This window comes from Adiantum capillus-veneris, chromosome 20 (genome assembly GCF_014529385.1).
Source record: "Adiantum capillus-veneris isolate H3 chromosome 20, ASM1452938v2, whole genome shotgun sequence".
NCBI lineage: Eukaryota > Viridiplantae > Streptophyta > Polypodiopsida > Polypodiales > Pteridaceae > Adiantum > Adiantum capillus-veneris.
This window is the reverse complement of record NC_140950.1, coordinates 29,754,359-29,898,537: the sequence shown is the minus strand read 5'-3', so window position 1 is coordinate 29,898,537 and position 144,179 is coordinate 29,754,359. Positions and strand designations below refer to the sequence as shown.

At 43.3% G+C, this 144,179-nt stretch overlaps 1 protein-coding gene across 1 annotated transcript; it reads right to left on the bottom strand.

The window, feature by feature from the left end:
- Nucleotides 1-65,560: 65,560 nt before the first annotated feature.
- ALDH12A1 (aldehyde dehydrogenase 12A1) lies at nucleotides 65,561-140,689 on the bottom strand. Its single transcript, XM_086492268.1, has 16 exons — nucleotides 140,559-140,689; nucleotides 140,400-140,479; nucleotides 140,231-140,334; nucleotides 139,911-139,978; nucleotides 92,299-92,356; nucleotides 92,110-92,223; nucleotides 91,889-91,972; nucleotides 91,613-91,717; nucleotides 89,823-89,936; nucleotides 88,752-88,883; nucleotides 87,172-87,261; nucleotides 69,440-69,526; nucleotides 67,796-68,005; nucleotides 67,187-67,297; nucleotides 66,115-66,194; nucleotides 65,561-66,011 (listed from the first exon to the last, which is right to left on the bottom strand). Exons 1-16 carry the CDS (start codon nucleotides 140,609-140,611, stop codon nucleotides 65,873-65,875), a joined length of 1,629 nt encoding a protein of 542 aa, XP_086348394.1. The 5' UTR covers nucleotides 140,612-140,689; the 3' UTR covers nucleotides 65,561-65,872.
- Between the last annotated feature and the right edge of the window lie 3,490 nt (nucleotides 140,690-144,179).

Genomic DNA, 144,179 nt, shown 5'->3' with positions numbered 1-144,179 from the left:
GGGTGGAGGTGCAGGCTAGTTGGGGGTGTATTGGGGCTGGGTGTAAGGGGGGAGCTATGTGAGGCAGGGGGAAGGGGAGCTACGTGAAGGGGAGGGGGGGAGCCTACGATGGCAAGAGAGGGGGGTGCAAGCATCAATGAGCTCCTGGTTTGTTTTTTTTGGTTACTAGCTAGAGCTCACTAACGTATGTGCATATATAAGGTGCCCCACTAAAGAATTGCAATCTACCACTCCATATGAGGCTTTGCATAGCAATAAGCCATCGATTGGCCACCTGTGTGTTTTCTTAATTGTCTTACACTTTGGTATTAGAGAAACAATGCAAAAAATAGAGACTAAGGTAATGAAATGTATTTTTTATTGTTTTTTTAGTCTACAAAGAAAAGAAATAGGTTGTATCATCAAAAAATGAGAGTATCTTGATTAGTTGAGATGCTTTTTGTTTGGAAAAAGCAATTCAACCTTTGTTAGATTGTACGAATGAGAAAACTCACAAAATGTATGGCTACATTGTTTCCTCTATTTAATTGTCAAATATAGAATTAATGTAAGTCATAATGAAGCACACTCAATTGAGTCTGATGAGACTATGCAGAATGGTACGTGGTCTTTGTGTAACTTGGAAATAAGGCCTAAATTTTAAGTTGAAATGTAAGCTTGATGGTAGTGTTGATTGTCGTAAGGCTTGCCTTGTGTCAAAAGTTTATGCTCAAGAAAAGGGTAGTAATTTTCATAAAACTTTTGCTCCTACTTTTCATATGACTACCATTCGTAGCATTTGTGCATTGGTGGATCATAATTGAGTTTTCATTGTTTATCTGTGATTCTCAAAAGAAATGCATGTATCATAGCCTAGTGGTTTTGTTCAAAAAGGGAAGCAAAACAAGGTAAGAAGGTGTCCAAGCCTAGAAGAATTTCTATGATTTGAAGCAAAATCTCCATTCTTGGTATGAAAAGATACATATATATTTTCTGCATATGGTTTTCATAATAGTCGAGTTAAGCAAGATTAGTTTGAATCTCAAACATGTGGATAATGTATTTTGAATCATCGTGCTCTTTGTTCATGATATCTTGATCCCTGGACCAAATAAGGTACATAGACAAAGTACATTCAGACATTCGTACATAGATCCGGCTTTGAACATTGCAAATCTATTGCAGTGTTCAATCTATTGCCACTCTTATGGAGATTGGTATAAAGCTTATTCTTAATTATGCTCGAGATTATTTTGATGCCACTCTCTATCATATGATGTTGGTTACCTCAATTATGTTGCCTGAGTGTGCCATTCTTGAAAGGAGATCGGGTAGGCATTGGGCCGCTTACTATGAGAGTTTTATGAGAGCATAAGAAAAAGGAAAGGAAAATTGAAAAAAATATGTACCAAAGGGTCAAATCAATCCCTGACAATCTCCAAAGATAAGTATTCTTTTGAGTTTGAGTGTAATCCAATCATAGACAAGCATATGATTCCATATATAAGCTATGTATGCACTCAAAGCATGTCAACACAAACTAGAAATCAATATATGTAAAAATGGAAACCTCCCAAAGAGAGTAATATGAACCTCCCTTCCTCTTCACCTTTGGACTCCTCGTAAGAAACTTTCTCTTCACCCCCAGGTCTTGTTTTTGGGGGGGGGGGGGGGGGGGGTTCTATCACGTGGGTTCAATAAAGACCTAGGGGTGCTAGACCTTGAGATCCTTCTCCCAACCTCCCATTATATAGGCAGGCTCCTAGCCTCTTGCCCTAGACGGATCCCCCGTCCACATTGTCTAGCCCGATCGCTTGGCCGTAGTCCGTGACTCCCTGGCCTTGCCCTACGGGACCCTTGTCCTGACATTACTCCCCCCTTAAGGAAGAGTTTTGTCCTTGAAAAAAAAAAGTGGGAAACTTATTCTTAAGAGCACTAATGTTTTCCCAAGTGGCACCTTCTTCAGGTCGATCTTTCCACTTGATTAAAGCTTGTCGACGTACATGATGACACGTACATAAATCATGATAGTCAAGAATTCGTTCAGGTTCATGCGGCGGGGTAGGAGGTTCAACAAAATCAACCAGAATCTGTTGGTCAATGGCATTGTCATCGCCATGTAATCGCTTACGTAAATGGCTTACATGAAATACCGGATGGACATGAGAGTGTGTGGGTAACGATAGTTTGTAGGCACGATCACCAACTCGCTTGAGTATTTTAAAAGGCCCACAATATCTTGGACATAATTTAGGTGTTGGCCCAGTTTTCAGACTTTCTGAATGCTCTGGTACACGCAAAAATACTTCCTCCCCTTCCTCAAAGGTAACTTGCCGACGTTTCTCATCAGCATACTTCTTATACCGATATTGCGCTTGTCGGACATTCTGACGAGCGAGTTTCAGCATATCCATATGGTCTTGGAGAAAATCCTTAACCTGCTAGAGTTTTTCAATTGCCAAACCCACCATAACTGGTGATCGAGGTTGAAAACCATACATGAGTATGAAAGGACTAAATCCAGTACTGACATGTTTAGCACTGTTGTAAGCAAACTCAAGAAGAGATAGATACACTTCCGAGTCTGTTTGATTCTTGCTAACGTATACACGAAGCATATCCTCTAGCACTTGGTTAACTCGTTCAGTCTGACCATCCATTTCGAGATGATCGGTCGTACTGAGGTTGAGTTGTGTATCCAATCGTTTAAACATAGCCCTCCAAAAATGACTGTTAAACTTGGAATCACGATCACTCACAATGTTACCTAGCAAGCCATACAACCTGTACAGATTGTCCACAAATAACTTAGCTAATTTTGGAGTCTTAATCATCGATTTGGTTGGAATAAACTTGCATAGTTTACTCAACCGATCTATGACCACCCATACTGAGTCATGGCCTCGTACAATGGTTGGTAAACGCGCAATAAAATCCATAAAGATACTTTCCCATTTCCCATTGGGAATCTCCAAAGGATGTAAGAGTCCTCCTGGCTTCACGCGCTCTGCTTTGTTAACTTGACATTTTTGGCAGTGCAAGATATAATCTTGAACAAAGCCATGTAAACTTGGCCAGTAAAATTGTCGTCGTACGAGAACATGAGTTTTTTAATACATGGGTGCCCTGCACTTGGACTATCACGACATTCATAAAGAATTTGGCGTCGAATGTCCGTGTCCGCCGGTACACAAACTCTCCCCTTGTGAAATAGGTACCCATTGTCGATGGTGAAATTCTTCCATCGATGTAGTTCATCACTCCACAAAGGAGAATTGTGTGTGGAGGTTAACGACAGACTACCAGCATTGGAGTGAGAAGGATCCCTCATTTGCATGGCTCCACACTTTGGAATATGCATCATCATGCTCATATTTGCCCTTCAGAGAATCCAAAAATTCACTGCGAAGTTCCGTGAACAAAAGAGAATTGATTTCAGGCATACGACTAAGAGCATCATCCACCACATTGTATCGTCCTTTATGATATCGGAGCTTTGCGTCATACTCCTGAAGGATCTTAGCCCACCTGGCTTTTTTACCCTTCAAGTTGGTTTGTTATGTAAACCATTTAATGCTTTCATGGTCAAACACAATCTCAAATTGAGCTCCATACAAATCACGTCGCCATGTCTTCAAGGCAGACACTATTGCAAAGAGTTCGCGTTCATACGCATAATAATTCTGTTGTGTTGAATCAAGCTTCTTGCTTTCAAATGCAATTGGCCTCCCTTCTTGTAACAAGACTGCTCCAATAGCACGGTTATTGGCATTTGTTTCCAAAATGAATGGTTTCAAAGGATCTACAATAGCTAGAATAGGAGTTGTAGCTAATGCATCCTTGAGCATATCAAAACTATGCTGCTAAGCGGTCCCCCTCTGGAAGGTCTTGCCTTTGCCTTTCAGTTGGTCCGTCATGGGAACAGCAATATTAGCATAGTTTTTAATGAACCTTCGATAAAAACCTGCAAATCCCAAGAAAATTTGTAACTCTTCCATATTTTTAGGAGATGGCCACCGCCGAATGGTTCCTCCTTGAGAAAATCACACTTGGATTCTTTGGCATATAATTGATTTGTTCGTAACAATTCAAAGACTTGCCTCAGATGTTGCAAGTGTTCATCCTCAGAAGCACTATATATGAGAATGTCATCGAGAAAAAAGATAACAAATTTGCCCAAGTACGGTTTCAAGACACTATCCATAAGTGTCATGAATGTTGCGGATGCATTGGTTAACCCAAAAGGCATAACCAAAAACTCGTAATGTCCAAACCTTGTTCGGAATGCAGTTTTGGGTTTATCAGCAACTCGAATATGTACTTGGTGATAACCCGACCGCAAGTCTATTTTTGTAAACGAGCATGAGTGAGCTTGTCGAACAACTCATCCACGCGTGGCAATGGGTACTTGTTCTTAACAGTAACCGCATTTAATCCACGGTAGTCTACGCACATGCGCATAATACCATCCTTTTTCTTCACTAATAGGATAGGAGAAGCCCATGGTGAAGAATTGGGTTGAATAAACCCTCTGCTAAGATAGTCAGCAAGCTGACGTTCCACCTTAACAGCTTCAGAATAACTCATTATGTAGGGTGGTTTACTGATTGGTTTACTGCCTGCAACCATGTCGATGCTATGTGTTGCACAGATCGTGTCGGCGGTAATCCTGATGGCAAATCATTAGGAAAAACATCATGAAATTTCTTTATTAAATTTTTTAATTCACTAGCAACCTTTGCTTGTTGAGAAGTAGCCATTGGTGGAAGAGATGAGAGAGAAGCATGCGACGTTGAGGAATGTTCAACTGATTCAACATTGGAAAGAAAATGACACAATGAATAACACAAGAAGACTTCATCTATTTCATTATCAAAAACGAGTTGCATAAGCTCTGTTGTACATATCAATGGTGAGGAAGGCACATCCTTCTCTCTTAACAACAACACATGTACGCCATGGGATTCAAACATCAAGATATTGTGCTCGTAGCTACACTTCAGTGATGGTCCTAGGCTATGCAACCATTCCCTACCAAGTACCACATCTTCCCTCTCCATATTCATAACCTGAAAATCCAAGGATGTGGAATAGCCTTGTATTTCCAACGGTACAGCTCTGACTTGAGTATCCCATATTTCGGCATCATAACCATTCATCTTTGCTACCTTGTAGCGGTGGGAACTCGGAGTTTGGAGCAATTTGAGTTTTTCCACTAATCCATAGTTAATGAAACTGCGAGTGGCACCGTCATCTACCAAGATGTGCACCTTGTGTCCTTGAAGAGATCCGTGCATACGCACTAACTCATGTGGACCAAAAGTCTATTGCCACATGGAAGCTGCGATACAGCATTCATGCACCACCTTGGTGTGTGTTACTTCCATTGTAGAGAATCGTGAGGAAGATTCAAGAGGTAGCAGTTGCACCGTGTGCACTGCTTTCTCCTTGCCGTGAGCAGCAAATTTCCCCTCGAGACAATCTGTTTTTCCATGGCCGCTTCCCAAGCATTGAAAGCATAACTTCTCCTTTTTAGCCTTCTCAAATTGAAAGCAGATTTCCATTGTAGAATCGTGAGGAAGATTCAAGAGGTAGCAGTTGCACCGTATGCATTGCTTTCTCCTTGCCGTGAGCAGCAGATTTCCCCTCGGGACAATCTGTTTTGCCATGGCCGCTTCCCAAGCATTGAAAGCATAACTTCTCCTTTTTAGCCTTCTCAAATTCCTCAGGAGAGAGAAGACCACGGGACCCCTTGGGTTTTTTAGCTGCTTCAAAATTGGCTACTATAAATTTCCTTCTATTGTGCCCATACTCTGTGCGTGTATTACCATTTGTATTAGCAAGCACGTAATTATTATGTGATTTCTTTTCATCTGGATCATCATGAATGTGTGCTTTCACTATGGCCTTCTCAAGTGTTTTAGGGTCCTGAGTCTTGATGTGCTTCTTAAGCTTTGGCGTCAGACCACGGATAAATCCACGTACTTGTTGAAAGGTGTCTAGCCCTTCCAACTTGAGGATAACATCCCAATACGTGCTCATGCATGTGTGTGTTAACAGGACCCTTAGCCTGCTGTTGCTACTGCATAAATTGTATCACTAAAGTGGATAATTTAGTGATATTTTCATTTAGGGATGCAAAATTTGTTTCCATTACTAAGATGCATGTTTGAAGTGCTCGAAATTCCTGGATATCCAGCAATTCATAAGCATCATCACCTCCCGTAGCGTCGCGGGCACCCTCCATGAGAGTATCCGGCCGCAAGCCATCATGGGAAGGATCAGGCATATGAGGCTCCAAATCAAAGGTCATATTGATATCTGAATCCATGGCAACACTGTGCAGTGCAGGAAAGAGAAAGAAGATTACCTTGATTCAAAAAACAAGCTCGTAGCCATAGTATGCACCGCAAACAATGAGAATTAGTCGTACTAATTACTTGGTTCATCCAAGCTTTGTCAGACCATAAGTCCACCCGTGCACGTACTTGAACACGTCGCAGTCGATTTGATTGTAAATGTTGATGTCTTTAGTGCAACAGCTTTATGGATATTGTATCCAATGGGAAGAATTTTGAAATGTTTAAAATTTATGCGGGGAATTGTCGACTAATGATTGTTGAAAAAGACCCGGCCCTTTGCCGATGGTGGCCGAGTACACCCTTGAAGCAAAGGAGAAGCTGCGACCATCGTGGACACTTGCCCTAAGGGTTTAATTTGGGTTTTCCTAAGGCTTTGGGCGGCCCAATATGGTGAGGCCAAAAATTTTCAAGAGCTGGCGATGGCGGGCAGAGGCTTCGAGTGCGAGCAAGAGGAGAGAGAGAGAGAGAGAGAAGAGAGAGAGAGAGAGAGAGAGAGAGAGCACGTTCTGTGGCTCTACAGCATCTGCTCTTGTGACAGATTCTGCCCAACTACCCCGCGTGCACCTTCCGAGCCCAAGCGTGCTCGAATTGGTTGACCTCGTCGCTCTCACTCCCCTCAATAGGGTCGGATTCCACGGCTTCAAGCGCCTTCGACTCTCCCTGCTAAGCGGCCATGCCCGTGTGTGAGATGTGTTCGGTTCCCCTTTGCTTGCATGAACGTGCAAAAAAAGTGAGCGGCTCTCCACGCCTTTGAATCCCAAAATAGTGGCTCTGATACGGGGACGGTTATGGAGCGAGCTCAACGAAGTGAGCTTTTTTTTTTTTCATCCCACCACCACTACCTCCCATTCCCGCCCCTTGCCACCACCAACTTAGCTCACCACTAGTGGTTAGTGGTGCTAACTTACTACCACCATATGTGCCTCCCCTAATCCTACAATTATAGCCCATTGCCGCCCTCCCTCCAGTGGAGTAGCCAAGAACCTCCTCCTCCTTCTATGTGTGCGTGTGTGTGTGTGTGTGTGTGTGATCCCCTGCCCTCTTCTCTCTCTCTCTCTCTCTCTCTCTCTCTCTCTCTCTCTCTCTCTCTCTCTCTCTCCCTCTCCTCACCTCTTCTCTCTCTATCAACCCCTCCACTTCCCTCCTCTCTCTCTCTCTCTCTCTCTCTCTCTCTCTCCTCTCTCTCTCTCTCTCTCTCTCTCTCTCTCTCTCTCTCTCTCTCTCTCTCTCTCTCTCCCCTCACCTCTCTCTCTCTATCAGCCCTCCACTCCCTGCCTCTCTCTCTCTCTCTCTCTCTCTCTCTCTCTCTCTCTCTCTCTCTCTCTCTCTCTCTCTCTCTCTCTCTCTCTCTCTCTCTCTCTGTGTGTGTGTTGGCCCCTTCCCTTCTCTCTCTCTGCCCTCCATCTCTTCCCTCTCATGATCCCTCTAACCCATCCCCTCTACTGCCCCCTCTTCTCTCTCTCTCTCTCTCTCTCTCTCTCTCTCTCTCTCTCTCTCTCTCGTCTGTGTGTGTGTTGGCCCCTTCCCTTCTCTCTCTCTGCCCTCCATCTCTTCCCTCTCATGATCCCTCTAACCCATCCCCTCTACTGCCCCCTCTTCTCTCTCTCTCTCTCTCTCTCGTGTGTGTGTGTGCGCACGCGCGCTAATAGAAAGAGGAGGTACAACCTTTCTATCACCCAAGTGTGGTAGATTGGTTATCCCATTTCCCTCTTGAATAACAGGTCTTGAGTTTAACTCTCGTATCTTTGAGGTCTCTTGGGATAGTTTCCTACGATGTTGAAATCCTCTTCTTCTCACGTGTGTGTGTGGGTGTGTGTGAATAAAAAGAGGAAAACGATATAACCTTTCTATCAGTCAAATGTGGTAGATTGGTTATGCCATTTCCCTGTTGAATAACAAGTCTTGAGTTCAACTCCCGTCGTTGAGGTCTCTTGGGATAGTTTCCTATGATGTTTAAATCCTCTTCTTCTTCTTCTTCTTCTTCTTCTTCTTCTTCTTCTTCCATATCTTCCCTCTCTCTCTCTTTGCCTCCTCTCTCTCTCTCTCTCTCTCTCTCTCTCTCTCTCTCTCTCTCTCTCTCTCTCTCTCTCTCTCTCTCTCTCTCTCTCTCTCTTTTTGACATGGATAGATTACCCCCTTTCCATGTGACTGGATACACCCTGCTCGTCTCTCACACGGACCGAGATCACTCAGCTCATCAGAGAGGACTTGATTCAGTTAGACACTAGGAGGACATGGATACATCTTATGATTATACATGGCACAAAGAGGGCTTTCTACAGAGAGCATCTCCTTGAGCTTACAGAGGATGGTTTTATGACCAGACTCGCCTGATTGAACACTCATCTATCCCATGGATTACGATGTGTTATTGGACAGATGTGCACATCATCACATCAGTTAGAGATTGAGGCTGTCAAATTTAGAGGAGTGCCATCAGAGGCTAGGGTTGAGAGAGAGTGAGGTGTGGCGGAGAGAGAGAGAGAGAGAGAGAGAGAGAGATTTGGGGGGGGGCACCTTCTTCTTCTTTTTTTTTAAAAGAGGGGAAGAGTGGGGGGGAAGGGGGTGCTTTCTTTTTTTTTCTTTTTTTCCTAAAGCACCCCCTTCCCCCCCTCTCTTTCCCTCTTTTAAAGAAGAAAAAAAAAGAAGGCATTCCCCCCCTCCCCTCTCTCCCTCTCACAATTTCTACCCCCCCCCCCCCCCATCTCTCTCTCTCTCTCTCTCTCTCTCTCTCTCTCTCTCTCTCTCTCTCTCTCTCTCTCTCTCTCCCCCTCCCCCCTTGCCACAGCTTGTTCTCTCTCAACCCTAGCCTCTCTTGGTACTCCTCTAAATCTGCCAGCCTCAATCTCTATTGATGTGACGATGCGCGCATCTGTCCAATAACACAGCGTAATCCATGGGATAGATGAGTGTTCATGTAGGCGCTCCCCCCCCCCCCCCCCCATCTCTCTCTCTCTCTCTCTCTCTCTCTCTCTCTCTCTCTCTCTCTCTCTCTCTCTCTCTCTCTCTCTCTCTCTCTCTCTCTGCCACATCTCAATCTCTCTCAACCCTAACCTCTGATGGTACTCTCTAAATCTTCTAGCCACAATCTCTAACTGATGTGATGATGTGCGCATCTTTTGAATAACACATCGTAATCCATGGGATAGATGAGTGTTCATGTAGGAAGGTCTGGTCACAAAACCATCCTCTGTAACCTCAAGGAGATGCTCTCTGTAGAAAGCCATCTTCGTGCCAAGCACACGCATAGGCTGTATCCATGTCCTCCTAGTGTCTAATTGAATCAAATCGTGTCTAATCAACTACGTGATCTTGGTTTGTGTCAAAGACAAGGAGGGTGCGTCTAGTGTATAATTGGAAAGGGGGTAATCTATCCATGTCAGGGGGGGGGGGGGGGGGGGGGGGGGCAGGGAGAGAGGGGGGGGGGAATACATGGGGAGAGAGGGGTGACAGGGGGTGGACACACACACACACACACACACACACAAAGGGTGAGGGGAGGTGGGGACGGGAGAGAGAGAGAGAGGGGGGGGGGTCATGAGTATAGAGTGATAGGAAAAGAGAGAGGAAGAAGGTAGTGGAGGACCTTGTGGAAGGGAGGCGGGTTGCTGGAGGACAAGATGGAGGAAGGGAAGGCTATTATAGGAGTAGATGGAGAGAGGAGGTGGAGGATGTTGGAGGAGGAGGAGCAAGGGAAGAGGAGGAAGCACATGGGCGGCAAGAGGAGGAAGGGGAGGAAGGGACGACGGTCCTTTTATAATAAAAAAATCTCACTCCGTTGAGCTCGCTCGAAGACCTAACTCCTCTGATACCAGTATAAGACCTAGGGGTGCTAGACCTTGAGATCCTCCTCCCAACCTCCCATTATATAGGCAGGCTCCTAGCCTCTTTCCCTAGACGAATCCCCTGTCCACATTGTCTAGCCCGGCCACCTAGCCGTAGTCCGTGACTCCCTGGACTTACCCTACGGGACACTTGTCCTGACATTCAATAATGGGGATTATTTTATTCTATATTTTTCTCGCATTTTCACATACAAAAGAGTGTTGAAAAAATGATCTTGAAAAAAAAATTACAGATTGAATAAGAAAAAGATCCATTTCATTGGTGAAAAATTCAAAGTTAAGGGGTGTTATGAATAGTCATTGAATGCATGTGATATATAAGGTTCACACCGGTCATCCATCAGAGCCTTGGTGTGCTTGTTATGGCAAGATGAAGGTTGATGTGAGTTGCATATCTATACCAGATGGAGCCAGAGTGAAGAGGAGATGTACAATGTGTCAAGTCATAGGATTGAAGGGCTAAAATTGCTCTCTGCATTGGGTTTTGTAGATCCCAAATAAGAGCTTTTAGATGGTGAAGAATGACCATCAAAAGTTTTCCTGGGGGCTGGGTCTACACCATTTTTGGTCACTTTGGAAAACATGCATTAAATGATTTTTTTAGCTTGCCATAATTTTTGGAGGTAGTACTTGATGCAAGCTGCAAGGTGTGCTTTACAACTAATCAGTCAGATGTGCAAGCACAAAGGTATGATGAGTGCACAATGACAATTTTGGTTTTTGTCGATTTTGGTGAAGTTGGTATGGATGGCTGGAAATCGTGAGAGGAGGAGTTTATGCTCGAACCCAAAGTTCCATATGTAGGTTTTTGCTCGTCCAGATGGCCTGTCCTCGATCCTTAAGCATGAGCACTTTGAAGTTGTGCAAAAAACAGAAGTCACGGGGTGTGAGTTTTTTTTGCACTTGGGATGGTCTTTTTTTGAAGGGTGTTCAAAAATGCCACATTGGGGGCAATTAACCCATATGGGTTGTGAGGAGTTGAATTCCAAGGCTATATATATAAAATGAATTCAGTTCGTTACTATCCGAAAGGACAGTGGAGCTTGACTATGGTGGACACTTCTCTTAAGGGTGTAGCTTGGAACTCCTTGGCTATGGTGGCCACTACTCCTTCCTTGGAACAGCTCCTCTCGTGGGTGGTTTCACACATGGGTGCCCAAAAGGATATGAAAGCCTTTAAATGAAGGGCAAGCTCAAGCTCTCTCTCTCTCTCTCTCTCTCTCTCTCTCTCTCTCCCAAAAAAGAAAAAGAAAAACACCGTGAAAAGGGGAGTTGGGATTATTCATGCGAATCCCCCTTGCCGCCCCCCCCCCCCCCCCCCCCCCCTCTGCCCCCCACAAAAAAAAACACCAACAAAATAAAAAAAGAAAAAGAAAAACACCGCTAACCCTAATGAAAAGGGGACTTGGGAGTATGTTGGCCCAATTTTGCAAGCAGGTCATATTAATTGGAATCTAAGAAGATGCTCCCATCCCTCCAAGGCAAAAACAGGACGACGCGCCAGGTGGAGCAAAGACGCAGAGAGAGGGGGAGGAGTGGAGATGCCAGGCGTTGGCGTGAGAGAGAGAGGGGGGAGGGGGGCGGGGGGGCGGAGGTTGTTTCACCTCGCAACTGTTGGGGTTCAAAAGCAATAGGTATTGTGGTGTGTGGGTATTGTGGTCTGGCGATGGCTCGTTGTACCCTGCGATGACGCCCATGCCGGGGCAAGTGGACTCCATGCTGCAAGACCTCCTCCCACTGGGCATCCTCCGTCTCAACCTTGCCCCGGGCTTGGCTCAGGCCCTCATTGTTGCGCGAGCAGGTGATAGGAGGATGTAGTTCTTGTGGTCTGCTCCGACAGCTCCAAGGAGGAGAGAGAAGGCCATTATGGCGCATGGAAGGAAGAGAGAGAGAGAGAGAGAGAGGGGGGGGGGGGGGGGGGGGGGGGGGGGGAGAGTTGACGTGCATCACTGTGAGGAAGCAGCACGAGTCGATGGGGAGGATCAGGGCATCGTTGCAGGGATGATGCTGTCGATCGCAAGACAACAGGCTAGCGCGCCAAGGAGCGTGTGCATCGGCTACAGTCGATAAAAGCTGAAGACTACAGCGAATCTTCGAAGCAAATTAATTAATGCATGAAGTGTAGACCTAGTATGTAGACCAAGTATGCAACATAAAATTCTTATAATAAAGGGGAGTTGGGATTATTCATGTGATTTCTCAATTGAAGCTAAGGTTGAAACTTTTTTTTTTAAAACAAAACTCACAATTGTGAGTGAATTATATTGAATAGCCCAAAAAATTACAAGGTCTTGTCATGCTCTTGTTGTGCCATGACATCATCCAGGGACTATAATTACATCGGCTATCAGGATAGCCACCCCTACCAACCCGCTCCTTCCTCCTTGACACACAAGGTCCATAATATTGTCCTTCTAAGATCTTTTATTTACTGATGGCCAAGATTTTCCCCCGTCCTAGGCATTCCATCTGTTGAAAACAAGGCACAAGTAGTCCTAGACCAATCCTCCGAATGTTGCTTGCGCTCGAGTGTCCATATTAGCACTTTGCTTCCTTGAATAATTTTTGCAAAGCTTGCCACTTCAAAACCTCCTTCAAACACATGGCGGTTCCTTATTTGCCATACATTATGTAAGAAGAAGTATCTGACGATTTGAGTGCTGACGAGGAGGGCAAGAATACCTGAATTCTTACCTCCAAGGAATAGGCCAGTCTTGAAAAAACTAATTTTCTATGTTCTTTGGACCCACCTGCATATTTTCCCTGCGAGGCCTTTGACAATTGGGCAGTCCATGAATAGGTGGGCCAGATCTTCACTAGCCATCCTGCACCCCAAGCATCGATCTGGCCCAATCCCTCTCTCCTGAATCTTCACCCCCGTCGGTAGAGCACCCCAAATAACCTTCCATAAAAAAACCTTCATGTGTTGCGGAACCTTTAGCTTCCATATGTTCTCCATTGCTTGCTTCCACCTTTCCTCCGGCCATTGCTTTTTCCATAGATTGTTAAGGGGGTTAGACCAATTCTTCTTATGCATCATTGTCTGATAAATGCTTTTAGGATGGGGTTTCCAAAAGAGACTGCTTTCGAGCCATTTCCAGGCATTCCAATCAAACTCCGAATCACAGATTCGGCATCACTAAATTGTCAAGCTCTTTCATCACTTTGTGGACAAGCAAGACCTCCAAAAGCTAAGGTTGAAACTTAAGTGGAAAGGGATATTTTCCCATGCAAACTCTTACGCGAGTGACGTTTGAGAAGCTTAAGTGTAAGGGATAGTTTCAATGCTGAGTTGCTAAAAGAGTGATGTTTGAGAAGCTTAAGTGTAAGGGATAGTTTCAATGCTGAGTTGCTGAAAGAGTCGAGTAAATGTATGATTGAAGAGAAGTTTCTAAAATTGTAAAAACCCCACTCTATGTACATGTCTTTTTTAAGAAGGGAGGGCTTTTTTCTTGCGAGAAAAGCAAAAGCCATGTTTTTTGGAGGAGAGAGCACTGTAAAGAGTCTTTTTGAAGAATGGAGCATTCAAAGCATCCCACTTCTGTGTCGCCGTCCATCCCCTTCTCTTCTTTTGTGTGGCCCATTTAGTAAGAATGTTTTGTACCATTGAACTTCTCCATCTTTATGTGAATTCTTGTAGCCGTATTTCCAACAATGCAAACAATGTTTTTTTTTTTTTTGGCAAGACTCACAATTGTGAGTGACTGTATTAAACTGTCATAGAGAAAATTACAGACCAACCTCAAGATCATGTCGAGCCTTGAGAAGTCCACATTACATCAGATTACAGCTAGCAAACTAATATCAAGATCGAATGGCACGGTTCGCCTTGAGCCAGTCATCCAAGTCATAGCTTTTGCCCATCACATATATAAGCTCCTCACTTTCTTGTACATCACTCACAAGCTAGCCACAGAAGGGTCGTTATCAAAGACGCGACAGCTCCTGACCTTCCAAATATTAGAAAAGAAGCAAAATCTACCAATTTGGGTACAAACAAGAAGGGCAAGACTTTGAAATTGCTTCCCCCCTAGACACAGATCGTTCTTGTAGAAACCTATATTCTTCCACGTTCTTTGTGTCCACTTGCATACCTTCCATGCCATCCCTCTAATGTTCGGACAATCCATGAAGAGGTGTGCGAGGTCTTCACTAGCCTCTCGGCACCCTGAGCACCTATCGGATCCTATGTCCGTGCGTGAATCTTGACGCCCATTGGCAAGACCCCCCAAAGCACCTTCCCTTCATATACTGAGGCCATTATGGCCCCCAGATGTTCATCGTGACCTTAGCCCAACGAGTTTGAAATAAACTCCTTCAACTTACCACGGCTTATAGTCCACCGGAACAATTTGCCATCATTCCATTGATTCCCCGACCATTGCTTTTTTACAGTTTGTTCAAGGGAGCGAGACCAATCATCCTTGTGCATGAGCTCTTGATAGATGTTCTTGGTGTGGGGTTTAAAGAAGAGACTACTCTTGGGCCATTCCCAAGCTTTTCACTCAAAAGTGGATTCCCGAATCGGTACCAGACCGTTGTCCAAGCCTTCAACCTCTCTGCATACAAGCACCTTTTCCATGCCATTTAGTTGAAGTTGGTCAGCTAGAAAGAAGATTTCTAGCGCTTGATGTTTTCATCCCGAAAATGGATCGGCAATTGGTGTCCTTCATTGTTTAGCCTTCTAGCAATTTTCCTCCAGTAAGAGTTCAAGCTCACTCCACCTGCTTTTGTCAGCCAAAGTGACAAAAGAGGTGGATTTTTGAAAGTACCTGATTAGTTCCCCCCATTCTAGAACCCATGTCTCTTTATTGCAGAGACTAGACCACCTCGGGGGCTAATAATTTGTCGTGCACCTCGATCCCTGTCCATTGACCACCTTCAGAACACAACTTGACTTGTTCATCATGTCCTTGGTCATGATAGCCCAAGCCTGTTCTTGTTTAGCTATAGAGACCACAAGCTTGGCTCAAAGAGCTTCAGCATGGACAATAGGGTTGAGTATTTTGAGGCCACCTTGGATAACTGGACGAGCTATAGTTTTCCACTTTGCCCATTGCTCTTAATAGGTGGACATGGAGAAGCATTATGTTTGTCATTGTCCTCTGTAAATAATGAAAGAAGAGTATAACAATGCATTTGAAGAGCCGATTGGGACCATCACGATTCAATTTTTTAATGCATGCTTTCATGCATGTAAAGTAGAGTGAGGAAGAAAGAAAGCTATATCAACATCTTTTAGAGGCCAAAGTTGGCATATGAGATAGGATGGCGTACATGTGTATGTCCTCTTGAATATCCAAAAGAGAGGACAAAAGTGTTGAAAACAAACCAACTACCAAATAAAATAGACATACATGGGGTGTGTATATCATAGAAACAAGGGAATGGGGAACGGGGCCCTAGAGTCCAGGAATGGATGTCCTCTAAGGCCGGTGTCACAATGGGGCAGGCGGTTGCCTTTTTTGCGCTCATCCACCAATCAAGTGCTGCGCTCGCAAATATCCCTGTCACACTGGGCCATTGCCCATCTTTCCACAGTTGCATTGGCAATCCACCTTAGCGGCCAGGTTTTTTGAAAAGTGTGCCGGCCTAGTATGCCCGCCCAACCTAATAAGGCTCTCTTGGGACGATAGGGAACAAATTGGGGAGCCTTTTTGCCAGCAGGTCACAAGGATAGCCATCTAGAACGACATTTTAGAACCATGGCCCATTGGAATGGGCCTCGAAAGTTCAATTACCAATTTTTTAAATTTATAAACGGTTAGAAAACGGGCGATTTTGGGGGCTTTAGAGCCCTTTTACACCATGTTTAGGGAATCTTTTAGGAATTGCTCTGGAGGCCTTTAAAAGGAGGCCTCCTCATTGCAATGCTCAAGCCTCAAGCTCACACTGTTGAGTCCTATGCTTTAGCTCACTTGGACCTTGGCCCTTGGCGGCAAGCTCTCAAGCTCCCTTTACTCTCTCAAGCATCAAGCTCTCAAGGCTCAAGCTCCCTATATCTACTCTCAAGTCTCTATCAGTAATCAAGCCTCTCTCTCTCTCTCTCTCTCTCTCTCTCTCTCAAGATCCCCCTATCTCTCTCTTAACTTTCAAACTCCCTCTTTCTACTCTCTATCAAGCCTCTATCTCTCTTGAGTCCATGGGGAGTTATTGTCACAACAAAAAATAGAAAAACATATCCATGAGTTCAAAAATAGAGACTATTTTATTCTATATTTTTTCACATTAAGGAGGGTGTTGAAAAAATGACCTTGAAAAAAAAAAAGATTGAACTAAAAAGGGGTCTCTTTTAATGGTGAAAATTTCAGAATTAAGGGATTTTATAGATAGTCATTGAAGACACTCTAGATAGGTTTTCCCAAGCTCGAGTTGCTCAAGCTTTAGGTTTCCTCTAGAGTTTAAAGTCTATTTATATTCTATCTGAATTTTGCATTAATGACATCCTCTCAAGCTGGCATCTCTCAAAGACGACCTATTGTGCAAACATGGACATGGTGGGATGAGGTGAATTCCATTGGTCGAAGCCAAGGTGGTGGTGCAAGAGCTTGGACATGCAATCTTTGCTACTACATGAGAACTTTTGCCACCAATAAAGTGCGTGCTCATTTTTTTCACGAAGAAGAACAAGTGATGAGGCTTTGCAGGTATGTCAAAAAAGAGTGGAGCACCTTGAGAAGCTTTTGGTGTTTGAGGCCACCAAGGTGGCAAAGAGAGACTAATATGATCAACTTTTTCCTCAACCAGCAAAAGGTGAGGCATGCGTTCTCAAAGAGGGGGCTCTCTCTATCTCTTCTCTTGAAGTATTGAAAAACCTTCTTTTCCTACAACTTCCTCATGCTTGGCCACTTGCGTAGCAGCAGATGGTCTCTCTGTGTGTTTCCTTCCTGCATACACAGCACAGCAACAATGGCGTCCTCTTTGGCCTTCAATCCTGCCGGTCAAATCTTCGCCCACTCTGACGCCCTTCTGTGCCTGTGAGAGAGGCTACACCTCCTCTCTTTGCAAGGCATTCTCCTTCTGACGATTCCCCTTCTCCAACCCCATCTGCTCTGGCCCTGAAATATTGCGAGGCTGTTAAGGTTCATCGTCGATTGGAGAGAGAGAGAGAGAGAGAGAGAGAGAGAATAGTAGATGAAATCAGAAGCAGCCTTTGGTCAGCTTCTTGCGAGGCCGGGACCAGGAGTACGAAGTTTGATGTGAAATGTGACTTATAAATTGGCATTTTATCTAATTGGTTGTTGTCCGTCCATTGGTATACATTGATTGCAGCACAGACAATACGAAAGAAGCTGCAAATTTTTATTAGTGGATGCGAAGCAAGTATGTTCCTCCAAATGGAATGGCCTATGATGTTTTTGGGAATGCATTGGTCAACATCAACGCTTAAGGGAGAAAGTTGCTTAAGGAGCTTCCAGTTTGGAATGTCATCTCTCGGAGTGTATTGACTGTGGCATAGTTCCGTGAAGGGCAAGGGGAGGAATTTGTAGGCTATTTTAATAGAAGGATGTATTTCTTCGGCCATCTTCTCAAGTTCTGAAGGAGTTTCCCAGGGAGCACCCACAACGGCTTTTGACCACTCATTGCACATGTCCCACTCCTGCCCCCTATTGTCAGTCGTGCACCTCAGCTTGGCTCCACTCTGACCCCATCATGGTTAGGGGGCGTTCAAACTGCATGCCCAAGGCAAAATCGTAGGGGAGTGAAACCGATGTGGCATGCAACCATCTGATTGAAAAAAAGGAGGACCCACCACAAACTCGGGCGCCCTCACCCCCTTAAAAACACAAGAGCTGTGTGCACTTTTCAGCACCAGATGCACGAGGACGTTCAATTTCACCAATACAGATTTGCGCCCGTTGATATTTTGCAACAGATTTAGCTGTTATGGGTAGTGTGAATTGAGCGATGTAAGAAAAGAGCTGGAAGGGCTTGCTGCGCTTACGTAGTCTGAACCAGCTTGCGAAGAATGAGATTCGCAATGGTAGGTGGGCGATCTTTGGCATGGAATACACCACAGGATCAGACTTTGTTGAATAAATGAAGATTATCGTCTCAAATATGGGCATCGTTGATGTGGAATGAGAATTAGTAAAGAAGATGAGCAAGAGGTTTTTAACAACCACCTGTTATATTTATGACTTAGCAGCAGAAGAGGGCAACAATTACCTATGCTTCAAGAGATTGTTGTCCAAATCGTCGTTTTGTCGGTATGCATTGATTGCAGCATATGTCCAAGAGGGGCAAGGCCAAGAAGTTGTGGGCTGTTTTTAGTGGATGCGAAGAAGTGTGTTACTCCAAATGCAATCACCTATGTTGTTTTTGGGAATGCATTGGTTGACATCTACACTTCAGGGAGAAAGGTTGTTTGAGGAGCTTCCAGTCTGGAATGTCATCTCCTGGAGTGCATTGACTATGGCATAGTTCCAAGAAGGGAAAGGGAAGGAAGGTGTGGGCAATTTTTAACTCATGGGTTGTTTTCAAAAGACGATGATATTGGGTAAATATTAGTCAGGGGTTATTTGCAAAAGACGTTGACAAGCGTGGAAATGCCTTGATCGACATGTACGAAAAATGTGTAGTACTTGAGAAAGCACAAAAAGCATTGAAGGAGCTGTCAGTCAGGATTGTCATCTCCTTGAGTGCATGAAAGGTAGGGCCAGGAAGTAGTGAGACGTTTTCAATGGGTCCAAAGCAAGGGCATCCCTCTAGATGCAATTCTCTATGCTTGAGAAGGTTGTTGTCCGGATTAGTGTGCATCGATATGCATTGATTGTGGCATATGTCCAAGAGGGGCAAGGCCAAGAAGTTGTGGGTTGTTCTTAGTGGATGCAAGCAAGAGTGTTCCTCCAAATGCAATCACCTACATTAATTTCGGGAATGTATTGGTCGACATCTATGCTTAAGGGGAAAAAGTTTGATGTTACCATATACATGTGGTAGTGATGTGTGTAAACATACTAGGACTGCCGGGGTATTTTTTTTCTCTTAGGAGGTTTTTTCCCCCGAGCATTGTATATACGTCCATCACTCTAGGGCTATCTATCTTTCCATTGCACACTAAGTAACACACTCTCTATTGTGTGCCTTGAGCTTCCTTCGTCTTCTCCAAGCTGTGTGCGTTTCTCTAATTCCAACAATTGGTATCAGAGCAGGTTACGTCCTCCCGAGCTTAGTCGCCAGCTACTCCAACACACGCCTGCTCACTTTCTTCGATTACAGTGAGGTTTGGCGAGCGTTCGCATGTCTCCATTTCCACTATAGACAGGTCTGCATAGGCAATTTCGTCATTTTTTGCAAAATTTCTGTCAGTGCCGATCTCTGCATAACAGATGCCTTACAGTCTTCTACGGTTTGTGCTATATAGCACGTGTTGTTCCCGATCCATTTCTCCTATTTTCGGACAATTTTCACAACAAGTGCAGCATTTACCATGGCTGACAACAACACAGATGTCTTCAAGATGTTTGCTACTGAGGATAGGTTAGATGGGGACAATTACCCTATGTGGGCTTATATGATGCAACACGTTCTTGTGTCAAAAGGCGTCTGGAATATTGTGCAGGGCATTGATGTACGTCCTAGTTCTGAGGATGTAGGCGATGTTGAGGATGTTGCAGGTCTTGCTGCAATTAGAGTTGTTTTGCTACGGCATAACAATCTCGTTGGGATGTAAAGGATGCGCAGGCTCATGCATTGATTGCGTTGTCTGTGAAGCGCACCATTGTTCCTCACATCCGTTCAAAAAAATGTGCAAAACAGGCTTGGGATATTTTGGCTGGTCTTTATGCAAGTCGCAATGAGGCTAAAATTGCTTTGCTGCGTAAAGAGCTGGAGTCGAAGATTATGCATGAGGACGATGATATGGACACTTTCCTTGCTAGTGTCAAGGATATCAATGAGCAACTTATTTCTGCAGGTGAAGTCATTTCAGACAGTTCCCTTATGCAGACTGTTCTTGATGCCTTACCAGATTCTTACCAGACTTTTGCTAGTACTTGGAGACTTGTGACCCAAGGAAATCCAAAAGTTGTCAAGTTTGATGCATTATGCACATTGCTGTTGCAAGAGTCACTTTCCAGAAAAACAGGACTATGCAACGCGCAGTTGAACAGGCTTTTATTGCTTCTCAAAGAAAGGGTGGTAACAGCAATGCAGCCACTTTTTATGGTTCTGCTGCAAGTGGAAAAACTTATGTTCCTCATGCTTCTGCCGGCAGCAATTCGTCTGGAAATTCTAGTGATAAGGGAAAAAAGAAGATGTGTTGCCATCATTGTAAAGCTAATGATCACTTGATCAAGCAGTGTCCTAAGTTGAAGGCCAAAGAGGCTAAGAAGAAAGAGGGTGGTTCCACTGCAAATGCTGGTTCCACTACAAATGCAGTCATTGTTGAGTCTTCTATAAAAAGAGATTGTAATACTGATGTTGATGCAGAATGGGCTTTTAGCGCAGAGTGCACTTACAATCCTGTTGTCCATGATGCATGCTTGTCAGTTGTTGTAGATTCACATGTGTGATATTTCGGCAGTGGTGCTACAAAGCACATTACCTCACATCGTGAATTGTTTACCTCTCTTGAGTCTGTCCCTCATGGGAATTCAGTCACTTGTGCCAACAATGCCTCTTATCTGGTTCAGGGAGTTGGAAAGATTGTGCTTACTACTGCAAATGGAAGTTCCTTTATACTTGTTGATGTACTTTATGTACCTGGGATCAAGAAGAATCTCTTGTCTGTATCCGCACTTGCTAGACTTGGACTTGTAGTCAAATTTGTAGATGACAGATGTACAGTTCATGATCTCAGTTTTGGTGATGAAATTGTTGCATCTGGCCTTTTGTGTCGTGGGCTGTGTAAGCTCACTTTGTATGACAAGTGCTGACAAAATTTTACAAATGCTGTTGCAGATTCAAGGGCTATTTTAGATGCAAAACTTTGGCATGCACATTTTGGTCATCTGAATTTTGCCAGTTTGCTACGTTTGCAGAAATCTGATGTGGTTGCTTCTTTGCCGCCTCTTGAAGCACGTGTCAAACATGTTTGTGAAGGCTGTATTTTGGGTAAGATGCAGTGTTTTAAGTTTCCAAAGGGTGGTTCAATTCGGGCCACATGCAGGTTGCAGCTTGTGCATAGGGATGTTTGTGGGCCCATGCAAACTCCATCCTCGGGCAATTACCTTTACTTCGTGACTTTCATTGATGATTACTCCAGGCATGCATGGGTATTTCCACTTAAAGAGAAGTCCGAAGATCTTATGTGCTTCAAAAAATTTCTGGCTATGGCTGAAAATGTCTCGAAATGTACTATGGACACCCTCCGTTCCGATCGAGGGGGGGAGTATATGTCTCATGAATTCAATGCATTTATGGCTAGTCGTGGAATAAAACACCAATGTACAGTGCCTTATACACCTCAGCAAAATGCTGTTGCTTAGAGGAAAAACAGGTCACTTACGGAAATGGCACGATGTATGGTCAAAAGTTAAGCTTTGCCGCATTCTTTTTGGCTTGAGGCCATCATGTGTGACACTTATGTACTAAACAGGTGTCCTCCAAAATCTTTGCAGTCTATTACTCCATATGAAGCATGGCATGATAGAAAGCCTTCTATTGAGCAAATGCATGTTTTTGGCTATTTGGCATATGCTTTGGTGCCACAAACACAGCGTAGAAAATTGGATGATAAGGTTGTCAAATGTATGTTTGTTAGTTATAGTGTTGAAAGCAAAGGTTACAAGTTGTATCATCCGCAAACAAAATGTATTCTGGTTTCTCGGGATGTAGTGTTCGTGGAAAATTATGTTCAGCCCTTGCTGTCATGTACTAGAGACAGTAATGTAAGCTCACAGGACATTTATGACACTTTGTTGCCTCTTTTCGGTGGTGGAAATACGAATGTAAGTTGTAATGAGGCAAATGTACAGCCTATAGGGGTTTCTGAAAATGTTACAGATCACCCTATTACTGATGCAGATGTACATGATGTACTTGATGAGGAAAGGGCTGAAAATGAGCAGGCTAGAGGTATGCCAAAATGGCTGGTGCACACTTTGTGTGACAGTAAATTGGATGCACCTTTGAGTAGTTGTACTCGTTCAAGCTCTCGCCATGCATCTTATGCATCAGATTGTTATGCTTTGGCTATGTCTAGCTTACATGATGTTGAGGAGCCTCTGTCTTTTGATGAAGCACACAATTCAAAAAATTGGATGACTGCCATGCAATCAGAATATGCTTATAGAAAATGACACATGGACTTTATGTGATTTGCCTCCTGGCAAAAAGGCCATTGGTACAAAGTGGGTTTACAAGTTGAAACGCAAGCCGGTTGGTGAGATCGATCGCCATAAGGCTCGACATGTTGCAAAGGGTTATGCACAACAAAAAGGCATAGATTATAAAGAGACTTTTGCTCCCACTTGTCGTATGACTACTATGCGTTTTCTATGTGCATTGGCAGCTCATTTTGGTTGGGATGTACATCAATCAGACATTGTTACTGCTTTCTTGAATGGTGACATATTTGAGGAAGTTTATGTAACGCAGCCTTGCGGTTTTGTCATAAAAGGACAAGAGGACAAAGTGTGCAGATGTAAGAAGGCTTTGTATGGGTTGAAGCAATCTCCTCGTGCTTGGTATGAGAAAGCTGACACTCATTTGATCAAACGAGGCTTTGGTAACAGTCCAACAGAAAGCACATTGTATGTAAAGCGTGAGGGTGATGTACTTCTCATTGTGGTTCTTTATGTCGATGTTTGCTGATCACTGGACCAAATGAGAGACATATTGTTGAATTTAAGGCTGATTTGAATGCTACTTTCAAGATGAAGCTATTGCATCATTACTTGAGTATATAGTTTAAGCAGTGTGATGATGGTATTTCCTTGTGTCAAAAAAGTTACATAGAGACACTGCTATGTACGTTTGGACTTGAGGATTGCAAACCTATTGCCACTCCCATGGAAACAGGTTTGAAGTTGAGTCTACATGATGCTGGCGATCCTACTGATGTCACTCTTTATCAAACTGTTGTTGGCTGCCTCATTTGTGTATGCAACACGAGGCCGGATATTCAGTTTGCAGTGTCACAGGTCAACAGATTTATGCATAGCCCAGGGTCTAAGCATTGGCAGGCTGTCAAGAGGATTTTCCGCTACCTTAGTGGCACTTTACATCTTGGCTTGTTTTATCCCAAGAGGGGATCATTGCCGCCAGACTTACATGCTTTTTCGGACTCAGATTGGGCTGGTTGTTTTGACACGCGAGCGTCCATGAGTGGTTTTTGTTTCATGCTTGGCAGTTCATGTATATCATGGTTGAGCAAGAAGCAACCTATTGTGGCCACTTTGAGTTGTGAGTCTAAGTACAGGGCAGTCTTCACAGCTACGGTTGAGTGTGTATGGCTCAGACGCCTTATGGCTGATTTAGGTGTTGGACAGGACATTGCCAACACTATCTACACTGACAGTCAAAGCGCATTGGCAGTTTCCAGGAACCCAGTTTTTCATGCTCGCACAAAGCACATTGAGGTGCATTACCACTATGTCAGGGAGAGGCTCTCAGTAGGAGAGATCAGCTTGGCTTATGTGCCAACACAGGACAACCTTGCAGATCTTTTCACAAAGGCATTGTCTCGTGAGAAGCTTGAAGCTTTCCGCAAAGCTTTAGGCTTACTCCCCTTTGTGGACTAATCATGTCCTCAGGGCATGGCACTTCCCTTTACTCGTGTGCCAGCTCTCGTTCACCGCATCACTCCAGAGGGATTTGTTACCATATACATGTGGTAATGATGTGTGTGAACACACTAGGACCACCGGGGCATTTTTTCCCTCTTTAGGAGGTTTTTTCCCCCGAGCATTGTATATACGCCCATCACTCTAGGGCTATCTATCTTTCCATTGCACACTAAGTAACACAATCTCTATTGTGTGCCTTGAGCTTCCTTCGTCTTCTCCAAGATGTGTGCGTTTCTTTGCAACCCTAATTCCAACATTTTCTTGAGGAGCTTCCAGTCTGGAATGTCATCTCCTGGAGTGCATTGATGGTGTCAAAGTTCCAGGAAGGGCAAGGGGAGGAAGTTGTGGGCTTTTTTGTGAATATTAGTCAGGCCTTATTTTCAAAAGACGTCGAGCTTTGGAATGCCTTGATCAAAATTTATGAAAATTGTGGTGTACTTGAGACAGCAGGAAAAATTTTAATGAGTTGTCAGTTAGGAATATCATCTCCTTGAGTGCATTGACTAAGGAAAGGAAGGAGGTCCGAAGCAAGGGCATCCCTCTAGATGCAATTACCTATGCTTGAGGAGCTTGCTATTCGGATCATTGTCCATCTCTGTGCATTGATTGGTGCATATGTCTAAGAGGGGCAAGGTCAAGAAGTTGTGGGCTGTTTTCAGTGGATGCAAAGCAAGTGTGTTCCTCCAAATGGGGGATCACCTATGTTTTTAGGAATGCGTTGGTCGACATCTAAACTCAAGTCAAAAAAATTTCTTGAGGAAATTTAAGGTTGGAATGTCATCTCAAGGAGTGCATTAATTGTGGCGTCGTTCCAAGAAGGGCAGGGGGAGGAAGTTGTGGGCTATTTTCAAAAAGGATGCGAAGCAAGTGCATGTATGCAAAATGTGGTGTACTTGAGAAAGCACAAAAAGCGCTTAAGGAGATGCAATCACATACGCTTGCATCTTGAAGAGAAGGGAGAAATGCAATCATGTACACTTGCACCTGCTAATATGGGCAAAATAATTCACGATGATATGATGTCTGTCATGAATGTAGCTCCCCTACACTTAAGGAGCTCCCTATTGGAACATGCTCCCTTCAAATACATTGATTGTAGCCCAAGCTACACATATGCAATCACATACGCTTGCATCTTGAAGGCAAGGGCGAAATGCAATCATGTACACTTGCATATGCTGATATGGGCAAAAGAATTCACGATGATGTTGTTAGTCGGGGGTTGTTCAGAGGAAACATCGTGCTTGGAACTGCCTTGGTCAACATGTGTGCCGAATGTGGTGCACTTCATGAAGCAAAAAAAGCATTGGAGGAGCTTCGTATGCAGGATGTCGTCTCTTGGAATGCATTGATTGTGGGATATGCCCAACTTGGGTAGGGCCAAGAAGCTCTCCGATGCAATCACATACGCTTGCACTTGAAGGCAAGGGCCAAATGCAATCATTTGCACTTACTGATATAAATAGAAGAATTCACGATATTATTGTTACTCAGGGGTTGTTGAAAGAAAACATCGTGCTTGGCACTACCTTGGTTGACATATATACCAACTGTGGTGCACTTCATAAAGCGCAAAAGGAGCTTCTTGTGCAGGATGTCATCCCTTCGAATGTACTGATTGCGGGATATGCCCAACTTGGGTAGGGCCAAAAATGTCTACGCTATTTTTGACGGATGTGAGTGAGGGTGTCTCTAAGATGTAATCACATTTGTTTGAAGGTAAGGACCAAATGCAATCATGTTCCACTTGCACCTATTGATATGGGCAAAAGGATTTGTGATGATATTGTAGTAGGGGATTGTTTAAAGAAAACGTTGTGCTTGGCATTTCCTTAGTTGACATATATGCCAAATGTGGCACACTTCTTAAAGCCCAAAAAGTGCTTGAGGAGCTTCCTGTGTGGGATGTCAGCTCTTGGAATGCAATGGTATTAGAGCTGTGGACAAAATGGCTTCAATATCATCGTGCTTCGATTATGAAGTTGCCACCGTCCCTGTGAGGTGCCACTCACCATTGTGCATTTGTTGCCTGTACTCACTGTGAGACGCCACTATGACCAAATATTCTCGACTCCCTTCCTCCTGGCAACACTTTTTGGGTAGCGTTTGTATGTTGAAATGGACTACAAATCAAAGAGAGAGAGAGAGAGAGAGAGAGAGAGAGAGAGAGAGAGAGAGAGAGAGAGGAGAGGATACATGTGTTGTGGAATGGGATAAATATGGAGAGAGAGAGAGAGAGAGAGAGAGAGAGAGAGAGATGTGTTTGATGCCTATAGATGATGGCATGTTTTCTCCCTGTCTATCTATTTGATTCGTAGCACATTATACAAAGTTCTATTCCGCTATAAATTCTTCTCTTTTCATGAATAATAACTCTCTCTCTCTCTCTGTGTGTGTGTGTGTGTGTGTGTGTGTGTGTGTGTGTGTGTGTGTGTGTGTGTGTGTGTGTGTGTGTGTGTGTGTGTGTGTGTGTGTGTGTAAATGTAGGCCTTATGTAGATAGTGTTGGTATGCTCAAGCACCATCGCAGGTCCTACTATTGTACCATTGATAAGAGTGAGCTACGGTGGGTCGAGCTAGTTATAATTCAAGAAGTTGAGTAATGGCGAGACTTCTAGAGCTTCAAAGAGGAAGCTTAAGGGTACACATTGATGGTCGGCTTTCGAAGCCATGCTTGTGGGAACAAACCCCATTCAGGGAGCTTAATAATAAAACATATATATATATATAAACGTAATTGGGTTGCAGCTGCCGCCACCTCCCTCCTTGCTCATGCGCCCACACAGCCCCCCCCCCCCCCCGGGCATCACCCTCTCCCTCTCCTCCATTATCTCTCTCTCTCTCTCTCTCTCTCTCTCTCTCTCTCTCTCTCTCTCTCTCTCTCTCTCTCTCACACACACACACACACACACACACACACACCACACACTCCCTCTCCCACTCTCAACTCTCTCTCTCCATCTCTCTCTCTGTTAACTGAGTCAACGTCAGTTAATAAAAGCTGCTAAAGATCGAAGACGTACGAATGCACATCGAGGATGAATACAAAGAAGCAGTAAAGATTGGAGTTATACACTTTTCACATTTTCCCAAAATGGTCATGTATTGTAAATTCCTGATTTATTTCAAGCCATTGTGATATTTTAATGTGTTACGGGCTCAATGGGAGTTCCAAGCTGTAAAGAACAAGTCAGTTAATGTGCGTAGGTAGCAGATTCAGTAAGTGGTGGAGCCCTAAAGGCCTTGGGCGCTTGGACATTGCATATTTTTACCCTAGGTATATAAAGCAGTGTGTAAAAGAAATTAGGGTTCTCAAGCTTATTTGTTGAGAGCACTCTTTGGTAAGAGCTCTTAAGGTGTGGAGCTATGGAGTCCTTGAGCTTCTCCTTGCTCATGAGACTTGATTAACACTAATCAATTATTCATTCTCTTTCACTATGCCTCTCTCATGCTTCTTATGATTGCCTATGATGCTTAGATTAGCTAGATCATCTTAACTAATTAGTGGTTAATCCCTCTCTAATCTTGTGTGATTGCCCTCTTTTGCTTGTGTGTGTATGTAGGTTTGATTGGAGTGTGGTGCTCGATAGATCTATGTGTGTGTGCTTGCGATTAGTGTGTTGCATGATAGGATTAGTGTTGTGTGCGTCTTGCAATCATAGTGTGTGTGATTGGGTTGATTAGAGGTAAAGAGAAATGGATGTGGAAATTGCCCTTCATTGTGGCTTAGCTCTTCCATAGGCCGAGAAGCTCACCTCATAGAGTTAACCATTCTTGTTGCCACGATTAGCTCACTAAGTGTGTGAGTGTCTCCATGCCTTACTCGGGTAGCTCATGCCTCAGGATTGATAATTTTGTTGGTCATTGGAGCTATTGCAACGATGGGACCCCCAACATTTGGCGCCGTTGTCGGGGACGATGGTCTACGTTAGAGTATTTTTGGCATAATCGAATGTGTTTCCTCACTAATTTCACTACAAATTTCACTTGTGTGTTTATGTTTTTGTGGATTTTGGATGTGTGTGCATGAAGCAATGTGTTCATAATTTCCTAATGTGTCACCGTATCTTGCCAATTGTGCGTTTATACACAATTAATTTCACACTAATCCCTTGCTAATTTGACTAATTTTCGCTAACTTACTAATTTGCTATGAAGGATTGGAACATTCGACCATTCAATTGATCTTCAATGGAAAGGTAATCAAAGTGCTATTCTCAACCTCCTTAGAATCTAAGGATGTGTAGAATTGTGTAGAGATCCCACCATGATGCAATGTAATGTTAATGCTATGTTGATGCAATGCAATGTCGATGCTGTGTTGGATTAAAAAAATTTCGATTGTTCGTTTTCATGCCGTCGTAATGCCGAAATTTTTAAGATTTGGTGGCGTATGAATTTGACAAGTTTCAATTGCTAATTGTTGAATGTGTGTTGCTGATTGGGTGCCTAATTGAGTTAATTGCATGCTTGGATGGTCAATTTCAAGTGTTTGTGCACTAAAATCAAGTGTGTGTGCATTCTAATTGAGTGTGTGTATGCCTAATTTTAAGTGTGTGTGCACTATTTTGCCCATGTTTGTGCACCTAGAAATCAATGTATGCTTAATGATTTTTCAATTGTGATGATTGATTTGTGATGTGGTTATGCCCAACTATTGATTTGTGAAGTCACATTGCAAATTCAACAAGTTTAACCGTTTTGTGTGCGCACCTAAAGATTGGTAAAAAACTGCCAGTTATTAGTGTGTGTGTGTGTGTGTGTGTGTGCGCGTGCGCGCCTAAAAAGTGTTTAAATTGCATGATTGATTCAATTTTTGATTGCATGATTGATGTGTGTAATGGTTAATTGTTGCATTTTTGCGCTCAAAACAGGGATTTACACACTCCAATTACATCAATTTTTTACCTAATTTTGTCGGTTTAATTGCCTACTCTTGATTTTATTGATGAAATTGTTTGGCAATTGAATTGATGTGATTTTTGCAATTTTATTTGGCTGCACTATTCCGCTATGTGTGGAGAATTTTTTATTAAAAAACTAAGTATTTTTCGAATAATTTTGGTAATTTTTTGCTAACTTTTGCATTAATATTCGGTTAATTCCATTAAAATTTGATATTCTGTTGTCTTTACGAGCTATGTTATGTGTGCGTATTTACGGAATTATTTTGTTCACATTTGTGCCCTCCGTGGTTGAGTTTTTGAGCGTTTTACTGTTTCCGAGGGACGGGTTGATGATTGTGTTGTAAATTGCTTTTTCGATAAAAACTGCTATTTTTTGTGTGCTTTTGCGTATTGAAAATGTTTGGTTGTGAATTACAATGAATTTCTAAGGTTTTTGGAGTTTTTCGAAGATTGTTTGGATTTTTCTGGCAATTTTTGGGATTTTCTGGTGATTTTTGGAGTTTCGGCTAATTTTTGACCTATTTTTGGCATTTTTGGACATTTAAAAATAAAAAATTTAATAGAAAGCTGGTTCGAGCTTCAACGCCCGTGCCTTGCGGCGCATAAAAATTCTTCATCAAATAGATCTTTACCTTCTCTTGGGACAGTTTGCTACGAAGTTTTTTTTTTAAATCTTCTTCTTTTTCTTTTGCCGTCCGCTCTCGTCTCATTTTGGGTGAACCCACCCTCCCCCTACTCTCTCTCTTTCTCTCCCACCTCTGCCCATGATTGGAGGCGCTTCCTTGTCCTTTTCCACACACACTGTAGCGTGCACTTACACTCTCACTCCACTTGCCCGTTGGCTACGTCCTCTGCTCGTGAACACCAATGCTCGAAAAAAAAACTTTTTTCCAAAAACTTGGCAAACCTACATGTGTGAAACAACAGAGGCAAATTGACAAAATTTGAAGGTTTTTACACGGAATTACACTAATTTTTATCAAACATTGGTAGGTTTTCTCACCTTCAAATACAAAATTCAGAGGTAAATTCCAAAATTTGTAGGTGGGAATACACTAAACCTAGGTTTTTTCGAGCAGTGGTGAACACCATTACACACACACACGCTCTCTTGAACTGCCCGCCATGACTCCCCGTGACTCGTGAGGCCCTACCCCACGCACGCATGTACTCACACACAGATGCTCGCTCTTGCCCGCGTCTCCCGCTTTCTCTCTCTCTCTCTCTCTCTCTCTCTCTCTCTCTCTCTCTCTCTCTCTCTCTCTCTCTCTCTCTCTCTCTCTCTCGCTTCCTGTGGCTGCCACTATCAGCGTGTCCCGTCGTCTCTCTCTCTAACTTATTCTCTCTCTCTCTCTCTCTCTCTCTCTCTCTCTCTCTCTCTCTCTCTCTCTCTCTCTCTCTCTCTCTCTCTCTCTCTCTCTCTCTCTTATTCTCTCCCTCTCTCTCTAACCATCTCTCTTGCCTCTGTCACCCGCATGTACACCCCCTCCACCTTTGTCTTATTGTGAAAACACACACACACACGCTCCCTCAACCGTCCTACGTGCGCTGACAGGCGTGGGCACACACGTTGCCCGCTGACAGCCCCTCCTTGTCTCGTTCTACACATGCTACCACGTCAGCAGATACTTCCTCTACATGGCGCGCCAGACCTCGCTCAGACTGCACGCTGCCACGCCCCCGCTGTCAACCTCCCGCCATCAGCCTCCAGCACGAAAGTCAATGACAGGTAAGCAGGTAAGTGTTTTTGTTTAAATACAAACAAACAAACAAACAAAATTTAATTTAAAAAAATAAAAATCAAATAAATACATTAAAAAATCAAAAAAATTCACCAAAAACAATATAAAATCAAAAATACTAAAGAACTCATAAAAAGGTTTTAAAAATCACCAAAAAATAGAAAACTCATAAAAAATCAAAAAGAATTTTAAAATTTCTAAAAAAATAAAAAACCTCCTAAAATCATTAAAAATAGAAAAACCTCATAAAAATTTGTTAAAAAATCATTAAAAATCATCAAAATCCAAAATTGATCAAAAAAATCACCAAAATTTTTAAAAAACACAAAAAAATCTTTAAAAAATCAAAAAGTGACACAGATAAATTCCTGAAACATAAGAAATTTATTTAAAAAATCCAAAACTGATTTTAAATAATCCCTTAAAATCATAAAAATCATTAAACCTTCAAAGTAATCACAAAAAAATTAGAAAATTACCAAAAAATTTATAAAAAATCAAAACTTTCTCAAAAAATCATAAAAACACCAAAAAACTAGAAAAATCAAAATTTCACAAATAATTAGAAAAAAAAAGGAAGTTGCAGAAAGTTCCAGAAAGAGACAGAAAAGCAAAAAGCAAAGGTGGAAAGTGTACCGCACACCGAACAAACCTCAAAAAAGCCGAGAAGAGTACCGCACATCGAGCAAACACCGTAAACTGAGCAAACCATGCAAAGTGAACCAGAGATTAGCCGGAGAAAGCGAGAAAAAAATTAACTCAAAGCAGTTGAGTAGCAGGCAAATTTTCAAATTTGGCACGCTAGAAATTGGCTAGTGCAATAATTGCATTGCAAATTGAGCTTCCACGAACAGGGGCACAAATCACGGTGGATTGCAAATTAGGCTATTCAGGGCCTAAATCAATTTTGACACTGTCGAGCTAGAGTTAATCAACTTTTGTGAGTCTAAGAGTAGTCAACTGCAAAGTGCTTTGGCTAAAGCAGCTCAATCAAAACCAAGCAGCAGAAATTCTCCTAATCATACCAAAATCTACTAGGAGAGTTTTTACAGAACAAGCCAACATGGACTCAAATCGAGCCAATAGTTCAAGTACAATAGAGCAAGCTAGTAGCAGTGGCAACACAAGTAGAACTGTAATAGAGAAAATTTTACAGCTATATGGCTACAATGGGGATAAATTTTTGTACACAGATTTAGAAGGTCATATGTATCTTATGAGTAGCCAAACCAGCCCAGGAGCCAAGATTCTATTGATCAGAGTAAAGCCAGATTTAGAGAACTCCCTGATGTTCACAGACTTCAGTGGAGCCAGGTATTGCAAGCTCAAAGATGAAGTGCAGATAGAAGTTCAAAAAGTCAACCCAAGTGTTTATCCAGACATCTGCACAAGCCAGCAAAAGCATACAGTTGGTGCATATGCAATCAGGGTCATTGTACATGGATTACAATGGTCAGATCTATAGTCGAAATCCAAAATTGCAAGATCCTACAGATCAATCAATAGAAGCAAGTCTAATTGGAGAACCAAGCCAAAGACGGTACAAAGGTCTAGATGGAGCAGTCTATAGCTTGATGCTAAGTGTTTTGAAAGAAGATGCCGACAACTTGGCAAGCACAAAAGCTGACACTTCTCAGCTAGAGCTTGACATGACAGAACCAAATGAAATACCACCAGTCATGGCGTGTTGCTCGGATTGTGGGCGAAAAGGTGGAAATTTTTTTGAAGATTTTCCAAGAAATCCAGACAACAAGGACACATCAACTGCCAAGCAAGGCACATAGCAAATTGGAAATACGAATCTTGATGTAAGTGCATCTAACTTGTCACTTTTAATGCAATCGGATGATTCTACATTACCATTAGAATCACCACTAAAAGCACTGCAATTCAAAATCAGCATAAAGATGCACAGGCACCTGAAAAGCTTACAATTGATTCTTTGAAAAACAAATTCTTGCATGAATTTGGTCAAGGTGTCGAGGTACCACCAAATGTTGAAAAGACTATTAGGTTTGCAAATGATTTTGCATCCACAACCACAAGTGTGCAGTCATTCACAAGTCTAAGGGACACATCAAACAGAATGATGTTAGCAGGGTGTTAGCATTGTATGATACACATAATTCATATGCACACTATGTAGACCAAGAAGGGCAACTATACAACTGTACAAAAAGGATCAACCAGTGTTTGAACGGCCCACATACCAACTCAGAGAAGTGCGTCCCGGTGATAGATCAGAAAGGATGGTTCATTTCAGATGAAAGAATTTATTATAGCCCATCCTCTCTAGAGCTGAAGGATATTAACCAGGTGAACCCAGAAATCTATTCAGAGGTAAACTCTCCTCCATCGGAAATCAAGCTTTGATGTTGTGAACAAATGAGTATATACTTTGACCAAAACAGTCGTAGATATAGACGGGAGTCTAGCATCTATGATGCCTTGGGTCGTAAAACCACACAAACTCATATCGTAGGAGACCCATGGGATAGACAATATCAGGGCAAAGATAATGCTATTTATAGCTTGGCTTGGGGAGTAATTTGTCATGTTTCATGGAGATACATAGGAAACTATGCAGAAGGTTTAAAAATTCCAAACATCAATAGTGCTACCCAAAGTGTACCTTCACAGTCCCAAAAGGTGAGACTAAATCAGAGCCAAACAATTTTGAACTCTTACAATGAAGCAGGCTATAGTGATCACCCTAGGAAGGGGGGAGCTGCAAATCCATCAAGCTCAGCTTATGTACCATGAAATGCTACCCCAATCAAAAGCCCTAGAACATCTAGCCAATAGACCCCTTCTAGGCAGAAACCATTGAAAGATCATACGGTTGTTGGAAGTTTCCAATTGATCCAGATTCCATCAAGATCTGCAGACAAATGCTTATATGAAGATCATCAAGGACAAAAGTTTCAGTTAATCTCCACAAGTCACTAGAGTCAAAAGCCGACAAGTCCAATAGTGTTCAAACAGTTACATGTGACCAAGCTCACATATGCATATCAAGATGCACATGGTAACGAAATATCAACAAGATCATGACCTTGTACAAACCCCTCTGGATGGTAAGACTGAAGTCAAAAACTATCTGAAGATGATGCGAGGCCTCATGCTGCCAGAACAAGTGATAGAAAATTCAAAATCAATGAAAGCTAAAGTCCTGAAAGCTACACAAAGGTCACCGCCAAAATCTCCTCCGAAGAGACAGATTTTGCCAGAAAGTACAATGGATCTATTAAGATCAAAGGTTACTCACATGCAGGAGGACAATGCTCAACAATTGCAAAAAAGTGCAGTATCACAGCCAATGGAGCCAACATTGATTGAAGCAGGTGGTCAAAGCAAAGAAAATGCATATAAAGTTCAACCAAAGGATGTTGCCATAGCAAAAGAAGTCAATTCAAACACAAATCCTTAGACGATCAAGTGCAATATTGTTGGTGAAAACGAAGAAAAGTTGTCAAGAGAAGTAAAGCTAGATTTTTAGCTAGACAAGAACCTCATGTCTTTTTGCACTTGGAAAAGATGTGGCCAACCACAACTGGAAGATGCTTCTGAATTTGTGAGCATATCAGGAAACAAACAAGCAGAATGTTGGGGAATCATCTCCACCACCATTGAAGTAAGTTCACAGATCATCATACCTCAATTCCACTTGATCACAGCAAAAGATATGCCAAAAGACATCCTAATGGGAATGCCAATGGCCCAAAAGGTCCTAGAGATACAGAGTTCAATGAAGATGCAGTCTTCAGAGACAACCAAGAATGAAGACCAAGACTGGTCACCCGCGGACGATAGCACAAGGTCTTCAAGCACAGTTAAAATGGAGATTGATATCAAAGAAGATCTTATTGAAGAGGATTCATCTCCATCGATAGAACTTCAGAAGAGCTTAAAGCAAATCAGGCAACAATAAGTGCAGATCAAACAGAGCAAAGAGCAACCACGAAAACATTGAGCATAGAATGCCACTAAAGCCAAAAGTTAAGAAGAACAAGGTTGCAGACAACCAGGAAGAAATAGGAAGTCCAAAGATCAATCACTCATTTCCAGTCGAATCAGCTGATGGAAGTCAGATTGGAAAACAAAGTCTCAAGTCACCCTCCATAGAGACACAGTTAGATCAAGATGAGACCATGGCAAAAGCAGGACAAAGATCTTCAGTAGAACCAGCAATGAGGAAAGCTATAGTTCTTAGTAGTTAAATGAGCAAGTGTTAAATGCAATGCTCTATTGGATAAAGAAGCAAATTGCAATATGGTTGCAAACAACATTCAGAGCATTCTAGAGATTACTCCATGTAAACATGAGAGCAAAACAATGCTAGGATTTCGTAGAGGACAAAAAGAAATGGTTGCTACCCTTAGCATCCAAAATCATGAAGAGCAGGTAAAGTTTCAGGTAAAGTCTTCAAAGGAAATGCTTGCAGATGTAATCCTTGGACATCAGTGGCTAGACCAACACAAGGCCTACACAGAAGATACAATGCTAATACTCTCTTCTCCAAGAGGTAGCCAACAACATTTATAGGTACCGTTAATGCCAGATTCAGAGTTGCAGAGGTCACAAGGATCAAAGACAAATCTTGCAAACAAAGGTAAAGCTAAAGTGGACCCTCCACTGACTAGCAAAGAAGATGTGACAGCATATGCCTCTACATCAAAGAACCATCATGGATCAGCTTCTTCAAGCAAGTCAGGCTTTCAACACTTAAAGTCAATTGCTGACCCAACTGAAACCTCTAAGGAGACACCCAGAAAAGCAAAGGTGTATCAGCGAAAGTACTCGAGAAAGCAAAGGAAAATAAACCAAGTGTTTGTTCCAAGCAGTTTAGTCAAAGTCAATGATGTGATCTAGGTTAAAGACGGGAAATCAACACAAAAAGACAAACACATGGGATGGATAGCATCAGAATGGAGCTTAAAGGAACAGGAGTACTATAGAGGTAACAGATAAATATGGGTACCAAAACCGCATATTAGAGCATATGAAGCGAAGTCAAGTCTCTCCCAAGAAAGAAGGCCCACAAGGTATCAACCTCAACAATATCCTGGGATACCTAAGAAGTAGGTATGCAACAGAACACCATTGAAAGATGCTAAAGTCTACCATAACTCTCAAGAGGATACAGAACAGAGACGGATCTCAAAGAATCTTCCTCTTAGACATCGATTCTACACCGGGTATACAAGATTTGGCTACCAGTCAACCACAATACAATTGCAACCACATTAGACTGCATAAAGATCTCAAGAACTCAATAAGACCTACACCTCAACAAAGTCAAAAAAGGAGATACGAAGGTCATCAAGAGATTTGGATTCCTAAGTCTTCCAATGCTCCTAGTCAAAAGCCAAATGTCGGTAGTGAACAGAGGCATACAACAACATCAAAGACTCCTATCAACATGCCCAATTGGAGAATCAAACAGATAATGGAGTCTTCACACGGCCAAGAAGGACAACCCAACCAACAAAGCTTTTGATTCAAAGATGATAAAACATGTATGGCAAAAGAAACCTTCAATGCCAACTTGTTTCTTCACTAATCCTCTTTTTGAGGATTCAAGCTTTCTTTTACATGAAGAAATGTTTGTAGTAAGCACAAGAATGTAAAAAGTCAAGTCGCCAAGGTGCAAAAGTCACTCTTTGGCATAGTCAAAGTCCGGACTACTGAGCCATAAAATGAGCAAATCATTAGTCCCAAAGCTTCAATTCATATTAAACTCTATGCTAAGAGTCATAGTTATTAGGCTTACGCTCAAGCTGGACGAGTTGAGCATATCTAAAGTTGTGTTGCTCATGCTGAATGAGATAAGCACAAGAGTCGAAGTCTATTAACTTACAATTGGAGTGTCGTAGAGTCCAACACTCACGCATAGTGCACAATAAGATGAGAGACATATCTTTGTCAACGAAAACCATTCTTAAAGGGGTGCCAGCTTGCAAAGCCATGTCATATGCTTTTATAGCTACACCATCTTTCTAAAGAACCCCTCAAAATCTTTCTTGCAGAGCATATTGTTTTCTATGCATTTCTGTGTATGCATAAATAGGATATCCCATCATTGGACATATGCATTAGACACTCTTTTTTGCTTCCACCCATGCACCTTGAGTGGACTACAACAGGCAAACCAATGTTCCATCATGCTACCCTCTCATATTTGCTGCCTTCTTCGATTACATATCTAGCAGTAAATAATCCCTTGAGTACTTTATTAATATTTCCCATGCTAATAAGTACTCCTATAATGTGCGTATCCCAAAGGCTTTGGTCATCCAGGTATTAGACCCTAATTTAGAACCTCATCATTCTACTTCCCTTGTACATACTTTTCAAAAATAAACAACAGCCTCACCATTATGCTATTACAATGGACAAATGCAACATCATCTCTCACACTAGACATATTCAGACCAATCAAGATGCTGCAACAAATTGAACCTCATCAATAGATTCAACGACAATTGAAAAAATCAGCTCAGCAATAACCAATCAGAACCTTCCACAACCTCCACAGACACTTTTTAACAGTGCCCGAGGACGGGCACTAAAATCGGAAGGGGGCAATGTTAACTGAGTCAGTGTCAGTTATAAAAGAAGCTGCTAAAGACCGAAGACGTACGAATGCACATCGAGGATGAATACAAAGAAGCAGCAAAGATTGGAGTTACACGTTTTTCCAAAATGGTCATATATTGTAAATTCCTGATTTATTTCAAGCCAATGTAATATTTTAATGTGTTACGGGCTCAATGGGAGTTCCAAGCTGTAAAGAACAGGTCGGTTAGTGTGCCTAGGTAGCAGATTCAATAAGTGGTGGAGCCCTAAAGGCCTTGGGCGCCCGGACATTGCATATTTTTACCCTAGGTATATAAAGCAGTGTGTAAAAGAAATTAGGGTTCTCAAGCTCATTTGTTGAGAGCACTCTTTGGTGAGAGCTCTTGAGGTGTGTGGCTATGGAGTCCTTGAGCTTCTCCTTGCTCATGAGACTTGATTAACACTAATCAATGATTCATTCTCTTTCACTATGCCTCTCTCATGCTTCTTATGATTGCCTATGATGCTTAGATTAGCTAGATCATCTTAACTAATTAGTGGTTAATCCCTCTCTAATCTTGTGTGATTTCCCTCTTTTGCTTGTGTGTGCATGTAGGTTTGATTGGAGTGTGGTGCTCGATAGATATATGTGTGTGTGCTTCCGATTAGTGTGTTGCATGATAGGATTAGTGTTGTGTGCATCTTGCAATCGTAGTGTGTGTGATTGGGTTGATTAGAGGTGAAGAGAAGTGGATGTGGAGATTTCCCTTCATTGTGGCTTAGCTCCTCCATAGGCCGAGAAGCTCACCTCATAGAGTTAACCATTCTTGTTGCCATGATTAGCTCACTAATTGTGTGAGTGTTTCTATGCCCTAGCTGGGTAGTTCATCCCTATGGATTGATAATTTTGTTGGTCATTAGAGCTATTGCAACGATGGGACCCCCAACTCTCTCTCTCTCTCTCTCTCTCTCTCTCTCTCTCTCTCTCTCTCTTCCTATGTCGGCAGCCCAAGAAGGCGCAAGATAAATATCTCTCTCTCTCTTCCCATACACACACACTCACATACACACACACAAACACTCCCTCACACACACTCTCTCCATCTCTCACCATCTCTCTCTCTCGTTCAAATCACCCTCTCTCTCTCGTTCTGACTAACTTCAGTCCACTCTCTCTCTTACCTTAAACACAGACACACTCTCACATACACCCACACACACACATGCACTCTCTCAGTCTCTCTCCCCCCATGTCTCGCTCTCTCTCTCCATCTCTCTCTCATTCAACCCTCTCTCTCATTCTCTATGTAAGAAGTCTCTCTCTCTCTCTCTCTCTCTCTCTCTCTCTCTCTCTCTCTCTCTCTCTCACCACACACACACACACACTCACACCGCCCCATCTACCTCTCGCTCGCTCTTTTTCTCTCTCTTGTCCTGTAAAATTCAGCCCATTCTCTCTCTTTTTATAACACACATACATGCTCACGAGCACATACACACTCACAAACACATACATACACCACGCATGAGCGTACACACACAGTTACATACGCACCAACAACGCACAAACACACTCGCACACACACATTCAAACAAACACACGCACACCATACACACACACACAAGAAGAAAAACTGAAGAAGCTCGACATCGACACCCAAAGCAACGAAGAAGAACGGTCAAATCACGCAATGGCGACAACAAATCAAGAAATTACGCCGAAGGCATGCCTCGGTCGGCATCGAAGTTGACGAGCGCGCTACACTGATGCACCAGTAAACCTGCAATTTGTCAGCATCTCGTCCACGATGCATCTCCGTAGTAACCATCTGTAGGGTAATCCTTTTGCTAGTTTTCAAGCCAAACCTTGTAAAAAATCATTTGTATATTTCCACCTCTCTCTAGATGACGGTCACAAAGGCCCACCACCTGGGAGATATCATTTTTAAAATTCTCCTAAAACAAAGCAAGGGTCAACCATCAGGGACCCGGCTGCCTACTTTGTCTCTCCACCTTAGGGCCCTAAACCTAACCAGTTTATGCTAAACTAATGCAGCATGCACCTGTAAAAGAACACCAAGAGGTCACTATCAAGAGAGTCAGCACTTGAGAGGGAAGCCATGCACACACACTGACTCCAAGGGTTGTTATGCACAGGAGTGGGATCTCCGCACACGTGAATTTTCCCTAGAGAATATACTATAGGCTCTCTCTCTCTCTCTCTCTCTCTCTCTCTCTCTCTCTCTCTATATATATATATATATATATATATATATATATATATATATATCACCTCGCCGAAACGAAGGTTTCTGTAAATACCACCTTGCATCAAGTTTGCCCTCCCATCCCGAGGGGTTTTCATAATCTACATCTACGTCTCCGTCTCTCTCTCTCTCTCTCTCTCTCTCTCTCTCTCTCTCTCTCTCTCTCTCTCTCTCTCTCTCTCTCTCTCTCTCTCTCTCTCTCTCTCTCTTCGGTGTGCTGTGATTAATGTTATTTGCATCGTTGATGTCCGTGTCCTAGCCGCTCAAAGCTAGGTGGTGCCCCATGTTCACTCCCCGTGACGAGTTCGGTGTGCACAATCCTAGCATAGAGGCCGCTAGGGTGCATCTTGCGCTTGCACTTGTCATTTGGTGCCCCCACAGAGGAGGGCTTCTCGAAACCCCTTTGTTTACAACACTCAAAAGGATGCCCGTTGTCGACCATGGATGAGTGGCTGGGAGTTCTCCAATAGGAGAACGGAGGAGGAAGAAATTGAAGAAGCACTAACAGCCTTCATCAAAGTGCTGCTGCCAAAATACACCGTCGTCAACATCCAGGAAGTAAGTTCTCCATCTCGCAGCTCTCATTCTAACCATAAATCAAGAGCCACCAGAGGGATGGCAGCAGGCTACTCTCATTGCCGTCACCCAGCGCACACTATCAATGAGTGCCATCAACGGAAGTAAAGGAGAAGAAGAAATCCTCTACATCGACGTCCATCGCGAAGAAATCATCCATATAAAGGAGGGAAAGAGGTTAGGGGCTCTCTTCCCCAAGGAATCTGAAAAAAAGTGTAGCCTCTGCTCCTAAGTGGCCCAAAGGAGCTGCTCGTGCAAAAGGAAAAGAAGGGCTAGGCCAATCCTAAGTCACATGACCCCTGAGGAAGGTGAAACACTTGGCCATGCGAGTGCTTTGAGTTTGGAAACCAAAATCATGCCTAGGCTGCCAAAAAGAAGGTCATCCGAAGCAAAGCGGTGGAAGATCGCCTATCAATTCACGGCCTGTATGCGAGTGCTGCCAGTTGACTTCGACGACTCCGGCGCGAATGTGATAAGGAGGTTCTCCAACCCTAGAGAGGAGTGGTTTGGCTATGGTCCTTACTGTTTTTTGAAGTAGCGGAGCGGAGCTTAGATCGACTCACACACACACACACAAAGATACACAGAAAGAGAGCTCACACAGTACGCAGAGAATTCATTGAAGGGTTATCCCCCAAATCTTATTATTCACACAAGTATAAGTGAGTATATACAAAGAGTTAGTGATAAGCGAGTTAGGCAGGCGGGCGGCCATATGCGTATAAGAGGCCACTTGGGCTTTAATCCCAACAACCTCCCACTTAAAGTCCAATGTGGCACTTTAAGTAATTGTAAATCTATGACCATAAATGTACCAACATTTACATGGCTGCCATCTATCCAATGCCCAATAACTCACGACAATGCACAAAGCCTTCTCTTGGAAGTCCCTTTGTGAGTAGATCAGCAGGATTGTCCTTGGTGTGGATCTTCATCAGTTGTATCTGCTTGTCTTCAAGTACTTCCCTAATGAAGTGATATTTCACATCAATATGCTTAGTCTTTGATTGGAACACTGGATTCTTTGCCAATTGTATATCACTTTGACTATCACAATATAACTCTGGCATATCTACTTTGATTCCCAAGTCTTCTACCAATCTACCAAACCAAATAGCTTCTTTGCATGCCTCATTTGCTACAACATACTCAGCTTCTAACATAGCCTGATGTAGATCTCCTCTTATCCAAGTCTCCTGCATAATCTGAGTCAGTGTATCCTCTGACACTCAAATCCTGACTACCATAGCATATGCGCATACTCTTTGTATGTTTTAAGTATCTCATGATACCTTTCACTGCCTCCCAATGTTTCTTGCCGGGATTTGACATATATTTGCTAGCCACTCCCACTGCAAATACAATATCCGGACGTGTAGCAATCATTGCTTACATCAAACTCCCACATGCAGACGCATACGGCACCGTATCCATTTCAACCTTTTCCACCTCAAACTGTGGGCAATCTTGGTTGCTTAGTTTCACATATGATGGCAATGGTGTCATCAATGCCTTTCCATTGTCCATATGGAAATGTTGCAACACCTTGTCAATATACTCTTCGTGAGATAAGTAAAGCATCTTCTTTGACCTATCTCGCTGGATACGCATACCCAGTATATGACTTGCCTCACCCATGTCTTTCATGTCAAAAACCTTTCCCATTTTTTACTTAAGAGCTAAAATTTCTGCCATTTGTCTACCAGCAAGTAACATGTCATCCACATACAAGATGAGGATTATCAAGCTACCATCCTTAGCTTGTCGAGTATACACGCAATGATCTGTCTCACTTCTCTTGTATCCTTGAGAAAGCATAAATTGGTGAAACTTCTCTTTGCCATAGAGACTCTTTCTCAAACGACATACCAATTTCTCTTTGCCTTTCTCAACATACCCTTCTGGCTGTTGCATATAAAATTCCTCATGCAAATCTCCATGAAGAAATGCCATTTTCACATCCATCTTATGTAAATGCAGATCATGTTTGGCAACCAAAGCAAGTACACTTCTCAATGTTGTCATCTTGACACCTGGTGAAAAGACTTCATCAAAATCTATTCCGTGTTCTTGCTTAAAACCCTTAGCAACCAACCGTGCTTTGTATTTCCGTTGTCCATCATGAGGAGTAAGCTTATACCTCTAAACCCACTTACAAGGTAGAGCTTTCTTGCCCTCTGGCAATTGAACCAAATCCCACATTTGATTCTTATGTAGAGCCGTCATCTCTAATTGCATGGCCAACTGCCATTTTTTTGAGTCAACCACTTGTAGTGCCTCCTTGTAACAAGATGGTTCTCCGCAATCCGTGAGCATGACATAATTTAGAGGTGGCACATAACGATCAGGTGGTTTGGAGACACGCTTAGATAGTCTCACCACAATTGATTCTACCTCTTTAGCCACTATAGGTTGTTCCTGAGCCTGACCATGATGTCTTGATGTGCTAGCACTAGGTCTATCTTCCCTGAAGACAACTCTTCTGATCTCCTCTGTTTCTCTGGCTTAGCGTGAAACTTGGCTTCATTGAAATGCACATCATTGCTACGAATAACTTTTCTGGAATCAGGATCCCAAAGCCGGTAACCCATCTCGCCCGAATCTTCGTAGCCAAGAAATATACACTTTCTGCTCTTGGTTCTAACTTATTCCTCAAATCCTTAGAAATATGGCTATAAGCTTCACAACCAAAGACTCTAAGATGCTTATACGAAGGTGCCTTGCCTGTCCATAGCATCTCGGCCACTTCACTCTTATTCAGAACCCTACTAGGAGACCTGTTGATCAAATGGACCGTTGTAGCCACTGCTTTCGCCCAAAATCCATCAAGCAACTCAGCATTTGACAACATGCTTATGACCTTCTCTTGTATGGTCCTATTCATATGTTCTGCAACTCCATTTTGTGAAGGATTGTATGGTGCAGTAAGTTTCTGCTTTATCCCTTTTGCTTCACAAAAGTTTTGAAAAGCTTTGGAAACGTACTCTCCACCATTGTCAGTTCTCAAGCACTTCAGCTTTTGACCACTCTGATTTTCCACAAGTTGCAAGAATGTCTTGAAGACCTTGAGCACCTCATCCTTGTGCTTCAAGAAGTAAACCCATACTCTGCGATAATAGTCATCTTGTTCATCTAAAAAGGTACAAAAGTACATTGCTCCCCCTAGCGACAAACTAGGCATTGCTCCGCATAGATCACTGTGCACAAGAGCTACGCGTTCATCCCTACGATTCCTCTTTGATCTGTGCGGTTCCTGTGTTTGCTTACCATAAACACAATGCTGACAAAACTCAAAATCTTGAAATGAAAATCTAGGCAAATAACCATAACGAGAAAGTATTTCCATTCCTCTTTTTGACATATGTCCTAGCCTACGATGCCATAGTGACACACTTGGCTGCTCAATCACATTAATTACATGGTTTTTAACCTCTGAAACATGTAAAGTGTACAGAGTTCTTGACTTGCTGCCATGTGCTACGGTCATCAAACCTTTGGAGATATTCCAAGAGCTATTCCCAAAAACTGTCACATAACCCGCATCATCCAACTTCCATGTACTGATCAAGCTCTTTCGGATTGCTGGAACATGTCTGACATTCTTGAGCCATAAAGAAGATCCATTCTGAAACTTCAACTGCACATCTCCCACGCCAAGTATGTCACAAACCTGCTCATTGACAAGTCTGACATAATCTTTAGTAGCCACATATGATGTAAACGACTCTTTGTGCGGAGAAACATGTAAAGATGCCCCTGAGTCGATAATCCAATCACTCATAGCATGTCCATCCTCTGCAGTCAAGAAAACAGAATCAAAAATGCTTGTGAGGAAGATGTCACCAGCTGCTATACCAGAATCACTGTCTGAACTACATCCTGTGACATTCACCTCTTCAATATTCACTGAACTCTTCTTTTCATCTTGCTCAGAACTCTTTGTTTTGCCTTTTTCTTGTTTCCACTTCTTACAGTCTCTCTTCATGTGACCCTTCTTGCCACAATGATAGCATTCTATGTCATCTTTTGACTTCGAGTCACGAGACTTACTTCGGTTTTGTGCCTTCTTACCCTTCTTCTCTAAGACCTTCTGGCGCGACAGAGTTACTTAATGCCGTGCGAAAAGTATCCCAACTGTCTGGCAAAGTGATTAAGAGAAACATAGCCTTCACTGAATCTAGAAAGACTATCTCCTGTGCTATTAACTGGCTGAAAATTGTGTGAAATTCATTGAGATGATTTGACATGGCTGTCCCTTCCTTCATCTTCAAATCCACCAATTTCTTGAGCCACTAAATCTGAGAAGCAGCACTTTGTTTCTCGTACATATTGCATAGCTTTTGTTATACGCCATACGCTATAGTCTCTTCTGCTACATTGAAGTAAACATTTCTGCCAGTGTCAACATGATTGTGGAACAAGCTAACTCGTCAAGCTCTTCCCACTCATCTTCAGCCATACCTTATGGTTTTCTCCTCTTTGAGCTTCAATGGCTTCTCTTGTTTTTTCTGCACCAAAACCTGCCAAATCTGCTTCTTCCAGAATGGAAAGTTTGTGCCATCCAGCTTCTTTATGTTGTAAAGGTCTCACTTTGAGAAGATGATATATCTGCCAAACTGTTTACTCCTGGGAAAAATCCGACAGAGTTTCCCCTATAAACTGGCTTCTGTACACAATAAACAAGCTATAAACAACAAGCTGAACACCTCTCCTCAAGAACTGTCAGTATTTTGAAAATTTTTGACAAAGTCTCCCTTGTAAATTGAGCTCTAGAAACCAAAAGATAGCTCAAAAACAACCATAAACAGCTGACCAATGACAAATCTAAAAATCTTTGTAATATGCTATCATGTAAGTATACACTGTCTCCTGTCTGGGCGATCGCAGAACTTGTATTCTGTCTCAAGACTGAACCCTGAACAATGCCTCAACGGCTTGACGCATAAGATGCAATCCAGTGTCTACACAAAGTCATACATCCTATGGGATAAAAGTCGCCGAAGAGGATGCGTATAGAGGGGAACTTCAGCAACCTAATCCACCTCACACTCGGTAACCCAGCCCGCAGTGGTTGGCTTCAAAAAGCCTCACACACGACCCTTTCAGATGGCTCAGCAAACTGCCCAAAACTAGCATACATCCTACAATAGACCAATCACTATCATATGACCGTTGCGGCAGTCTGTCTGCTAGCATGACTCACAACTAGCAGACCCACAATCACAGTACATCAATCTGCAGTACATGCCAGTGGTGTCAAGCCGTCATATGGCCACACCTCCCCTGGAACCTAGCAAGCACAAGAAGTAGCAATGCAGACTGCAATATATATATATCTCATGATATATATGTGTACCTGGTCTATAGATGATGCTTTGAAGACTAATGAGTGATGTATGTCGATGCCGATATTGATGCCAACCACCTCCTGCTTGCCAATCTACACAAGATGGGTTTCTTTGCGACTGAAACCTATCTTTTGATGTAGTGCTCAAAAAGGAAATTTTGAGGACATAAACAGCTTCGAAAGGGGAATAAAACCCCAGGTCGCCTGATGGAAATACTCCCGGAACGTCGAGTGTGAATTTCCAAGCTCCAGATCCAAAATCTTCCTGAAAATTGCACGTGCGCGTTTACGAGAGAACACACTGAACCTTGCTCTGATACCAATTGAAGTCGTGGAGTAGAGCTTAGATCGACTCACACACACACACAGATACACAGACAAAGAGCTTACACAGTACGCAGAGAATTCGTTGAAGGGTTATCTCCCAAATCTTATTATTCACACAAGTATAAGTGAGTATATAGAAAGAGTTAGTGATAAGCGAGTTGGGCGAACGGCCGGCCATATTCGTATAAGAGGCCACTTGGGCTTTAATCCCAACATTTTGGAGGGTGGGTAGAGGGCCTTCCTCCTCTCCCCATACAGCTCATCCTGAAGAAACTCTCTACCACGGGTGAAACCCTGTGGGCCGGAGATGAGCTACAGTTAAATGGTGTGGAATTCATGCAATGAGCTGATTACGATAACTACTTGCAATTGTTGCTAGCTAAAAGGCTAGGAGTGGTCAAACACGTCGCCATTACTCCATACGTGCTAAGCAATGAAGGTAAGGTGGAGCCCATGAAGAGCGATGACCTCCTGTGGATGTGCCAACTTGTCAACACAGGCATGGCAAGGGTATAAGTAAGTACTCTACACTTTGTGCATCATGGATAACGGACCAACCGCTTTTCCATTTAGGTTTCTGCAACACATGCACATAAATATATATGTAAATAGGAAGATCTTCTATCAGCAGAAGATTGTATATTTGTTTGGTGGCGTGGTGCTAGGAGAGATCCTTAGCTCCATCCTTAGCTCCACAAACCCGATTATCCTCCCCGTGTTGGATTACCATCACTCATTTAATGTTTCATCAACTAGAAATGATGGAAAACAACAATTTTAAACACTGAAAGAAAAAAAAGGACACAAATTATATTACTATTTACTAATTCTTTGGGTCGCATTTATACGCCCGTATCGAAAAAAATATACATATAAAACGTCATTATATATTGAAATCTCAAATAATCACTGAATAGCTGTATTTTTCATTTTCAATCGAAATATCTTTTGATTGAAAAAACTATTTATATAAAGGCAGCCGTCGATTTCGATCGAAACCAGCGACAACTACAGACAGATAGAGACTATTGAGGTATACTTTTAAACTTGTTTAAATGTGTATTAACTTGTTTTTCTGTGTTGTGCCAGACTCGTGTGGTGTAAAAGTTTTTCTCTCACCACGGAGTTGGCTTGCAGGTTATAGGCCACTTCGTGGTGTGTAGCCATCCGGCTCACTCCAAAAGTGAGTAGAATCTAGTCGCTTTTCTCGTACTGTGCAGGCACTTAGCTCACTGCAGGGAAGGGTTTTAGGACAGACTTAAATTCTCACTTGTGTGGTGTAGTAGTATTTCTCTCACCACAGAGCTGGGTTAGAATTTAGTGATCAACTTGTGGAGTGCAGTAGGCATGATGCTACACCTCTCACTTCAGAGTGCCCTATAGGTTTCTCAATTTTAGATCAGCTCAAATGATCGTTTGTACCACGTAGAAATAGAAGAGTTCTGCTCGTCAAATAGAGAGTGGAGAGATGCATAGTTCATACCCTCTTTTTCTCTGTGTGACGCACTGTAAACTCTCTCTCTCTCTCTCCACTGCTATCCAATCATATCTCTCTCCCACACACTTAGACACACCTCTCTCATAAGCTTCAAAAGGTAGCCAATGTAAACTCTCTCTCTCTCTCTCTCTCTCTCTCTCTCTCTCTCTCTCTCTCTCTCTCTCTCTCTCTCTCTCTCTCTCTCATCCATGGACTGTTGAGCAAGGCGACATTGAACATAAGCATAGGGACTATACAATGTAGATGTGTGGCCTCATTAAGAGAAGCTCACCGCTCATAATCGTTGCGCTCGCAGTAGTACTAGTGGCAATGTTCCAATGCTCGGTGTGATGCTCAAGAACGTAAAGGGATTGTAGTGACAGACATGCAATGACAACAAGTCACACCATCACCACTAATCACCCATGTTCAATTCAACTAGGACAAGTGGAGCATCCCCTTGTTATTACATGATTCTGGGACTTTGATGTAGAGTACAATACACCCTTCAAAGCTAACCCTACCTCTGTTCAAACCCGAGGATGATAAATTCAAGCAACAATTGCGGCAATGGTGCCCAACCAACTTAAGCTCAAAGCAAAACCGGAAATCTCAAGAGCGGTGGAAGTTGCTCTATTCAGACTCTTCTCATCTGGTTAAAAGGAGTACTTACGTGAAGAAGACATATTGAAGGACCATTGAACTTGAGCAATGGATATGGAGAGCTGACTCGAATCCTTGAGGTGGATTTGTGGAGGATATATCTCCACTTGTGAAGAGGAGCTTCATCTCGTCAACCAAGACAACCAGAGGGTACATGAGGTGGATGCATGCAATTGCGAATGCACCCATATGAAGAAGAAATGGTGCAAAATCTTCAGTCTGGACTCTGGCATTTAACGGACTCGTTCATTCTCTAATATTCCTACATAGCTTGTTACAAGGAAGCAAGGAAATAAGCATGCAAGTCAAAGGCACTACCAAATATTTATTAGTTTTGTATCCGCCAAGATAGTAATTAAGAAAAATGATGAAAAAATTAAAACCTCACACATACACTTACACACACATACATGCCATGCACACACCTACTTTGTGTCACCTTTCTTATTTGACTTGCTAGCAACAACCTTTATCTATTTGATGTACAACCTTCTCCTTTCCTACATCCTTCCATGTCTTCATCAATCTATTGGTATGGCCACAAGGATATTACTGATGATCGCATGGAACCATTGATGATCGGACGAGGTGCTCTACTAGCTAGTTCATGTGTACACTACAAGAGATCGATTCAATATCGACGCCAAATTATCCACGTCCGTGGCAGGCGTCGGTATATGCGTAGGTAAAATCAAATTTTTGACTTCCGACGCTCATTTAGGCGCATATTTCGACACCTCAATGCCCATACAGACACTAATATCGATATCGGTACCGATGTCACCTGCAAAAACAAAAATCGCGGGTTCTTTCTGTGTTTTCGCCCCTTTTTTTCTAAATCTCTCTTGCTCTCCTCCTCCTCCTCACTTGCTTCAACTCTGCTGTTGTGGGGCTTGGGATATCCTCTCACATACTCCCCTGCATCAACAAGGTAAGATTCTTTTTGAGATTTATGGTAGATTTTTTTGTTTATTTGTGTGTGTGTGTGTGTGTGTGTGTGTGTTTTTTAACACATTTGACGACATTTTCTCAAGTGTTTTGTGCTCACATAGGCTGCACGTGAGTGCCCTATCCTTCTCTTCTCTTGCCCGCGCGCGGACACACACACACACACACACACACACACACAAATGTAAATAAATAAAAATGCATATTAATTTGCCAACAATCTAAACAGACTACGCAAGCACACACACATTTTCAAATTGAATAAAATAAAATAAAAATAATTTTGTTATTTTATAAATCTTATTAAAATTTATCATTCACAAACAAACATATTGAAATTTGATTAACAAAAAGATCGTCGATATACGCGTCAAAAAGTTGTTGCCCTATACCAGCGCTTGTTTAGCCGTGCATACCGACGCTTACAACAACGCGTATACCAACGAACACTTGACCAACATACATACTAATGGTATATTCTGACCCACATACCAACACTTACACTGATAATTATTATTTTTCAAACAAGTCTATTTGCATCGGTGCATGTGTTGGTATCCGTGCAACGTGTTGTCGTGGTATCCAGTATAGGTTTTGGATAATTGATTCTTGAAGCAAGTTATTGACCATCACATGATGCCATTATTTAATATTTTTGTATTTATGAACGCATTAAGTGCTGCTTTGCAAGTGGGATGCGTCAATTTTTCTAACGATTATTTTGATCACATTGAAACTTAGCTTTCGTATGTGTAGCCTTTTTATTTTTAATATCGGGCATCTTCCAACAAAATGGTAGTTAAAAACTAACGAAGTAAAGGGAAAGCATGTGGCACTTAATTTGAAAGCTTTTGATGGCAAGATGGATTGTTTTGAGGACTCCAAAGGGTCTTCCTATGAGATTTGATCTGCGCATAAACAATCATTGAAGTCCCTACGGTGATAAACTACTCTCAAAAGAGAGCTCAATGCAATCAAAATTACTCAACGCATAAACCATAGAGAAAAGAAATGCTCATATGCATCCCATAGAAGTGACATAATGTCACAAACTCTAGATTTACAAACACACACACACATACACCAATATATTTTGGCTTTGACAAAAGCCTGTTGGAATTAGGGTTGCAGAGAAACGCACACATCTTGGAGAAGACGAAGGAAGCTCAAGGCACATAATAGAGAGTGTGTGTTACTTAGTGTGCAATGGAAAGATAGATAGCCCTAGAGCGATGGGCGTATATACAATACTCAGGGGAAAAAACCTCCTAAAGAGGAAAAAAATGCCCCGGTGATCCTAGTGTGTTCACACACATCACTACCACATGTATATGGTAATTGTTGGAATTAGGGTTGCAGAGAAACGCACACAGCTTGGAGAAGACGAAGGAAGCTCAAGGCATACAATAGAGAGTGTGTGTTACTTAGTGTGCAATGGAAAGAAAGATAGCCCTAGAGTGATGGGCGTATATACAATGCTCGGGGAAAAAAACCTCCTAAAGAGGGAAAAAATGCCCGGGCAGTCCTAGTGTGTTCACACATATCACTACCACATGTATATGGTAATAAATTCCCCCTGGAGTGATGCGGTGAAGGAGAGTTGGCACATGAGTAAAGGGAAGTGCCATGCCCTGAGGACATGATCAGTCCACAAAGGGAAGTAAGCCCAATGCTTTGCGGAAAGTTTCAAGCTTCTCACGAGACAATGCCTTTGTGAAAAGATCTGCAAGGTTGTCCTGTGTTGGCACATAAACCAAGCTGATCTCTCCTATTGAGACCCTCTCCCTGACATAGTGGTAATGCACCTCAATGAGCTTTGTGCGAGCATGAAAAACTCGGTTCCTCGCAAATCCCAATGCACTCTAACTATCAGTGTAGATAGTGTTGACAATGTCCAGTCCAACATCCAAATCAACCATAAGGCGTCTTAGCCATATACACTCAACCGTAGTTGTGAAGTGCCCTATACTCAGCCTCACAGCTTGAAGTGGCCACAGTAGGTTGCTTCTTGCTCAACCATGATATACATGAACTGCCAAGAATGAAACAAAAACCACTTGTGGATACTCGCGTGTCAAAACAACTAGCCCAATCTGAGTCCGAAAAACCATGTAAGTCTGGCGGCAATGATCCCCCCTTGGGATAAAACAAGCCAAGATGTAAAGTGCCACTAAGGTAGCGAAAAATCCTCTTGACAGCCTGCCAATGCTTAAACCATGGGCTATGCATAAATTTGTTGACCTATGAGATTGCAAACTGAATATCCGGCCTCGTGTTGCATACATAAATGAGGCAGCCAACAACAGTTTGATAAAGAGTGACATCAGCAGGATTGCCAGCATCATGTAGACTCAACTTCAAACCTGTTTCCATGGTAGTGGCAATAGGTTTGCAATCCTCAAGTCCAAACTTACATAGCAATGTCTCTATGTAACTTTTTTGACACAAGGCAATACCACCATCACACTGCTTAAACTGTATACCCAAGTAGTGATGCAACAGTCCCAAATCTTTCATCTTGAAAGTAGCATTCAAATCAGCCTTAAATTCAGCAATATGTCTCTCATTTGGTCGAGTGATCAGCAAATCATCGACATAAAGAACCACAATGAGAAGTACATCACCCTCACGCTTTACATACAATGTGCTTTCTGTTGGACTGTTACGAAAGCCTCGTTTGACCAAATGAGTGTCAGCTTTCTCATACCAAGCATGAGGAGATTGCTTCAACCCATACAAAGCCTTCTTACATCTGCACACTTTGTCCTTTTATGACAAAACCGCGAGGCTGCGTTACATAAACTTCCTCAAATATGTCACCATTCAAGAAAGCAGTAACAATGTCTGATTGATGTATATCCCAACCAAAATGAGCTACCAATGCACATAGAAAACGCACAGTAGTCATACGACAAGTGGGAGCAAAATTCTCTTCATAACCTATGCCTTTTTTATGTGCATAACCTTTTGCAACAAGTCGAGCGTTATGGCGATCGATCTCACCATCCGGCTTGCGTTTCAACTTGTAAACCCAATTTGTACCAATGGCCTTTTTGCCAGGAGGCAAATCACATACAGTCCATGTGTCATTTTCTAAAAGTGCATCATATTCTGATTGCATGGCAGCCATCCAATTTTGTGAATTTGTGCTCCATCAAAAGACAGAGGCTCCTCAACATCATGTAAGCTAGACACAGCCAAGATGCATGGCGAGAGCCTGAACGAGTACGACTAGACAAAGGTGCATCCAATTTATTGTCATGCAAAGTGTGCACTAGTCATTTTGGCATACCTCTAGCTTGCTCATTTTCAATCCTTTCCTCATCAAGTACATCATGTACATCTGCATCAGTATAATAGGCTGATCTGTAACATTTTCAGAAATCCCCATAGGCTGTACATTTGCCTCATTGGAACTTACATTTGTATTTCCACCACTAAAAAGAGGCAACAAAGTGTCATAAATGTCCTGTGAGCTTAAATTACTGTCTCTAGTACATAACAGCAAGGGCAAAACAGAATCCTCCACAAACACTACATCGTGTGAAACTAGAATACGTTTTATTTGCGGATGATACAACATGTAACCTTTGCTTTCAGCACTATAACCAACAAAAATACTTTTGACAGCCTTATCATCCAATTTTCTGCGTTGTGTTTGTGGCACCAAAGCATATGCCAAACAGCCAAAAACATACATGTGCTCAATAGAAGGCTTTCTATCATGCCATGCTTCATATGGAGTAATAGACTGCAAAGCTTTCATAGGACACATGTTTAGTACATAAGTGGCACACATGATGGCCTCAAGCCAATAAGAATGCGGCAAAGCTTGACTTTTGACCATACATCGTGCCATTTCCATAAGTGACCTGCTTTTCCTCTCAGCAACACCATTTTGCTGAGGTGTATAAAGCACTGTACATTGGTGTTTTATCCCATGACTAGCCAGAACTGCATTGAATTCATGAGACATATACTCCCCCCCTCGATCGGAACGGAGGGTGATCATAGTACATTTCGAGACATTTTCAACCATTGCTAGAAATTGTTTGAAGCACATAAAAACTTTAGACTTTGCTTTAAGAGGAAATACCCATGCATGCCTGGAGTAATCATCAATGAAAGTCACGAAGTACAGGTGATTGCCCAAGGACAGAGTTTGCATGGACCCACAAACATCACTATACACAAGCTGCAACTTGCATGTGGCCCTAACTGAACCATCCTTTGGAAACTTAGAATGCTGCATTTTACCCAGAAACAGCCTTCATAAACATGTTTGTCAGGTGCTTCAAAAGGCGGCAATGAAGCAACCATCCTTATCATTAGAATTGCCAGACGAAGTGCTGCCAGTAGAAGCATTGGGAACAAAAGTTTTTCCACTCGCAGCAGAACCATAAGAAGTGGTTGCATTGCTACTACCACCCTTTCTTTGAGAAGCAATAAAAGCCTGTTCAACTGCACGCTGTCTAGTCCTGTTTTTTCTGGAAAGTGACTCTTGCAACAGCAATGTGCATAATGCATCAAACTTGACAACTTCTGGATTTCCTTGGACCTGCGAACGCTCGCCAAACCTCACTGTAATCAAAGAAAGTGAGCAGGCGTGTGTTGGAGCAGCTGGCGACTAAGCCCGGGAGGACGTAACCTGCTCTGATACCAATTGTTGGAAGTAGGGTTGCAGAGAAACGCACACAGCTTGGAGAATAAGAAGGAAGCTCAAGGCACACAATAGAGAGTGTGTGTTACTTAGTGTGCAATGGAAAGATAGATAGCCCTAGAGTGATGGGCGTATATACAATGCTCGGGGGAAAAAACCTCCTAAAGAGGGAAAAAATGCCCCAGTGGTCCTAGTGTGTTCACACACATCACTACCACATGTATATGGTAACAAAGCCAACATGCTATGCTGCATACAATACATCACCCATATTTCCCTCAACTACAAAACCATGTTCTTTGCAAAAAAAAATATCTGAACTCCTTCCAATATGCTTGAGACTATCCCCTTGTGAATGATACACACTAAATCATTCGTCTTGGCTCCCACTTCCTTCAATGTGAGACAGGACACTGGGTCAATGGAAAAGAGTCACATCGACTTTGTATGTTATGCTGACTGCAAGTTTGAGAGTATAAGTGTTACACATTGCTAGAGTCATAAGATTTTGCTTTACATGATAGAATATGGAATGCTATGAAAAGGAATCAAATGTGTCAAATGCACATTCTCGTTCCACATCCACCCTCTTCAATGCACAATAATGAGAGAGAGAGAGAGAGAGAGAGAGAGAGAGAGAGAGGGGGGGGGGGGGACTTTCAAAAACATAGAGCGTACACGTGACTACTCTTTGATTATATATTCATCTACTCCAAAACTTTGAAAGAACACAAACAACACTTGAAGGCACATTACAAACCAAGCTTTTGGACAAACAAATGAGGTGGAATAATTTTCTTTCACAATTTGATATTCACATATCTCACATTCTAGCAAAATGCGGTTGAAGATACACTCTCACATCAACCTAGGATCAATGCTATCTCTATTGCATACAGTCATGACCATAGTCATACTGACACTCTGCACTAAAAGCCCATTTTCCATCTTAGTTTGAAGATTCACATTTGAAGAAGATTCACATTCTTTCTTATGTGCCTCTCTAGCTTTTAGCTTAGGAAAATTTTCAGCAAATGATCAGCAGCTTTATAATAGCTGGAACGCAACTTTTTATTTCCTCTTTCAATAGACCACCAAGTTTATCTCTATTATGGGGGGAGGCATGTATCCACTAATGGTTTGGTACCAAAAGAAAGAGCATAGGAATGGGTAGCATTGTTATATCTACCTCTTCTTTGTTCAACAACAAAAGCCTGAAATACAACAAGTTGCGTAGCTTTGTGTTTTCTTGGCATAGCATCTTGTAATAGCAAAGTGACCAAGACACCAAACTTAATGTCATTATCATTGCCATGTGCAACAAGCCTCCAATTGAAGTAAAAGTTTGATACGAATCTAATAATTCATTCAAGACAGTCTACACAAGTAAATGGTTGGGAATGAGTTCAAATGTAGCATTGAGTTTCTCATTGATGTCTTTGATTTCAGTATGAAAAATATTTATTTCATCTTCCTCATACACGACCTTTGATTCTAGTTATTGTGCAGAAATGTTGTTTTTGCCTCATTGTGAACTGTATATAAGCCAGCGAGAATGTCCCATGCATGTTTTGTTGTTTTGGTTGAACAAATCTGAGGAGTAATGATGCACTTGACAAACAACATAATCAGTGCATGTGCCTGCACAGTTCTTTTATCCCATACAAGCATGTTCTCTTGTAAGTAAAACAACACTAGTAGTGGGATTGAAAGTACTAGAACCTACAGCATCCTCCATAGAATCTATATCCATAGAACATGGGTGTACATCATACTCTTAACAATGTTCCATACACCCTTGGAAATGAGTACAAACTTGAAGGAAATTTGTACATCCTATATAGCACAAACCAAAATAGACTTTCGCACATTTGTTATGCAAAAATTCACCATTTTTTTTCCACAATAGGATAAAATTGCTTGCACAATTTTTTACCACTTCCTTCTGGAAATTTTGGCAAATTTCTCAAAAAAAAAAGGGGGAAAAATGTCAAAAAAACAAATAAATGGCCAAGATGGCATTTTTTTAAAGTCAAAGGGGGTAAACAATTCCACATTGCTCTTAATGACATGAGTGCAAAGCTAAAAGGTGCTTGCTTTTTTCCATTTCATGAGAAATTGTGAGGGTTTCTCTATGATATTGTTATGCAGGAAATTGAGTTTTGGATGCTTGAGTTCCTCTATTTTTTGACTATGTTTACAAGATGGAGCAAAGGTTTGATTTGATAAGTTTTAAGTCCAAGAAAAGTTGCAAGAACCCCATGTGGATCTATGTTCTTATGGTGTGAAAGAGGCATTCTTAATGGATTATACAAAGATTGATGATGCAAGTGATGTGTAAAGTGAGATAGAAGCATACTTCTAGCGGAGGTTCAAACTTTAGATACATATGCATGGCAATTTTTTGACTTTGCCACAGGTTGTGTAGCTTTAAGAAGGATATCCTCTCTACTTATGCTTAAGAAGAACTTAAAGATTTGAAGTTTAACCTTGAGCAGAAAAGATTGCAAGGTTTTGAAGATGTTGTGAAGATAGTCAAAGACAGACTGGAATTGGGGTTCGAACAAGAGACCAGAGGTATCACAGGGTTCTAATGGCAAAGTGACAAAGACATTCTTTGGTAGTCTTGTAGATGTAAGTATAGCTTGTGGTTTGGAAGCCATTTTTATGGATGTGACACTTGTGATAAATAAAAAGAGGTTGGCAAAAGTATGCATGTAATGCCAATTGAGATGGGATTCTTCATGGTTGCCACTATGTACATAGTTTGAACATGTTAAATATGCTTACATAATTTTAAATATATTAATTCAATGTGGCCGAGCACTCATCTCGCCTAGAAAGTGGAAACTGACTATTTATGTGGCAGTTGGCATGCAAGGCCGTTTAAAAATGCATCTAGTGGAAATATGGGGGTTCTCATGATTTTGGAGCTTTAAAATCATATTTTGTTGCTTTGGAGTTTTCCTCAAGTGTTTTGCCTTCTTGTTTTTTTCCTAGATAAGATCTTTTTAAGATAAATTTTTTGCTATAAATCAAACTAGGGGTGCTTGTTTCCATGTCCTTGCCAACTGTGCTCCTCTATGACCATCCCTCTCAATATAGTCAGAAATCCCATCCACATACATGCAAAATAGTGTAGGAGATAGCGGCAGCCTTGTTTCACCGAGATAGTGGAGTGGACCAAATCAAAAATTCCCTATGGAGTGTGTATATGCCCCACCACTAACTTGCATAGAGCCACGATCCCCCAAATCAACTCTACGGATACTCCCATCTCTTGCAGTTTACGCATCAATCTAGCTCTGGGCATTATATCGAAGGCTTTGCAAAAGTCCACAAAGCAACAATAGAGTTGTCTCCCATGTGATCTCCCCTCCTCAATAATGGCTCTTTGTGTCAGATTATGATCAAGATTAGAGAATCCTCTCCTGAAACCCGCCTGTTCAGTTGCACGTACACCCTATCTCTCCGCCCATCTACTCAACTGTTGCTCAAGGATGGATGCGTAAAACTGTGCCAATGTGTGTCCAAACATGATAGTGCGCTAGTTCCTAAGCTCAAAATTTGTTGCCAATGAGGAGAGGATGGCATGGCATTATGTTGTTCAGAATTTGTATGCGTGCTGACAATGGTTGATGCTATTGGAGGCTTTGCTAGATGCAACTTGTCCCAAACTTGTTGTAGACACCAATAATGAAACCTTGCTAGATTGTTGATTATGTATGATTGGCTATCAAAACTCTATAGTGGCAGCTATAACCAAGTTAAAATTGAATAGTAATTTAGAGTTGCATCACTTCTAGCATGGCTTGGATCTAATGCATGCCTGTGTCATGCCTTCTTTGCTTCCTTGTAGAGTCCATAAGAGAATGCGAATGCCAAGTCAAGAGGTTAGAAACTCTATGTTTGACTTGATGTGTCACATGTATCACGTGACATGGTTACAACTTTTCGAGTTGGCATTACAGAGCATGTAAAGCCACCAATCAATAGGTCATGCTGATTCAATTAGATTTAAATATAGCCTTTGACCATCTTAGTTGGTAATGATTAGCGCATGCTATGGGTTTTGGCCCTCATATAGTCTAAACCATTATGCAGGTTCCATTTATCTTGCCATGAATGGTGTCATTGACACTACATCACTAATTTGTTCATTTAGGGGCTATCCTCTCAACCCTTTACTTTTTGCTAGTGCTATCCACCTCATGTAATGCTTCTTGCTCATTTAGCAATATACAGAGAGATTGTGGGACTTTCATTACCTCGAGGGCAACAACTTGCAAGCCAAGCATTACATGATTCTTTTATGTTCCTCAAGGTAGACAACATAAATCTTCTCTATGGTAAACATGTGTAAATCTTTGATACTAGTTGCACAAAGAAGCCTTTGCATGCCTTATGGTGTAGGGGACATGTCTGTACAAAACAAAACGTGTCCAAGTATCTTGGCTATTTAAAGGTTCTTACTCAATGGGTTGTCGCGTTGATCTTGCAAGGTCATGGATGAATTTGCATGGGCCCTCTTGGAGATTGCAAGCACGACCTTTCCACGTGCAGTTGGAACCTTAGCTACCTCAGAATTGGTAAGTAAATTATCAAGTCACTAAACCATATGCCATATGCTTCCTCATTTGGAAAAAAATAATTTGAAATTAGGAATGGTTTAAATCTTATTGTGCAATGCATATCCACCCTTCAAAGCATGAGCGAGCAAGAAATATTGGATTTAAGGATGCTAACAAGGTAAGCAGTACATAGGGCAACTCTATAACTAAGCCTCCTTGCTTTTTGAAAAATACATTCCTTGATTGCAAATCCTTACCAAAACATACATTATGGTCTCCTTTCTCTTAACTTAAGCCTTGCCTTTTGGGGTGTTAGGAAATAAGACGTAGCTAAATAGATATTTGAGTAGATTATTTAATGGAGAGAGATAGATTTCACACACAAGAGATTATAGAGTAGAGAGAGAGAGAGAGAGAGAGAGAGTACACACGATATACGTGGTTCACCCAATGTGGGCTACGTCCACCGGAAAGTATCCACTCAATGGCTTTAGTACTTCAAAACAAGAAGTAGTTTACAAAGGGATTATACCCTTAATAGAGCTCCCGCCTTACTTCAATCTCACCATCTCACACTCACCTTGTTGCATCAACTTCACACTATGAAATGTGTGTAGAAATGGCCTCCTTTTATAGGCCAAAAGGGTTGCCCTCTCTCATGAGAGGGCAGCCCTCTCTCATGAGAGGCAACCATGTGTAGCCGTCCTTGTGTAGATAAGTCCAAATTGGACCCTCCAATCCGTCCATGTGTGGCCGCCCTTGAGAAGACAAGTCCGCTTTTGAATTTGGCCACCGGCGATTGACTTCCGACCACTGGCCAACCGATCGTTTTCCGACCACTTTCCGGCCGGCCGCCATCCGGCCATAATATTCCGACGAAAAGGAATATTCCGATGATGTAAATCCAGAGCTTTGCTCGAGATTAGCCGTGAAAATTTGGTTTTCGGCGAGTGATCTTATTTTCCCGCGAGTTATTTTTCTTCACGCACGATGGCTTCTCCTCATAATGTGGGCTTACAAATATGCCTTTTTACCACAGAAAATTACAAGAGGTAAATCAGACTCTATACTTAACAATCTCCCACTTGGAGACTGATCTCTAAACCAAATCCGTGAGTGCTTTCCATCCTGGCTTCTTATCCTTGAATGCCGATTGAAGATGAGCAAAAGCTCAACTTCTCCTTGTTGACCATCTTTGTAAACATGTCTGCAGGATTTTCACTTGTATACACCTTTCCTAGCTTTGGCTGTCCCTCTTCCAAAAGAGTGCGTATGAAGTGATATCTCACCTCAATGTGCTTTTTCCTTGAATGAAAGGCTGAGTTCTTCACAAGATGGATAGCACTTTGGCTATCACTGTACAAGACACAATTGTCTTGTTTGAATCCAAACTCTTCTAAAATTTGTGAAGCCATAGAATTTCTTTGCTTACCTCCATCATTGCTACATACTCTGCTTGCGTGGTAGAAAGTGAGACCACTTTCTGCAACTTTGAAGCCCAGCTTACTGTTGTGCCTCCAACCGTGAAGACATAGCCCGTAGTGCTCCTTCGAGTATCTTTGTCACAAGCCATATCTGCATCAGCATACCCTTGAAGAAAAATATCAGTTCCTCCAAAATGCAAAGCATTCATTGTTGTCCTTTTAAATACCTAAGTATCCACTTCACATCTTGCCAATGCTCTTTACCTAGGTTGTCTATGAACCTACTCACAACTGCCACTGCATGTGCAATGTTTAGCCTTGTCCAGACCATAGCATACATTAGAGAACCTACCGCTGTAGCATATGGAACTTTAGACATATGGGCTATCTCCTCTTGTGTCTTTGGACACATATCTTTCGTTAGTTTAAAGTGACCAGTAAAGGTGTAGAAACTGGTTTTGCATTTTGCATTGCAAACCTTTCTAGTAACTTCTTGATGTAATCCTCTTGAGATAGTTTTATTGTCTTCTTCGTCTTATCCCTTGATATTTTCATACCAAGTATCCTCTTTGCAACACATAAATCTTTCATTGAAAAAGATTTAGATAGCTCCTCTTTTAGGTCTTTGATGTCCTGCATATTAGCACTTGCAATCAGCATACCATCAACATACAACATTAGGAGGATGAATTTCCCATCTCCCAAATTCTTCGTGTAGACGTAGTGATCCGAGTTGCATCTTGTGAATCCATGATCCAACATCTATCGATCAAACTTCAAGTACCATTGTCTTTATGCTTGCTTTAAACCATACAAGCTCTTCTTTAATCTGCAAACCATTTTCTCCTTATCTTTTACTTCATACCCCTTTGGTTGAAGCATGTAGATTTCCTCCTCTAAGTCACCGTGAGGGAATGCCGTATTTACATCCATTTGCTCAAGATTCATGAGCAGCCACAAGGCTTCAAACAAGCCTAATTGAGTTCATTTTTACAACAGGAGAAAATATTTCATTGAAGTCAATACCTTTCTTTTGAGAAAACTCTTTTACCACAAGCTTAGACTTGTACCTTTTCTTCCCACCTTCTTCCTCCTTCAGCTTGTACACCCATTTGTTTTGAAGTGCCCGCTTACCTTTAAGCAACTCAACCAACTCCCATGTTTGGTTGCGATGTAGTGAGTCCATCTCCACTTGCATGCTCTTCGTCCATTCTTCTTTGGATTCATGTTGCATAGCTTCTTCATATGATTCCAGCTCTCCAGGATCTGAGATCAAGAGATGGTTGAAGGAAGGAACAAACCTTTCTGGAGGTCTACTTGCTCTTGTAGATCTCGGGGAATAGGTTGAGGCTTTTCATTTGGTTGACGTTCTTGCACATTGTCATCGTTTGCAGTCTTTGAGTCTTCACCGTCCTCAAGCTCCACGTACTCATCACCTCTTTCTTTTGTTTCTTTCCAAGTAATCTTTGTACATATTTTGTTCGTTAAAATTTACATCCCTACTCCTTAAGATTTGACCATCTTCAAGATTCCATAGGCAATACCCAAAGTCACCTTCTCGATAGCCAATGAAGAAACACTTTTTGGACTTTGCATCTAGCTTTGATCTTAGGCTTCTATCTATGTGCATGAAAGCCTCACACCCCAACACTTTGAGAAATGCATAATTCACCGGTTTACCGGTCCATGCCTCTTTTGGAACTCCTCCATCCAATGTCGTTGAGGGTGACCGGTTGATTAAGTACACATATGTACTTACAACTTCCGTCCAAAGCTCAAGCGGTAGGCCTGCATGTAGCCGCATGCTTCGTGCTCGCTCCATGATTATCATGTTCATCCTTTCCGAAATCCCATTTTATTGAGGTGTCCTTGGGGTTGTCCTTTGCCTCCGAATGCCATTGCTAGCACAAAAGCTTGGCTGCAATATTCACCTCCATTGTAGGATGTGAAGCATTTAACCTTGGTACCTATTTCATTCTCCACAAAGGCTTTTCACCTTTAAAATATGAAAAATACATCGAACTTATTCTCATGACATAAACCCATGTTTTCCTAGTCACATCGTCTATGAATGTTACATAGTACAATGAGCCACCAAGTGATGGTGTACTTGCAGGACCCCAAATATTAGAATGAACCAACTCAAGTTTTTTATTTTTTCTTTCATTTCCTGATTTTTAACATAAACACATTCTTCACAGAATTCTAAGTCCACTTCTTTCAAACATGGTACAAGCTTCTTTATTTGAAGGATTTTCATTCCTTTGGCACTCATATGTCCAAGCCAGTAGTGCAACACCGCACTGTCAACTTCTATAGTTGCTGCACAAGCTGTAGGTTGCGTGCTAACAGTACACAAGTAAAATGTACAAACCTTTTCTCCCTTGACAACCACCAAAGATCCCTTTGAGATTGTCCACCGTTTGTTTCCGAATGCAATGTTGTGACCTTCATCGTCCAATTGTCCTGTAGAGATCAAATTTTTGCGAAGAGAAGGAACATGCCTAACATCTTTAAGCTTCCATTCACTTTCGTTAGCAATTTTGACAGAAAATGTACCGTTGCCGACAATCTCACAAGCTTCATCATCTCCCAAGTATACATACCCAAAATTACCTTTGGTGTAATCTTGAAAATGTTGCTTGTGTGGTGTTGCATGGAATGAAGCCCCGGAATCTACTATCCAGGAATTAAACACATTGTCTAATGAGAGAATTAGAGCAACTTACTCTACCTCACCTGCCATATCGGTCTCCGATGTTGGCTTGTTGTCTTGAGACTCTGTCTCCTTCTTCTTTTTGGACCAGCAATCCTTCTTGACGTGGCCCTTCTTGCCGCAGTTCCAACATTCAAGAATTGACTTTGTGCGTGACTTGCCGCTTGAGCAATCACGACCCTTTTGGTTTTTGAACCTCTCTTTAGGTCTTCCTCTTGTTTCCACTGATAGTGCAACACTTGATAATTCTCCTGCGCTTCTCCTTCGCATTTCCTTGCTTAGGAGAACACCCACAACATCATCAAACTTAAGAGTATTTGTGCCAGAAATAGAATTACTTACAACCATCATAAGGTTGTCCCAACTATCCGATAGAGATGATAATATAAGGAGAGCTCGCACTTCATCATCGAAATTGATTTTCACCGATCGAAGTTGACTTATGTTTGTGTTAAAGTCATTTAGGTGTTCTGCAACTGAACCATTCTCTGTCATCTTTAGATTGAACAAGTGCTTCATGAGCAATACCTTATTGGATACCGATGGTTTCTCGTAGAAGTCATAAAGTGATTTCATCAAGTTCTCCGTGGTCTTCATCTCCGAAACGTTGAAGGCCACAGTTGACGCCAAGCTTAACCGGATTGTTCCCAACGCCTTTCGATCAAGGACAATCCATGCTTCATCTGCCATCGTTGCGAGCTTCTTTGCAAGACCGCATAGTGGCAAATAGAGGTCCTTCTGGTAGAGATAGTCTTCAATCTGCATCTTCCAATGTTGGTAGTTTTTGCCGTTGAACTTCTCAATCTTTAGCTTTCCTTCTTTCGCCATAACTCCCACTCAATTCAAGGAATCCTTTCCTTGAGATAATTTAGCTACGAGCAAACCTTGCTCTGATACCAGTTGTTAGGAAATAAGACGTAGCTAAATAAATATTTGAGTAGATTACTTAATGGAGAAAGATAGATTTCACACAAAAGATTATAGAGTAGAGAGAGAGAGAGAGAGAGTACACACGATATACGTGGTTCACCCAATGTGGACTACGTCCACGGGAAAGTAGCCACTCAATGGCTTTAGTTCTTCAAAACAAAAAGTAGTTTACAAAGGGATTATACCCTTAATAGAGCTCCCGCCTTGCTTCACTCTTACCACCTTACAATCACCTTGTTGCATCAACTTCACACAATGGAATGTGTGTAGAAATGGCTTCCTTTTATAGGCCCAAAGAGCTGCCCTCTCTCATGAAAGGCAACCATGTGTAACCATCCTTGTGTAGATAAGTCTAAATCGGATCCTCAAATCTGTCCATGTGTGGCCGCCCTTGAGAAGACAAGTCCGCTTTTGAATTCGGCCACCAGCCATTCACTTCCGACCACCGACCACCAGCCATTGACTACCAGCCAACCGACCGATCGTTTTCCAACCACTTTCCGACTGCCGTCCTGTCTCATAATATTCCAACGAAAAAGAATATTCCGACGATGAAAATCTCGAGCTGTGCTCGAGATTGGCCGTGAAAATTTTAATTTCCGACGAATGATTTTATTTTCCGGCAAGTTATTTTTCTTCACGCACGATGGCTTCTCCTCATAATGGGGGCCCTACTAATGTAGTTTTTACCACAAAAATTTACAAGAGGTAAATCAAGCTCCATACTTAACATGGGGATTGCATGTGCGAACCTAAACACCCTACATGATGAATTGACCACACAAAAACACCATTCTCTTATCCAAGAAAATCCAGCGTTCATAACCCTTAAAATAACCCAAAATCTTGCTTTTTTTCCTAAAGAGGTCCCATTGACTAGATACAACACAACTTTTTGATGCAAAACTTCCGCCACAAACACTCATTCCATGGCCTTTTCAATCTCTCATAGACTAGTGAACCCACAAAATCAAATAATGAAAACCGTAAGTCACTCCCAATAGCTAGCGCTACAAGGAGATACAACATGCTGGTATAGGCAGATGACATCATGGTTTCGATCACATGGTTTCAACGAGCCTCCATTTCAGCACTCCTTGGATGCACCCTCCCCATCTCTCACATGGATAGAGATCACTAGACTCGTACGTCAAGATCTGATTTAGCTAGATATAGGAGCACAATAATTTAGCCAACACAAGAGTTGGGCACGAAGTTGGCTTTCTATAGAGAGCATCCTCTCCAACTAATAGAGGATGGATATGTGTCCAAAGCGGCCTATATGGACATTAATTTATCTCATGGGATACGATGTGCTATTGGTCAAATGCGAACATCATCGAATCAATAGACTGACAGATTCAAGAGAGTACCAATAGAGGCCAAGATTTGCCAATTGTGTCATATTGAGCCAAAGACAGTTTCATCACATTTGTCATTGTCCGGTACGCTATGAGATACACCGCTTTCATCGTCTTTAGAGAAGGCTTTGGACCGTTGGCTAGAGTCATGAGATATCAAGATAAGAGATGCCTTGGGTTGTTTTTGCTAGAACTGCATAATCATAGGGAGAGTCTCTTGAGGAGATCAAGCAATGGGAGACATTCACACAAGGGAGATCACTTCTTTAGAGCAGGGACTCGACAGTCAGACATCTTCACAACAGACTTTAGCACCCACCTATACCAGAGGTATATTAGTTGGCAGAGCCATGACCCCGAGAGAGCTAGACGCCCACATCTACAAGGGCGACCATGACATCGATGGATGCTCCATCAGAGGATCGGGACTATTCTAACACAACATGGGAGACGTCCTATATAACTATTTACAAAGGCAGACATTGACAATGCTCTTCAACGACTGATGCAATACTTTCTTGGACAACGCCCGATGCATGTCATCCTTGAGCATTGATGATGATGATGATGATTTTAGTTCTTCACTTTAGTTCGATTATATTTTATTTTGTACCCAAACACTATCAGATTCACCTGGATTGTATCAATTTGCTCTCATAGGCCATTTTGGGCTTTTGAAGACGCTTAATATAACATTACATTTCATCTCTCTCTCAAAGCCGGTGGTGTACCGGCAGAAGCCAGGACTTGCCTCGTGTGTGACATGGAGCCTGAGACAGAGTTGCACTACACATGCCACTGTCCCGTCTACTACAAGATACGTGGTTGCTTCCATTGCTTGTTCAGAGAGGGCTTTGGACCACTCTTCAAAGTCATGCGGTACGAGGATCAGAGACGTTGGAACTGCGCAGACAGAGAGAGAGCCTGATGAGGGGAGAGGCTAGCCAATCTCAGAGAGGATCACAGACTTCTTTAGAGCAGACACTGGGCACCCGTCATTTTTGTTACTCTGACTTTGTATCAGATCCATCACATTGTAACTCTCTGGTCTCCTACGTCACTTTGTCCTTTTGAAGACGTTAATATAACATTTCATTTCGTTTCATTCTCTCTCTCTCTCTCTCTCTCCCCCCCCCACACACACACCAAAAACCATGACTGCTCCAAATTGAACGCAACTACTTCCCTGAGACCCTGATGTCTCATCTATATTAATCAGCTTTTTATAATCACAATGTGGTGTATTGCATATACATTTCCAGTATATACCCGATAGACAAAGTAAAAGACTTGCCCAATCAGGAAGCATATCCAATTGTCCCCAACTGTCTCTATTAACCCTAGGGATACCGTATGTTACACCAATACGGTCACTTATTTGTGTGTGTTGCAGTTGATTACTTTGTATGTGTTCCTGTGCTTTACATCATCTACACCTTTACTCTCCTGTTGCCTAGAGGTAGCTGTACAGTTCCGGGAACTATGACGGTGGCGGCAATGTCCAGCTTTTAGAGACCGGACCAATATCTTGAATAATTTCTCGATGACATGACCAAACGAGCCTAATGGCCTCCGGTGTTCCAATGCCCGCGCCCCTTGGATCACCTGCTGGCCCAAACCTACACATCAACAAAGGTTGTTTTAGATCAACAGATGCAACTTTCACATCATGCCAAAACATAACTACGCCATTTGCATCTTAACATCGATAGATAAACAAACCAATGATTTTGTGGGGCTCCAGTTGTACGAGCTCTAATCCCTGCATATGTAGTGCCATTTACTGTCTTTCCTAGAACTTCCTGTAAATCGAGAAAACACAGCTTTTGAACACGCTGAGCTTCAAGCTGAAGGTGTATTGTATACATATGTATATATAGGTATATACACGTGTAGATACACGTATGTACAATATGAGCATGTGCACACAATTTTTTTTAGAATCAATTTTTATCCGTGGAAACCTCAACAAGAGGAAAACCCACCACAACACACAAACACACACACATGTAGATACATACATACATACATGCACATGTGTGTGTGTGTGTGTGTGTGTGTGTGTGTGTGTGTGTGTGTGTGTGTGTGTGTGTGTATATATATATATACACATAGATACAATGTGTCTGTGTGCACGTGCGCACGCGTGTGTGTGCGTGTGCGTCCGCACGTGCATGAGTGTGTGTGTGTTATGAAGACACACACACATATTATAAATAAATAAATAAATATATACAATCTAGAGAAACACATTATCTTACATATACTAAGAGGTAATGGTAAGCCTAGGACAAAAAGATTTGGCAGGGGTTTCACTCCCTCATGGAGCCGCAACTTAGCAGAGGCACGCACACTTCCAAGTAACAATGTCTGATGAAGGATGTATGTTTGCAACCCTAGAAAAGTCAAGTGTAAAAGGGGACCTGGACTAAAATACACCCAATCCAATCAAGCATTGCTTCAGGAGCTATAAATATGGTCATGAAAAAGTTGGTTCAGACAAAGCCTGCCCCCATCTTGCTGTGTTTTGCAGTCACCTTTAAATGGTTTTTCGCACTTTTGCAGCTCGGCCTCAGACACATGTTTTATTTGGGACAATCACTGGCCCTTGGCTTTATATGAACGATACACCATTGCCCAAAAAGAAGAGACATAGTTCATGAACATCATTTGAGGCCAAAATAACCAATGAAATAATAAGGTGATGTAGATTCAAGGCAATAAACTAGCAAGGAGAACTCAGCCATGCCTCATAAGGATTGAAATGCATGCTGAAGTCTTCGTTACAAATTACCTGTAAAAACTTGAGGTCGTTTGAAACAACTGCTGCTGTCAAATGAGCTTCCATTCGTTCACAGGCTTCAAGGACAAGAGAGAGTTCTTCAGAGTTGTACTCTGTTACAACCTGTGAGTGTACAGTGCCTCAAATTAGAAGCCTTAATCAGAAAGAGGCAATTTGCAGTCCTGAAACAAGGGGGGAAAATTAATACAATAAAAGGTGCAGAATCATGTTGGCATTCTAAAACAAGAATCAAAAGGACTCATCCGAGGCTCTAAAATGAAAGGGCCCACTTACAAACTAGAAAACCAAAGAAGATTTTAATGCTTCATACTGAAGGAAAATGTATGCCCAACTCCAAGTGTTCGGGAAACATGTGTCTCAGCTTATAATCGTGCCGCTTGAGGATTCAAGAATGCCATTTGGGAGCAAAGGGAAAAAGGAAAATTTCCACCAAAAATTAGTGTAAAAATGTGAAAAGATAGCTTAATTTCCTCTTTGAGAAACAATAGAGGGGAGCTGTATATGGTTAGGAAAATGATTTTCCCCGAACTCTGAATTATGACAACTCCCTTCTTCACTAAGGCTTGTTTTAGAAAGCCAAAAAAAAAGGACCCACCATACCTGCAGAGGTCCAAAAACTTCAGTTGTCACAAGGCCAAAATATTCATCTCTCAACATCTCTGCAAGTGGAACAAAAACCGCAGTTGGCTCTACTGCTCCGTATATTATTGGAATACTGTGATTCTCTAATGGCTTGCCCCCAAAAAGCAACTTGGCTCCAGGAATCTCCAGCAATTTGCCAATGTGCTCCAAAAATCGATCTGTTGTGACCTGCAAGTAGAGGAAATAACATCAGACTATGCAATTGACATGGTTTTACATGTGCTTTGCAGCTCTGGCGAGGGAGGCATAACTGTAAACTCTATAATGGAGACTTTTTCAATGAAAAAAATCCCTCTTGGGGTGAAAGTAAGTTTTCCCATCCCATTTCTCCTGGCCCTCCTTTCACCTACATCCATCAAATGATTCTTCTTGTCTATTTGTCATTCTTTTCGTTCTTCCCTTCACCCTTCTTTTTGTGGTTCTTCTCTAGTTCAGTGCCAGTGCTGCAGTGCCGGCAGCCTCTACTTCCTCACCCTCTGATCTATTCTGTGGTTTATGCCTTTTTAGAGGAATGACATTGGACAAAACCTTTGCCATATGTAATGAGAAGCCCCAACGATCATGAGGACTACACTTCCAGCTTCCTCACATCAGAAGATTTGAGCTACCCTGGCCTACCATCAGAGGAGTAACACGGCAGTTGTACGATCTAGCTCCATAGAGTAGCCTACAGCCAAGATTATAGGAGCTTCTTTTTTCCTATTCTAGCTAGGAATTATATTAGCATGATGCTCCGCTTTGGTGACACTTTATGGTGAGAGATATCATCATCAGTTATACCTTATTAGGGTCTCATCCGTCTCACGGGCCATTTTGGCCTTTAAACAGATGTTAACATTTCTTTCTTTCCCTTTGTTATAAGCACCTTTAATTGCTGCTGCTGCTTATACCCCATAAATAACAACATAAGGCCTCTGTGAATTTCAACGTTTTTAAAAAGATCTTAAACCTCCTTGAATGCATGTTCCCAGCTAAACTCTTCAAATAATACCTTATGCCTCCAGTTTTTTATTTTGAAAAAACAATTGTTCGGAAAAGTCATAAATCCCTCATCAATCATATGCACAAAATGCAGGTGATGTTTCTAACAAGGGAACGTCAGAACCTTTCAGGCTTCCTGATCAACCCCGCTTTGTTATTACTTTAACAAGACTATACCTGAATTTTGAAGACTCCAGACCTCTAAAGTTAACTGGTCTTCTGCCAAACCCAGGGCTTTGGACCTTGATATCGCTCATTGATGTCAGCATATTCGAGCTCAATGCCATTTCAAGCAGCACAGCCACAATGTTACTTGTAAGCAATGACTGCTGTGTTTTTAATACAGATATCTCCTTCCACGTGTCAATAAAGTGTCAAATAGTTGAGAGCTCACGATAATTGACTTTGTCAAGCCTTTAAAAATTGTTTCTGCTATTGAAAGGTTGTCTCAAAGGGAACTTAACAGAATTGTCGAAATTAATAACACCATTGGTTTGTGAGTGAACAAACTGGAGTTTTCTGTTATCTCTTCATGTAAATTCTCTGTTATTTCTTCATTTAAAGGGTAGCCATTACCCAAACCAATTAAAAGGAGTATACATGAGTTAGAATGTTGCATACCGTAAGAACAGGCCCAATTGTCAAATCTTCCAGCTTTCGTCTTTTTGCCAAGTTCTTTAAATTCTCAAGAAAACCACTTCCCCAGTTCTGCAGTTGCAAAAACAAGTTCAATACCCACCCCACATCTATTTTTATCCACATGTTGAAAAGAAGCAAGACAGGTTACAATTACCGACACAAAACCAAAATCAGCAAACATGCTTCATACCAATTAATTAACAAGCTTTTAAACTTAGGGACCCATTGCAGTGGCAACAGAGTAGGAAAAGGCACCAAAAAGACTCAACTTTGAGTGCAACAGCTGAAAACTGCATTTGAATTAGGTAAAGAATTCTTCAAATAAGATAAGAAAAAGGTGTGGAGAACAATCGATCCATACTTGGTGTTGTAACAAATGTCTGATGACTGCAAATGCAAGCCAGAAAAAACAGGGCAACAAAACAACTTTCGCAACATGAACACCGCTGGAACGTGAGACACAACTTCATGTAAAACGAGCCATTCCTCTTCTCTTCTCAGCAAAATCTGAACAAGAGACATCATAGAGTATAAACAAAGCCTGTCGACACGGCCCGCCGTAGTTCCGTGCCCAAAGGTATTGGCCCCAAAGACTGGCGCCCCTTTCGGTATTTCTTTTATATTAATGCTTGATCAAAGTACAACTCCCACAGGTCCTCGGCTCTCGAACTCTGCGTCCAGATGCTCTGAAGAATGAGGCCCTTGGGCCCTTTTCATTCTTACAAGGGATGCCAAAAGCAAAGCCTAAAAGCACTTAAACTTAAAAGCTATTGGTCCAAAAGCAAAAAACTTAAAAGCAAATAGGTCCATAAGCACCTGGTCCCAAAAGCTGGTAAAAAAACCACCAGCACAATTTGCAGAAATCCGTACAAACTGCCACGTCAGCACTGTCAACGCAAATCACGGAAATCCGTACTGTTATGCCATGTCAGCAGTCAACACAAAATCCGGGTGCCACATCATCAGTTGTATTGTTCTTGCCCATGCCACGTCATCATTTTGTGACAGTTGCTGCCAGTATCAACCGATTTTCACCCTCTTGCCATACATGCTTGCTCATACGCTTCCCCTGTTGTCGTCTTGGCCTATCCCTCTACTTGCTCCAGACTCACCCATGCGCTCACCTCCTCACCCACTTCCACAACCCTGCCAGCTGCTAGAATCCCTTGCCTTCTCCCCTCAGTTGCTCTCTTGATGCCCAACATGCTTCGCCAACCTTGAAATTTCTACAAAGTTAAAATTTCTCTTCTTCTTCTTCTTCTTCTCTCTCCACCCATAGCCAGCATTATCAAAATGACCATTGAGAAGAGCATAAGAGGAAGACTACAACCCTTCATGTCCGTGCTACAGGCCTTAAGGACACTGGAAATGTGAAAGAAGAAGTGAAAGAACTCTTGAAACGCATGGGCATTTCCGAAGCCACACACACAGGTACATGGAGAGTGGGGAAGAAAGGGAACGGTGCATAAGGAAGTTCGAAGGAAAGAGCACTCATTTTATGTTTCCCTACTGTGGAAACTAGGAGAGAGTTCTTGAAGAAGAAACCAACACTTGAAAAAACCGGGATATTTTTGGGCAACGACCTCACTTTAACGCAGATTGCACACATGCAAGAGCTGATACCAGAAATCAAGGTTGCAAGGGATAAGGGAACAATTGCTTTCTATAGAGAGGAGGGAGTGGTGATCTTTGAAAGGCGCACTATGGGACCAGCCTTGAAATGGCAGTATGGAACTATAATGGATCAATGAAGCTAGATATATCTAGATGAATCCAGGATAAGCCCAGATTCACCCTTAAAGGAAAGTGCAAGGTATAGACCCATGGTAGTCACCCACAAGACAATATAACCATCAGCTCCATCATGCATAATATTGACTAAATACCACGACATCCCCACTAACGTCGTCAGTGCCCAATAGTGGGTGTAGAACTAGGTACTAACATATGCTCCCAAACACAACACACAACACACGCAGACACACATGAGCATACATCAACACAAAGTTCAACGTACTGAGTTTCTGTCATGACTCCGGAGATCAAGGGCAGACTCATCCATAATGAAGCCTAGCACAAAAATGATGTTGGTGCATTTGAGAATAGCTTCAAGGAAAGAGACACTATTTTCTACTTTGAGACACATCAAAACCCCAATATCATACTTCCTAGAGTGACGGGATACCATTGGGAGACTACTTGTAGATAGGAGGTGAGATCAGAGCATAGAGGACGTGGGTCAGGAGGTGTGGTAGTTTTATTCAAGGAAGAGTTGCACCCTCTCATTCATATTGTTCGATGAGATGAGCATGCTAGATATATGTGGGTCAGGGTGAGAGCAACGGTGGGGAGGCCACTTTATATTGCAATATGCTATTTCCCCCGAGAACATCTCTCTATGCATCGCCCAAGGGGTAGTCACCATACATGATTTTAGATGAGGACATATGGGAGTCCTCTAGGGATGGCGATATCATCCTCCTAGGGGACTTCAATGCCAGGACGGGCCACTCCCAAGTAGCCTTCTATGATACCTCAGAGGAGATGTTAAGAGAGCTTGATGTTAGTGATCTGGGATTGGCCTAGAGGATGTGGTACATAATGAGTGCGAGATATATGACAAACATGCCACATGGGGACTGCACATGGACTCGCTATTTTTGATCGCCTACAGAGATTTCCAAAAGCAAATGGGTTCACTTGTTTTCCTCACAGACACGGGGTTAGCACGGAGGACTATGTTTATACCATCTATTCAGGATTTGACAGTCGGTCCAGGCATGTTGGTGTAGCAATAGACCACGCCCTCTTCACATTTACAAGTTCATTCCAGTTTAGTATAGCTTCGTTGGCTCAGGAATCTACGCATACTCGACACATTTTTACATCGGATTGACTCTGTCTACATGGATAGTATTTACAGACGCCTGGCCACAGAGGAGCCAAGACGCCCATTAGAGCAATTTACCCAAATATCGACAAAGACTTTACATGATGCAGCAATAGATGCATACCCACACACCCAACAAATGCATTGATGACGTTCTGGGAGTATACCCCAGAACAGTTGGTATGACGAGGAGTGTAGAGAGACGAGAGCCACACTTCCTGACTGGGACCGGTCACCCATTACTCATAGACAATCACAGATAGCCTTCCGACACCTAGTGCGACAGAACTTATGTCGCTCGGTTAGACGAGGAGTTGTACAAGCTATTTTGAGCCACGACTCAGGCGAGACATGGAGATTTTTTCATGAGCATTCCCCCCATGGGCTATCACATCAACCGAGATTTGGGGCGCATATGCAACATCTCTTTACACAGTTCCAGGGCAGCAATCTCTACCCGACTCTCAGGCGCCATGCCCATAGACATGCACTTTCTTTACTACTGAGATTGTAAAGAAAGCCATTGACAAGATGAAGACCAGGAGAGCATATGATCATGATGGATTGATGGCGGATCACTTTATACATGCTAGGGATATGCTTGCAGAGCTTCTTGCAGTAATTTTCAACCAAGCCATGTGAGGGTTTTCCAGATACTTGGAGCATGTCTACCATTGTGCCTATCTTCATGGCAGGAGACCCCATGATACCAGGGAATTACCGTACTATCAAAATTGGGCACACGCTAGCTAGGTTGTATGCATCCATCTTGAGCGGAAGCTGAGTAGATGGGCACAGAGAGCAAGCATTCGGGCATCAGGCTAGGCAGGTTTCATGAGGGGCTTTTGTACTCTTGATCATATATTGACACTTAAAGACTTGTTATTGATGAAAGCACATCACATGGTAAGAGGATTTACTATACCTTTGTGGATTTTCACAAAGCATTTGATACGGTTCCCAGAGCTTGTTTGACGCAAAGACTACATGCGATGGGAGTACCCACAGAGTTTAACTCGGGGAGTCATGGCTTTGTACAGGACAGTCGTGGGGCAGGTTCATACTCCCTAGGGGTTATTTGAGCATATTCACTCCACTATTGGAGTGAAACAGGGATACCCACTCCCCTCATTGTTTGGTTTGTATGTAGTTGAGGTTTCAAATTACATTAAGAGGGGAGGCGACATAGGAGCACAACTAGAAGCGACACGGATTTCATTACTACTGTATGCAGATAATATTGTGTTAATCTCAGATTCGCCAGAGGGGATGCAATGACAATTGGATGCATTGCACACTTTTGCTAGTGTAGTGACTTGTCGGTGAACCTTGGCACGACCGAAGTTACGGTGTTCAACACCACAGCACAATGGGTAAGGCGATCTGCACCAACCTTCACATATGATCAACAGATGGTTGAGTATACTGACGCATAACTTACCTGGGAGTGGTCTTTAGTGGTCCAAAGTTGTCCTTGAGGAAAGCAACAGATACCAGACTGACGAGAGCATATGCAGCTTTGGGGAGCATGGAGAAGATGCGTTGGAAGATTCAGTTTCAAGAACCTCGAACAAGCTCTGGCTACTTGACACATTGGTTATTTCAGCTATACTTTAGTGAGGTGCAGATATGGGGACCATCATAGCCGAGCTAACAGTACTGATGGATGGAGATGTATGGAGAGGCCTCCGGTTTCTATGATTTCCCGCATGATTAGGGACAAGGCCTCTGCACCTCACGAGATTATTCATGCAGAGCTTGCTGCTCCCGCCGTCGGGGAGGTTAAGTGCGATCGGTGAGCCAGGTCAACATCGGGTTGCTTATTGTGGGGAAAGTGTTAAGAGAAAGATGCATAACACCAAGCAATGGGCTTATCAGACGCTTTGAAAGCTTTAAAATGACATCTGAAATACTTAAACTTGATAATACATAACCAATATGGACTTTAATTACAAAACTCGGTTGTAATGGCACTTGCAGTCTCTTGATAATGAAGAGAGAGAGAGAGAGAGAGAGAGAGAGAGAGAGAGAGAGAGAGAGACCTTTCTTTGTGGCTCTGTACTGCCTCTTCATTGGCTCTCTCTTGGCATGTCATCTTCACTGCAAACACCAAGGCTTGATGACTCTCGCCTTAAAACCCGCCAGCTCTCTATCTTCTGCAGGTCGGCCCTCTCCCCTTCTTAATGATTTAGCTCCTCTCCTCCTCCTCGTCTCCTACCAATGCTGTTAGGTGCCTCCTGGGAAGTTGAAACGCCTTTGAACCAACGAAGTTAACTCACTGCTCCTTCTGTCCTTGTCGTCTAGCATGTTCCGAGTCTTCCTTACACAAATAGTGATTTTCGTTTGGATGGACGTGTGTTCACCCTCCCCATCAAAGTAGACCTTACTCTTTAACCACCCCCCATAGTTCTTTCACATCTTTTCTAACACCTTGCACTTCTTCTAGCTTCAATAGGGAACAATCTCCTAGCTTTACTAGAGGAAAAGGAAGAAACACACCCATCTCCTTGACATGTAACCTTTTTACCATGCAGGTAATTTTTGGCCCTTGTGGAAGGAAGCATCTCTCGAAAGAGACTTCTAGGGCAAAGCTTATCTATATACACTGTTTGTACCATAATGAACTCTTGGCTTGGTTTTTACCCAAGTCTATCTTTTGTGAGTGTTTTGATATACTTTTTGGTAACCATAGGATGTTAGATAAGGCCTTAATTGGCTGAACATATCATCAGCCTATTAAAAGTTTAGTCTACAGCAATGACTTTTTACGCCACAGTACTGTCCCTGATTGTTCTTGTGAAAAGTTTGATGCTTTTTGTAAAGACTTTGGTGATTTAGGCAGGCATGTCTGCACTCGTGATCTTAAGGTGATTAATGATCCTATAGTCCAAAACATCATTGTTAAAGGACTAAACCACATTTCATACCTTTCCCTCTCATCTTTACTTAGTTGTTTGACTGAGTTAGTCAATACTCTCTAAATGGTTATCTACTGATAGCATTTGGATCACAGTCGACCTCAGCTTAAAATTTCAAAAACTAGCACAGAATTGGCTTATGGTTGGTCTTGATAAAGCCGCCAATTGCCCTACTCTTATTTGCAAAAACCTTACATGGAAAGATGCTCACTTACGACTAACTGAGGGTGACTTATCTCCTACTGAAGTTACCAATATTATTTCAAAACACTGTAGTGATCTCGGATATTCTCTAGAGACAATCAAATTACTTGTGGTATTTCCTACCTATAAATATCACAAATACAAGTTCCGGTGGATATATGATGCCTCGAACGGGATCTTTACTGATATTACTAAAGACATTACTTTATGCCTTGACCTTATATTAATCGAGTTTGAATGAGCCTGTGCGTCGAAACAAAAGATATGTTTGAATTTTCTCAAAATCCACTAGAATCCATTTTGGCTTGTTGAAAGCTCTAGACAGGTTACTCTCAACCTTCCCAGTTAGATCTTTCATCTTTTTTCTAATGACATTACTCAATGTTACGAAAACATTCCCCTTATGGGGATACCGAACTGAAAAACGTTTTGAAAAAAAATGACTAAGATTGCATTTAACCATGCTCGGCTAAGAGGACTTTCCCACATTTCTCTCACTAATAAACCTAGATGGATTAAAGAATCTAACTCATCACGTACTTGCCACTTTGACGAGAATAAGCTTAATGACGGCATTTCATGGCTTCTTGATTATTGTTTAGTACACTTTGGTAGCCATTGCTATAACCAAAGCTTTGGTGTTCCAATGGGCTTTTCTTGCTCACCCCTTATGTGCAACTTTTACCTAGCCTTTTTTGAATATAAATGGTTTCTTGAGACTATGAAGAATAATAATACCAATCACAAACTTTCTCTCTTTAATCATACCTATAGATACATGGATGATATCCTTAGCCTCAATAACAGAACCTTCTTTAACGAAATCAAGCTGATATACCCAGACTATCTTAAAATCGTGCCAACTTATGGAAATCCTTTCCATACGTCTTCGAGGTTTTTTTCCACCTCTATACAATTCCTTAACTTCTCGATTCTGCTACACAGTCCCTGTAATGGTAACTTTGGTCTCCGTTTCATTTGGAAGAGAGACAATCTTAAAATCTTTTCTATGGAATTTATCAAAAAGATGAGTAATCGACCACATAAAGCAGCACTAAACACGTGTATTAGTCTACTTTACATGATCTTATAATTCTTCCTCTAATTGCTTCTCGGCATGGGAAGACATCAATCATCTCATTCACAAATTCTTCCTCAATGGCTTCAAGAGAAACGACCTAATTAACGCTATCACTAAAGCTATTTCACTGAATAACTGCGAGGCGTAAGAATGAATTGTACTAATCTCATCTCTTTAAATAGGCCGTAGACCCATATGCACTGGGCCTATTGCCAACCCATTGTGTATGGTGTCTGTGTCACAAATTGGTGACGTGGTAGTGCAAGGGAGTAGCGGATACACACACAACACACACCCTTTCTATGGCTGCAGCTGAATGCGGATGTGGCAGCCTATGTACGGACAGACCCGCATTTGGCGGAAAAGATCCACGTGGTAGCATGTACGGACCCCCGCCATTTATGGAAATCTGGGACAGATTTTGGCTATACAATTTCTGGCTGATAAACCATACACAAGTTATGAAAAAAAATTTAAAAGAATTGCTTTCTTTTATGAAGTATATGAGAGTTCAAACTGCTTTATTTCTCAAGCTTTTGATTTTCAGCTTTTGGGACAGCTTTTAAAAAGAAGCTTTTCGGGCTCTGCTTTTGGCATCCATTGTACTCTTTATATAAGCAGGCAGGGCCTCATAACTCAGAGCATCTGGACGCAGAGTCTAAGTGTGAGCGCATGCCCGCACTCTTGTACTTTGAGCACAGATTAATACAAAAAGAAATACCGAAAGAGGCGCCAGTCTTTGGGGCCAATATCTCGAGGCATGGAACTCTACCGGGCCAGTGTCAAATAAATTGTGAACTGTGAACTGTGAACTGTTTTGAAGTGATTATTTGTTTTGTCGCGGTAGATTCTCGACTTGGAGTGTCCAAGTCTGTTACAGTGGTATCAGAGCACGGCCAATTTCTCTTCTACAGGAAATCCAATCCCTATTTTTTTTCCGTGGCACCTATGGCTTCAGGCAAAGATCAGTTGACTCCCTTTGCATCTGGAGATGCGGGAAGGGATCACAACGAAGATTCAGGCAAGGAGTACACCCCGCCTCGGCCTACTCCGGCGGAGCGTCGAGAGATGGAGCGTGAACGATTGATCTGCGACGCAACAAAGATGCTGCTCAATTTTGCGAAGGATCCAAAATTTGCAAAATATATGAGCAAGACCTCTTTCGATGAGGTGCACACGTAGTGACAGAAGACCACAAAACCACTCCCCAAACCCGCTCTCAAGAAACGTCCTACCCCCAGGAAGTATACAGAGAAAGAGTTACAAGAGGTGGTTGATGCACGAATTGCTCAGTTTTTTGACGCGCAAAACAAAGCTCAAAAGCACGACAAAAAGCAAAAGAAAGGCATTGACTTCCCGGGTTATTTGTGTCGTCAGTCTACTTTTGAAAAGGCAAGAAAGCAGAAGAAGCGTTTTCGATTTGAAGGAATACCCAGTTCTTCTTCTTCTTCTTCTTCTTCTTCTTCTTCTTCTTCTGTCAGTTCTTCTAGCTCATCTGATTCGAGCGAAGAAAACCAAAAAGGCAAAAAGCGAAGCAAAAAGCAACGCTTCGGAAAGGGTAAGAAAAAGGCAAAGAAGTCTAAATCTCGCCCCGTGATTGACAGTTCTACAGAGGACTCGTCTACAAATAGTTCAAACTCTGACGATGACAACTTTTATGCAAAGAAGAAGAATTTTTATATAGCCAACCAGTATGACTTTCTGGAAGACAAAAGCAAGAAAGTCCGAGAGTTTCAAGAAGGTGGACAGTCAATTAAATTTGACACGTTTTCTGGTTATAGAGATGCTTCGAAGGCTTTGTCTTTTGTACATCAGTTTGACATCGCTTTTGCAGGAGGGCGTTACTCAGAGCACTCGAACGTGGAAGAAAAGGCAAGATGAAAACAGGATTGGTTCCAGATTGCGTGGGTATCGATCCCAGCACGACGAATAAGAGTACAGAACTTTGCCAAGCTTGGGGCAAAGTGAAAGACCAAGATGCCCTGATCTTCTTCGATGGAGGAGCCAAGGCCAACTTCATTTCATCGGAATTGGCGGCGCGGCTCGAGATCACTCCCGATCGGATGGGACCACTTGCAGAGGTTGTTCTAGCGGCACTCGACAAGGACGTAGCCATTACACGTGTCATTGGCAAACTTCAGTTGCATTGTCAGGGGGATTTGGGGCATGAGCACTTTTACATAATGCCTTTGGAAGGTTGTAATGTCCTCTTGGGAATTCCCTGGTACCACTAGAACAACGTCGTGGTCGACTATGGGGCGAGAAAAGCGACATTGACCACACAGAAGGGCAAAACCATTGTACTTGATATTAAACTTAAGGGCGAGTCTGTCCCTATTGTATGGGCTTCGGCCATTTCAAAGTTAATGAAATCTAGTCTAAGTGTTTACTCGATCTTTATGAAAGAGTTGAGTAATGAAGATAGGACAAATATGTATGAACTTGATAAAGAACGCCAAGATTTTCTCCACTCTCATGCCGATTGCTTCTCAGAGGGCCTGCCAGGCGAGTTACCACCCGCTCGTCCTGAAGATCATACCATTGATATGATTCATGGAAGCACGACATCGAACCAGCCACCTTACCGTGTGAGCCGAGCCCACAATGAAGAGTGAAAGACCTCTTGGAAAAGGGTCTTGTCCAGCCTAGTACTTCACCGTATTTCTCTCCAGTGTTGTTGGTTTTGGAGAAAGACGGATCTTGGAGAATGTGCATCGATTATAAAGCTCTCAACAAAATCACCATCAAGAACAGATTTCCGATTCCTAGGATCAATGATATACTCGACAGATTACAGGGATTCTCGTGTTTTAGCGGGATTGATTTGAAGAGTGGTCATCAGATTCGAATCGTGCCGAGAGACGTCTACAAGACAGCCTTTCGGAATACTTTTGGGTTATTTGTGTTTTTGGTGATGCCTTTTGGCCTAACCAATGCTCATGTGACATTTAACCGGATGATGGACAGGACTTTTTGAGAGTACAAGCTATTTGTTAGCACTTTCTTGGACAATATCATTGTTTTCTCCAAGAATGAGGTAGAACATAGAGATCATCTGCTTCAGATCTTTCAGGCATTACGAGATCACAAGTTAGTGATTAATGTGAAGAAAAGTGAATTTTTCCTCCCAGAGATACACTTTTTGGGACACATTGTGTCAGCAGCAGGAGTGCAAATGGATCCGGCCAAGATAGAGACTATCCGTGATTGGTCCGATTTGATGAATGTCCATGAAGTTAGAAGCTTCTTGGGATTGTGTTCATACTATAGATGGTTCATTCGAAAGTTTGCAGAGGTTGCTTCCCCTTTGCATATCTTGACACAGAAAGGAGTCCCTTTCTCATGGGGACCCACAGAGGTGACTGCCTTTTAGACTTTGAAAGAGAAATTGACTACGGGACCAGTTTTGACTTTGCCGGACTTGCAGAAGTCATTTGAAGTATATTGTGATGCTTGTGGTCGTAGTCTGGGTGCAGTCTTAATGCAAGAAGGCCATGTCATTGCTTACGAGAGCCGATTGTTCTCAAGGCCCGAATTGACAGCACAGATTTATGAGAAAGAGCTTTTGGCGGTTATCCATGCTCTTACTCAGTGGCGGCGCTACCTACTCAGAGCGGATTTTACTGTCTTTACAGATCATCAGAGTTTACGCTATTTCTAATCACAGAAGCAGCTATCGGAAAAGCAGATGCGGTGGGCGAACATCTTGTCACAATTTCACTTCTAGATTGTCCATGTTCATGGACAGAAGAATTTGGTGGCAGATGCTTTGTCTCGGAAGCCGTTGGTTCTGGCTATTTCTGCGATACATCATAGGAGCTTCGAGGATATGGTCGATTAGTATGTTACGGATACAAATTTTGCAGACGCTTTCACACGGATAAAGGATGGAGAGACAGTAGCAAGATATTCCATTCGGGATGGCTACTTGATGAGGAAAACCATGTTGTGCGTTACACGACCGTTGAGGGAAAAGGTTACGACCAAATGCCACTGTCCACCCCTTACGGGTCACCGCGGCATTGCTACCACCATGAAAGGGGTAGAGAGATATTTCTTTTGGCCGAGACTCAAGAAGGATGTGGACGAGTTTGTGCGCAGTTGCTTGGTATGTCAGAAGTTCAAGTTTGACAGGCATAAAGCACAGGGATTGTTACAACCTTTTCTCATACCCACCTGCCCCTGGGAAAGTATTGCAATGGATTTCATTTTTTATCTCCCGAGAACACGGAGTGGTCACAATGGTAATTGGACTGTAATTGACAGATTTAGCAAGCAGGCTCATTTCATTCCAGTGAAGAAAACAGTCAAGCCGGATTTTCAGATTACAAGGTATGCCTGAGACGATTGTCTCCGACACGGACCCCATATTTACGAGTTTGTTTTGGAAGGCAATTTGGGAGAACATTAGCACGCAATTGCAGTTCACGTCATCTTTCCACCCGCAGACTGACGGGCAATCTAAGATTGCCAATTCAGTGGTTTTAGATTTATTGAAGTCCTATATCTCGGATCAGAAGACTCAATGGGAAAAGTATCTACCTTTGGTGGAATTTGCCTATAATAACACGATACACTCTTCGACGGGGGAGGCGCCATTTGAGATTATTGAAGGTGTTGCAAAGGTTCCACCCTTCCTAAGCACGAAAGATAAGACTTTTGAAGCGGATGAGTATACACGCGACTTAGACACGGCTTTTACCAAGGTCCGCGAGGCTTTGCAGAAATCTCAAGAACGACAGAAAAAGGCAGACGATCGCCATCGTCGCGATTTGAAATTGAAGGAGGATGATTGGGTCCTCTTACGTTTTGAGAAGGCACGCCTGAGAAAGAAGAAGGGAAAGAAGAGGCTTTTTTCAAAGCTTAGTATGCGATACTACGGACCTTTCCAGATCTCCGAAAAGATCAATAATGTCTCCTTTCGATTGAAACTGCCCAACTCTTTGTGAGTCTCTTGAAACCTTTTAAAGGTGATGTGCTTGAAGATGGGGAGCCCGATGAGGAACCTGAAGTGGAGGAAAACGAGGAGATCCTATTCCTAATAGATTTTGGCACATAAGGACAGAAAGATTAAGGGTAAAGTACGAGGGCGGTTCTTGGTTAAATTCAAGAACCATCCTGCATTGGATGCGAAGTGGATGGAGGAGGAGGACCTAGCAGATACTCCTCAGATTGTGAAACTTTACCTTGAAGCTTCTGGTTTAGCATAGTTGTCACGTGACACATCCAACCCTATGTGTCCGTGGACAAGCTACAGCATGACAAGGTTCAGTTCGGTCAAGTCAGTCTAGAATAGGAAATAATCTGGCACTTTTGTGAGTCTGTTCACAAACCGTGCCTGTCCAGACACTTAATGTAGATGCATATCCTCTAGTTGCACACAGCATGATCATCAGATTTTTATCAGAACCCATCAGGAGCATTTTTACAATGCATAGACCTATTTTCCCTATTTTTGACATTTTTCACTTATTATTTTTAAGTGACTTTTGTTGGAAACTAGGTAGGGCAATTTGACTAAGTGAATATGTAAGCAAACCTAGCGCTAGCACTTTCTGGCAGAAGAGGCAACAGGAGCTCCGGTTCAACAGGTACCTTCTCAGCAGGACCCCGCAAGACCAACCTAGCGTTTTTGCCCAACAGCAGAGCCTAGCGTTTTCATTCCCAGATCAGCCTTGGCGTTTTTGCATTGCAGAGCAGCCCCAGCAACAAGACACAGCACATCAGCACTAGCGATAGGAAATTCCCCAGCGACAGCAGATCGGCCCTAGCGTTAGGAGTTTCCACCGCAAGGACAGATTTCAGCCCCTAGCGTTTTTTGTTTGCAGATCAACCTCAGCGTTTTTGCAGATCTTCGCGACGGAATCAGCCCTAGACTCAGCGTTTTTTGTTTGCAGATCAACCTCAGCGTTTTTGCAGATCTTCGCAACGGAATCAGCCCTAGACTCAGCGTTTTCAGTTTTCAGCAGTCAGTTTCCGCAGTAGAGTCCCCCAAACCTCGTAGATCTCACCTTCCCGCAGCAAATCCTCGCCGCACGGTCAGATCCCGCGAAGTTTGCAGATTCAGCCCGGAAAACGCACATTTCATCATCTGTGTTTTCAGCGCGTCGTCGTATCGTCGTCACCGACATAGAGTCAGAATTCAGCAAATAAAGATTTGCAGATTCCAGCCCTTAGCATTTTCAGATTTCAGTCCGTCTCGTCGTCGTCCTCATTGTCGTCGACATCGTCGGCAAGTCCAGAGCATTGTAGAGATTTGTGCAATCATAAGTAGACCACTCTCGCCATAGAGAGTGGGGCCTTTGGAGGAGGGTTTTGACAACATTCTGGTGTCGTATTCTTCTCTCTCTATCTCTCAGTCTCAGCACCTTCATTCACAGTGTTTATCCACTTTGTTTGTGATCACTTGCACTCTCTCATTAAAGAACGGAAGGCTCTCCCTTCCGTAAGTAAAAGGAACCTTGAGCACAGTTCGGAGCACTCATCTTGAGCAAAGTTCAACATTCACTTCTGCTGCACCTTACAATAGTCTATTCCAAATGGAACCCAGAATTCAGCTCGGCCGAAGATCTGGTGCATTGGGTTTGCACAAGAGAGGAGTTACTCCGCTCCTTTGTCAACAAAATGCCTTGATTTTTGAATACTAGAGTCACTGATATCTCTTTGAGCTTCATGGATACTGAGAGCTGTCAGTATTCTGTTGTATGACTTTACGAAATGGAATTCCAGAAAATATGAAACTAATTTGTTATTGACTTGTTTTTAAGTGCAGGACTGATAGACGAAATGACTGCAGCATTTTGGTCTAAATGATCTTGAATAGACATGGTTGCAATAGGGGTTAGTCAATCGGGCATCTATGAGGTCCTGAGTGGATCTAGATGCGATTGCTAACTGCATTGCCGATAAATCATGGTCTAAGATCCGAATGAATGTTGAATGTGATTTGTCATGCGATGTCCTGTGATGTCAAGTGATGTGACTGTCGATTGCTACATGTGCTAGATATGTGTTCCTAGTGCGTGAGTACTAACAGTCAGTGCCTGCTAAGATAGTTTATGGCTTCTGTCTGTTTTGCAGGCGTAATCGAGGGCGATTACAATGCTTTCAAGAGGGGGGTATGTCACAAATTGGTGACGTGGCAGTGTAGGGGAGCAACTAATACACACGCAGCACACACCCTTTCTCTGGCTGCAGCTGAATGTTGACGTGGCAGCCTATGTACGAACAAGCCCGCATTTGGCGAAAAAGATGCCACGTGGCAGCATGTACGGACCCCCCCTATTTACGGAAAGTTGGGCCAGATTTTGGCTACGCAATTTCTGGTTGAAAAAGCATACACAAGTTGGGAAAAGCTTTTTAAAAGAGTTGCTTTATTTTATGAAGCATATGAGAGTTCAAACTGCTTTATTTCTCAAGCTTTTAATTTTCAGCTTTTGGGACAGCTTTTAAAAAGAAGCTTTTGGGGCTCTGCTTTTGGCATCCCTTGTACTCTTTAAATAAGCAAGCAAGGCCTCATAACTCAGAGCATTTGGATGCAGAGTCTGATCGTGACCGCATGCCCGCACTCTTGTACTTTGAACACAGATTAATACAAAAGGAAATAACGAAAGGGGCGCCAGTCTATGGGGCCAATATCTCTAGGCACGGAACTCCACCGGGCCAGTGGCAAATCAATTGTGAACTGTGAACTGTTTTGAAGTGATTATTTGTGCTGTCGCGATAGATTCTCGACTTGGAGTATCCAAGTCTGTTACAGTCTGGGATAGGGCAGGTACATACACAGGTATTTGAAACCGTATTTCTATCGGCTATAATTGGTTAAACCCAATGCCCTCACACTCTCTCCCACAAAAACACTATCTCTGACAGCTTACGGTTTCCCTCTACCGAGTTCATGCTATAGCTACTGATATAAACACACTCACACTCACAAGTCACAACAACTTTGATCTGAATCATGCTTCTATACACATCTATGACTTTAACAATTGCTACTTTGAATCTTGAGCAGATTTTCGGTCTTAATAAACCCTATATTCTAAACCCTATTAACCACTTCACAATTTAAAGGGATTAAACCCCCCAGGATGGCTAGTATACTTCTCCTGGTTGCTTCTCATAAATTGCTTATCTCCTATGGCCCTCGTGGGAGGATACCCTTAATGGATGTGTGGCAAACCATGCACTTTGTCTTGATCACTGTACGTGGTACTTAAATGCTTTATGACTTCACCTCCTTCTTACGAGGGCCATTCACGCCCCTGCAGCCCCCCCTCTCTCTCTACCCCTGCCGCATAACCCCCTGTCTATCACACGTAGGCGACCCTGCTCAGTTGTGCAAACTCCTACCCTATCCTTCTCTCTCTCTCTCATTCTTTAGCTTCTATTGTACAACCTATGGTGGTTGCATTGGGTAAAGTTTTGCTTGGAAGCTCGCACCTGCTGAATGTCCAGATCGTGATGAGAGATTCACCGCCCTGTGCAAATCAAGAGGCCTCAACCTTGTGGTTCTGCTATAAAAAGAGGTGAGGGTTGCTTTGGCCTCTCACTTAGCCTTGTTTGCGTTAGTGTGTGTATGTGAAAGAGAGGAGAGAGTGCATTCCCGCTTACTGAGCAGTTATGGAGTTAATGGAGCAGTCATCACAAGTCGGTGCTTACCTATCTGGTTCTAGTTTGCAGCTTTTACTTGGTTTTGTTGGCATGCTACTGCACTTTGCATATGCTTTAATGGGTTTTTTTTTTTACTGTCGGCATACTGTCAATATTGGTCCTTGCTGGTTATTTAAACAATGCCTTACCTAAGGTCTTTTCACTTATATAACTACACTCTGCTCTCACGCTGAAAGGTTTTTTAATACATGTTTAGGCTGACACTTACTGGTTTATGTATCCTACTTGCATGAGAAGTGTGGCGATGCTTGTCCTAGCTTTCGGTTTATCACACCCTGCACTAAGTCTCCTGGTTTTTTATGTCACAAACCTCGAAATTGGTTTCAGCCCACTACCAAGCACGTCCGTATAATTTTTTCAAAAAAGTGGGGGGACATCCTACTAGTTATGCCGCTGCTAATTGATTTGCTTAATAGTTCTTTCTTCTGAAAGTAAGAAGGCATAAATTATGACTATGTGTATATCCCTTCAAAAAAATGTGGTAAATGGTGTACCTGGAGATTGATTGAGCAAACTTAAGCTCCTTCTTCAGGCATGTTTAATACTTAGGATTGTTTGTTCAAAATATATAACGAGTTGGATTAATTGAGCAAACTAATGCTCCATCCCTAAGCAGGTTTTTTCTGACATAGTTAGGTTTATACCCGTGTTCAATTAAATATAGCAATGGCATCGCTAATCTCTTTTTTATCGGCGCAATGATTTCTTTGACATAAACAATGCTAATCTAACATAGGTTGTCTAAATGATCTTAGGCTATCTAGGAACGGCTATACTTATCTCAATCCTATATTTCGACACGTTGGATAGAGTAGCATGTGTCATAAAAATTTCTCTAAAAGGTTCACAAGGGTGGACTCTGCAATAAGATTTATGGCACCATTGATTCAAGTATGCAAAGATTAATTGGGATATGTAAACATGATACATAAACAAAAACCTTTGGGAAAATATGGGTTTCAAAAACACTTGGATCAGAAGGGGTAGTGGCCTTCTGATCAGAATCTTAACTATATAAATAGATATTGAAATTCTTAAAAACTGAGGTAGATAATAACCTTATCTATAACCTACAAAAACTAACTTGAATCTTAAAGGAGTGATGACCTTTTTTATTACAAGTTAAAAATGAACTTAAAAAGGAACAAAAAAAAGACAACAAAACCTATAACAAACAGATTTACTTTGGACAGTTGGTTTTAAGTAAAAAAAGGTTGTAAGATGGACATGGATAACAATTGATAAAAGTCTATTGACACTTGTAAAACGTATTCAAGGTTAACATATATGTTGTCTTGTTTGCATGGATGTAGGTGAGGACTCTTATCTTTCTTGGTAGCGTGTTTGATTTAGTTCAATCGCTCTAAACCAAAGAGTGTCAGTCAGTTTCGCGAAAGGGCGATCCTTTTTGGGACATTTACTTTATCTTTCTTGGAATTTTTTTTGGCTTAGCTGTTGTGCGTCACTAATGTACCCGACTTTCGTGACCAATCAATGCAGATTACGTTATGTATAAAAACACTAGAATGAGACCTCATTCTCATATCTATGTGCAAAAATAATTCAAAGACTTAGTTGTTTCTGTGCTACTCCTTGTCCCTTGTCTAAAGTGTGTATATGTATTAATTTAAAACAGCAAAACACACACACACACACGCGCTCGCGTGCACGCACACACCTTGAGAAGGTGATAACAGAATATCTTGAGAGGGTAGAGATGGCATGCAAGTTTTCAACTAGAAACAGTCAAAGAACCGCTCAACTGTTTGCAAAGATCTTTCGGTAGCGCTGATGTAATTTTTCTGAGAGACGCCACAAAGAAGAAAAAAGGGTCCTGTTGAGTTTGATATTACACGCGTGCCCACACACACACAAAATAAACATTACATATAAAAATACTCTGATTTTACATTCTTTTACACTGAAAATAGTAACATAAGATACTTGCCTTGTGCATAAAAAGAATAGACTGTGCGGAACATTTTTGCCCACTACAAGCATAAGCATCTTGATCACACACCCAAGCAACGTAATCTTCCTGTCATCACAAATTTCCAAAAGAAGATCAAATCAATTTGAATAATGTTATACTTTTGATAGTGTCAAATGACAAAACTTGCAGTAACTACTCGTTGAACACATACTCCAATTACAAGACGTTCTGTGATGATGACATCTACATAACATTGCTAACACATACTGTAGTTGACAGACCTCTATTTGGTCAGGAATAGATTGGGAGTTATATTGTTACTTATTTGATGTGTGAGATCCATCACTTAGTATATAATCCAGAACTGAGAATTGGATGGTTTTACTCACACCTTTACTCCGTGTATGCCCTGTGTATGGCTCATTTTCCTTCTATAGCCTACACAACCCATTGTTTATAAATTTGTATCTATGTGATAACCATTCAGCCAATCAAGAGTGGTATGGGATGTCCTCTTTCATGTGTGCCACCTGTGCAAGTCTGCAAGAAAAGTGCGCGAGTGCAGGAACAGTATTGGGATGGGTAACCTCCTAGGAAGCTGCTGCCCCCCCGCCATATTAAGTGGGATCAAAGCCAAAGGTTGTTGCATAAACCTTATAAACCCAAGGTTGGAGTGTAAACTAAAAACGTCATGTTGGTGGCTACTTTATCTCCACCCTAGTTAGGGGAGGCTCTCTATGTAGCACCAAGTTATGAAAAATCCTTGGCTGTGAAGTAAACTGGTTGGAGTGTAAACTAATACCTCATGTTGGTGGCTACTTTACCCTTGGTTGTGAGTAAACGTAAAACCCAAGGTTAATAAGCAAACCAAAAGCTCATAGTAAAATAATGATGAAAAAAGTCCTGAGTGTGGCTTAAGGGGGCGGTTGTTGGGGTAGGCCCAACTTGTGACCTATACCTGGTGCCTGCTACAAGGCTTGCATAAATTGGATATACCAGAGGTCACTAACATCTCAAATTTTAGGGGTCTAGATGGCTAGACCAAGTTGTGGAAACCTAGCAATTAAGCATGCAAGTGATGGACTCCAAGCACTATCCTCTATATAAGGTATTTATGTACTCTACAATATAGCTTACAATAGCTTCCTCCTGCTCCAATGAATTTGCAGCAGACCCTTTGGACGAGGAAGAGGCAAGCTTTTCCTCCTATACTTGCTGTAAAGGAAGTGCCCTTCATTATGCAAGAAAATCCTCTATTTGTCAATACCATAGAGCCACATGGCCTTTCCTTGTATCTGTACCGGATCCTCCATTGATAATTCTCTAGTGTTAGGAATTTTGAAATCAAAACAGGAAAATTTTCTTGAAAGTGTTTGTCTGCATTCTTTGTTCCATACCTTCTCAGAATTCAAATGCTCATTTCTGTAACTCCATAATCTTTGCTGTTTTGAATTTTTTTAACCCTTTTGTAAATAAGTAGCCATTTTCTTGTAGAATTAAGAAAACCCATCTTTCCAATTAACATTGATTGGCTCCATAAGTCCTACATAAGCAAGACTTCTATAGACGTGCAAAACATTTCATTACATTCTCACCTCTTGCACATCCGGCCCAAGAATCTTCCAGTCAAACCCGGCATCCTCCAGCTTTACTCTGCCCTTCAAATCTTCTGCAAGTTTCTCAGCTACTCGGGAACTTCCAGTAAACAGAGTAAGCTGGGGCTTAGCCTGCCAATCATTTACAAAACCATCAAAACCTAACAGTGAAAAGCTAGTAGTTCATACAGCCAGAAAAATTTAGCAAGATAAAGGGATAAACATGTTACTGATAAATTATGATTTAGCAAGACAATAAAGATTTTCTTAACTAACTCGTTTGGGAGAACTTTTGGGCGGGCAATGAGCTATGTTTACAGTTAATTTAGAAAGTGAGGAAAATTAACTTACACCACTAGCTTCGTAAAGTCCAAAAAGTACATATGTTGATACACAAGAAGAAAGAAACAAAGATCATCATGATGTCTATGACAGACTGGCATATAAGCTCCATCAAAAGGTCTTTGTTGGCGATATTCAAGTTCATTGTAGGGAACGTCAGCGTTCATGTATGGATTTTATTCACATAAAAGCTCAAGCTTTAACTGCATGGTTGGTATCACGCATCTGAGAGCTTTCTGATATGCTCTTCCATTATAAACCACAAACAGCTTACAACATGCACAAACTCAACTTGCTTCAGATCCCGTTATTTCCTTTACACATTCCAATGTGGTTGGAATTTATAAATTCAACCTTAAACACCTTAAAGTCCTCCTTGACTGGCTGAGTTTTACCTCAAAAAACTTTCTGTAGACTAGAATACAAATGAAAACAAAGATGACTAGAATATACAATGATGAGAATATTCTTGTGCGCCCATATTTATCCACATGCTCTAAGTAAGACAGATTCTTTGTAGGGGTCAACACATCCTGTATTTCAATCTAAAACCTACTAAGAAAAACACACCTTGTGAACACGTATAAACATAGGATGAATTTTCAGGGCAGCAGATAAATGGATAAACCCTCCAAAAAAATTGAAAGGATTGCACCAATCATTCACACAACAATACAAGAATACAAATTAATATTGGACACCTCAAGATAAAAGCAGGCATGCCCTTACCTCTAATAAAAATTGGTGCATTGTCGGACCATCACAATTTATAAAATCAGCATCGGCTTTGGGCATTCCACATGCATGAAGAAGCCTAAACATTTGTTCCATTACTGCACTCACCTGCATTGACACAGAATGTACCTCACGCTGAATTTTATGAAGAGCCCCCAAATTTTTAATGAACATCTGCTTTGTGTATAAAGTGTACATTTACATTATTCCAACCAAAGTTCCAAAGAAAAGGGTGAAAAGGACCTCTTTCAGCTTAGACAAGCAAAATGCTCTTGCCATAAACAAACAAGCCTCCAAGATGTCACAGTCTACAACAAAATACAAGTCTGGAGTGTCTCTTTACTTCCAGTATGTCCTCTCTAGGAAACCGTAAAAACTACAAGAATTATTCCAAAAAAGAATCAGAGATTGCAGCGCTGTTTCCTCCTTGATATGTACGAGCACAAAGAGCACGCACTCAAGTCCCAGAGATCATACACTCCCGAGTCTCCATGCCCAACAGAAAAACAAGACTCTTTTTTCTTTTCAGTAAGAAGGAGAAGTCCTAATCTCTCCCCTCATAAGAAGCTCTCTTGCATCCAAAACATACACCCTCCATGCGTAACACCAAAAAAGGACCTGATCCTCCTCACAGCACATGCTAATATATGTCAGTGTTGGTATCAATGTCCATTCAATCAATGCATCCTTGCATCTGCACTTCATCGATGGTTGCTCTTTATGTGAACTCCATGACATTTCAAGCAAAAATAAAATAACACGAGGCAACATGCATATGTCATTTTAATCAATAACCAGTAAATGATCTTATCTGCATGGTTTATCTAAAAAATATGGTTGAATAATGTTTTTCTTCCAAACTAGTATTACATGACAATCCACTATCTGAAAAGTTCTAAATACTTTAAGGTGTTACCTATGCAATTATACCAAGGAAATAAGTTGGAATTAAATCTGTCCCAAAATATTGTTTCCAAAACTGATACTTTCTCCCAATACTTGAAAATGAAACACCATAAACATGCATATGAAGTAGTTACAAAAAAATTATTTTACTATTGATAAACTGACATCTTAACAAGTTCTAACATTCAACAACGTGAACGGATCATTCGGAGAAGAAATATCATGACAAGAGAGCAAGTGAAAACATAGCCTGGACTTTTTTAAGGTTTCAGCTCCACAAATATCCATATCCTAATATGAATCACATGTATGCACTCTTCACCTGTACACATGTTTTTGAGCCTGGAATGACACCCACACCTTCCTGGTCATTGACATCTTAAGCCATAACTAATGATTGAAGTCTACAAGCAGAGAAGCAAAAGACCATGTTTTGAAAAGCTTGTAGAAGTCTTCTAGCAGACAACCCTAACAAAATTTCTTTTGTCCTCTCGCTGACTCAAGGGTTACACACAAGCAAGGCTAAAAACACATATACGAACTATGGGAGAACATTTTTCTTTCTGGTCACTTGTGAAGGAACAAGACAGGGATAGTTACACAAGATATGGGGAGCACCAAACTAGTGACTGGCGACCATTTAGCATAATGCATGTGACAAAACATGACAAACTGCATGTACTTATCTCGAGCTGTCTAAAACAATAAGGATAACAAATGGCTGGAAAATGAAGACACACAAAAACTTGAAAGAAATTGAGTGAAGCTCAGCTAGCAATAAATTTAAAAAGTGTCACACTTAATATAAGAAAACCAATCCATCATGAAGTATACTGAATGTTCACAATATGAAGAAAATGAGAACAAATAGTGATCACCTTAGTGTCAACTTTGAGCACAGGTTTATTACCCATGTAGAGAGCACCAAGCAGTTGTAAAACTGGAATCTCGAGAGGAAAATTGAACGGTGTGACGATTGCAACCTGAAAAAGTATAATTTGTCAAAAGACCGTTGGTGGTTTGCAAGTCACATTTTGACAAAATTTGACCGCATTAGCGCTTCATTAAAACTCAAGCATCTACTTTTGCTAATTATTCAATAAATTAACATCCATCAAAGCGATACCATGAATCAGCAGCTACACAGCACTTACAGGACCATAAGGCCACCGATACCCTTGACTCTGCTGCCCCAAGTGGTTCCCAGGCACAGCAAAAGACTTACAAAGAAAACGGACCTAGCAATAAATCAATCACTTCATGAGGGTTAAGAGCAGCAAGAATAAACCTTCAAAATAATAAGCAAAGATCATACCAAAAGTCAGATGCAGTGGTAAAAAATTTGGCAAAGCAACTGAAAAACAAGACCTCCTACCTGATCCCCAGAAAAATTTTCCAAGAACTTCTGGGTGACAATAACTTCTCCCATTGCCTGAGATAAACTCTTTGGAGAGACCCGTTGAATTAACCTTGCAAAAAAGTTCTCGACCTAAAAAATTTGCAGACACCTTATGATGTGACCAAGATAGCTGATAATGGTTTTTGATAACAGAATCATATTTACCACTGGCTGCTTCAACATATTTGCTGCTTTAGCAGATACATCACCATATAGAAGATATCTGGATCAGTAAAACCAAAAAATCAACACTTTTCCTTTAACTCAACATAGTGAAACCAATTTTTTGCTGTGTCAATAACACTTCCATTGCTGCATAAACTCATAGTCAAATATTAATTTAAGAGCATAGGGCAAGTACTTGGCATCCGCAGGACCTGGGTCATAAGCTGACTATCTTGAACACATGGCATCATTTGTTAAGCAGAAGCCTTGCTTCCAAGTTACAAATGCAGAGGGGCTAGCAGGCCCTTGAGACTCTTTAAACGGCTATGGATGTCACAATTGTGTGATGGCATGCCCAACTTAAAGAGTTTGGCGGAGGGGACAACTGAGAGGTTAGGGCTTAGAACCCTAACTCTACCCAACTGACAGAGCCCGGCTGAGGGGCGTAAGCCCAATATAATGAAACCAGGACCCAAATCGAGTAGAAACTAATGACGTGGCAGATCTTACAGATTGGTTCACAAATCGTGGAGATGATGACGTGGTACTGTACGAACGTCCGTGTTTTACGAAACTACTCAGAGGGCGCAAGATTTTAGCAGTTGGAGTAGCAATTGATCATGCTATCGTGTCTTTCACCCTGACCTTTCAGTTCAGCACAGCTCCATTAGGAGAGGTCCCCACACACATTCGGTATACCTTCATGAGGGAGACGGATTCTGTGTATATGGATGAGATATACAGGCAGCTATGCACCCAAGAGCCGGGACGGCCACTAGATGAACTCACTCAGATATTGACAGAGACGCTCCATGATGCAGCATCAGAGGCATACCCCCACAGCCAGCCCACACGGAGACGATCTGGGAACATGCCCCAGAACAGTTGGTATGATGAGGAGTGCAGAGAGACGAGGATCAAATTACAGAGGGAAGTGCTCGCGGGTATCACCACACATAGACAGTCACGGATTATCTTTCGCCGCCTAGTGCGACGAAATAAAAGGGCCTATCTATCTCAGCTAGAGCAGGATCTATATCAGCTATTTATAAGCCAAGACTCAGGCGAAGCATGGAGGCTATTCCACGAGCATTCACCACCGCCCGCGGTCACCTCCACTAAGACATGGGGGGAATATGCCACATCTCTCTACACATCATCAGGGAAACCACCTCTACCGGACCCACTAGAGACATGCCCAAAGACATGCTCTTTCTTTACTACCGAGAGGGTAAGGAAAGCCATTGACAGGATGAAGACAAGCGGAGCGCATGATCATGACGGTCTGGTAGCAGAGCACTTCATACAGACCAGGGATATGCTTGCAGAGCTCCTGGCTATGATGTTTAATCGAGCCATGTATGAAGGCTTTCCGGAGACCTGGAGTATGTCTACGATTGTACCTATTTTCAAGTCAGGAGATCCCATGATTCCCGCGAATTATAGCACCATCATGGTTGGCCACACATTAGCTAGGTTGTATGCATCCGTTCTTGAGCAGGAGCTGAGTAGATATGCAGAGCGAGAGGGAATAAGAGCACCAGGGCAAGCAGGTTTCAGAAGAGGTTTCTCCACTCTTGACCAGATTCTGACACTCAGAGCTATTATTGAAGAGGGTAGACATCATGGCAAGAGAATCTATCGTAGCTTTGTGGATTTCCGCAAATCTTTTGACACAGTGCCGAGAGCCAGACTTATACACAGACTACAAGACATGGGTGTGCCTACAGAGCGGATATGGGGTATTCTGCTCTATACAGGACAGTGATGGGGCGGGTACGCACCACTGAGGGAATGTCTGACATGGTCCACTCCACTATTGGAGTAAAGTAGGGATGCCCACTATCCCCGACTCTTTTTGGGATGTATGTGGATGAGTTTTCAGACTATGTAGAGCGGCAGGGGGACAGGGGGGCTCAACTAGCAGGGACATGGATTCCACTGTTACTATATGCTGATGATATTGTGCTGATTTCAGACTCCCCGGAGGGGATGCAGCGTCATTTGGATGCTCTGCATACATTTGCTCCTGACAGTGGATTGTCGGTCAATCTGGGGAAAACCAAGGTTATGGTGTTCAACACCACACCACAGTGGGTCAGGAGGTCGGCACCCACATTTATGTATGGCCAGGAGACTGAGTACACAGATGCATATACCTATCTTGGGGTAGTATTCGGTGGACCGGTGTTTTCACTAAGGAGAGCATCAGAGACTAGACTGACGAGAGCATATGCAGCTTTGGGAGGACTGGAGAGGATGTGTTCGCAAGTTCAGTTTCAGGAACCGCGAACAAAGCTTTGGCTCTTTGACACTCTAGTGACTCCAGCTATGCTCTATGGAGTTCAGGTATGGAAACCTCAATAGACCACCATGGGAGATCTAGAAACACAGATGGATGGAGATGTATGGAGAGGCCTCTAGTCTCTATAATCGCTCGGATGATTCGGGCTAAGGCCTCAGTACCACATGAGATTATCCGAGCCGAGCTAGCCGCCCCCCCCCCCCCCCCCCCCCTCCTCCTCGTGGTGGAGGCACTGACGAGATCAGTTTCCTTTATGCACCGTCTATGGGATCTCCCCAGAGACAGATACGCTCGGCTTGCCCTGGAGTCATCTCGACAACTAGTTCTACAAGGCGATACAGCATGTTGGTATGGACAGATGGCATCATGGTTCCAGTCGCATGGTCTCAACATGGATAGATTACCTCCGTTTCAATACTCCTTGGATGCACCCTCCTTGTCTCTCACACGGACAGAGATCACCAAGCTCATACGTCAGGATCTAATTCAGCTAAATGCCAGGAGCACATCGATACATCCGACACAAGAGTTGCGCACGAAGATGGCCTTCTACAGAGAGCATCTTCTCCAACTCACGGAGGACGGCTTTGTGACTAGGCCAGCTTACATGGATACACACTTATCTCATGGGATAAGATGCGCTATTGGACAGATACGCACATCCTCACATCAGCTCCAGATCGAGACTGGCCGATTTCGAGGGGTGCTGGCAAGAGCCAGGATATGTCACCTATGTAACTTAGAGCCAGAGACAAAGCTGCACTACACCTGCCACTGCCAGGCATACTATGAGATACGCGGACGCTTCCACTGCCTGTTCAGAGAAGGGTTCCGACCTTTTTCTAGAGTCATGAGATACAAGGATCAGAAGTGTCTTGGATTGTTCCTGCTAGAGCTGCGCAAACTTAGGGAGAGCTTGCTGAGGACATCAGGGGCAAGACAATCTCAGAGACGAATCACAGAGTTCTTTACACCAGACAGAGGAGAGCAAACGGAGCAGTCATTACAGCAGATCTCAATTCCTACTCATACTAGAGGTACACTGCTTGACAGAGCCACTGAACTTGGCAGATCCAGACGTCCACGACCTCGCGGGGTCTCCCACTACCAACAAAGGTTGCAACAGAAGATACAAATCACTCTAGCTCGACATGCAAGACGCCCAACCAAAACTCTGACCGTAGACGAGGTCGATGAGATCCGACAATGACCGATGAGAGATTTCATCTGAACCCACAAACCCCCCTCCCCCTTATTTCCTTTCTCCTTAGTGTTTTAGTGTTAGTCCTTTGTAACTTGGTAACTTTGTAACTCTGTAATTTCCGTACTCAGACATGGTATCAGATTCAAACTTTTTGGCCTCATAGGTCATTTTGGCCTTTTGTAGACGTTAATATAACATTTCATTTCATCACTCTCTCTCTCTCTCTCTCTCTCTCTCTCTCTCTCTCTCTCTCTCTCCCCCCCCCCCCCCCCCCCCCCTTAAGTTCGGTTCAATTATTTGCAATTTTCTCAACTTGTGTTGTAGATTTTCGGCTTGGGGTGTCCAAGTCTATTACAGTGGTATCAGAGCTTAGACAACTCTTCTTCTCCGAAGAATCCGGTCTCTTTTCGCGCACACATGGCTTCTTGCAGTGAATCCAATGCAGAGGAAATTGTTCCACTGACTATCCGACTTCGTACGATGAAGTCAACCCCAACCCTAATGGGGGATCAGAAAATACCAACAACAATTACAACCGGGACAGACCTTCCTCCGAGGAATCTGGGGAGGTCTTCCCATGCGGAGATCTCAGCACGATGGAGTATTGGCCTCAACTACAAGTTGAGACTTGTGCCAACAGAATGATCAAGTACTTCAAAGACCCGAAGTACACAAAGTGTGAGGATTCTAGGTACTAATCCTTTATTAAGTACTTAAACTCATGATTAAGACTTAAGAAACTGAACTGAACTCAAAGAAAGACTAAGAAGACTCTGTGTTTGATTGATTGAATGTGTGATACAAGGGCTCCTTATATAGGAGACGAAGAGACATAAATGAAAAGACACGTCTCATGGTGAAGAGACGCAACTTAAGACGTAAAGACACGTCCTTTCGGCGAAGAGCTGCAACCATTGGGCGAGAGTCGCACCCGTAGAGCGAAGGGGTGTGACCAATCGTCGAAGAAGTGTGGCTTTTGGCGAAGAGGCACGTCTCTTGGGTGAAGGGGTGTGACCGTCCAAGCACAGGGGTCCTCCTTGGCATGGCACTTCGCGTATTTGCAACTCGGAGTAGATGTATTGTTGTTAACATAGTCACAATAGTGACATTCCCTCCCATTTAAAATGAGAGCCCGTGTCAAAGAAATGACTTCTGATGTTGATAGAACTCTGGAAAAGCATTGAATCTTTGAAAATCTTCAATCGTTGTGTTATCAAAAACCTTTGTCTTGAACCTTTGCTTCTTGTGAGACTTTTTTGCTTTGACTGCTAATCCCATGTCATTGCATTATTCAAAGACTTTTTACAGGAATCTGGCATAATCAGGTTAACTGCAATAAGAGGTTGATCTTCAAAATTCTTCATGCGATGTAAGATTTCTGGTTCAAAATATTCCAGTAACTGCGAAATATTTGGGGAAGAGGAAATCTTCTCAAGGTACTCTTCAGATGGGGTAACTTCATCTTTATGAATCACTGGAGAGGATTTGGATTGAGACTGTAATCATCTTCCAATAATGAATCCCAAAATTCTTCATAATCATCTTCAGGAACTGTCACTTCATGACGTACAATTGGCATATCATCATCCAGTAAAGAATCAAAGAAAGCATAGTCATCTTCAGACTCAGAATCTGCAACTATCTCCTTATCTTTGTCTTCAGCAATTGATTCACGAAGTTAATGAATTCAAAAATTCATCAATCTGCATCAGAAATCATATTCTCTTCATAATCCACTGTATCATGCTGTTTGACTAGTACACGTGAGGCTTGAATCACTCTTTCCTCATGAGAAAGCCCGTGTAAAGTCAATTCACGTCCATCTTTGAACAAATTGATAGTATGTCCTCGAAAGCTAATTGCTAGATCATATTGGAATAACCAATGCTGACCAAGAATCATGTTGTAATAAGATAAAGGCATGACTTCAAAATCCAATTGATCTGCATAAGTTTGAATCTTGAACTGCAACTGTCGAACTATCATATCACAAGCCCAAATTGATCCATCTGCTAATTCCACATCATATAAATGAGATGTCTTCTGAGTTGGTAAGCCAAGCTGTTGCACTATCTGAGTGCTGATGAAATTATTAGAACATGCGTTGTCCACCAAAACATTGATGGAACGACCATTGATAGTTCCAAGAAGGCTCAAAACTTGCTTTGAGAGAGGCTCCAAAACTGAAGAATTGCACTGAGCATGCTTCATAAGAATAGTCGTATCCTCTGAAACACGAATCGTATTGACCACAGATTTTCCTTTATTCTTAGCAGAATCTGGTTGTTCAACATTTGATGATGTTTCCGCGTTGGAATTTCTTTTCGAATTAGACGGATTTGGTTTCTTTGGACATTGATACCATCTATGGTCACCACCACAAATTGTACATAATCCTTCCTTCTTTGAAGTCGAAGATCCATTTGACGAAGAGCTTTGCTAAGTATTGGAATGCCGATCTTGAGAAAAATCACATCCTTTACCACAATCAAGTGGAGGAACATGTGAAGAAGATCTGCTTTCAGATTGTCAATCTTGAGAATAGAACCTTGAAGTTGAACAAGGTTGCATTGCTTGCTATCTGAACTGAGACTGATGTTGTTGACTTTGGCTATAGCTGTCTCTGCGATCGCGCTATGAAAAGCGACCGCTGTTTGAAGATCTGTCACAAGGGAGAAAATTCCGTGTAGGGCGCCGATTGTCGCCAAGACGCTCCACATAGGCAATTGCAGCATCCAAGGTGGTAGGGTTGTATTTGTGCACATCGTCCTTCAGGTTGGGTTTGAGTCCGTTGATAAAGCTGTGAAGTTTATCAGAGGGACTAAGGGTCTCTATCTGCAGAGTTAGTCTTTGGAACTTTGTGATGTACGCGGCCAAGGAACCTGTCTGGCTCAAGCGGCGAAGAGAGGACCGGGCATGAAATCCGCATTGGCAGGTTCGAACGCCTTGTGAATAGCACGCCGGAATTTATCCCAAGAAGGTGTGTGTTTACCATAAGCAACCCGTCATTGCCACCAAAGAAATGCTGTGTCCGCAGAGAACTAGCAAGTGCAACTTTTTTACTCTCGACCAAATATGTGTTCGAAAGTAAACCTCCATTTTGAATAGCCATTGGTCCAGCACGCGCTTGTCGCGGCGACCAGTGTATGGTTCCGGCAATTTAACATCAAGCGTCTTATTCTTCTGTGCAGCATTAAAAATTTTATAAAGTAATTGAAGTTCGCGATTGTCTACCTCTTCAATTGGGTCTGGTTCGTTTGGTTCGTCCACTAAAGCTTCGGAAGAAGGTGTTGAAAATGCTGCATTAGTAGTCCGAGAAACAACAGGTTGTAGCAGGCTACAGTGTCACTTTCACAAGACGGTTAGTACACTTTGGACTTTACAGTTGGTCTTTGGCTGGTCGGTTCACATTGGACGGACTCGCTGGGCAGTGACACATGGCAGGGATACGGTGGTCTAGTGGACATCATGGCCAGGTCACCACCACCACTCAGTGGAGATAGACATAGATGCTGTCATTTATGAGCTATTGGTGGCTCTTTATGGTTGTATATATGAGCAGTAGCGGTTTGGTCATCAAGATCTTTACGTAGTCGTCTAAAGTGAGTATATACACAAAGCACGTCTTCACCATTCCTGCACATCTGAGCCTCCACACCCCATTGTACCTGAGAGTCCTGGGCTTGAGCTGAGTGTGTTGCCACCCAGAGTCTGTATCAGTTCTTTGAGATAGTCGAGTCATTTGGTGTGGTCTACTGTTACTGTTGTGTCTCTGTGAGCTCAATTGTTGTCTATTGTTTCCTGTTTTCAGTCTGTTTTGAGTGAGATTGTCATGCACATTGCACTGAGGAGCACCCACTCTAGAGAGCACGACACACTATCTGCGCTACAGGTGCTCTCATTTTGGCGACCACGATGGGATCTCAACTGAAATCTCACTCTGTGAGGTACCAATCTTGAAGCTAGTGGGGTCTATCTAGCTTCGTCTACCTTGCCTTACATTGTTCTCCTCTTGCACTATTCTCCTCTCGCCTAGTCCAACTGGTCTAGTCCTCTCTCGCCCTAGTCATCTCTCATCTTGGTCCAACCAGTCCTCGTCCCTTGTCTAGTCCTCCTCGACCCTGGTCTAGTCCTCCTCAACCCTGGTCTAGTCCTCCTCGTCCCTAGTCCAGCCTGGTCTAGTCACTTGCCTTGCCTGGTCTAGTAGAGTCTAGACCAGTCTTCAGCCAGTTCAAGGTTTTCTTGCCCAAAGCTTGGATGGATTGGTGGTCGCTACATGACACATACAAGGCAGTCAGTCGAGCGTCAAAGCGCACTACTGAGTCCTCTAAAGTACTACAACAAAAGACGACCCTTGGTACCTGTTAGAAGTCCATCAACCTCATCACCCATACCAACAAACAGGACATCCCCCATTCCTCCATCCGGTTCCACATCTTCCAGATCACCTTCTCCAGTAAAGCTCTCTCCTATTCTGCTTACAGCAGGCTATTGAGCAGCAGGCTATTGAGCAACAGGCTCCAAAGCAAGGGGCCATGGAGGCTTTGGCAAGTGTTTTGGCCAAGGTAAACATCAAGTTCCCTACCTTCAAAGGACTCTCTTCACAAGATGCTGACGACCATGCAAGGAAGTTTGTATCTCTCTGTAGGGGTCGTGGTCTTAATAGAGAGGATGCTTATTTGGTACTCTTTCCATCTACCTTGGATGGCTTAGCAGACAAATGGTACAGCCAGTTTGCAGAGAACCATTTTGCAACTTGGGCAGCCTTAAGACAACAGTTCTGTGCAGCATTCCAGCCAGGTGACTATCAGAAGAAGGTTTTGGATGAGTTGGCCAACATGGTGCTCCAACCAGAGAAGACTTTTGCAGAACTTATGACGAAAACCAAGTCTCTGGTTGCCAAGCTTCCCCAGCAACCCGATGAATTTATGGTTAAAAAGTGGGTAGAGAAGGCGCTTCCCAAAACTTCTCAGCAAAATGTCACAAACGGGAGCGCATAACATTATAAAATACATTCGGATAAATAGGATTTATCACTTATTATTGAAGCCAGAGGATATAGAGAGAAATAAATAGAGAGAGAGATAGAGAGTGAGAAGATCGACACGGTTTGGGGACCATAAGATGGGCTGGTCCCCCCCCGTAATAGTATCTTTATTACTGAGGAGAAGTCTATACAAGCACTTGAACCGAACGTATTACCACGTTCGTTCTAGAATAAGACTTGATGGTTCCTGGAAGCCTCAGCTTTCGATTCCTAGGGCAAAACCCTATTCCAAGGAACTTCCGTTCCTTATTCCAATTCCTCGAGAATCAAGGTTCTCGCCTCTGGATCTCACCTTCCAGACTCAGGGCATGGCATTCCTGCAACTCTTTTCCAACTCTCTTTCCAGAGTCCTCTTCCCGCAGAACAACTCTGCTTTCCCGGACACGAAGTCCTTACTTGGGAATCCCAACTTCCGGATCACAACTTGAGAGACTACCTCTCTCCGATCCGTGGATCTACTTCCCAAACTCGGGTACGAAACCCTTGGGCTGATCTAGCTCTAGTTCCTCAAAGCGCTTTTCTCCTGCAGAGGCTCATGCCTTCCTCTGCTCCTACTCCCTCACGAAGAGGAAGTACACCTGCAATCAAATACTCAAAGATCAGAACATGAAAATCGTTACCTTCAAAGTCTCGACCCTCGAAACGCAACTCGATTCTCGAAAAGCAATTCCTCAGAAGAGATCTCTCCATAGAAAATCCTCTCTTCCAATCCTACACACAAAAGAGGTGTGTTCTCGGGTTCCTTCTCGTAAATCAGCCCCGTCTACGACGTTTATGGGCTGAAAACAGAGAAAAACAGCAACTTGTCGCGATGGAAACACGCTTCGTAGGCACTTCTTCGCGAGGGAACTCGCGCACTGGGTCTTGGCGACATCTGGTACACTTGGGGCAGCCATGGGCATCACCGGCAACGTCTTCTTTACGGCTGAAATCTGCAACAGCATCTCCTCCTTGCAAAGATTGGTCCTCCCCTCTGAGTGAGGGCATGTAATGCTTTTATAGGCACGAATAGCTGCTCGCGTAGAGATCGCGGCCGTTTTTTTATCATTTTTTTTTTCCGTTCTACCAGAAAAAGAGAGAGAAAACGCTGGCTGATCTGTTGCCTTATTTATCAGATGGCTGCCCACTTATTAAATGGGCGGCTGGCGTATTTTTAAAAAAATAGTCTGAACCTGCCCAAAAACTCAATAAAACCTTGTAAGTTAAAAACAATGCTTTCACAGCACTTCCTAGGCGTCCCTGGATGCAATCACACGCACAATTGCAATGCAAACATAAACTTCCTCGCGGGAAAGCATCTGCTTTCCCGAAAAGCAATCCCGCTTTCTCAGAAAGCATCTGTTTTTCCTCAAAGTTTCCTCTGAACCCATCTTCATTCAAGTGCTTGCTTTTCCTTGTGCACAATTCTAACACAGTTCGGAATTTCCTCCCGACTATGGATATTCCCTTTCAGATGCACCCGTCACCCACCTTGTGACGCATCAGGAATACCCATCACCTAGTCCTTTCCCACCGAACTTACGGTACAATCTCCTTCACGATGCTCTATGTCACCCATCCTATGACGCATCAGAGATGTCCGTTCCCGGATGGTCGGATACTTCTTTCCGATGCTCCCTGTCACCCATCCGATGTGACGCATCAGAAGTACCCCTTCCTGGTGGCCTTACAGATATTCCCGTTCTCAGTGCTTCCGTCATTACTTTGAACGACGCACTAGGAATACTCTGTACTCGGATGTCTCCAGTGAGAAAAACCCTCTCACTTAAAATTCCAATAATTCATTTAGAATTATTTTTCCTGTTGTTCCAAGCGAGAAAACCCTCTCACTTATAAATCCAATAATTCATTTAGAATTATTTTCTTGTCAAATAAAGCCAGTTTAGCAACACAAAAACTAAGAGAGAGTCTCCGACCCGACGCCACTCTGGAGGAGTTTTTCGCAACGGCTACGACGATAGAGGGGGCTAGGAAGCTGTTCACCAATCCCCCTCACAGAGAGACTCCCTCTGTGTTTTCGGAAAGTCCTATTGATCCATTGACTTCTTTGCGCAGAGAACTTAAAGCCCTAAAACTACAACGCGCTCTCCAAGAAGAGAAATTAATCTCTCTTAGACAAGAGAAACCACCACATCTTGAGGCTTTGGATCAAATCAAGAGAGAGCTAGAAGAGCTTCGGTCTCAGCGGGAGTCTACAGCTATGGTATGGTGCAGCTCTTGTCGCTCTCCAGGACATTCTCCACAGGACTGTCCCCTTCGGGCTTATTGCCACTTATGCGAAAAATCTGGGCACGAATGTTGCTAATTGGACTATTTTCTTATTTTTAATGATTAATTTTTTTTTATGAAATTAGGATATTTTGTTGTGTACACTAAGAACTGTTAAAAGATTGTAGCTACACGAAATGCCATCAAGAACGGACAACTCTGATGTGTCATTTGATGGGTGACGGTAAACATCGCGAAGGAGTTTCCGTAAGTTCGGTGGAAAGGGCCAGGTTACGAGTGCCTCTGATGCGTCACATGATGGGTGACGGGTGCATCAGTAAGGGGGCATCCCGTAGGCTAAGGAGGAAATCCGAACTGAGTAAGAAAATACGCGTATGAACGCAAACACAAGAATAAAGATGGGTTCAATGAAGCTTTTTACGAAAAGCAGGAACCGCGGGAAGGCAGACACTTTCCCGCGAGGAATCTATGTTTGCATTGCATTCGTGCATGTGGTTGCATTCAAGGACGCCTGGGAAGTGTTGTTAAATGCATTGGTTTTAACTTATAAGGTTTTATTGAGTTTTTGGGCAGGTTCAAACCAATTTTAAAATATGCCGGCCGCCCACTTAATAAGTGGGCAGCCACTTAGAAGATAAAGCAACAAAACCAGCCCGCGAATTCTCTCTCCCTATTTCGGGTAGAACAGCGCAACAAAAAACCCAAAAAAAAAAAAAAAAAAAAAAAAAAACGGCCACGATCTCTACGCGAGCAGTTATTCGTGTCGTGGCCAGGGAGCAATAAAAGCACCACATGCCCTCACTCACGGGAGGTACCAACATCAGCAAGAGAAGACTCTGCCGCAAGAGATCGCGAGACTACGAAGCACGGAAATCGCTTTTCCCACGCAAGAACGACAGATTTTCAAGTGCTCGTGTACGCTCCCGTTTTGTGACAGTGGTATCAGAGCTCGGACTCCTCTCTTTCTCTGAAAAGAAGGACGATTCCGGGAAGAACGGGAAGAACCATGTCGAGCCAAGGGAGAAGCGTTGAAGAGGAACTTAAACAAGTGCAAGCTCAGCTTGCGAAGTTGCAACAAATTTTATTGTTGCCGGACGTCCAAAAGCTTTTGGGCGGAAGGAAGAAAACGAATGGAACTGATGTAGCCAAGCATCCAGACAACTCTGTTGGCGTGAGACCACAGGAGGCAAGAGAAGAAGCACGTGCCGAGGTGCACAAAGGATCTTCGGATCGGAATGAACGGCCTACTTCAAGGAAAGACCAGGAAAAAGCGCTATCTCTGCTAGACGAGAGCAAGGACATCTCTATCTGATCTCCATCTTACTCTCCTGATTATACTTCTACTTCTCGATCATCTCGTCAGAAGAAGGAAGCAGCTACTACCGCCACTACCATACATCAACCTAAAGATAAGCCTCGATTCAAGAAGCAAGGTCGCAAGTCTCAACATCGCATGAGAGTCTTCAAATCAGGCGACAAGGACATCAAGTTCGAAACCTACAACGGACGGAGAGACATCTCCAAAGCACTGTCCTTCATCAGACAGTTTGAAGTCGCCTTTCCCAATGAGCACTTCACAGAAAAATCCAAATTACGCCATGTGGGGATGCACCTCAAGGAAACGGCAAGAAATTGGTGGTTAGCCAAGATTCTGGAAGGTTCTCAGGCCAGAACTTGGGAGAGCTTTAAATCTGAATTTTATGAACAATTTCTTCCGCCTGACTTCGAGCAGGACATACGGAAGGAATGGGACTGGCTTGCCCAGAAGGAACATGAAACAGTAACGACTTATGTGGACAAGTATTGGTCGGTTCTTCTGAAGGTCACTCCCTTCATGAAGATTGCCGACGAGGAAAAGAAACGAAAGTTCGAAGCGGGTCTCCAACCGCAGCTTCGAAAGAGTATGAAGGTGTATCCGCATGATACTCTTCAGAGGATGATGGAGTTAGCAATCATTGCTGAGGATTTGCACTCAACTGGGACGCCCAGAAAGATGGAGCATAGCACTTACCGTGCAAGACAAAGAGGGGTCTACGATGACCAAGGGGGCCAAGGAAGAAAACGTCCTCCATCTAGAGACGATGATCATTCTAAGAAGCCAGAGGGCACTGGCAAGCGAACTAAGTACCTTTCTCCTACTCAACTTCAAACTTTCAGAGAGGAAGGAAGATGCTTCTACTGTGGCGAGAAAGGACATATGATACCAGACTGCCCGCTAAAGCAGCAACGGCAAGAGCAAGCCTCTACGAGGCAAGAGAAAGCAAGGAAGGAACCCACACCACCAAGCTCGAACTCCATTCCAGATGTTCAAGGAAACACAGAAATGGAGAAAGGGAAGCGTCAACTTCTGAAGGGCTGGGGGTCTTTGAACAACCAGCGAGTACTGATTCTTTATGATCCAGGATCCACGGATAGCTTCATCTCCCTGGATACTGCGGAATGTTTGTGCCTCACACCGGCTCAGCTTGGCACACCGATTACATCCGGATCGGCATTCGAGGGGTTGACAACCAATGCAACTCCCGTGCAAGGACAACTCAATCTTCGGATTGGCGAGTACAAGGACCACGAATCATTTTTGATGGCACCCATTGAGGGATGTGATATCATCTTGGGTATGCCATGGCACTTTCACATGACACCTATTCCCGATTATGTGGAAAAGACCCCCACTTTTGATCATGGGGGTAAGAAAATAAAGATTCAAGCTGATGCAGGAGATTGGTAGTTCCCAATTGTAAGCCATATCTCCATTAAGAAAGAAATGAAGAAGTGTGTTTCTGCTTACTTGATTTTTGCAAATGATAAAACTAGTAGGGACTCTCTCTCTAGTTTGGAAATTAAGCGTCTTCAATTTATTGAAAAGTACAAGGATTGTTTCAAGGAAACACTTCCTGATGAACTCCCTCCGGTACGCCCGGAAGATCACCGCATAGATCTCATACCGGGTAGCTCGCCTCCCAATCAACCCCCTTATCGGGTGAGTCTTGCTCAGCAAGAGGAAATTTTCAAGCAAGTCAACGAGCTTCTAGAGAAAGGGTTAGTACGGCCAAGTGCTTCACCCTACTGCTCTCCAGTTCTACTGGTGCAGAAGAAAGATGGCACGTTTCGAATGTGCATAGACTATCGATCTTTAAACAAGATCACAATCAAGAATCGCTTTCCGATCCCTCGGATTGATGATATACTTGATAAGTTGCAGGGTGCAAGTGTCTTTAGTCGCATAGACTTAAAGAGTGGGTATCATCAGATACGGATCGCCCCTAAGGATGTCCATAAGACTGCTTTCCGCACAACCTTTGGACTATATGAATTCTTGGTAATGCCTTTCGGCTTGACCAATGCTCCTGCGACGTTCAATCGCATGATGGACCGCATTTTCAGCCCGTATCGAGCTTTTACGGGAGTATTCTTTGACGACATACTCATCTTCTCTAAGTCAGAAGAGGAACATCGGAAGCACTTGAACTTAGTGTTTCAAGAATTGCGAAAGCATGAGTTGCATGTGAATGCAGAGAAGAGCGAGTTCTTTCTCTCTGAGATACACTATCTCGGCCATATAGTCTCCCACAATCAAGTGAGTATGGATCCTGCCAAGATCCGAGTGGTAGAAGATTGGCCTATTCCCACTACGGTACATGATGTACGTAGTTTCCTGGGATTATGTTCGTATTATCGAAGGTTTGTTCGAGGATTTTCTCATGTAGCAAGACCACTTTATGACTTGACAAAGAAGAAGATTCCTTTCAGATGGGGATCGAGACAACAAGGAGCTTTTGATCGGCTCAAGCACTTGCTAAGCCATGGACCTATTTTGATAGTGCCTGACTTAAGAAAACCATTTGAGGTTCACTGCAATGCTTCAGGCGATTGCATCGAAGCAGTGTTAAACCAAGAAGGCCATGCAGTGGCCTACGAAAGAAGACGGCTGAAGGATGCAGAGTTGCATGCATCAATCTACGAAAAGGAACTCACGGCTTCTGAGGCAGATTTTGTGATCAAGACTGATCACCAAAGTTTGCCGTATTTTCTTACGCAAAGGAAACTATCTGAGAAGCAGATGAGGTGGGCAAACTTTTTGTCTGTTTCACTTCCAGATCCTTCACACGGCTGGGAGTAAGAATGTGGTCGCAAACGCATTGTCTAGGTGGCCAAGGGTGAATGCTATCACTTCGGTGTATCACCAAGAATTAGAAGCACTACCGGATTTGTATCTGAATGATCCAGATTTCTCCACCATTTTCGGAAAGCTACATCGTGGAGAGAATGAGTTTCCCTATTCCATTCGGGACGGTTATCTCTACCACCATCAGGCCATATGTGTGGCGGAACCATTAAGAAAGAAGATCATGGATGAAGCACACGCTTCGCCTTATGCGGGTCATCGGGGTATTCTCCCTACGACCTTAGCAATGGAAAGATATTTCTTTTGGCCTAGCCTTAAAGCAAACATTGATAAGTATGTCACGGAATGTTTGGTTTGCCAAAAAGTGAAGTATGATCGGCATAAGACGCCTGGGTTGCTACTACCTTTGCCTGTGCCTAATGACCCTTGGGAAAGTATTGCCATGGACTTCATCATGGACCTCCCTAGAACTCAGACTGGAAATGACGCGATCTGGACCATTGTGGACAGGTTTAGCAAGCAAGCACACTTTATACCAGTCAAGAAAACGATAAAAGCAGATCATATGGCTAGGGTCTTTCTGGCACAGATCTTTAAGCATCATGGAATGCCTAAGTCTATTGTGAGGGATCGAGATCCTCGCATGACAGGAAATTTTTGGTGTGCCTTGATGGATAATCTTGGTACGAAGCTGAATTTTTCATCTGCCTACCATCCTCAAACGGACGGGCAAAGTGAGATAGCCAATTCCACAGTATTGGATATGTTAAAAGCTTATGTGTCAAACCGGCAATCTGACTGGGAGAAATATTTGCCTCTTGTCGAGTATGCGTATAACAATACCATACACTCATCGACAGGGAAAGCACCTTTTGAGATTCTATATGGTAAGCCTTTGCTTCCACCCATCCTTTTAACTAAGGATAAGATTTTCGCAGCTGACGAATTTGTCCGTGATTTGGACACAGCCTACGGGCAAGTGAGGAGAGCTATTCTACGCTCTCAAGAAAAGCATAGGAAAGCTGCAGACAAGCACATGAGGAATCTCGACTTAACGGTCGGGCAGTTAGTCTTACTCAAGTTTGAGAAGGCAAGACTTAAGAAACAAGCGTCTCATAAGGGGAAGGGGTAAAACTTTCTACCCGTTATTATGGGCCGTTTAAGATCACTGAGCAAGTGAATGATGTTACATTCCGATTAGAGCTACCGCCTAATTGGAAAATCCACAATGCTTTCCATGTCAGTTTACTCTGGCCATATGTGGGACCACCTCCGAGTCAGCCAAGTGCTGAGGAACCTCCTGAGGTTGAGGAAACAGAAGAAATACTCTAACCAGAGCAGATAGTAAGTCATCAGGAGCGGTCTCTCAAATCCGGAAAGATAACACGGAAGTATTTGGTTAAGTTTAAGAACTATTCAAATCTAGATGCTCATTGGATGACGCAGGAGGAATTAGCAGCTTATCCCGAGATACTGGAGGTATATGTCCAAGCACTACAGTTGAGGTCAACTATTTAGAAGCCAGAGGGATGTTGCTAATTGGACTATTTTCTTATTTTTAATGATTAATTTCTTTTTATGAAATTAGGATATTTTAATGTGTACACTAAGAACTGTTAAAAGATTGTAGCTACGGGAAATGCCATCAGGAACAGACAACTCTGATGTGTCATTTGATGGGTGACGGTAAACATCGCGAAGGAGTTTCCGTAAGTTCGGTGGAAAGGACCGGGTTACGAGTGCCTCTGATGCGTCACATAATGGGTGACGGGTGCATCAGTAAGGGGGCATCCCGTAGGCTAAGGAGGAAATCCGAACTGAGTAAGAAAATACGCGTAAGAACGCAAGCACAAGAATAAAGATGGGTTCAATGAAGCTTTTTTCGAAAAGCAGGAACAATCGCGGGAAGGCAGATGCTTTCCCGCGAGGAATCTATGTTTGCATTGCATTCGTGCATGTGGTTGCATCCAGGGACGCCTGGGAAGTGTTGTTAAATGCATTGGTTTTAACTTATAAGGTTTTATTGAGCTTTTGGACAGGTTCAGATCAATTTTAAAATATGCCGGCCGCCCACTTAATAAGTGGGCAGCCACTTTGAAGATAAAGCAACAAAACCAGCCAGCGAATTCTCTCTCCCTATTTCGGGTAGAACAGCGCAAAAACAAAACAAAACAAAACAAAAAAAACGGCCGCGATCTCTACGCGAGCAGTTATTCGTGCCGTGGCCAGGGAGCTATAAAAGCACCACATGCCCTCACTCACGGGAGGTACCAACATCAGCAAGAGAAGACTCTGCCGCAAGAGATCGCGAGACTACGAAGCACGGAAGTTGCTTTTCCCGCGCAAGAACGACAGATTTTCAAGTGCTCGAGTACGCTCCCGTTTTGTGACACGAAGACAAGGATTGCTACTATATCAAGGGATTGCGGCAAATACAACAAAGTCTAGGTCCTTCTCTCTAACAAGGGCTAGCACTGCATCCAACATGGTCTCACCCTATGGCCATCAAAACCCGTTGCCACCTCTACTGACAACACCTCCTATGCAGCAAGGTATGCACAACAACTTTGCATCTCCCAGCTTTTATCATGCTAGTACTCCTTCAGTTCCCCAAAGATTCTGCACGTCAGCATCCGGTCCCATGTAGTAAGGGCAGAGACCACCTCGCCCCTCCAATAGGCCAATTTTGTGCTACAAGTGCGGAGAGTATGGACATTATCAGAGCAAATGTCCGTTGCCAAAAGGGTCCCCTCCTTGCCGACATTGTCCTGAAGCTAAGGATCACTACAGTAAGGACTGCCCAAAACAACGAGCATCCACATCTGCAAGCACAAACCAGAACCAACAGGAGTTTACATTCCCAAAGCTTAACCTCATCACAGTAAGCACCATTCCACAGGCCCCGCCTTCCACTCTTATAGTTGCCTCTCGAGATGGATTGAAGCAAGTGGAAGAGCCGGCTGGTGTGCTCACACGGGCACAGAGAGCTGCTCTTGGGCTGAGCCTACCTGGTCCAATTTTTACATCTCCTGTCACACAAATGAGTCAAACTCCCTTAGTAGCTGACAAACCAGCAGGTAGTGTCAAGAGCCAACCTACCTCGCTTCTATCAGATATTGATGGTGCTTTCATGGAAGCAGTAGAGGACTTGCAGAAGCTTAAGATACCAGAGCAAGATCTAATCAAAGGAGTGAAGCCTACAGCAGAGTCTATCTTGAAAAACACCTTTCAGCAAGTGTCATTGTACGACATGCTTCGACTTGATGCAAATTTTAGAAGTGACACCCTTTCCAACATCCAGTGTTTGTACCCTGGTGCAGGGCCTAGTGGAGGGCACCTACCTGTGCAGCCCTTGGAGTCCTACATGATTTCATATCCAGCTGCTCCCCTCACCAACTACAAAAGTCCTCGTCTCACTGAGTCTATTCTTGGGCATCAATTCTCAGGCGTCATAGTGAATGGTGGATCTAGGATCAATCTGATGCCAGAATTTACTATGTTGGCCTTAGGTCTGAAGCCTACCCGCCTTGCTCCATTCACTATTGGATTAGCAGACCAGAGGACAGTCTACCCTGTGGGCATAGTAGAGAAGGTGTGTCTGATGGTACAAGACTTCACATTTAGCTTGGATTTTGTGGTGGTCAGTCTTCCTCAGGTGGAGGGAGGATTTCCTTTGCTGATTGGTAGACCATGGTTGCGGCATACTAAGGCACTTCATGATTGGGAAAACGACGCCATGTGGATACATACTCCTGGCTCCTCCATGCAACCAATTCGGCTCGAAGGAGGTATGGATCCAATGGTTCATCACAGCTCATTGTTAGTACAATCCCACCCCGACCCTGAGCAACCCATCCCACCTGACGAGTCTGACGAAGACCTGCTGCAGTGGTTTGAATCTATCGCCTCGATGCCATGCTATGTGGTCTCTATTCAAAACTCACCTGGGTCGGTAACACTCTCTCTCCCAGCTCCTCAGGCGGACACCAATGTCCCAAGTCCTACAGCAGACAGTGTACCAGTCGAAGAAGTAAGTGTGTTAGTCCCTGATTCTCATGATTTAAATGTTCCTCTGATAAAAGCCATCGGCCTTGGGGAACCTATAACACATCACCGAAGGGGGAAAAAATCTCCTCTGCATGAACTCGCCAATCATTTCCCCCTTCCTCTAACATCTCCCAGGTCGGACGCCCCACCCCCTCAAAAGCACTCTGTTATGTCTGTGTCTGAAGATTTACCCTTCGAGGAGCTTCCACCCGGATGGTTACAAGAAGAGTATGCGGAGTTTCCAATCGATCAAACACCAGCACATGATGTCTCGAAGCTCCAAGAGGCAGCCCATTTCTCAACTGTTGAAGTACCCTCCACAGTTACACCTCCTAACCCGGTCAAAAAAGTCAACCTGGGCAACCATGACAACCCTCATCACGTCCTCTTAGCAGCTTGGTTATGGAAGCATACCGCATTACTTGATCAGGTAGTTTCTTTTATACATTCTTTTAAGGATGTTTTTGCTTGGTCTTACGAGGATTTGGAAGGGATCCCACCAAAATTGGGTCTTACAAGGATTTGGAAGGCATCCCACCAAAATTGGGTCTCCACACTATCCCTCTGGTTGAAGAGGCTAAGCCTGTCAGAGGCCGAGCTTACAAGCTCAACCCAAAGTATGCAGAGGCTGTCAAGTCAGAGCTCGAAAAAATGCAAGAGGCATGGATCATTATACCTGTGGAGCACTCTGAGTGGTTATCACCCATGGTGATAGCGCCCAAGAAACAGTCCAATAAAATCCGTGTGTGCGTAGATTACCGCACTTTGAACAAGGTAACTATCCCAGATGGTTTTCACACACCTTTCACTGAGCATGTGCTCGAAGATGTAGCAGGGCATATATTGTACATTTTTATGGATGGGTTCAGTGGATATCCATCCAGGTCATCAGCTTAAAACGGCCTTTTGCGACTCCCTGGGATATTTTTATCTACACTAGGATGTCGTTTGGGTTGAAAAACGCTCCACCTTCCTTCAATCGAGCAGTATATCTTATATTCTGTCCTTTACTTACGGGTCATCTTCACATCTTCATGGACGATTTTTCGACCTTCTCAGGTGCCCAATGTTCAACCCTAGTGGAAAATCTAGAGGAGCACCTCGCTCAGCTCTCTGTTGTCTTCCTCAGGTGCAGAGAGGCACAGTAAAAACTCCATCCTAACAAATGTCACTTTTTGGTAACTGAGGGCACACTTCTAGGCCATGTGGTGTCTGCCTAAGGTTTAGCACCTGACCCAGAGAAGATCGTGGCAATCTTGAAGTTACCACCTCCCATCAACCCGAAAGGTGTTCAGAGCTTTGTAGGCCACACAGGCTATCATCGCAAGTTCATACGAATGTATGCACAGGTGGCTCAACCATTGACCCGACTCACTAGTGCTACAGTACCCTTTAAATGGTCAAAACCTGAAGCTGAAGCATTTCAATACCTCAAAAAGGGCCTCACTGAAGCACCTATTTTAGTGGCTCCAGATTGGTCTCTCCCTTTTCATGTGCATATTGATGCCAGTCAACTGTCTGTGGGGGCTACGCTGACTCAACCTAGTAAAGAGTACAACCTGGATCGCCTTGTTCACTATGCAAGTCGCATGCTCACCAAAGCAGAGCGCAACTACAGCACCACAGAAAGGGAAGGTTTGGCTACAGTGTACTCTTTACAAAAGTTTTGTCATTACTTGTTAGATCATCATGCGGTACGCTATCTTCTGAATAAACCCCAAGTTGCAAGAAGAGTCTGGAGGTGGCTACTGATATTCCAGGAGTTCGACTTCGAAGTAGTTCTTAGTCCAGGCAAGCGGCGCGTCATGGCCGACCATCTCTCTCTCATCCACACAAGTGAGCCCGATACTGGGGTTGATGATGACTTTCCTGATAGTCATCTTTGTAAGGTCGACACAACCCCAGAATGGTATGGAGATGTGTTACATCTGCTCTCTACTGGCCTATATTCTGAGAATGCTTCTCCCTTGCAAAAAAGAAGACTCTTGCTGAAGTCTAGATCCTGTTCTTTGATTGGCGGACAACTCTACAAATCTGGGCCAGATGGTGTGCTGCGCAGGTGCGTCTCCCCTCATGAAGTAGACCACATTCTGGAGGATGCACACAATGGTCCTACAGGTGGCCACTACCCTAGTCACATCTCGACGCAAATAATCTTACAGACAGGCTTATGGTGGCCCTATATATTTAGAGATGCTATTGCTCATGTCAAGATTTATGATGTCTGCCAGCGATGTGCGCCCAAGCCTAGCAAGCAATCAAATCACCCTCTGCACGTATCTATGGCGTGGTTGCCCTTTGAGCGATGGGGCTTGGACTTTGTTGGTCCAGTTACTCCATCTGGTCAACCAGGCAATCGTAAGTATCTCCTGGTAGCAACGGATTATGCAACAAAATGGGCCGAAGTGGTGGCTACCATCGACTATACAGCCGCCACTGTTGCAAAATTTTTGTATGAAAATATTTTTTGTAGGTTTGGGTGCCCTCTGGAAGTCACCAGTGATCGAGGTAGTAATTTTGTCAACAACCTGATCTCCACACTCCTCACGAATTACAAGATTTTTCATCGCAAGTCTTGCTCTTACTATCCTAGAGCAAATGGGCAGGCTGAAAGCACTAACAAAATGATAATCGCGCTTCTCTAGAAAGCTTGTCACCTGCATCCAACATCTTGGGCTCAAGCTATCCTCGGCACAGTTTGGGCTTATCGCTTCTCCTTCAAGGCAACCACTAACTACACCCCATTCCAGCTAGCTTTCAGCCTAGAAGCAATTGCACCATATGAGTTCAACTCAGGTTCAGCAAGAGTGGGAAGTGTTCGTGTCACAGCGGGGATTGCTTCAGCAAACCTCTCTCGTCTTTCGATGCTAGAAGAAAGCAGGAGGTTAGCTTCACATGCTCTTTAAGCTGAGCAACTTCGTCGCAAAGTGTGGCATCATCGCCATCTCCGAAAGCCAAAAATAACGCAGGGTTCCCTGGTGCTACTCTATCAAGCTAAGTATCTGAAGAAGGCTAAAAAGCTGGTCCCAGCCTGGCAAGGGCCATTCATGGTACAAGAGATTTTGCCACAGGGGGTTGTCCAGTTAGTCACTCTGGCAAGCGTTCCTTTGCCACTGGTAAATGGATCAAGAATAAAGTGCTATCACTCACTTGCCTGACTCTTTAGAATCTGGTTATGTTATAACTCCCACCTACAACCTTATGACTGTCCCATCCTCAGTGTCCCGTCCTCAATCCTCGGCTCACTCCGGCTTTCCATTTTCCCTCTTCTTAGAGTTACCTTATGTCAAGTTCTCATCTCATTTGTAATCCGTGTTATCGTTAAAATTCTCCTTGTTTTACTGCATGCATCAAATTCCTTCTTATCTCATTTCATCTCATTGATATAATTCGGGTTGGATTCAAGCTACGATCCAGCTTTTTCTTTTTAATTATTTGAATTCACTCATAAATTGGATAATCATCTTCCTCCTGTTTCTGTCTCATGTCTATCTGTATCCTAGGTATCTCTATCTCTAGTCCTTACAGCTTACAGCTCTCTCTCTCTATTGTCCTCTCTCTCTCTGTCCTTGTGGATTTCTTCAAAATGTCTGAGGTACAACTCTAATCGGATAGAATATGGATTTTTTTGGTATTGTTCCTAGCACTACTCTGGTGCATCTCTCTCTGTCTGTCCTGTATCTCTCTCACACGTGCTCACACACACTAATGTCGCTCCGTAATATCCTTCCTTTGTGTTTCCACTCCCTCTCGGTACACTATGTCTCTATCAGTGTAGAAGTCCTGATCGGCCATTAATCCTTCAGCATCTACTCTCTCTCTCTCTCTCTCTCTCTCTCTCTCTCTCTCTCTCTCTCTCTCTCTCTCTCTCTCTCTCTCTACCTTCGACTCCGAATTGCTGGTACTGTCGTTGTATCAAAAGGCATCTCTGGAAAACGGAACCTGAAGCTGCTGCTGCAACTATTGGCCTAAATATTCCACCACGCCAGTGCTTGCTGCTACCTATTCACAGCTTCACAATTTATGCTTGCATAGAAAGCTTCCTTTTGTTGTTGCCGCTCTCTGCTTCCGCTTACTAAGTGGAGCGGGGGCTCATTATGATATTCCGAACGCTTTCTGCTGATGGGCCTAAGCATTAAATTACTGCAGAACTACTTGCTTTCTACTTGATTTTCCTCTTGCCCCTACCCTAATCAACTCCCCCTAAAATAACCCCCTCGCCCCTACCCCATAAAATAACCCCCTCACCCCTACCCTCTAAATTACCCCTCGCCCTAACCAACCCCTCCCTTACCCTGCCCCTAAGCGCCCCTACCCCATAAAATAACCCCCTCGCCCCTACCCACCCCTCTCTGGCCTCGCCCCTACCCACCCCCCTCATCACTCTCACCCCTACCCACCTACTCCCCCTCGCCCCTACCCACCCCTCTCTGGCCTCGCCCCTACCCACCCCCTCATCACTCTCGCCCCTACCCACCTACTCCCCCTCGCCCCTACACACCCTCTCTGACCCTCGCCCCTACCCACCCCTCACACACTCTCGCCCCTACGCACCCCCTACTCGCCCCTAACCACCCCTACCCCCTCGCCCCTACCCACCAACCCCCCCTTGTCCCTACCCAACCAACCCCCTCGCCATACCCCCTCGCCCCTACCCACCAACCCCCCTCGCCCCTATTCGACGTACCCTACCCATCATATTCGCCTCCCTTACCCAATCTAATTTTAACTTCCTCCTCCTCCTGCATCTTAGATTTAACTTCGTTCTCCTCCTGCATCTGCCGCCTGACTCTTCTTCCCTGAGTAATCAAGCTTTTTCCAAGTGCAGCGCTACATCTGGGAATCTGGGAGTAGAGTTCATCTGCACACTGGCCAAAGAGCGTCACATCTGTGAGGAGCGCACTTGCAGCTTGCTCTTCTATACTGATTTGATTCAGCAACTATTCAGCAATCTCCGACTGACGCTTTTCATGTTTGAAATTTTCAAGCACACTACACGATGGCTTGTACAAGCAAACAAGCTAGGAAGAAGAAAGCTTTGTCTCGACAGAGGCCAACTGAAACATCCCAAAGTTCTGCAGAGGAAGAGGATGTGGATACCTCCAGCCATGCCCTCACCAATCTGTCCTCCACTTCAGTGAGGAAAACTACAAAGCGTCTGAATCGGGCTCTACTTCTGACTCTGACTCGAAGTCTTCTAGCCAAGAGGAAAAGGAAGATGATGAACACGAAGATGCTGTGAAAAACCAAAAGAAGAGGAAAGCCATCATGCAGGTACTGAGCCATCAAATTCCTCGGCCTCCTCTTCCAGCACTCAAACCAAACTCACTTTGAACTTCCATCTGCAGCAGCCTCATCCGTCTCTTCGAGAAGTCTTATCAAAAGATCAGCTACATACGCTAGGTCTGTCAGCATTAGCAGAGGCCGATCTGCCTTCTGATATTCCCATAATATGGTGCATGAAGTTCTCTAAGTTTTTTCCCAAAGTCAGAGGGCACCCACTGACTGCTACATGCATTGGTCACGCTTTGGGGATGACAACCTTTCCTGCAGTAAAACCGGCTACGAGAACCTATTCACAACTTTCGAAAGATGTGACCATCGAGGCATGCAAAGAGCTACTTAGTACGAGTCATGCTGACTATGCAAGGAATAAAAAGATCTGGGCCATTTTCAAGTACTACTTTTTGGTCCGAGCTGCTAAAGTAAGCAAAGGCAGATGTGACGTCCCTACTATATTCTCGCATTGTGAAGGCCTATACTGCCTCATCTACACCATCCCGTGTGGCTTTCATCAAATGCTATTTACCTCTTTACAGTCGCGGGCAAAAAGATTCAGAGCCGAGGTGCAATTTGTGCAATCTAGCTTTCAATGCTTTGCACCTCCCATGTTGGCCTGGGTCATTAACATACCTGTTCGTCCTATGGATGTGGATGCGGATATGCGCCGTAAAAGCTCTAAGGCAAAAGGGAAAGATATTGAAGAGACAATGGATCTCTCTGGGAAGCCAGAGAAAAAGAGGGCAAAGGTAGTGAAAGACACAGTAGAATCTTTAGTATCACTGCCAGTTTCAGAAAGCCAGCAACTTCGAATGAAGCAACCTGTTCGACGTTCCTCGCATACTTCCGCTACTGGTTCGATGGTAAGTTCAGGCGCTGCAGATCACACTACGCATGTCACAGCTGTGGCTTCTACAGTGTGTGTCCCTCTCTCTACTGCTGCTATTTTTACTCCTACCACAGTGACTAGCTCCCAAGTTCCAATGGGAGTTGCTTCTTCTCCTATGCCTAGTCCTGCTGCAAACCACTCCCACCATCTCTACTCTGACAGAGGCATGCTCCGAGTCCACCACCACGAGCAGTGCCACTTGCCACCCCGATGCCACCAGCTGTACCACTTGCCAACTCTCTTCACCCTGACACTGTTACAGGACCTTCCACAGTGTCGGACTCTACATCAATTTTTCGGATATCTGAGGATATATTGCAGGATTCCAGGCAAGCCATTGCCACCATTGAGCTTGGAGCAGAGCGGTTAGCAGCTACACATCAACGTCACGCAGCTACTTACACAGCTATGGAGGGATCTTTGCGAGTTGCTGAGAGCGCTATTGCCGATAGGGATGCCACTATTTTCGCACTTCAACAGGCCCTGAAGTTAAAGTCTCAAGTGATTAGTGACCTTCAAAATCAAGTACAAGGATTTAGAGAACTGCTCTTACATAAAAACAGGGCAACCCAGCCTACGATGATGGGTATGGGGTATGGGTGGACTGGAGCAGGCACACCAATGCAGAATGTAGCCACGGGTCCTTCTCAACAATTTATGGGACTTTACCCACAGACTCCAGTTCAATACTACAATCAACAACAATCTCCTCCTCAAGGGTTTCAGTCGTCACCATTGCCTCAAATGCAGAATGTGACTTGCTGCGACGGAATTGCTGGAGCACACCGCCATGGTTGTGTCACTCGACGTCCTCAGTACACTACAGGACAGGTGCTATCATCTGCCCAACAGCAAGTGGCTGGTCCGTTCCCAAGGGGCCCAGTTACGGACGGGAGAGCTCACATACAGCAGGGCCCCACCATTGATTTGATGGCTCCACCTCCAGAGGCTGATACTTCGTGCGCAGCAGTGGCCACCACTCTATCTCTTGGATGACAGATTCAGGAGCTCACCATTGTACATTTGCAGTAGCTAGTAGTTTTCTTTCATAGTTTTCAGTCTTCCTCTCACTGAGAGTGGTCTTGTGGCGGGCAACCTGTAGCAGGCTACAGTGTCACTTTCACAGGACAGTTAGTACAGTTTGGACTTTACAGTTGGTCTTTGGTTGGTCGGTTCACACTGGACAAACTCATTGGGTAGTGACACGTGGCAGGGATACGGTGGTCTAGTGGACATCGTGGCCAGGTCATCACCACCACTCAGTGGAGATAGACTTAGATACTGTCATTTATGAGCCGTTGGTGGCTCTATGGTTGTATATATGAGTAGTACCAGTTTGGTCATCAGGATCTTTACGTAGTCGTCTAGAGTGAGTATATACACAGAGCACGTCTTCACCATCCCTGCACATCTTGAGCCCCGACACCCCATTGTACGAGAGTCGTGGGCTGGAGCTGAGTGTGCTGCCACGCCAAAGTCTGTATCAGTTCTTTGAGATAGTCGAGTCATTTGTTGTGGTCTATTGTTGCTATTGTGTCTCTGTGAGCTCAGTTGTTGTCTATTGTTTCCTGTTTTCAATCTGTATTGGTGAGATTGTCATGCACATTGCACTGAGGAGCACCCACTGTAGAGAGCACGACACACTATCTGCGCTACACAGGTCGACTTCGAGAAGTGTTTACCGTGTGCATCTCATCCAAGCGAGTGTGAAGTGATGCGAGGCTTATGGAAAGTGTGGCCATCTGCTCCTTGATAAGAGTAAGGGCATCGTCAAATTGACCACCTCCATCCTGAGAATTTGGCCTAGTTACGCCTCAAAAGGAACTCGAACAAGCGCAAGTTCTGGGTCAGGAACAGGTTCTAGGACGAGTGTTCCGAGCAGAAACTCTGTTCCAAATGGGTTCCGGCTCTGGGTCGGGTAATAATCTCGAATGAACTACCACTTCAGGTGCAGAGTGAGTTTTCTATTTAAGTTAGTTTATTTGGGGGTTTATACGATCAAGTGAGTGAGTTCACATGGGCTTTGGTGTTTTCACATGAGGCTTGGCCGGCCACTCAAGCTCTTTAAAATTAAAGGCCACTTGGTGTATTAAAAATCAGCGCAAAAGAAATGCCCAGCAACGTGATTCATGAATCAGCGCAAGAAAAAAAAACATCAGCGAATGGCTGCCTGTGACGTTTTAGTCCAGCGCTTGGTGAAGGAGGGGTGACGCTTGGGAAAGGGTGCGGCAAACGTGCGATGCAGTCCAACGAATTTGTATAGGGGCATGGCTCTCCATGAAGAGGTCCGATCACCGGCTTGAGGGGTGGTGGCTTTTCATACGAAGGGTTCTGCCAGCGATTGGGTGCAATTCCAGCATTCACCGTTTTCAGAAATTCAAAGGGGTATGTCACCTTCGAGAAAGGGTACGAGCATGGGCGAAGGTGTGGTTGCCTGCTGGGTCCGTGCCTTTTCACATGAAGGGGTGTGAGAGCGGCTCGAAGGATTACCACCCAAGGAATGGGACACGTGAAGAGTCACCAGCATAAATTCACCGAGTACGCCACCCACACATCTGTGCTGCTTTCCTGTATTTATAGAACTGAAAAATATCAAGTTACCTCATATGCTCGCAAGTGTGTGTGTACCACCGTTCTGCTTCCATGCAACTCCGGGAAGGGGAGAGTGAAGCGGCTAGGGTGAGAGGCTCACAACCTTTGGGTCCCGGGATTTGCTCTGATACCACTGTGAGGATTCTAGGTACTAATCCTTTATTAAGTACTTAAACTCATGATTAAGACTTAAGAAACTGAACTGCACTCAAAGAAAAACTCAGAAGACTCTGTGTTTGATTGATTGAATGTGTGATACAAGGGCTCCTTATATAGGAGACGAAGAGACATAAATGAAAAAACACGTCTCATGGTGAAGAGACGCGACTTTAGACGTAAAGACACATCCTTTCGGCGAAGAGCTGCAACCATTGGGCGAAGAGTCGCACCCGTAGAGCAAAGGGGTGTGACCAGTCGTCGAAGGAGTGTGGCTTTTGGCAAAGAGGCACGTCTCTTAGGCGAAGGAGTGTGACCATCCAAGCACAGCGGTCCTCCTTGGCATGGCACTTCGCGTATCTGCAACTAGGAGTAGATGTATTGCTGTTAATATAGTCACAATCGTGACACAAAGTACATGAAGAACCATCCGCTTGACGAGGTCCATTTACGATGGTGTGATGCCACTCTTTCACCTCTCAAGTCGGCCATGAAGAAGAAAGCCCCTCCGACTGCAAAAAAGTAGAAGCTATACTCACGAGAAGAGTTTGACGACACCCTTGAGAAAAGGGTTGGCAAACTGATAAAGATCACAAAGATTTCTCGAAAGAAGAGCCGTTCAACAGATTATCCTGACTATGTCGGAAATCTACTTTCGAGGAAGCAAGCAAATCCAAGAAGTGTGTTCGTTTTGAGGACGATCTTAGTTCGTCGTCTGTATCGACAAACAATTCAAAGAGCTCCTCTTCCTCTGACTCCAATGAGGAGGACAAGAAGCACTTGAAGTGGAGAAAGACTCAAAAGAACAAGAAAAGCAAGAAAACCACGAAAAGCAGATCCCACAAGAAATCTCTAAAGCATCGAAAGCATTCTAGCAGTTCTGACTATGATACCTCGTCCTCTGCCACCTCAGACTTTGATGAGCCGATGTATGAGAAGAAAAGAAGACCTGTAGACCTTCCGACTCAATACGACCATCTCGAGGAAAAGGGCAAGAAACCAAGGAGTAGAAGGATGGAGGGCAAGCTGTCAAGTTTGATGCGTTTTCAGGCTACAAGGACACGCATCAAGCCCCTACATTCACACATTCTCCTTTTTGAGAGGACGTTTCTTTGAAGCCTCCAAGGTACGAAGGGTGGCGTCCTATCTAAGCGGTAACGCCCAGACATGGTCTACCCTACTAATGCGTAGGGAAGCACCTACAAAATGGTTGAAATTCAAACGAGTCTTCACTTTGGCATGGCTTACTGAAGAGTATGAAGAGGAAGTCATCACAGCTTGACATCATCTGAGGAAGACAAAAGAAAATACCTTGGAGTCTTGGACGCCTATTGCCAGAGGTTTTGGGATACTTGAAGGCTGGCCGAGAGGAGAAGGGATTCAGGTTTTAAAAACCTAACCCCTAGCAACTTGAAGAACTCGGCCGAGGGACCTAAACCCTACCAAAAAAAGAACTGGCGAAGACGTTGCTGACGTAACATCCTAAATTTGCACTGGCATGTAGGCCTAAAAAATGTGAAAATCTGTTAACGAGGCATCAATGTACGGCTGGCAGATTTGAGCACTAGTTTTTGGGTCCAGTAGCTTTTGAGAGCTGTGTTTTTGGACTAGAGATTTTGGGGCTCTGCTTTTGGGCATCCCTTGTAAGTTTATAAGTGCCTAGAGGGCCACTCTGTGAAGAGCATCTCAACGTAGAGTCTCAGAGAGAGTTGGACCCTCAAGGAGTTGTACCTTTGCAAAGCAATAATAAAGGAAACCGAAGGGGGGGCTAGTCTTTGGGGCCAGTGCGTCCGGGGACGAAACTCCGCCATTCTGTGTCGACTCTCCTCTTCTCTCTCTATCTCTATTGAAGTTCAGTTCAATTATTTCCAGTTTTGGATCGAGTGTTGCTATTGATTTCTCGCTTAGAGTGTCCAAGCCTGTAACATTCTACAAGTCTCTTCTTTTCGGAAGATCACCTTCAAGCAACAGGTTGAGCGGTTTTGTTGCGGCTTACCAAAAGAGATCCGGCGATATTGCCTAAAGAAAAAGTCTGACTCCATTCAAACATTTATGGGGCATGCCGAGGAGGGTTTTAAAATGCATGCCGGCACTCTAATCTATCCTTCGCACAAACGACTATCCACCGCAACAAGACAAGATCCTTCCAATGGTAACAAAAAGAAGGGCACGCAGCAAAAGAAGAAACAAACTGGCCCAAAGTTATCGGTAGAACTATAAAGAGGGCAAGTGTTACAATTGCCAGGAGGCTGTAGCCTATGACAATCACTAACTTTATTTGTTGGTTTCCTTTCATTGATTTTTATTTAATTTTTGGGACCCTCTTTTTGAAGTCACAAATGGTCAGACATTGTATGGCCAGTGTGAAACAGCCAATGGCCGAGTGTTTCACCCACAGCAATGAAGTCCAGGTCACCACCAGATGATTGGGCTGATCAACACCTTTCGTTGGCACGTGGTGACTGTCCTCGTGACATCAGAAGCAGCTTCCAGATAAGAAAATGAGATGGGCGAACATTTTGTCGCAGTTCCATTTCCTGACTGTTCATGTGACGGAAAAAAGAATTTGGTGGCAAAGCGTTGTCTCGGAAGCCACGGGGATCGGTGTTACAAGCTTGGACAATCCAAGCGAGAAATCAATAGCAACACACGAACAAAATCTACAAATAATGGGACTTGAATAGAGAGAGAGAAGCGGAGAGTCCAAAAGGAACGGCGGAGTTCCCCTCCCAAATGCACTAGCCCCAAAGCCTGGCGCCCCTTTCGGCATTTCTTCATTATTGCTTGACCAAGGTTCAACTCCCCGAGGATCTAGTTCTCTTTGAGACTTTGTGTCAAGATGCTCTTAGAAGACTGGCCCCCAGAGGCACTTATGAATTGTACAAGGGATGCCCAAAAGCAAAGCCCCAAAAGCTCTATTCCAAAAACACTCAACCCGAAAAGCAATTGACTCCCACAATTGGCGCAAATCTGCCTTGTCCTACTATCAACGCAAAATGCGGGAAAACCGTACAGCGGTGCCACATAACAAGTCAACAGATTTACCTTGAGGCTTTTGGTTAAGCATCGACTATTTCAAAAGTTACCAATGAATTAGCAGGTTCAATCTGGTGCGCTGCTGGCTACACAAGGAGAGCCACTTGACTTCTTTGTCACTGTCACAAAAAGGTGACGTGGCGTGCACACACACAATGCGCATTCCTTGGCTGGCAGCACCCAAAACAGGGGGGGGGGGGGGGGGGGGGATATGCTGACGTGGCTGGCCGTAAGACCCTCCGCGAATTGCGGCGCCAAACACGTTGTACGGAAAAGCAGCTGCGTGGGCAGTTTTGCAGTAGATTTGACTCAGCTTTTAGCTACGCAAAATTTGCTTTATTTTATTCTACGCAAGAGATGGGGGAGAGAGAGAGAGAGAGAGAGAGAGAGAGAGAGAGAGAGAGAGAGAGAGAGAGAAGCTCTTGCTTTATTTTATTAAAGCATAGGAGAAAGAGAGAAAAACAGCCTTTGCTTTATTTTTCAAGGCTTTTAATGCTTTTGATTTTTACCAGCTTTTGGGGCTCTGCTTTTAGCATCCCTTGTAACCTTTAAATTTGTGGGCAGGGCCTCACAACTGAGAACATCTGGACGCACAGTCTGAGTGTGAGCGCCTGCCCGCACTCTTGTACTTTGAACACACATTAATTCAAAAAGAAATACCCAAAGGGGCGCCAGTCTCTGGGGCCAATATCTCTAGGCACGGAACTCCGTTGGGCCGGTGTCGAATCAATTGTGAACTGTGAACTATTTGAAGTGATTATTTGTGGTGTCATGGTAGTTTCTCGACTTCGAGTGTCCAAGTCTGTTACAGTGGTATCAAAGCACGGCCGATTTCTCTTCTACGGGAAATCCAATTCCTTTTTCTTTCCGCGACACTTACGGCTTCAAGCAAAGATCAGTCGACTCCCTCTGCATCCGGAGATGCCGGAAGGGATCCCAACGAAGATTCAGGCAAGGAGTATGGCCCGCCTCGGCCTATACTCCGACGGAGCGTCAAGAGATGGAGCGTCAACAATTGATCAACGACGCAACAAAGATGATGCTCAATTTTACGAAGGATCCAAAATTTGCAAAATATATGAGCGAGACCACTTTCGATGAGATGCACACACAGTGGCAAAAGACCACAAAACCACCCCCCAAACCCACTCTCAAGAAACCTCCTACTCCCAGGAAGTATACAGAGAAAGAATTAGAAGAGGTGGTTGATGCACGAATTGCTCAGCTTTTTGACGTGGAGAACAAAGTTAAAAAGCACGACAAAAAGCAGAAGAAAGGCACTAACTTCCCGGGTTATTTGGGTCATGAGTACTTTTGAAAACGCAAGAAAGCAAAAGAAGCGTGCTCGATTTGAAGGAGTACCCAGTTCTTCTTCTTCTTCTTCTAACAGTTCTTCTAACTCATCTGATTCGAGCGAAGAAGACCGAAAAGGCAAAAAGCGAAGCAAAAAGCAACGCTTCGAAAAGGACAAGAAAAAGGCAAAGAAGTCTAAATCTCGCCCCGTGATTGAAGTTCTACAAAGGACTCGTCTACAGACAGTTCAGACTCTGATGACAGCAACTTCTACGCAAAGAAGAAGAACTTTTATAAAGCCAACCAATATGACTTTCTAGAAGACAAAAGCAAGAAAGTCCGAGAGTTTAAGGAAGGTGGACAGTCAATTAAATTTGACACGTTTTCTGGTTATAGAGAAGCTTCAAAGGCTGCCTTTTGTACAGCAGTTTGACATCGCTTTCGCGGGAGGGCGTTACTCAGAGCACTCTAAGATTCGAAGAGCTGCCTCTTACTTTAAGGGGAATGCTCGAACTTGGTGGTCCACGCTTCTATTAAACAAGATTGCGCCAGTCAAATGGCTAAGATTCAAGAGGCTTTTTATTTCTTCTTGGCTGACTCGAGAGTATGAACACGATGTACGAACTGCTTGAAACCATCTTCGGATGACCAAGAAGGATCCAATGGACGCTTAATGCGAGAGATTCTCGAGCTCTTTTCTATCCACCTCTTCATTTAAGAAGATCTCGTTCAAGGACAGATTAAGCGGTTCACCTTGGGTCTTCTGTCACCAGCGTGTGACTACTATCTATCCTTGTTGTTGATTTCTTTCTTATTATCTATTTACTTTCACTTTTTGGAAACACCCCTCGGGAAATCTAACTGCCCTGCATTACATAGCTAGTGTGGAACTGTCCAAAGGGAGTCCAGGCCTGAGGGCAAGAGAACACTAAGGTTGGACAAGGACTATGGTTAGCCAAGTGGGGTCATTGACTAGCCAAAGTGGAATCCTTTGCTACAGAGGCTACATTTCAGTTCTGGATGTGGCCGCAGTGTACAAAGAGGGTCGGATGACCCAGAAAGATACAATGGCGAAATCTCGTCCGATTCAAAGGGCAAGTAGCCCTACAGGTACGGGAGCTCGAGGACTTGCTACGGATGCGACCGGCACGCAAAACGGAGCCCGAAACAGTAAATTACAGCCTGCTGTGTATTTTTGCAGGTTTAGGGTTTTGGCCCTAAACGGACCCTAATACCCCCAAGAGGTTCGGGGACGCAAGGGGACCGCTGTACAGGCGATCTGGCGCATTTTCAGGGCTGAAAACAGAGAATTCAGCGTGCTGCAGATTCTCGCTAGGTTTTGCAAAGTGCCCGTATGCGTCGGGAAAATCAGTTAATGCGTGGGAATACTGACCGTGAAGGGTTCTAGTACAGTTATGCTGCCGAAATCGGCCAGAACAGTCAAAATTCAGCCAAGGTTGTGCAGGGCAGCTTGGAAAGAACCACAGCGTTTATTCCCTCTTTTAAACAATAAAGAAATACCGAAAGGGCTGCCTAAGTTAGGGGCCAATCTGGTGTCGGTCTTCTCATACAGGTGCATTCTAGCATCTGTACCCCATTCCCCTCTCTTGTGTCACTATAGCGCAGGTATAATAGACGACTAATAATGGGTGAAAGCTAAATCAAGGTTTGAAGTAAAGTCTACCGCCCTTTTTGGATTGAACAGGCCGGTTACATGGTTCCATCGACGCGATTAAATCACTTTTTCCCATAGAAGTGAGCCTTGGTCAGATTGGGCTTGAAGACACAAGAGATCATAGACCAGACACAGGGAATTGCAATTATGGCTGACAGACCAGATGATGTGATTGAAGACGTTTCCTCTTCACAGGGGCAACAGACACATGAAGTCGGTGAGTCCTCAAGACCACCACAGACGGATGATGATATATTCAGCACCCAGTTGGCTACTGCTGTGGCTATGTTCACACAAGTAATGCAGAACCCGAGGTTTTTAGCCTTTCTGCAACCTCCTGTTCCGTCTCAGCAAGTTGGGTCACTGGATCATATTCAAAAGCCTGTTAAGGCTCGAGCACATGTGATTCATACCGCACAGTCAATGGAAACACATGTACACTTGACGGAGAACAGGCAGTCTCCACAACCTATGCCTAAGGTGCAAGAACGAGTGGGCTGAGATGCCAGTCTTTCAGGCTGTACCAGTTCAGCTCGCCGCCTTTCAGCAGCCTATAGCTGGTTCTATTGGGCAGGGAAGCAACCTATAGGCTATGCAACATGTCTTCCCACCACCTTCAGTACACCCTGGCTATTTTGGAGGTGGATCGGTATTCCAAAGCATGGCTGGTCATGGACCTGGAAATCAGTTTTACACGCCAGGAACAGTGTTCGGGGGTGCTCAAACGATGATGCCTAACCCCATGTATGGTGTCACGGGCATGCTACCAGGGTTTCAGAGCACTCAGGGCCAATTTGGGATGCCACAGGCAAATTTTGGTATGGCTGGAATTACAAATCAGCAGCCAAATATGGCATTTCCAGGTCAAGTTAATTGCGGCCAGGGAACACAAATGAACCCTAACAGTGCTCCCATGTTTCAGTCACTTCCATATGACAATTTGACGCCGCTGGAGAGGCCAATCCGTACAAAGAAGGTGGCAAAGGTGTGTCTTTCACGACCTTTACGGGGTTTGATGACAGGAAGAAGGCTCTCTCATTCCTCCAGCAGTTTGACAAGGCCTATGCAGGGGGAAACTTTACAGAGGCTTCAAAGGTCCGCAAGGCAGCCACTTTCTTGACAAGGAATGCGGGACAATGGTGGACAACTTTATTGCTTCAAGGGCAAGCTCCGTCCACATGGATTTACTTCAAGCAGATTTTTGCAGCAGCATGGTTATCTGATGACTTTGAAGCAGATGTCATGACAGAATGGCACCAGCTTGATGCTGCCACTTGCAAAAATCTGGATGATTACAATCGGAAGTTTTGGAAAGCTCTACTTCTAGTAACTTCCTATAGGTTTGTGCCATTGACAGAACAGATTGAAAAATACTGTTGTGTCCCACCCAAAGGATTGAGGAAGTACTGCACGAAGACCAAAGTCACTACTTTGACGCAGCTCATCGAGGTAGTAAACACTGGCAATGGTTTGCTCAAGGGAGAAGATTGTGAATTTAACACTGGCGTCAAGGCAGGATCAGGCAAGAAAAATTCAGCCAAGAAGCACGTTCCCAATGAGGCTCCTAAAGGGACTCGGGAGTCAACCAACACAGGGAAAGATAAAGCTACGATTGAATCAGAAAAGGGACCAGCAAAGAAATGGAAAAGACGTTTTCCTCGTAAGTCAGAAGAGCAAAAGAAGGTCCTTAGGACAGAGAACAAATGCTTTATATGTGAGCAGCCTGGCCACATTGCTTACAACTGTCCTACAAAGAAAAGGCCACCTGATTCTGAAGACAAGGAGGACAGGAAAGGAAAGAAGCCCATGGTTGGTCTAGTGCCAGATATGGTGGACGACAAGCCAAATTCAGATGCAAGTGAGCTTTGCAGAGCATGGGGAAAGGTCAGGGATCAAACAGTGCTTATCTTCTTTGATCCAAGTGCCAAAGCCAACTTCATTTCCCCAGAATTGGCTTCAAAGTTGGGAATCAGACCTGAAGAGATGGGGTATACAGCAGAGGCAGGTTTGCCATGTCCTAGCCATACAAAGGCTGTGACACCCATCATCGGAAAGTTGCGCCTACATATCCAGTCCTATGTAGATGCTGAAGAATTTTACATCATGCCACTGGACGGATGTGATGTGTTGCTAGGTATTCCTTGGTTGTTTCATGTACAGGGAATCATGGATGCCTACAACAAAAAGATCACTATACAGAGCAGGGGAAAGACTCACATTCTGGATGTAAAGCTTAAAGGGGAGTCTATTCCCACTGTATCAGCTTTTGCTATTACTTCTGTAATGAAAAAGCATCTTTCTGCGTACTTGGTTTTTGCACGTGAAGTGTCAGATTGTGATGAATCAAATTTATCTGTGCTAGATAAAGAAAGGTCAATGTTTTTACAACAGTATAGTGACTGTTTTTCTGATTCATTACCGTCTCAATTACCGCCAGAGAGACCCGAGGACTATGCGATAGATTTGGTGCCAGGCAGTAGCATCATGAACTTGATGATATGAGAGAACAGTATGCAAATGATGAAGATTTTGCAAGGGTCTTCGAGCAGCTAATGGATGGACAACGTCATGAACACTATCTTCTCAAAGATGGGTTCAGGATGATGCATGGCAGATTGTGTGTCACAAAGCCATTGCGACGCAAAGTGATGCAAGAGAGTCATGTCCCACCGTATGCAGGGCATCGTGGTATCGATGCTACAGTTAAAGCGGTTGAGACATTCTTCTATTGGCCTACATTGAGAAGAGATGTGGATGCCTTTGTGCGAGAATGCCTAATATGCCAAAAGGTCAAGTTTGACAGGCAAAAGGCACCAGGGTTATTGCAACCACAACCTATTCCAGATAAACCATGGGAAAGTATTGCTATGGATTTTATCTTTGATCTTCCGAGAACGCAGACAAGAAACGATAGTATTTGGACCATTATTTGCAGATTCAGCAAACAGGCTCATTTTATTCCTGTCAGGAAGAAGATAAAGCCAGATCAGATGGCACGCTTGTTTATGAGCACTATTTTCAAGTATCATGGCATGCCACAGTCGATTGTTAGCAACCGTGATCCACGCATGACAAGTTTGTTCTGGAGAGGCTTGTTTGAGAATATGGGCACCACGCTCAAATTCTCTTCGTCATTTCATCCTCAAACAGATGGGCAGTCAAAAGAGGCAAATTCTACTGTCCTAGATCTGCTGAAGTGCTATGTGTTAGAGCATAAAGGAAAGTAGGAGCAGTATTTGCCATTTGTGGAGTATGCATACAATAATACAGTGCATTCATCAACTGGCAAGGCACCCTTTGAGATAGTTGAAGGTGGCAAGAAAGTTCCTCCCATACTGCATACAAAGGACAAGATATTTGAAGCAGATAAGTATGTTCAAGACATGGATGAAATGTACAAGAAGGTCAAAGTGGCCTTGGAAAAGACTCAGGCAAAGCAAAAGAAAGCAGCTGATCGTCACCGTCGTGAAGTGGTATATTCACTTGGTGATTGGGTGCTTTTACGCTTTGAAAAGGCAAGGTTAAAGAAGATGAAGGGCAAGGAAAGACTGTTTCCAAAGCTCAGCATGCGTTACTATGGGCCTTTTCAAGTATGCGACATAATCAGTGATGTTGCATATAGGCAGGGGTATGTCACCAGCATGTGACTACTATCTATCCTTGTTGTTGATTTCTTTCTTATTATCTATTTACTTTCACTTTTTGGAAACACCCCTCGGGAAATCTAGCTGCCCTGCATTGCATAGCTAGTGTGGAATTGTCCAGAGGGAGTCCAGGCCTGAGGGCAAGAGAGCACTAAGGTTGGACAAGGACTATGGTTAGCCAAGTGGGGTCATTGACTAGCCAAAGTGGAATACTTTGCTACAGAGGCTACATTTCAATTCTGGATGTGGCCGCAGTGTACAAAGAGGGTCGGATGACCTAGAAAGATACAATGGCAGCATCTCCTAAAATTTAGGGAACTGCTATTTTGGGACCTGAAAATGTGTTGGCGTCATAACCTCCGGAATGACAAGGGGAACATTTTCTTGCTATGCTGCAAAGTCAACTGACGCACCAGTTGAGATATTTTTAGCCGGGAATGCCCAAAGTCGGAAAATGTGCCATGTGGCACTCTGTGAGCATTCTACTACTCCTGGCCAGAGAGGGGGCGCCTAAAATGAGAGAGGAGGCTGATTTTCAGATTTTGTCGCAGGTTAAGAGATATGGAGTGCTTGCTTTGCCTCTTCTGCACAGTGCGGTGCCAGGAGTGATGCCCTACACGCTACGCACTACCCTCTCTCTCCCCTTTGGCAGTATGTTATGCCCCTCTAGTGGGCTCTTCATTTGACCAATGTACAGTTGTGTGGGTTCATGCGCGATTGCCGAGGCAAGAGCCTCTTGCACAGGTACCGGATTAGCTAGCGGCTAATCCCCCGCAAGTACAGGTGATTCGGAGAGGTTTCACGCTCGAAATCTCGTCCGATTCAAAGGGCAAGTAGCCCTACAGGTGCGGGAGCTCGAGGACTTGCTACGGATGCGACCGGCACGCGAAACAGAGCCCGAAACAGTAAATTACAGCCTGTTGTGTATTTTTGCAGGTTTAGGGTTTTGGCCCTAAACGGACCCTAATACCCCCAGGAGGTTCGGGGACGCAAGGGGACCGCTGTACAGGCGATCTGGCGCATTTTCAGGGCTGAAAACAGAGAATTCAGCGTGCTGCAGATTCTCGCCAGGTTTTGCAAAGTGCCCGTATGCGTCGGGAAAATCAGTTAATGCGTGGGAATACTGACCGTGAAGGGTTCTAGTACAGTTATGCTGCCGAAATCAGGCCAGAACAGTCAAAATTCAGCCAAGGTTGTGCGGGGCAGCTTGGAAAGAACCACAGCGTTTATTCCCTCTTTTAAACAATAAAGAAATACCGAAAGGGGCGCCTAAGTTAGGGGCCAATCTGGTGTCGGTCTTCTCATACAGGTGCATTCTAGCATCTGTATCCCATTCCCCTCTGTTGTGTCACTATAGCGCAAGTATAATAGACGACTAATAATGGGTGAAAGCTAAATCAAGGTTTGAAGTAAAGTCTACCGCCCTTTTTGGATTGAACAGGCCGGTTTCATCTTCCTACACAGAGATCCGAGATCACTACTTAGAACAAAAGTCAGCTTTCATTCAGGAGTTGATGAGTCATGCGAAACGGGGTTTGCCATTCACTCAGGCAGTTTGACCTACCCCACCGATGAGATCATGACGCAAAGAGCCGAACAGACTTCGACAAATGAAAGTAGAAAGAGAAAGAGCAACACAGAAAAGAAAGATGCACGACCCAAGCTTACTCTTCAAGAGCGGGCTTGCTACATAAAGGAGGGGAAGTGCTTTGGATGCAGGGAAACTGGGCATATCTCCGTGAAGTGCCCTAAAAAGGTACAAAGAGAACAGAATGACAAGGACGATGAGAGGCCTGAGAGTTTGAGAGCAGCTGAGGAACGTGGAAGAAAAGGCAAGATGAAAACAGGACTGGTTCCAGATTGCATAGGTACCAATCCCAACATGATGGACGAGAGTACAGAACTTTGCCAGGCTTGGGGCAAAGTGAAAGACCAAGAAGCCCTGATCTTCTTTGATCAAGGAGCCAAGGCCACCTTCATTTCACCGGAATTGGTGGCGCGGCTCGAGATCACTCCTGATCGGATGGAACCACTTGCAGAGGCAGTTCCAACGGCACCCAGCAAGGACGTAGCCATTACACTTGTCATTGGCAAACTTCGGTTGCATTGTCAGGGGTATTTGGGGCATGAGGACTTTTACATAATGCCAATTGAAGGTTGTGATGTCCTCTTGGGAATTCCCTAGTACCACAAAAACAACGCCGTGGTCGACTATCGGGCGAAGAAAGCGACATTGACCACAGAGAAGGGCAGAACCATCGTACTCGATATTAAACTTAAGGGTGAGTCTATCCCTATTGTTTCGGCTTCGGCTATTTCTAAATTAATGAGATCCAGTCTGTTTGTTTACTAGATCTTTTTGAAAGAGTTGAGTGATGAGGATAGGACAATATGTCTGAACTTGATAAAGAACGCCAAGATTTTCTCCACTCTCATGCCGATTGCTTCTCAGAGGGCTTGCCAGGCGAGATACCACCCGCTCGTCCTAAAGATCATACCATTGATCTGATACCTGGAGGCACACCATCGAACCGGCCACCTTACCGTGTGAGCCGAGCCCGGAACGAAGAGATTATGAACCAAGTGAAAGACCTCTCCGAAAAGGGTCTTGTCCAGCCTAGTACTTCACCGTATTGCTCTCCAGTGTTGTTGGTTTTGAAGAAAGACGGATCTTGGAGAATGTGCACCGATTATAGAGCTCTCAACAAAATCACCATCAAGAACAAATTTCCAATTCCTAGAATCGATGATATACTTGACCGACTTCAGGGATCCTCGTGCTTTAGCAGGATCGACTTGAAAAGTGGATATCATCATATCCGAATGGCGCTGAGAGACGTCTACAAGATAGCCTTTCGGACGACTTTTGGGTTATTTGAGTTTTTGGTGATGCCGTTTGGCTTAACCAATGCTACTACGACATTTAACCGGATGATGGACAAGATTTTTCGAGAGTACAGGCTATTTGTTGGCGCTTTCTTTGACGATATCATTGTTTTCTCCAAGGATGGGGCAAAACATAGAGATCATCTGCTTCAAGTCTTTCAAGCATTACGAGATCACAAGTTAGTGATTAATGCGAAGAAAAGTGAATTTTTCCTACCAGAGATACACTTTTTGGGACACATTGTGTCAGCAACAGAAGTGCAGATGGATCCGGCCAAGATAGAGCCTATCCGTAATTGGCCCGATCTGAAGAATGTCCATGAAGTTAGAAGCTTCTTGGGATTGTCTTCGTATTACACGCGGTTCATTCGAAAGTTTGCAGAGGTTGCTTTCCCTTTGCATATCTTGACTCAGAAAGAAGTCTCTTTCTCGTGGGGATCCACAGAAGTGACTGCCTTTCAGACATTGAAAGAGAAATTGACTACGGGACCAGTTTTGACTTTGCCGGACTTGCAAAAGTCATTTGAAGTATATTGTGATGCTTGTGGTCGTAGTCTGGGTGCGTTCTTAATGCAAGAAAGCCATGTCATTGCTTACGAGAGCCGATTGTTCTCAAAGCCGGAATTGACAGCACAGATTTATAAGAAAGAGCTTTTGGCGGTTATCCATGCTCTTACTCAGTGGCAGCATTACCTACTTGGAGCGGATTTTACTGTCTTTATTGACCATCAGAGTTTACGCTACTTCTTGTCACAGAAGCAGCTATCGGAAAAGCAGATGCGGTGGGTGAACATCTTGTCACAGTTTAAATTCCAGATTGTCCATGTGCAAGGACAGAAGAATTTGGTGGCAGATGCTTTGTCTCGGAAAATGTTGGTTCTGGCTATTTCCACGATTCACCATAGGAGCTTCGAGAATATGGTCGACCAATATGCCACAGATACGGATTTTGCATACATTTTCACACGGATACGGGATGGGGAAAGAGTAGCGGGATATTCTATTCGGGATGGCTACTTGATGAGGAAAACCATGTTGTGTGTTACACAGCCATTGAGGGAAAAGGTTATGACTAAATGCCATTGTCCGCCTTTTACGGGTCACTGCGGCATTGCTACCACCATGAAAGGGGTAGAGAGATATTTCTTTTGGCCGAGACTCAAGAAGGATGTGGATGAGTTTGTGCGCAGGTGCTTGGTATGCCAGAAGGTCAAGTTTGACAAGCATAAAGCACAGGGATTGTTACAGCCTTTGCCCATACCCACCCGCCCCCGGGAAAGTATTGCAATGGATTTCATTTTTGATCTCCCGAGAACACAGAGTGGTCACGATGGTATCTCGACTGTTATTGACAGATTTAGCAAGCTGGCTCATTTCATTCTAGTGAAGAAAACAATCAAGCTGGATCACTTAGCGAGACTATTTGTGGCCCAGATTTTCGGATTACATGGCATGCCTAAGACGATTGTCTCCGACAGGGACCCCAGATTTACGAGTTTGTTTTGGAAGGTAATTTGGGAGAACATTGGCACGCGGTTGCAGTTCTCATCATCTTTCCACCCGCAGACTGACAGGCAATCAAAGATTGCCAATTCAGTGGTTTTAGATTTATTTGAAGTCTTATATCTCGGATCAGAAGACTCAATGGGAAAAGTATCTACCTTTGGTGGAATTTGCCTACAACAACACGATACTTTCTTCAACGAGGAAGGCGCCATTTGAAATTATTGAAGGTGCTCTGAAGGTTCTACCCTTCCTAAGCACGAAAGATAAGATTTTTGAAGCCGACGAGTACACGCGCGACTTGGACACGGCTTTTGCCAAGGTCCGTGACGCTTTACAGAAATCTCAGGAAAGAAAAAGGCAGCATATCGCCATCGTCGCGATTTGAAATTGAAGGAGGAAGATGGGTGGTCTTACGTTTTGAGAAGGCACGCCTAAGAAAGAAGAAGGGAAAGGAGAGGCTTTTTCCAAAGCTTAGTATGCGATACTACGGACCTTTCCAAATCTCCGAAAAGATCAATGATGTCTCCTTCCGACTGAAACTGCCTGACACTTGGAGGATTCACAATGCATTTCATGTGAGTCTCTTGAAACCTTTTTAAGGTGATGTGCCTGAAGATGGGGAGCCCGATGAGCAACGCGAAGTGGAGGAAAAGGAGGAGATCCTTGTTCCTGAACAAATTTTGGCACATAAGGACAAAAAGATTAAGGGTAAAGTAAGAAGGCAGTTCTTGGTTAAATTCAAAAACTATCCTGCATTGAATGCGAAGTGGATGGAGGAGGACCTAGCAGATACTCCTTAGATTGTGAAACTTTACCTTGAAGCTTTTGATTTAGCATAGTCTATTCCAAATGGAACCCAGAATTCAGCTTGTCCGGAGATCTAGTGCAGTGGGTTTGCACAAGAGGGGAGTTACTCCGCTCCTTTGTTAACAGATGCCTCGATTTTTTTAATACTAGAGTCATTGATGTCTCTTTGAGCTTCAAGAGCTGACAGTATTCTGTTGTATGACTTTATGAAATGGAATTCCGGAATATGAAACTGATTTGTTCTTGACTTCTTTTTAAGTGCACGAACTGATAGACGAAATGACTGCAGCATTTTGGTCTGAATGATCTCGAATAGACATGGTTGCAATAGGGGTTAGTCAATTGAACATCTATGAGGCAGAGTTACCCGGAACACAGAACGGGAACGGCGACGGGGACCCTCGCGGAACGAGGGAACGGCCAAGGGTCCGGAACGGGAACGGCGCGGAACGGGAGGCATAAAAAACACCTAAATAATGCTTGAGAAGGGAATGGGTGTGAGGGGGTGCATTTTAATTTTTGAGTCCTTGCACACTTGAAAAAACACCTAATGTTCACTACAAATTTGCAAAAAACTACCTATTTCTCCCCATTTTTGAGAGTTGGCCGTTCCGGACCGTTCCGGTATCAAGTGGTCACCCGGAACGGCAAAACGGCCAACTCTCAAAAACGGCAGAGGGGTAGGGAACGGCGTTCCGACATTCCAGGGCCTACAGAACGCGTTCCCCGGTAACTATGCTATGAGGTCCTAAGTGGATCTAGATGCGATTGCTAATTGCATTGCCGATAAATCATGGTCTAAGATCCGAATGAATGTTAAATGTGATTTGTCATGTGATGTCTAGTGATGTCGTGTGATGTGACTGTCGATTGGTACATGTGCTAGATGTGTGTTCCTAGTGCGTGGGTCCAAACAGTCAGTGTCTGCTAAGGCAGTTTATAGCTTCTGTCTGTTTTGCAAGCGTAATCAAGAGCAATTATAATGCTTTCAAGAGGGGGGTATGTCACAAAAAGGTGACGTGGCGTGCACACACAATGCGCGTTCCCTGGCTGGCAACACCCGAAACAGGGGGGGATATGCTGATGTGGCTGGCCGTAAGACCCTCCGCGAATTGCGGCGCCAAACACGATGTACGGGAAAGCAGTTGCGTGGGCAGTTTTGCAGTAGATTTGACTCAGCTTTTGGCTATGCAAAATTTGCTTTATTCTATTCTACGCAAGAGATGGGAGAGAGAGAGAAGCTCTTGCTTTATTTTATTAAAGCATAGGAGAAAGAGAGGAAAAGAGCCTTTGCTTTATTTTTCAAGGCTTTTAATGCTTTTGATTTTTACCAGCTTTTGGGGCTCTGCTTTTAGCATCCCTTGTAACCTTTAAATTAGTGGGCACGGCCTCACAACTGAGAGCATCAGGACGTAGAGTTTGAGTGTGGGCCCCTGCCCGCACTCTTGTACTTTGAACACAGATTAATTCAAAAAGAAATACCGAAAGGGGCGCCAGTCTTTGGGGCCAATATCTCTAGGCACGGAACTCCGCCGGGGTGGTGTCGAATCGATTGTGGACTGTGAACTATTTGAAGTGATTATTTGTGGTGTCGTGGTAGTTTCTCGACTTGGAGTGTCCAAGTCTGTTACAGTCAAAGGCTACCTCCATGGGAATAAAGTCACTGACTTCTCTTCGAGATTTCAGGGATACTGACAGGCTGACAATGTTCTACTCAATGACTTTATGAAAAGAGGTACATTTGAAATGTGAATTCCTAAACTGAATTTGTTACATGTGCTCTCTCATGTGTGTATTGTTTGAGTACGCGTAGGAAAGATGAAATGACTGCAACATTTTATCTAGTCACCTAACGATGATGTGAATGTAGATTTAGTAGATCAAGACATCTGTGAAAAGATCAGCACGGCCTAGATGTTCTCTCTCTCTCTCTCTCTCTCTCTCTCTCTCTCTCTCTCTCTCTCTCTCTCTCTCTCTCTCTCTCTCTCTCTCATTCAACTTTAGTTCAGTTATTTGCATTTTTCACATGTGTTGATGTAGATCTTTGGCTTGGCGTGTCCAAGTCTATTACAATGGAAGTCTATTACAATGGGTGTGCTGACTAATTGGCCCCAGGGACTGCATTTTGGATTGGTCGGTCACCCACACCTGATTGGTCTCCTAGAGAGGGCTTTGCATGTCATTTTAGCATCAAAAGCTTCTTGCTTTCGAACACAACAGGATGCCCCATACCATAGTCACAAAGGACGCCCATTTTTGGGGTTTTTGACCCCACTTTTCCGTCCCCTTTTTCCATCCCGCCCTCTTTTTTACACTAAAAATCCATTTGAGCCTCGTCCCCCCATCCCCACTCCTCGGGACACGTCTCTTGTGACTATGCCCCATACCAACCAGCCTCACCTCCCAAGGACCTCATGCTCAAGCCTCACAAGCGCTCCCGTAGCACTCTACTAATGGTGGTCGTTGTCACAATGCAGACTATGACCTCATTTTAGGATAAGTGACTGGCCACACTCTTTCGTGTCCGTACTATAGTATGCCCAGACATTAAACACCCATCCCAACAGTGTCTTAAACTAGAGCCCCTTCTCTATTTTGTAGAGATAAAAATGGGGCTCCTAAAACTGAACTCATGGACACATCCTCACCAACATCTTCTGCCTAGTGTCAAGTTAGTCTTGCCTCAACAAAACCTACCAAGTACTAAGCAAGGTTGGATCAAAATGTACGTATTGATCCGTTCTGTACCGTACGAACGTTATGTACGGATCCGTACCGTACCATACGGACGTTATGTAAGGATCCGTACCGTAAGGAACGATTCGTACACCTTTTTTTTTTTTTTTTGGGTGTGGGAAGCTCGTACAATGCTGATTTAAAATAAAAATCCAAATCTCTTGCAATAGTTACACAGTCTATGGTTGCCTTGTAAAACGTGTCTTTGAATGTCTCTATAAGTTGTTGGCTTCTCTCTTGTTTTTTTTGGAAGTGTCTTAGAAAATTTAGTACTTTGCGGTTTTTTTACAAGAGTACGTATTTTTACGTACGTAAAAATTTTCCTGTACGGAACGTACAGTACGTACATATACGCCACGTACAATACGTTTGGTACCACCTTGGTACTAAGATAGGACTACTAAAAGAATATAGCATATGCATACAAGTACATGTTCCCTGGGATCTTCCTTAAATTTCAAGTAGCAGATGGTCTATAAAATTATATATCCTTGATGTGTCACAAGTTGGTGACGTGGCGTTTCCAACCTAAGGAAATGGCCGAGAGGACTAGGGATTAGAGTTTAAAAACTCTAACCCAGAAGATTAAAACCTAAAAAGGACTTGCAGATATGGCCGAGAGACCTACAAGGGTTAAGTTTTTAAAACCTAACCCAACCAACTTATGGAGCACCAATCGAGGGGCCTAAAACCCTAAAAAGAGACAGCACAAGGGCTACTACTGATTTTTTAAACTTGCGTTGACCTTGCTGACGTGACAGTTGTAGGGAGTCTCTACATTTTGTGCTGGCAGCATGTTGATGTAGCAAGGTAGGAACGATGTCCAAATTTTTGCACATGCTTTTAGAACAGATGCTTTTGGTGTCAAGTGCTTTAGAACTCACGCTTTTTGGGCTCTGCTTTGGGCATCCTTGTATTGTTTATAAGGACCCTTGCGGCCTCAATCTGAAGAGCATTTGGACGCAGAGCCTCGAAGAAAGTTGCACCCTCGCGAGTTGTACCTTTGCGAAGCAATAATAAAGAAATACCGGAAGGGGCGCCATTCTTTGGGACCAGAGCTCGGAACTCAGCCGTGCCATGTCAACTATCCTTTTCTCTCTCTCTCTCTCTCGAATAACAGGTCTTGAGTTCAACTCTTCTCGTCAGCTAGATCTTTAAGGTCTCTTGGGATAGTTTCCTACGGCGTTAAAACTCTCTTCTTCTTCTTCTTCTTCTTCTTCTTCTTCTTCTATTCAAGTTCAGTTATTTGAATTTGCTATTGATTTCTCGCTTGGAGTGTTCAAGCCCATAACGGTGGTATCAAAGCTCAAAAAATTCTTCTTCTACGGAGAATCCGATTTATGGGAGTATAAACGTCAACTGCAAGTTGACACGTGCATGAAAAGACTAATCAAGTACTTAAGGACCCGAAATATATGAATCACTAGAAGAATTACCTACTTGACGAGGTTCGCTCCGGATGGGGAGAGGCCATCGATCTACCTGTCAAGTCGGTAATAAAACAAAAAGCAAAGCCGAGTGCAGAAAAGCAGAAACTGTACTTGCAAAAAGAGTTTGACAAAGCTCTTGAAAAGAAGACGAACCAATTGATGAAAAGCTTAAAGAACTCTCGAAAGAAGAGGAAATCAACGGATTTCCCCGGTTATTTGGGCCGGAAATCGACTTTCGAGGTGGTAAGCAGATCCAAGAAGCGTGTTCATTTCGAGGATGACCCATATTTTCCTTTGTCTATATCAAAAACCCATATCTGAACTTTTTCGTAGGCACATACATGGCACGCATCCATGTTCAAGAATATGCAGTCCCATTATTGAACTCCTATCAACACAACTGGACTCCAAGCAATCCCCAAAAATGTACTTCACACGAGTCCATAAAATCAGCGGGGCTAGAGTATAAAATAATTGATATTACGCTCAATACTAGCCCATCATACCAATGCCTTTGTCCTCCTGATCCATGCCCCTCTCAAAATGGATCTCTTTGGCCATCAGCTGATACGAATCTGATAAGTACTTTTCCATTAAGTTATGAAGCAATAATAGACAAAAATACATCCTCTCCAACCTTTTTGAAACGAGAAGTTGCATTCACTAAAGATAAAATAACTTAAATGCAAAACGTCACACAGAGCAGATGGCAGTATCAAAGTACCTCTCCACGTTCTTCAAGGGATTGTGCAGCCCTGACTTTGTACATGATTTTAAACTGCCAATGAAAGGCTGTGGAAAGAAAACATAATAACACGTGTGTTAGATTCTCATAAGCATTCCATTGATCCAAACGACATTTATAGGAGTGTTGTCTAATTTTAAAGAATGCCAAAAGGTAAAATACCAAAGAAATTTATCCCCAAACAGAAAATACTTTTAAACAAAGCTAAATGACCATTCTTTATCCATGTCAGTGGGAATAAATTGTCTTCACCGATGCAAGGAAAACAGATTCAAAGGCAAAATGAGCATGGGCAATACCGATAATTCGGACGCCGCCGTATTTGGAACCTTCAGGAAAGATTCTCCATTGAGAGGATCGACAATTTCAGCAAAAGTGGAAGCATCTGTCCAGCTGCCATGGACTGCATACAAGAGGGCCATTGGACATATGGTGAAAGAGTGGCATGCAGAAAGGAATAAGTCTTACCTAGATTGGAAATATGAGCAGGTTCGGCTGAGGAGAGGCGGTGTGGATCGAGGGTGGCGAAGGAGAGGGTTGAAGCAGCTCTGGTAAGCAAAAAAACACTGTCAGACGCTCCTGTCACCATTTGCAAGCGGCCCCAAAACCTGCTTCACTTAACACAACCTGTGAAGGAGAGGCGGCGAGGCGCCCAAGTGAGCGGCGGCGCGACGCTGCATCTTTGAGCTAATGCTGGCGATGACGAAGCCTTTGCTGTGGTGGGCATTTTAAAATCTACCTCAACATTAGGATAAATACGATCCATCATTACCTTGATTGTCTATCGATTTGAGGAGAGGTGCCACTTGTCAAAAGATGATTGTTGGGTTGTCAAAGTGATATGAAGCTTGAAATGCTAAAAGAAGGTAAAAAAGTGTCGCACCGAGTCTTCAGCTAAAAGTAGAATTACTACTATTCGTTGTAACTTCATACTGCAACCAAGGAGACGAGCTTTTCCCTGAATCCCACAGCTTGCTCTCTGCAAGGGCTTGAGGACGCCATAACTGCAGCTCTGCAATCCATGGGGCATACCTGTCCCTTGTCCTTTGAAAATCTCCCTCAATAAGAGAGAACCAATCCAGAGCCACTCTGCTCTCGCAATTTGGTATTTGCAATGGCGATCTCCTCTTCTATTTTGAAAGCTCCGATGCCTCTAGAGAAACAACAGGTGGGCTCAATCCAAGTGAGCGTTTCATCCCCTTTTTAAAGGTTTCCCATGCAGAGGAAAGTCAAACACAGTCTACCAACGTATTGACTTCTGCATCTATGTAGAGAGAGTATTATGGCAAAATCCAATCAAGAGTTTCTGATTACTTTCAATCAACTTCGATGCATGTAGGGTACACAACATCTAGTAGAGAAAGCTTGCATTCATTGTGCACACGTGTGTGTGTGTGTGTATGTGTGTAGAGTTGTTTTTACTTATATAATAAAACATAAATGAACTTTAACATTCAAAAGAGAGTTGGCTTTATAGAAAAGGCAAAGATTAGTACAAAAACAACTCATTCTTAGAATTATCTTTGTACATGGCTTATAAGAATGAAGCCTCATTCTAATATACAATGATAACGACTCATTAAAGAAGTACTTCTCAAGTAGTAGGAGCAAGTGTAGTCATGGATAGACATTTGCTTCGAGCCAAAAAAAAAATCCAAGAAAGGATAGAGTCCTCACCTGCATCCATTCAAGCAAGACAACAGACATGTTAGTCTTGAATGCGTTTTACAAGTTTCAACTGACTATAATCAGTTGTTATCCATGTCCAACTTACAACTTTTTTTACTTAAACAAACGTCAATGTACATGTATTTCAATTCTGTAAAAAATTCTTTTTAAAGCTTGTAAAAAAGGCCATTACCCCTTTGAATAATGGTAGTTATTATATGTATGGTTTCTATATAACCCAATTATTTATAGACCTTAAATAGATATCTACATATGTATCATTTCGATCAGAAGGCCACCACCCCTTCTGATCCAAGTGACTTAATACCACCATCAATTCAAAGTTATTTTATGCTTACTTCTCAACCATACACCGTCAAAATTTTACATAGCAAGTTTGTCATTCTCTTACTTAATGTAAAAAAATTAGTCAAACAATTCATCTAGACTAATCAAGTGTATGCGGTACACCTCTTACCACCTCCATCTTTAAAACCTTCAGTCAAAACATAGTAACTTCGTCCTTACAATATGATACGACCCTAAAAAAAACATCGTATTATACCTCAAATAGTTGTTTGTTGCTTGGCTTAGGCAAAAAAAAAAAACTCAGCTAAGAATATCAAGCCAAACAAATCCACTAGATTTTAGTTTGAGTAAGAGTAAACCAAAAAATACCAAAATTGTACAAACAAGTGTAAATAAGCCATGCCTTAAGTAGGAAAAACCCATTAATTCCAGTCTGTTCAATCACGACATCATGATCAAAAACCTCCATCATGGTTTGCAATATGACCCAAACCACAATGCGCAATACATCATCAATGTGACACCACGATTACGATAACAACCCAGCAAAAACCAGGCATCAAATGCAACAAAGGCTCATCAGACCCGGCCCCCCTTTTTTTATAGTTATCCCAATAAACCCAGCCAGTACGTAGATACATCACTACTGTATCTTGCTTTTTAATGGCATCAGCAGCTAAAAGCGCAGCTAATAGCCCAAAATATTGAGTCAGTACACATAGAACTACAAACCCAAAACCTAGGCCTCAGACTTATTGCCGTGTTTACCCGTGAAGTGCATGGGAACGACCTAATGCCAGTTATCCCTATACATCAAAAAAATGGCCAAATCCCAATTTTTTCAAAGTGAATGCCAGCCAAAGCATTGGTGTAGAGATCGTGCAGTCATAAAACACAAGGTATGTGAAAAAACCCTTCATAAATCCTTGCAATCCTCATTTATCTGCTTAGGCCAAGTGACTTTTATGCCCAAAGTCAAAACAAATCAAAAAAATGTATGTCGACCATTGTTTTTATTTTAAAAAAATTGCTCGTCTAAAAAGACCAGAGAAAGCACGTAAGTTCATGGACTAGTTTGTTTTAATGCTCATGGCTGCTAAATCTCAAGCCACGCCATCTTTCTTACTTTAGTTTAGAAAATTTCCCTGCAAACCATATAAAACCAGAATGTCTAGTGCGAAAAATAACCAATAAAGAAATGCGGAACTGAGAAGCACCATCTTTTTCCACAAGCTCCATGGTTAGATAGCAGGCAAGCTTCCAAGAAAAGCCCTAATATTTCTCTTCACATCAACACAAACACCACACAAAGAGACTAAGTGAGGGGCTCAGGGCCATCCTCACCTTTATATAGTGCTTCATGATGATGCAAACCTTCGTCTCTAAATTCTGCTCGGTTTCCAAAGTGTCTGGCTACAAACGACAGCCGCCATGGCCCCATAGGGGGATTGAGTGGGAGAGAAGAGAGAAAGAGCGTCATCATGCAACGTGCGGGTGCACAGAGCTCATATGACAGTAAGGTCGTGAGGTAGATACTATAAGCGACAAGCGTAAACTACTCGATATGCACAAAGTCATTTAACCCAGTATCCAAAAATGCCTGCCAGTTACCAATTATTTTGGGGTAGTATCCCATACTTCATGCGCCTTTGAGAGGCTTAAAAGTTATCAAAGTGATGCTTTAAGGGGCCAGTCCCAAGAGAGGGGGCGGGGGGGGGGGCATTTTTTTTTGTATTGAGGGTTTGTGGGGGGAAAGAAATCCTAAACCAAACCTGTTAAAGAGTTGGCTTTTGTACTAGGTTAAATACTAGCTGTATAAGTACTTAGGTGTGTGTGTGCGCGTGCGTGTGCATGTGCATGTGTGTGTGTGTGTGTGTGTGTGTGTGTGTGTGTGTGTGTGTGTGTGTGTGTGTGTGTGTGAGAGAGAGAGAGAGAGAGAGAGAGAGAGTTATTGTGGTAGAATGCACTCAAGAGCTTCCATTCAACTCAACTGCTTCCATTCAATTTCCATGGTTACACAACATCTAGCAGAAGCAGTATACACAACAATAGGGAAGATTGGCTCCCTACTTTGTTTTTGTGACGTGCTTGGATGTTGCCCCCCGCCATCCTCTCTTGTCGCTTGTAGTCTATGGCTACCGACGACTACTCTGAGTCTATCGGCCAATACACCACCACCCTCAAGGGAGCTTTCAACGGCGCCCAGCCTAGCCGCATCAAAATAGATGATGCTAGTGACGACAAATACCTTGCTAGCAATATTGCCAAGTG

Excerpts from the sequence above, each read along its gene's own strand:
- ALDH12A1 (XM_086492268.1), bottom strand. The coding sequence starts at position 140,611 with ATGCAGCGTCGCGCCGCCGCTCACTTGGGCGCCTCGCCGCCTCTCCTT. Across the intron at positions 140,480-140,558 it reads TCGCCGCCTCTCCTTCACAG|AGCTGCTTCAACCCTCTCCT; the intron begins GTTGTGTTAAGT and ends TTTGCTTACCAG. Across the intron at positions 67,298-67,795 it reads AAGTTTTTGGACCTCTGCAG|GTTGTAACAGAGTACAACTC; the intron begins GTATGGTGGGTC and ends GTACACTCACAG.